Source organism: Pantherophis guttatus, chromosome 1 (assembly GCF_059756535.1).
Source record: "Pantherophis guttatus breed Tessera chromosome 1, ASM5975653v1, whole genome shotgun sequence".
Classification (NCBI taxonomy): Eukaryota; Metazoa; Chordata; class Lepidosauria; order Squamata; family Colubridae; genus Pantherophis; species Pantherophis guttatus.
The window spans coordinates 104620384-104764562 of NC_142063.1; the positions used below are offsets into that span (position 1 = coordinate 104620384).

Genomic DNA, 144179 nt, shown 5'->3' on the forward strand with positions numbered 1-144179 from the left:
GTTGATGAGTACAGATGTCAGCATGATGATTATGTGCTGATCTTTGAAGTTATACTTCATGACATCTGAATCAGAGAAAACTGTGCAGGTAGCCATTGACAGTCTGGATTAAAATATAGGCTGGCTGAGAGAAAATGAATTGAGGTTGAATTCTGACAAGGTGGTGCAGGGTGGTTAACCAGTTAAAATATATGGTTCTCATGTCCAGGAATTGAGTCCACTAGCAGGACTCCACTGCTCTCCTAGAATAGCTTCAGAGTACTTTTTGGAACCCTCCTACCCTTTTTTAAGCTAAAGCACAGGTGCCATTGGTATTTAGTAGTGCCTATAAGCAGATTCCTTTGGTTTGCTAGCTTGGACTCTTCCTGACTTTTGACTCTGGCCAAAATACTATTTGAGAGACTGTTCTTCAAATCAAGTAGGATCTTGCATAAGCACCAATGGAGCTCCAGAGATGTGTTTTTCCAATAGTCAGACTAAGTTTGTAGCCTGCCAACTATAGTTTAGTTTAAGGATTGACACTGAGTACCAATTCAAAGAACTTTATCCTGCCTCCCCCCCACCCCCACCCCCAAATTTTCATGCCCAAGGGCCCTTGAAAGCCAACAATGTTCAAACTAATTGCAGTTTTGGGGCAATCTTCAAAGTCAGCTCCCCATATTTACTTCCTTACTATCTATACTTATGTGTTGCCCAGTAATGACAGTTCTCTGGGTGACTAACTATATGAGTAGAAAAATGCATGAAAAAATACGAAGGATGGAAACTAAACCTTGTATAAAATAGTACCAGAGAATAACATCTTCAGCTGGTGAACTGGTAGCAAAACTTGGTAGGACTTGTTGAACTCCTATACTGTTTATGGTATTTGACAGAGGCCTACTTTATGAATCTTAAGGAAAAGCCCATTAGGTTCATCATATTTTGTACACAGTTTCATCAAATTAATATTTCAAGGATCTTTTTCACAAAGGCTAAGCATGTTACAGCATGGCTGGAGGCGAGGCAGAGTGCCCAGGAATGGACTGACAGTGGCAATTACATTGGAAAGCAGAAAACAAGAGATTTCTAAATAATGATATTCCAGGCCAGAATACTGGAGGTTTTTAAATATAGAGCAAGAACTCCATTTCATAAAGAAAGTCTTTCACGACCAACTTCCAACATATATCGGGAACCTGTTGTCAACTGGGTAGGAAGGAGCCTATGCCATTATTTTTGCATTAAGTGGGGGGTAAATAAGAAAGAAAAAATGGAGCTTTTTAATAAAATTGGAAACAACAAGGTTGGGGGAAATGTATTCCTTGCTGTAACACTGCATCATTAAAAATGTAAGACTCGGTCATATGCCAAAAAGCTAAGGTTAGACTGAAAAGTTAGAATTCAACATTTCAGCACCAAACTGTGGCTTCTCTCCCTGGAGAGTTCATAGTCAGAGGAGACAGCCTCACGTGAACTGTTTCAAGGACAGGACTAGCAAATGAAGAATGCTGGTGACATAATTGAAATAGAATCCAGAACAGAAAATTATTTCTTGTTTCCATTTTTAATTATATGTCTTCCATAGCCTGATATCAAGCCCTCTCTTGTAACATGGTATTTATTATAAGTGAAATACTCCAAAGTGCCTGCAAGATATTTTCTTTAGTGTTAATGGACATTCTCATCCTAAATAGTTTTTGCAGCTTGATAGGGTTAGGGTTGCCCCCCGGTTCACACCGGTTCTATAGAACCGATTGTAAAATTGGCAGGAGGCTCCGCCCATTGAGCCTGACATCATCAGAATGCTTCTGCGTATGCGCAGAAGCTTCTGCACATGCGGAGAAGATAGCACACGTGAGCAAACCAGTAGTAAAGGTAAGTATAACCCACCCCTGGTTAGGGTTAGAAAAGAATTATGATGTCATTTTAATGAGGGGGAAAAAAGAGGAGCTACTTCTTTATATATCTTTTCTTTTTATTGTTTTTGTATTTTTTCTTACTTTCTCACTTCACATTATTCTTTCTTCTTTTCTTTACTCTCACTTTATATTATTTCATGTTTATCTTTTATCTCTGTGAATATTATTAAGAAAGTTATGTTTCAAAATGTCCATTTTGAGGAAAAAAAACAAGTTTTTCTTTCAGTAAATACAGCAACTATTAAAAAGTAGGGGAGAAGTTACGATAACTTTTAAAAAAAGGTTTCAGAACTCTTTAGTACCATTTCAACCTTCCTATTGGTTTAGGATGATGTCACAGACATTACAGTAATGCATCTTAATGGGTTTTCCTTGTTATTCACACATTCCATTTCACACAGGCATTTCTAACAGTAGACTGGAGACAACAAATGAGTTGGATAAACTTATTTGATCTTCAATTCCCACTTTCAGATTCCTACCTAACATTTTAGGCTTGGCAACCTTCAGTTTTAAATTCTTACCTGTAGCCTTGGAGAAGTCAGATTTCTCTTCTTTGAATTATTCTGTACATGTTTTAATTGCTCTTTTCGTCAAACCAGGTTAATAAAGAGAAAAACTAATGAATAAATGTTATATTTGTTATTTGTTTACCATTAATCTATTTCTGCCTTTAGTTATTTGCTTATTTTGTTTGCAGGTCACCCATTCCCATGGGCTCTGGCCAGTAGTAATATAAAGATATATTTAGCCCAGAAAACTCCAAATACCTATAAATGGTTGTAATGTAGAGAAAAAAAACACACACCAAGAAATGCAAATATGTATACCTGCAGCCTTTGCTTTCAAATCACAGATGGAACAGGCAGATCTTCAAAGTTTTCCAGAAGGCTAAAGGGTATGAGTTTGATTGAATTTCTGCTGGGAGATAATTCCAAACAGTAGGGGTGACTATTGAGAATGCCTGTCAGGTATGCCTCTTTTCAGTACTCAAGAAAGAAAACCCCCGACTCCATTTTCATAGAGAAAGGTACTTTTACTGAGTATGAACTGAATGCAACCAAAGAAAAGCAAGGTCTAAGGTAATAGGCGTGAAAATCACATATAGAAAGCATCCCTAAAACCCTCCCCCCAATCGTCCGGTCAGGATTATCCAATCCACATCCCCTCCAGGGGTCATGTGGGGTGCAGCTTCCGATGGCCCCATCCTCCTGGTATGCCACGCCGGTTGACCTTGAGTGATTATCAGAGCTCTTCTCAGCTGCGGAGAGACGCTGAGGAAAACTTTCTTCATTTACTCCACCAGCTCACTTCCACCCTCAAGACATCCAGACAGCTCCCCCCTCCCCCCGTTACAATGGCAGCCGAGTAAGCAAGCAATAAAAGGCGAAGGCTGACAATGCCTTCTTCTGAGGTCCTGACAATTCTGTAAGGATGGAACCCAGACAGAATTGGCCCTTTGGGTGAGCAGATAAATATAGGAAAAATGTTCTCCCTGATGAACAGATTAGAGCTATATAGGGTGTTAAAAAATAACAATCAGCATCATGAATCTGATTGGACATTTTGGAATATTCCATCATTGCCCATGCTGTCACCTTATGTACCAACTGTATCTTCCAGAAGTTCTTCAATGACTGCCCCATGTATAATATATTATAATAAATCAAATGAGAGGTGACTAGTGTCATGAATGAATATGAGCCAGGCTTCATGGTCAGGGAAAGTTGTGACTCATGATACACATGATATAATTGTGCAAAAGCCCTCTTAACCACAGCATTGGAGAAAGAAATAAAGTTGCTTAAAACTGTCTAATTGAGAGGAAGCTACTTGAGCAGGAGACACAGTGTAGCTTCTTTTAGAGCAGGGGTGTCAAACTGGTGGCCTGTGGGCTAGATGTGGCACATGCAGGCCACGCCCACACCAGCCCCGCAAATGGGAAATGGGAACGGCAACATGACGCAGCGAGTTTGACACCCATATTTTAGAGGGATAGAAACACCTGTTTACTCAGTTGCCCCGAACAAATTCTTACATCTGATTGCAGAGTAATAATTATTGATTCCAACAGAATCTTGCAGATCACAAAGACAACTCCACCCTTGCTTGCCCAAAGACTGTGTCTGGTACCAAACCTGAAACCTGTATACGCAGATTTCCAAAAGAGGAATTTTCTATTCTTCCTTCTTGGAGACTTTCAGTAATGAAGGCTAGGTCTGCCTTTTCATCTATTATTAACTTATGGATGAGGAAAGATCTTATTTTAGAAAGATATGTCATTTCAGAGCAGCAACCAGAACTCAGGGTTTCAGGGAGCTGGAATTCTGGTTTCACATGTGAGAACAGAGAACCAGAAAAAGGGATTTCATGAAGATACCAAAATTGCCTTTCCTAAGTATGATCTGCTCTCAGTCTTTTGCCATATCTCCCTAGACCCTTCTCCTACCAGCCAGTATTTCCTTCCTCTCTTGGTAAATTCCAAACTAACTAACATAGGAACTTTCAACAGAGCCAGTCCTTTGGGCTTATTTAGCCCTTCAACCACCCTCTCTAGTGGGTGTAGTAGTAGATAGTCTATCACCCCTTTAGTGATAGACTATCACTAAACTATGTCCATACCTAATTCCCCAGTGAGAGATAGAGAGGTCTTAACAAAACTGGGATATCTGAAGCTCAGTTCTGTCTCTCACTCAAAATATGACCCAGACTGCCTGACAAAATCTAGACCCAGGGACTTCTTGGAACACCAGGGCAGGAAGCAACTCCTAAGACATCAACAGTGAGGAAATCCAACAACTACACCATCTCAGGTCACATTCTCATTCTAAAGCGATAGTAAAAAAGACTAAGCTCTTAAGAACCACACTCCTCCAAGTTATTCTAGTTGGCACACTAGGAGTTCTAACAAGTATATTTCATATTAATTCCTATCCACACCTTCATAGGAACAAGGGAAAGAGATAAAGAATCTTAGCACATATTTGAAGGCACCTTAAAATCAGGTTGAAGCACCTTGAATTCCATGGAAGAAATATGACACATAAAGTCATATAAAATCAATAAATAGATGCAGCTGTAAACTGTTAACACAAAGTAAATTATAATGATATAGAAACCTTAGGAATGATGGCAGAATGAATTGCCTACCTTAAAAGTAAAAACTTAAGGAGTTTGAGGTCTTTAATTTAAGGAAGAAATTGGCAAAAAGACAAAACAATTTCAACTTTCTATAAATCATGGTACTGAGGGAATAATTTAAATTATTGAATTACATGATGTAATGATGGGCATTGATATGAAATTTAATAATATAAACATTTTTCATTCATTCATTCGTTCATTCGTTCATTCATTCATTCTCAATTTTGGAAATATTTTTATTAACCACCTAAAATTGCTCATTAGTGACTGATTAATTTCAAACCAGTGAATATGTTGTTTGCTTTCAATGAACTATTTAACCTACGCAATCCTGGAAATACAGTAATCTAATTGGTTACTGAAAAAGACATTGCTTGGGAAAGCCGAGCAGAGCCTTGGTACTACAGGGGTTTAAGGCACCCTGTTATTAAGCTGGTTATTAAGACCAGCTGCCTGCAATTACTGCAGGGTTCGAATCTCGCCAAGGCTCAAGGTTGACTCAGCCTTCCATCCTTTCTAAGGTAGGTGAAATGAGGACCCAGTTTGTGGGGGCAATAAGCTGACTTTGTATAAATATACAAAAAGGATGAAGGCTATTGCTTAACGCATTGTAAGCCGCCCTGAGTCTTCGGAGAAGGGCGGCATATAAATCAAATTAAAAAAAAAAAAAGAGTTGAATTGCAACTTTCAGTTTTATGGAAGGTTTCTGTTCTGATTACAAAGAGGAAACAGCTAATTAAAGATCCAGTTGTGGTTGGAGCTACTGTACCAGGAAATTGCTAATTAAAGGGCCAGTGGATGGGGAGAAGCCTCAGTTATATTTTGCTAATCCAAACATTAACAGCACTATAATTGGGTTTAAAATGGGGGGGGGGGTGTTTGGTGACTAGATATTTTGTAGCTTTTTAAAAGGGGGAAAAGATTAAGATAAAACACTGATGGGATTTTTTAAAATCACTGAATGAATTAATGCCAATTCCAGAGAAAATGGTTAATATGGAAGAAAAAGAAATGATTAAGAAAAGTTAATTCTACATAATAATCTAGGATTCAGGAAGTCCAAAGTATAGAAAAAAATAGGTAACTGTACTATCTCTGATGCATAGCTACAGCAAAATTAGAAAGGGTTTTTCCCATAGATGTTGACAGTAAACTAAGATTATGTAATAACAATGGCACATGTCCAGTGATATCATAATGCAAAACTACCCTTATAGGCATTTGTCCCAATATTTGACAGAAATACATAAGACACAATTTTGGTGTTAGACTTTATGACACACACATTTTTTTTTTAATTTACCTTCCATGCAGATATTCACTTTATGGAGCAATTGAGTGGGATTGTAAAAGAAGGTGTGGCAGAGAGATTGGCACTTTCTATGCCCCACTGGCCTCAAACTAGGAGCAAAGACTGTGAAGAGGATGATATTAATCTGTTTTATTTGAACAGAAGATGAACAAATATTCTTTCCCCCTTTCTTTTCTCTTCCATTGGCTTCACAGGATGGAAATACCCCGTATCCCTAACTGTAACCCTAACTCTAATCCTTTGCTAGGGTGGTGTATAAGACATACCAGAAGGCTGTCAATTGGTTCTGTTTGAACATAAACAGAACTTCTGGAGTCTCCTTCCAGAAGATCTAAGAAGTGCATCCAGGGGTGGGCTTCAAAATTTTTAGCAAGGGGTTCTCTGCCTGGTTGCTCGGTGGGCGTGGCCATGGTCGGCCTCCTGCACCACGATGGGGGGGGGCATTTTTACCCTCCCTGGGCTCCAGAGGCTTTCCTCGAGCCTCCAGGAGGGCGAAAATGACCTCCCCAGGCCCTGGAGGCCCTCTGGAGACCAGAAACGGGCACGTTTCTGGCCTTCCCAATCTTCCGGTAGGCCTGTTTTTCACCCTCCCCGAGCCTCCACATGCACCCTGCACTTACCTGCATCCAAAACAGGCCACCTGGGGTGGGGACACCTGGGAGGGACAGGGTGGGGTGGGCGGGGCCAGCCAGGAGTGGGATTTGGGGGTTCTCCGAACTGCACAGAATCTTAGTTACCTTGTTTTCAAACCCTCCAAATCATTCTCAAATATTTAGATAATACTGACTTAATACTTATGGTGTGACTGCTTGCTGTAGTTGAGAAAAGTTTTTCTTCTCTTCAGTATTGTTTGCTTGAGTTGTCTACATCCACACTGTAAATGGCGATGTCTGGCCCACAGAGATTTTTTGTCTAAAAACCAATTTATTGTTCTGTCATAAATCATGATAACCTTATCAACATGTCACAGGAATTATATGTCTCTGTCTATTGGTATCTGGTATTTCTGCATTTGTTGTATTTTGGTTTGGTTTCCTTTATTTTACTTTTAAAATAATTTATATGTGGCTTTCTCCTCAGCAGCTCAAAATAATTCCTACAAATTTACATGCCTCCCCTTGTGTTTTCATATTTAGAAATGTTTATACTTCTCCATTTTGGGCCCATTCCAGTCCCTCCTATTGTATTTTGTCCCCTATAGCCTTCTCTTCAACAAGCCTCACCTCTGATACAAATGTCCATCAGTGTTACTTTCAGCAGCATTAGTGTCTGTTATCTCAGCCACTTGCTGGTTGAGGGAATCTCTGATGCATTATGAAACTATAATAAGAGAAAGGGAGAAAAAAAAGAGACTGCTGAATTGAGAGAAAAAAGGGCCAGGATAAATAAAACAATCAAGACATTCTTGTCCCCAGGCTCACATTTTGCTTTCAATATTCAATTATTTTTTTGAGGGGGGGCATGATTTTTTTTTTTAAAAAAAGGGTGAATATAAGATATCTCAACCAAAAATAGAGGAAAAGTTACATGTAATGTATATAGATAATGAAAACAGTCTGGAAGAGATTCTAAACTGTCTCAGGGGCTGCCCTTTGTGAAAATCCGATCGTAACTATGTTTCTTTGGCGTTTACCTTAAAAACATATTGCTCAAGAACATCTTTAATTGTTTCCATCTAAATATATTAATATGCAGCAAGAATTGTTTTTAAACATAGTTGAGTTGACTATTGCAACATTTTATTTTTTTAAATGGATCAACCTGGTATTAATGGATTGTTGTTTTGTGTGGTTGGCTGAGTAGAGTTTGGGTTTTTTTTCTCTCTGCTACAGAAGAACTTTTTGTATTATATACTTCGGGAAATATTTTCTTTTTCAGACAGAATGACATAATATGTTATTTGATAAAAAGACCTAGATCCACACCTGCCCAATTATGGGGCTTTTTGTAATCTTTGTCTTATTATATGCAGTTTGGGTTTATATATATATATATATATATATATATATATATATATATATATATATATATATATATATATATATATATATATATATATATATATATATATATATATATATATATAATCAGGAAAACGAGTTTTCCTCTGGGTGTGTTATTTTTACTGTAAGACTGATAAGCCAACCAGAGCAGAATGACATAAATGCCAACCTTACAAACACAATTTAATTTCAAAATTGCAAACTCTACTGATGTTCTTCCAATCTATCTGTCAAAATGGCAACAGAAATCATAGAACATTTACATAAACATTTTTTTCAGGTCAACTTTTCCTTTTCAACAAGACTACAATGGATATGTGGAAGACTAATCATACAAATATGAAACTCGAATCATGACCAAGATTTATTATTGTTCTTTTTAAGTCAGAGAGACATTCATCTAAATGTGATAAATCCATGGGTAATTCCCCCCCCCCCGCTAAAAGCTGTCTGTGTAGAATGCCCAATGGCAAATCATAGTTATTGATAGACACCTTGTGATTCCCATTCAGTTATGCAAAATGTAGATTGGTTGGCTGTGAGGCAGAGATTTCTTCAAGGCAGTCATAAAAATCAAGATGATGGGTGATCATCTGCATGATCAAAGCTTACCCATTTTTAGTATGTCCCATGTGCACATAAAGAAGTGAGCTTTTAATTGCACCCCCCCCATTGTATTTTGTTTTATCCTACCTCCAGACACTCCTTCTGTGAGGTAAAATATAAACCACTTTTCCTAATCTTTCAATTTTATTTTAAAGTCCTCAAAGCCCTCACTAGATTTTTTAAAAACTCCAAACCAAATATTTAAATGGCAAAAAACTTTGGCTAGTCCTATGTTAAGTTTCTTTTCAGGATTCCCATCTTACGTTAGAATCCAGGACTTCATAGACTGTATGACTAGTTCACTTAAAGCTAGTCTTGAGATTAGTAACTTTCTGGTGCCCCCTAACCAATCACATCTCTGGTGTCTTGTGAATAGTCTTGAAAAGATATGCCAGATATCTGAGGAAAAAATTATCTCTGCAAGAACTGAGAACTCTGAAGTTTTTTCCAGATGTTCTGGCAACTGGATTTATTGTTCAGATAATCTTTCTGCCAACAAAGAGCTGTCTCTGCAAAACTGCAGTTCTTCTCTTCATTATTCTGTGTACACATGCAGTTTTCTCTCTCCATATCTCCATAGGATTTGTAGAAGAAGAAGATGTAGTTGAGCTGGCTGTTGTGTGATTTCAGGTTGCTTCTTTTGGCTTGAGAATCACTAACCAAAGATTTTTTTTTTTAACAATGTTTGGGGATGGACAAAATCAGAGGAATCTTCCATACAGTTCTAAAGAAAACCTTTCTCCATCCTAATGAGCTAGCTTGTTTATGAATTACTTTAAAATGCCTTAAAGAACAAACCTTAACTGAAAGAATGTTATCCTGTTAATGTTGAGAATTTTTATTTCAGGGTATGATTGGAGGGTATCTAGATAGTGTTCTGAACAATTCTTTTACAACCAAATAGTGGATCTGCAGCTGCCAATGGTCAGAGAAGTAGATTATCTAAACCATTCCATTCAAGTCCCAACTTCAGACCTAATATGGAGATGGCATTGGGTGCACTTGTGGATGATCTCTGACAAGACCTCACATGATTGCTTGATTTCTCAGCAAACCTTGAGACCATCAATCACAATTTCTTTTCAGAACATATCTGAGGAGTACGGATGGCGGAGGCCATTTTTCAGAGATCCTTTTCTTTTCTAAATGGGCAGTCCAATGCACAGGTGATTGGAGGCTATTCAGGTTTGGATTGGGAAGAATATGTTGAATCTATTCTTTGCAAGATGGACTGGCTCTGGGTTTGTCAGGCAATCGATTCTAGAAAGGTTTCAATTTCATTCTGGATGGGGTTGCACTTCCTTACACAGTATTGGTTTACAACTTGAGGATCTTCCTGTATTCAGAATTCCTATTCAAGGGGGAGATGGGAGCAGTGGTCAAGAAACGCTTTGTACATCTCTAAGATAACCTTTGTATGAAATCATGACTCCTTCTGAAGTATAAGGTTTTACTCATAGTCACTCATGCCTATGTGCTCTCCCAATAGGGCTTTTGCAACATATTCTACCTGAGATTGCCTTTGAAGAACATTCAGAAGCTGCAGCTAGTTCAAAATCCAGCAGGTTGACAGGCATGCCTCAATATGCTCATATAAAACCACAGCTTCAAAATCTGCTCTGGTTATCAGCTGATTCCCAGTTACAATCCAAGGTGCTGGTTGACACCCTTTAAAACTTTTTATGATTCATGGCCTGGATATCTGCAGTGCTCCCTTTACTCAGTAATATTTGTCTGCTAAGTAAAAACAAGTAGAATGATTCTCTGTGGCTTTGTTCACAAATAGCCATCAACAAGGACCATGAAAGCACATCTTTTAAATCACTGCTTCCTCCTTTGAGATTGCATTCCTCTGGATCTGTTCACTTTAAGAAAATCTAATGGCTTGGAATAGTATGATTGATCCCTCTAATAATAAAGGGTGCTCTACTTTTGGTCATGGTTCTGAACTGAGTGAGTTATAAATATATGTAAAAACAAAGTAAACCAATCAACAAATATTTTTTTCTCTGTCTGTTGCCTTACTGGTTGTTATCACCATTTGTCTCTTTTCAGCTCCTTTGTTGTTGTTGTTAGTTGCGAAGTCATGTCCGACCCATCGCGACTCAATGGACAACATTCCTCCAGGCCTTCCTGTCCTTTAACATCCTCTGGAGTCCATTTAAGCTCACGCCTACTGCTTCAGTGACTCCATCCAGCCACCTCATTCTCTGTCGTCCCCTTCTTCTTTTGCCCTCAATCTTTCCCAGCATTAGGCTCTTCTCCAGTGAGTCCTTCCTTCTCATTAGGTGGCCAAAGTATTTGAGTTTCATCTTCAGGATCTGGCCTTCTAAAGAGCAGTCAGGTTTGATCTCCTCTAGGACTGACCGGTTTGATCGCCTTGTAGTTCAAGGGACTCGCAGGAGTCTTCTCCAGCACCACAGTTCAAAGGCCTCGATTCTTTGTTGCTCATCCTTTCTTATGGTTCAACTTTCACATCCATACATTGCAACTGGGAAAACCATAGCTTTGACTATGCACACTTTTGTTGGCAGGGTGATGTCCCTGCTTTTTGTATGCTGTCTAGATTTCTAGATACATCCACAGCTGAGAGTCCTTTCAGCTTTGGCCCAGTTGCTTCACTCTTTCTGGTGTTACTAGTACTAGCCCTCTGTTCTTCCCCAGTAGCATATTGGACACCTTCCGATGGGCTCATCTTCCAGTGTCATATCTTTTTTCCTTTTGGTACTGTCCATGGGGTTTTCATGGCAAAGATACTGGAATGGGTTGCCCTTTCCTTCTCCAGTGGATCACGTTTTGTCAGAACTCTCTGCTATGACCTGTCCATCTTGGGTGGTCCTGCATGGCATAGCTCATAGCTTCATTGAGCTGCACCCCCTTCGCCACAACAAGGCAGTAATCCATGAAGGGGGCTCCTTTGTTAGGAGCTGGCCTTTTTTGCTGTTTTGATAAGTTATTTGGAGGAGAAATTAAGTGATGTCTTGGTCACTGAAAGCAATGGGAGCAGTTCTCTACTTTCAGAGGGGCTCAGTAGCAATGAACTTTAGCATCATGCTCTATCTTTTTATGTTAACCAAATGGGAATTAAAACATTGCAATTCTGGGTTGAGTAGGTCAAAACAAAGACCATGTTGTCATTTAAGAGCAATAGTTCCAGTTCTTTATGCTAGGAATGCATTCCTTTGGTCCTCTGGAAATTTGTATACTATATGTGAATGTCCCTCCCATTGACCGGTTTTTATCTCACATCCTATGAATGTATATAAATAAAATTGTACATATTGCATATTCTATATAAAATATAATAATGAGCCGCAGTGGCGCAATGGTTAGAGTGCGGTACTGGAGGCTACTTGATCACCGGCTGCCAGCAGTTTGACAAATCGAATCTCACCAGGCTCAAGGTTGACTCAGCCTTCCATCCTTCCGAGGTGGGTAAAATGAGGACCCAGATTGTTGGGGCCAATATGCTGACTCTGTAAACCACTTAGAGAGAGCTGCAAAGCACTGTGAAGCGGTATATAAGTCTAAGTGCTATTGCTATTACTGTTGCTACGTCATGGGCTGACCTAACTTTGTTTAAACTTCTTATTCAAGGAGTATCCAAGGTTAAAGAACATCATCCTTTTCACATTCTTTTTTTTAATTTTTTTTTTTAAATTTGGAACGCTTCACAAATTTGCGTGTCATCCTTGTGCAGGGGCCATGCTAATCTTCTCTGTATCATTCCAATTTTAATATATGTGCTGCTGAAGGGAGCACGATCCCTTTCACATTCTAAACAGAAAATAGTGAGTAGAATTTTATTTTCCCAACAATCCTTAAATTTGAGGTGGTACAATCTATGGAATGTTTCAAAGTAGAATTATAAAAAGTAAGGGGTATTTATAATCTTTGATGATTTGAGATACAGCTGAGATTAAAATTCAGAATATACCTGCTAAGGGAATCTATGCTATTTCCTATTGGAATAGACTAAGTTGTATGGGATAGCACTCCCTCTGGCATTTCCTTTCACAAAACTGTTTTATTTTTATATGACTATGTAATAGAGCAAGTTACAGTTTTACATTATAATTTATTCATCACATGACCTCAAAATCCCTTTGCTATACATAAAGAATAACAAGTGCAGTTGTGAGAAGCACACTACATGAAAAGAATTAAGCCATTATATCACTATCCCCAATATTTGTAGCTTTGTGTAATTGTGTATTAAAAAAGGCTTAAAAGCAATTACTTATAAAATACAAGGTGACATGAAGCCAAGATTCTTTAAGACATCAGGGAGGAGGAGGAGGAGGAAGAGGAGAAGGAGGAAAAGGAAGGAGGAAGGAAGGAAGGAAGGAAGGAAGGAAGGAAGGAAGGAAGGAAGGAAGGGAGGGATTGATTTCCCGAAAGCTCTGCTTTCATTTTCCTCCCTTCAAAATTATATTTAACAACCACTGAGGACCTAAACACAAAAGAAAAAGAAATGGTTTGTGATGGTCAGAGCATGATCATGAATAATGAAATGAAGTGCTGACAGAAATGAGATATTGGCTAATAATATAGCCCTACATGGCATAGGGCCAGGCTACCTATGGAACTGGCATTGCTCCATTACATCAGCTTGTCCCACTTATTCAGGCAGGAAAAGTATGCTACAGACCCCATCAGTCAAATAATTTTGACTGGTGGGATCTAGGAAGAGGCCTTCTTTGCCATTGCCTTACATTGTGAAACACCCTGCCCTTAGAGGTGAGGAAAGCCGCCAATCTCTTGGCCTTCTGCAAAGGGGTCAAAATGGTTGTGCAGCCTAGCGTGGGGGACACAGAAACCCACACAAACCTGGTACTGGCTGGCTTCATGAGAACCCTCCCATCTGTATTAACAACTGCTAAACTGTTCATTGTACACCACCCAAAGCCATGTTTGTGAGATATAAATCAGATAGCTAGCTGATATATATCTCACAGTTGCCACAATTGTTAAATGAATTACTGCAGTTGTTAAGTTAGTAACATGGTTGTTAAGTGAATCTGGCTTCCCTACTGACTGTGCTTGTCAGAAGATCACATAAGATGATCACATGACCCTGGGATACTACCATCATCATAAATCAGTTAGTTGCCAATCATCTGAATTTTGATCACATGACCATTGGGATGCTGCAATGATTATAAGTGTGTAAAATGATCATAAGCAGCGGTGAAATTCAAAAATTTTCCCTACCAGTTCTATGGATATGGCTTGGTGGGCATGGCTTGGTGGTCATGTCACCAGGTGGGCGTGGCTGCACAACTGACTCACACACAATGCAATAGCAGCTGGACTTCACACAAAATGGCCCCTGCAACAAGTAGGAACCTCACAGACAATCAGGCACAGCTGATTGTCTCACAGCTGATCACTAGTAAAAAAATGCTTTAAAAAAAGTAAAAAAAAAGCTCTGATGATTGCCCAGCACAGCTGATTGTCGCACAACTGATCCTCAAAAGTTTTTTTTTAAAAAACTTTTAAAAACATTTTTTTACTACCAGTTCAGATGAATAGGTAGTAAAAAAATGCTTTTAAAAAGTTTTTAAAAAGTTCCAATGATCACGTGGCACAGCTGATTGTTTCACAGCTGATCGTCAGAACTTTTTTTTTTTACTTTTTAAATCATTTTTTACTACCGGTTCAGGCGAATTGGCCCGAACTGGTAGCATTTCACCCATGGTCATAAGTAACTTTTTTCGGTGTTGTAACTTTGAAAGGTCACCAAACAAACTGTTGTAAGTCAAAGACTAGCTATATTTTTAAAATTGGAGAAAAGAATATAAATAATGTGCACCATGCTGATAACACTTCTTTGATAGCTGAAAACATAAAGGATCAGAAAACTTTAGTAATAAAAGTCAGATAACAGAGTGACAAAAAAATTCTTTGTATTTTGATAATTTACTATCTAACTTTCACATCCATATATTATTGAAAATACCAAACTTTGAACAGGTCAGTTATTTGTACACAAAGAAACATCTCAGCATTTAAACATCTTAGTTAGATCCTTTATAGCTGGTTTTCTAAGGGCAATTCACTGTTTGATTATTTTTTTTTTCTTTTTGGCTCCTGGTATTTTCATTATTGATTGTTGATCCAGGTTGCTTGTAATATGATCACTGATTGCTGATCCAAGCAGATTAAAGTTGTCAACTCTTTCTATTTATTCCCTGTCAAGGGTGAAATTATTGATTTTACCCAGTTATTAGAATGTTATCTTCATTAAGGCGCAGGCATATTTTGAGACATGTTCCTTGAATCTGATAAGAATCTGATAAGAAACTTATATTCAAACATGTTTCTGATCATCTTTCGTTTCAGTAATATTATCAGCATAGTAAAGATTATTGATGAATCTTCAACCCATTTTAATACTCCCAGCAGTTTCATACCTCAGTCAGTCCCACTTCTTTGATTATATTATAATGCAGATTAGTTGAACTCGTCTGAAGAATGTATGCAGCCTTTTTATCCATCTTTGCACATTTTAAACCATCCTTTTTTTGTTTCTGCTTGTTCTGTTCTGATAGCTGTTCCTTGATCAAAGCAAAGATTGTCATGAAGATGATCAGATATTCTGGTATATCCGTGTTTTTTAATGTGGCCCAGAGTTTTTCATGACTTATGTAGTCAAAGGGCTTTAATACATGCAAATATCCTTCTGGTATTCTTCTATATTTTCATGAATCTATGTCATATCTTCAATAACAATGTATCTTGTTTCTCACCTTTTCCTGAACTTGCTTGCACTTCAGACAGTTCTTATTCCAGGTATGGTTTTAGTTTTCACTGAATCTGTTGAATCTGGTAGTAGAATCTTGCTTGCATGTGGGATCAAGATGATTGTGTGATAATTTCCACAGTCAGCTGAATCACTTTTCTTTGGTATTGGTATGAACATTTGTTCTTTTCCAGTCAGTTGGCCATGATGCTGTCATCTAACTTTCCTGGCAAAATCTTTTAAACATTGTAACAGCTGTATCTGGTGACTGCAGCATGAATGAGAATGCTATCAATGCTGCTTCAGCTTATTCTTTCCCAAAATGCTTCCAATCCTGCTTCAGCTTATTCTTTCATCAACAATGGATCTTCATTATAAGTTATAGATTTGGATGGCTGTTGAGCCAGTTGATCTTTATGGTTAATGACTCAAGCTGTTCCAACTTTTATTGATCTTTTCAGCATCATTCAACATGGATCTTTGCGCATCCTTTAGCACTACGGTTTGAGGAATGAAGTCTTAAGCCTGTCTATGCTTGATCAGTTTGTATCTACAAATTTTATGCAATAGGTTACAATGATATTTAGGCTGACGTGACGTGTCCCCAAGAGAAAATTTCAGAGACTATAGGACCCTTTAGTTTTCTTGTTCCATGGAAACCTGCAACTTCTCAGGAATAACACACCAAATTTGGAGTGTGAGAGCTGGTTTTTTGGTTCTCATTTCTGACCTTTGTGAAAAAATCAACAACACTATCCTCTCTGATGTTGGAGCTTTGGTGCTGGAAGAGGTTAAAGAGGGTAGTTGAGAACAAGATACTAGTATCTTGGAGAAAATGCTGTAAGAGGTATAGCAGAGGTGGGTTTCAGCAGGTTCTGACCAGTTCTGGAGAACCAGTAGTGGAAATTTTGAGTAGTTTGGAGAACCGGTAGTAAAAATTCTGACTGGCCCCGCCCCCATCTAGTCTCTGCCTCCTGACTCCCAGCTGATCGGGAAGAAATGGAGATTTTGCAGTAACCTTCCCCTGGAGTGGGGTGGGAAGGGAGATTTTACAGTATCCTTTCCCTGCCACATACACCAAGCCATACCACGCCCACCAAGTCACACCCACAGAACCGGTAGTAAAAAATTTTGAAACCCACCACTGATGTATAGGATGCAAAGGCTTCGCCCTATTTTTATGATATTTAAATTTTTAAAAAAATCTTTCCCATTTCTTTCAACAAAAAGGAAATCAATCTTTCAATGGAAAGTAAACCAAAGAACCTCAGAGCAGGAGAGAAGAGAGGAAAACCTAAGAAGTATCCTCTCACATCTTCTAGGTAGGTTTCTGGCATATTTACATTCTTATAGAGGAAGGGGGGTGGATAGAGAATGGGGTTGTTTAAATAAAAAGCTAGGTTTGGTCTCTTGGTTTTGTTTTGCAAAGTTGCCAATAAAAATTTGGCCTCTGGATTTATCAGATTTTTTTTAAGGAAACATAATTTTATATCCACAAAGTCTTTGCCAGAATTAGGGATTTTTATGTATCAAAGCTGTAAGGATGTTGAAACGGAACAGATTTCTAGCATGTTATTGAATAAATGTAGCCTACTGCATGTTTTCCCATTAAAGCCATCTGTTTCAATTGCTTCCTAGCTAAATTAATTATTTTTTCTATTATATTTTTTAATCAATATTTTTCACTTTCTGCACTTATTTTCCATTTAGTTTTTTATTTTAATTTTGTATTGTTGACGGGATCCTTTAAAAATTATATGGATTTATTTTTAAATATACCTTGCCCCATAAAATAACCCTAGTTATTTTAGTTCAAAATCCTTCTTTCATAATTCTACATGATTTTTAATTATTTTTCCAATTAAATTTATTTATCTATCTCATAGTCACAGTGCATAGCCATATATTAATTTATTTCTAAATTGTTCAAATCACATATTTTGTTGCTATTTATTTACATGTTTTTCTGTTTTTCTTTTGGAATAAGATGTTGTAATCTTTTTGGTTTCCAGATGCTTTTTTAAAATACGTCTTTACTTCTGTTTATAATTTTTGTCTGAAATCATTACTTTCTTTTTTAATTTGAACCATTTCTTCTATGTAATATCTACTCATTACCACTTTCCGTATGTCCTTTATTATGCCTATAGGGCACATCTGGTGTATTAGTAGGTTCTTTTTAAATTGCTTAAGTTTTCACTTTATTTTCTGTCTTGTTGATTCTCCTCCCCCCAAAAATAATTTCCAAGGATATGATCCATAGTAGTTCTTACTAAATTATTGTAATAATTGAACATACCCTTCAATTTTAATAGTATCAGGTTTTGTTCAATATTTGTTCCCTTGTTTTGAAATGTTGTATTGCTATTGAATTACAGTACATACATATTTTGCTGGAATATGAAGTATAAATATTTCTTTAATGATTTGCTGTTCTTTTGAAATGTATACTTTTTAAAATAAAAGTATACCAAATCAGCATTCTGTAGCTTAAATGCATAGGATGGAGAAACACCTTATCACTTTTTAAAATTATTATTTTTAAAAGTTGGTGCTTTTAAAAAAACAGAACAGAGTTGAAAAGGACCTTGGAGGTATTCTAATTGAACCCTTGGTCCAGTGGTGGGTTCCTCCCGGTTCCTCCCGGTTCCGCCGAGCCGGTAGCGGTAACGATATGACATCACCGAACCGGTTCTGTCCCCCCACCCCCCCCACTTCCCCACCCTGCATTATTCTTACCTTTTATTTGGCCCCACCCCCAATCTATTGCTGCCTCCTGAGTCCCAGCTGATAGCTAGAGGGAAAAAACCTGTTTAAACTCTTGCCGCGGGGCTTCAAAGGGCCGCCCTACAGCTGATCAGTGTTAAAAGAAAACAAATGAGTAGACCGATGCCTGCAAAAATAAATGGGTAGACTGGTGCCTGCAAAAATAAATGGGTAGACCAGTGCCTGCAAAAATACTTGAGTAGACCAGTGCCTGCAAAAATAAATGGGTAGACTGGTGCCTGCAAAAATAAATGGGTAGACCAGTGCCTGCAAAAATACTTGAGTAGACCAGTGCCTGCAAAAATAAATGGGTAGATCAGTACAGCTCTGCAAGCAGTTAAAAGCCTGGTAGACCAGTACCTCTGCTAAATCCTAAATAATTATCACATGACCATCAAGCCACGCCCACAAAATAAGCCACGCCCACAGAACCGGTAGTAAAAAATTTTAGAACCCACCCCTGCCCTGGTCATGCAGGAAACCCTGTATCATTTCAGACAAATAGTTGTCCAATCTCTTCTTAACACCCCCACCCCCCAGTGATGAATCACACACAAATTCTGAAGGCAAGCTGTTCCACTTAATTGTTCCAACTGTCAGGAAATTTTTCCTTTTCTAGATTGGTTTTCTTCTTGATTAGTTTCCATCCACTGCTTCTTGTGGAGTCTGTTCAGCATTGATACTTGGACAAGTCCTTGCAGTTTTCTTGGTAAAAATTTGGAAGTGGTTTACCATTGCCTTTTTTGCAGGCCTGAGAGGATGACTGGCCCAAGGTCACTTAGCTGGCTTTCTGCCTAAAATGGTACTAGAACCCATGGCCTGCTAGATTCTAGACTGATGCTTTAACCACTACACCAGAGTGGCATACTTGTAATTAAAACTTTATGTTTTTATGGCTGCAGACTTGTGATATTTGGGTCACTATTTCAGGACAATAAGATACCTCCTATTTGTCCATGGAGATTCTCAGTCATCCAGGTCATGGTTGTCCCTTCTTCAGCTCATTGAAACTTCTTGGGTGAGAAGCAAAATATCTTCAAAGAAAAACCAGAAAGTCCGGCTGCCTCTTGAAAAAGCACCTTTGGGATACCCCCTATTTCTTTTTCTAAGCCTAGAGATAAGGCTCCACAACTGGAGGAAAAGTTTAACACCAGATTTCTCCTTTGGTGTTTCTCCCAGCTACTGTCAAAAGACTCTCAAATATGGCAGAGGGGGTTCCTTGTTTTATCTAAGTCAGATGTTCAAGCCAATCAAGGAGCATAAAAAGTTTTGCAACATAGAACTAAGAGCAGGGAGTGTGTTAGGAAAGACTCTCTTCTCCTTATTTATAAAAAATGTAGATCAGTCATAAAGAACCCTTCACTCCCCCCCTCCACTTCATTTTCAGGGATTCTTGGGTTTAACATTCTTACTAGAGTATAGCCAGAATAATGTTATTATTTGGAATGAGTCAATGGTTTGAAAAACTCATCTCTGAACCCAGCTTGAAATAGCTACTATGTTTAACATTCAGGAAACCCATTAAAAAGCATGCCAAAAAAGCCATAAATTTGAGAACGTCTTTTGTATATGACAGATATTTCTCAGCAGTTTATTATAAACAATTCCCACTTATTTAAAATAATAATTATAAAGAAATAACGATGTGCCTTTTTTTGTTATCCCAAATGAGATCTTTATTTCTTTTGGGGAAAAATGTAGCTGAGGGCTTACTGTACTCATTTTGACAAGATCTTCCTAGCTCAAACCACATCTTTCCTTCTGCACATTATCTTCATTTGAATAATGTTTATTCTAATTTATTGTTAAAATCTTTCTCTCCATCTCTGGGAGCTCAAACAGTAGTCATTCCTCCAACTTTATCTCCAACTGTTCTGTAAAATAGTTAATGAGAGAAGAGACGGACCCAAAATTATCCACTGACTTTTCTTGGATTCGAGAACCTGGCCCTTTCAATTCTACTGCAGCACCCAAACCACATTGTTGATTATCATTGAAGAATCCTCCCTGGTCCTCTTTAGATACCTTGGTCAGAAGGTCTTTCTATAATCAGTGAAGCACATATTGATCTCTTCTTAGTATTCTTTGGCTTTCTCAGTTATCGGATGTGTGTCAGTATTGCTTCTTATTTCTTAGCCTATTTTAATGCCAGCTAGAACATCTGGGATTTCCCTTTCTATATAAGGGTCAAATCTGCACTGGATGATCCTAAGCAGTATTTAGCTAGAATGCAAAATATATTCATAAAATCAAAAACTAAAATTAAACTGGACACCATTTCCCCCCAAAAAAGTTTTGCTTCCTGGAAAACTTTTGGTGATTATGATCGGCCCCTTCAAACTGAAAAACAAATATAATTTCAGAATGATTATATGACATGGGAATCTTGAGAAATATGAAGTTAAGCTTTAATGACCATAATGTATTTAATTGCATAATGTTTTTGACACACAGCATGAGTTCAACAGGACCAAAAAAAACAGGACCAAAAACAGGACTGCTGATTTGCATTTGCACTCAGTGTCTGATAAATCTCGCTGCAGTATCCAGATCTTTGAACTGCTTGTCATTGATGATGCATCTGATCTGTGGACCAACTAAATTGCCTACTTCAGTGCGGCATCAGTTATTCTTGAAAATATCTGTCTCAAATGACAAAAACCTTCACCTTCTTTGTTTGTCACTTTCACAAAACTTTTCATCAGTCTGAGTTTTATGTGAAGCAGAGGCAAAAAATATCTTTGTTGGATCAACAAGTGATTAATGTGCCATGTTTTTCTGTCCTGGAACTAAATTCTTTCAGAGTGGCAATTTCTTTTTAATATAATGAGGCTCTCTTGCACAGCTGTTCCATTTGCATATGTGACAAGCATATTTATATACCCTACCTGCACTCCAAGGAGCAGAGCCACTACTTTTAGATCCCACAGATATTCCTGTTGCATTTGGTGTACTGGATGTGCTTCAACAACAGTTCCATGTTTTTGTAGGTTTCTTTCATGTGTGCAGCAGAGCCAATAGGACCTGAAGGGTATACATTGCCACTGTGTAAAAAATGTTTTTGTAAAACGGTACAATGATAGGTTAAATTACAGGTTATTTTCACGATTATCAGCCAAAAATTTGTAAGATACACCCAAAAGTGTTCAGGAAGCAAAATCTTTATTGTCCAGTGTTATTCTTATGATCTCACCACCATTTACCCTAGTTTCACCCATGCAATTGGTAGATAGAGAATAAAAAGAATGATAGCAATAGCACTTAGACTTATATACCACTTCATGGTGCTTCTTTAAGCAGTTTACAGAGTCAGCATATTGCCCCCAACAATCTGGGTCCTCATTTTACCGACCTCAGAAGGATGAAAGGCTGAGACAACTTTGAGCCAGTCAGGATCGAACTGCTGAACTGCTGGCAGCCAGCAGAATTAGCCTGCAATGCTTCATTCTAACCACTGCGCCATCATGGCTTTTAAATTCATTGTACTTTTAATCTTGTTAAACTGTCCCATCTAGAGTCTCTTCTTGATGTTTTCATGCACAGCTGTAGTCTTTCTTGTAAATGAATTGTAAAGTAATGTAGCTGTTAAGATGTTGAACTAGGACGTGGCAGAATTCATTCCAAATCCACTCTTAGCCATGGAAATTTACCTTTTGGCTCAACCTTCCTTACAGGCTTATTATGGCCCAGACAAAAATCAAAGAAAATCCCATGTATGCCACCTTGAACTCTTAGAGATATAAATTTAAAGATATTAATATAATAGACAATTCCAGTATGCCTAACTGCACTATTTTTCATAATTATTTGTTTTCCTATTTGAGGCTCCTTTGATTATTATTTTTTCCACAATCCTACTTTAAAAATTTAAAATCTTAAAGACACAGAACAGGTTTGACTCCTGGTGACTGGTTCATGCAGCTTTCATGCCAGCATACCAAAGTGCTTAGCCATCACCTTCTTCCTGGAAGCCTTAGCCAGAAGCGTTGAAATTTCCAGGTAATTACCTTCTCACTCCCCACCCTCCAGGTATTACCTTGAACTGCTTAACTTCAGAATCAGCCAAACCTGGCTATCTCTCTCTTCTCTTCTCTTCTCTTCTCTTCTCTTCTCTTCTCTTCTCTTCTCTTCTCTTCTCTTCTCTTCTCTTCTCTTCTCTTCTCTTCTCTTCTCTTCTCTTCTCTTCTCTTCTCTTCTCCCCTCCCCTTCCCCTCCCCTCCCCTCCCCTCCCCTCTCCCCTCCCCTCCCCTCCCCTTCCCCTCCCCTCCCCTCTCCTCCCCTCTCCTCTCTCCTCTCCTCTCCTCTTCTTCTTATAACTTATATATATTATATCCCAATATTTTATTTCATGTAAAAAAAACCCTTTTGGATTTTACTAGTTTTTAGTTGTCTCGTCTTCATATATCCATGATACAATAATACACTAGTTTGGTTTTTTTAGTAGCATAAAATAATTTTAGACAATATTTGGGGGGGGGAGGAGAGAGGAGGAGTGGAGGAAGAAAGGAAGGAAGGAAGGGATGAAGGGAAAGAAAGAAAGAAAGAAAGAAAGAAAAAGGAAGGAAGGAAGGAAGAAAAAAGAAAGAAGGAAGGAAGGAAGGAAGGGAAAGAAAGAAAGAAAGAAAGAAAGAAAGAAAGAAAGAAAGAAAGAAAGAAAGAAAGAAAAAAAGAAGAAGAAAGAATACTGATGGGAATGGGTGTTCTTAAAATGCTAATACTGGAGCTCATTTTTTCCCAGTTCACATTCCTGAACTGGCAATGATTGGAATAGACTATCTTCTGAGCCAATAGATGTGTTGGACTATTCTGGAGCCCAGAGTCCAGCTGCTAAAGAGATTGGCTGGTCTCTGAACAGTTCTAATGCATGCTGTTGTAGCATCTATCCTGCTAAGGCCACATCAGAAGAATCTCAGACTAATTTTACCAACTATTCTGTCTCAAACAATGGTGAATATTTGATTTCCTAGGTGAAGAAACAACAACAACAATAACAACAACAACAACAAAGGAGCAGTTACCAACAATAACATAAAATACTTTATGCTTGTTCATCTCTTCCAACACCTGAATAACTAGTCTCCCAGAGAAGAAAATGTGCTCCTTGATTTTCTATTTTATGTACTTTAGCTTTGTATGGATTTGAAATTGATTTATCAAGCAGACACATATTGCAGCTTTTGAACCATGATGAAGTAGCATTTTGCCAAAGCGTCAAATGATTTTTTATGTTATTTATATCCGAGATTATAAAATGTCTATTTCTCTTTTTAAAATCACATTTGAAAATAGATTGTTGGAAGCAACTTGTTTCCTGAGATCTCCCTCCCCCCCTCCCTCCCTCTCATCTCTCATCTCTCATCAATCTAATCTAACCTAACCTAACCTAACCTAACCTAACCTAACCTAACCTAATCTTCACCTCACATTTAGAAGCTGCCCATCTCCTTCACAAGAGACTCTGGGTCATTTATTCAAGGGGTAATTTGAATCCCTGTATAATTCAGGAGTAAAACATGGCTCATGGCTCATGGCTCATGGGACGTTCAATAGCAGCAGTAACAGAATTGTGTTAATTGAGGAAGAGGAAAAGAGAAGCAAAAAGAATGGGAATGGGACTGAACGGGCTCTTCTGTCTTTATCTTTGGTTCTTACCATTTGGACTAACTGTTCTTGAAATAAAATAAATAAGAATTCTAGCAGCACTCCCTTCTGCATTCTGGTCCCTGTCTTGTGACCCTGGCTACAGTATGAGATCTCCCATGAGTATTGCCATTATTATTCCCATCATGAGTATTGGTGAAGTTAAAATCCACCAATCTTTTCAAAGTTGCTTTTATTTTACCTTGAACGGGCCTAGTGGCTCAGCAGACTAAAAGCATTGTGATTAACACCAGCTGTCTGCAATTACTGTAAGTTGGAATCTCACCAGGCTCAAGGTTGACTCAGCCTTCCATCCTTTCTAAGGTAGGTAAATTGAGGACCCAGTTTGTGGGGGCAATAAGCTGACTTTGTATAAAAATATACAAAAGTATGAAGGCTATTGCTTAACGCATTGTAAGCCGCCCTGGGTCTCCGGAGAAGGACGGCATATAAATCAAATTAAAAAAAACAAACAAACCCAAAGGAACTGTATTCAAGTCAGGTTTTAGGAACAAGCATTATGGCTTCTCCTGATACTTGCATGCTTGCAATATTTATCTTGTATTCTTGCAATATTTTAACAGGTAAAATGCAATTATCTGCAATCTTCTCCAATGAATACAAAACATTGGAGCCCTATCATTGGCCTCACACATAGAACTGAACTAAACTGAAGCATTTAGAGAATTAGCTAAGCTTAAGCTTGTCTTTCTGATATTTCTTAAAAAGAATATAGATGGCTTGCTTGGATAAGGGATTTCTCCCCCCCCCCATGTAGCCATTAGTTACTGTAAAATTGGGGGTGGGGTAAATTGCTCAGACAGGCAACAAAAATGTATGCATATATTTATTTATTACCCACTCACTCACTCACTCAAACTTACAGGTTACCTAGATCATAAAATGCAATTCTGGGCAACTTACAACAACTTAAAATAGAACAGACACCAAAAAGAAAATAAAAAATAACAAAAACAGTAGAATTATCACCCCCCCTCCCCCGACACAGCAATCAGGAAAACTCATCAGTAGTTTCACATATTTCCCTTATGAGAGAATATTACAATATTGAGTCTTTTATTAGAAAAAAGACAAGTAAAGAGAAGAATGGTAGAGGAGTATAAAATTATGCACAGGACTAGTGGGTAGGCCTTTCATACTACTCTGAGTTATTCACAAAAGCTAAAGGGGATAAGATACATGCAGCCTATGAGCATCTATGCAGAACAACCCCTTAAATTTAACCTTTTTAATTTCATTCTTTCAAACTACTAAGTATGGCCCTCAATGTGTTCACAAAACCTGATGAAGTGAGTGCCTCACAAAGCCTGATGAAAACCACCAAGGGCATTACTTGTGGATCCATGACCTGGAATTAGCTTCCAGTTTTTCCCCCAGGTGCAATTCAAGATGCTGGTCATCACCTTTAAAGCCCTGTGTAGCCCTGTCTTTTGAATAGCCTTTCCCCGAGCCTTTCCACATCTACCTGTCTAACCAGGGCAGATAGGGTGGGACTGCTCCTAGTCCCTTCCCCTAAATATTGTAACCAGATGAGAACTAGAAAGGATCCCTTTCCTGTGGCAGCCACTTCCATATGGAACATTTTGCCACGTCAGGTTCCGCAGGCCTCTATTCTTTTAGCTCTCTGTAAAGCTCTCCTTATGGAGAGTTAAAAGGCTTCCCCCCCTACATTTTGGGAGATATTAGATGATTGCATCAGTGGTGGGTTTCAAATTTTTTTACTACCGGTTCCGTGGGTGTGGCTTGGTGGGCGTGATGTGGCTTGGTGGGCATGGCAAAGGAAGGATACTGGAAAATCTCCATTCCCTCCCCAATCCAGGGAAAGGTTACTGTAAAATCTCCATTTCCTCCCGATCAGCTGGGACTCAGGAGGCAGAGGATAGATGGAGATGGGGCCAGTCAGAATTTTTACTACCGGTTCTCCGAACTACTCAAAATTTCCACTCCTGGTTCTCCAGAACTGGTCAGAACTTGCTGAAACCCACCTCTGGATTGCACATTTGAACTGATTGGTGCCAGGTTTTTACTGTTTTTACTGTTTTATGTTTATTTTATGTTTTATTAAATTTATATACCACCCTACTCCCGAAGGACTCAGGGCGGTGAACAGGCACAGAATAAAATACATAAATACAAAAGTTAGAAACAATTTAAAACCAAATTAAATAATTTATCCCAAGACAATTAAAAAACCCCATAATATAAAACAAATTAAAATTTCAGTTTAAAAAATTAAAAAGAAAGGGGAGAAAATTAGGCCAGGCCGGCTTGCTGGAATAGGAGGGTCTTAAGAGCACGGCGGAAAGTGCGCAGATCCGGGATCCTCCGTATCTCCGGGGGGAGCTCATTCCAGATAGTGGGTGCCCCCACAGAGAAGGCCCTCCCCCTGGGGGCTGCCAGTCGACACTGCTTGGCTGACGGCACCCGGAGGAGCCCCTCTCTGTGACAGCGTACTGGCCGGTGGGAGGCTGTTTGTGGTAGTAGGCGGTCCCGCAAATAACCAGGTCCTAAGCCATGTTTTAATTGGCTGAGTTTTATCATTTTAAAAATGTTCTACATGTCTTTTAATTTTTGACTGGGAGCCAGACAGAGTTGGCTGAAAGATGGCTAATTATATAAATGTTTAAATAAACAAATAAATTTAACAATTTACTCATTGCCTGCAATTCCCATCTTGAAGATAGGTCTGAAAGGAAGAGCGCCTTTAAGCTAGTCCATCTGACCTTTTTTTTAAAAAAAAATTGCTCATCATCTACTGTTTCATAGTATCTAGACTAATGAACTCCAAAACTCACATACAACTGAAATTATTCTAAAGGCAATTCTGTAAATCCAATACTGTGGGAATGAGAATATTTCAACAAGAAAGTTCCAGTTTAGCTAAAAATCATTGGGGCTAAGTCCCAAAAGAGCAGTTGAATTTAATAATTAGCCATCAAGATCTTCTTGCTTTCTTAACTTCAGTGAGCTTAGTAATAACTATCTTGTCCTGGATCAGAGCTACCATATACAGAGAAACAGCCAAGAAGGGAATATTTAAAAGGAGTGGTAACAACTCTGTGAATCAGAATTGTTTCTAAAAAAGGTGTTATCTGCTAAAATGTTAACCAGAGCATATCTTGGCCATTTTTTTCATACAATTTACAAGTCACCAATATCTGCAGAAAGCAAAATTGACACCAAATAACACCATATGGGTCATGAGCCAAATGACAGAACTTACTTGTATCAAGACTTCACAATGTGAGCACAAAATGTACCATAGACAGTGACATCATAATGTCTGGGTTTTGTCCTTTTGACATCATTCCCATTTGTTATCAATCAGGAACAAAAAAAAATGGTCATTCAATATTTATGGTCAGTCCCATCTTTGATTATTATTTTTTTTTTAGATAACACAGAAGGCAGTTTTGTTCATACAAACTCCTCTTTTCTGGATCAAAAGTATCCACTTGCTATCCATTTGCTATCAATGGAGCAATAGTTGTACAGTAATACTTTCCCCAAGAAAAACAGTGTGTTTGATATATTTGTTTCAAAGTAGAAGTAAAATTTGGAAGGGATAACATTTACAGTTAGCCAGGAAAATAATGACACAATAGCTGTGTTTAATTCAGGAGTTACTGAATTAACACATTTTCTGCATTTGCACAATATATTGAACAAATAAGCTAAATTGCACAACCTGCTGAAGACACACAGATTCACTATTAGTTCCTTAGCCAAACAACTTCAGCACCTTCTGAATATGGCAATTGTGTTTTTCAGTCCCAGTTCCTTCTTAAATGATTAAAACTTCCTAAAATTGACCTGAATTCTACTAGTATCACCTCAAATTTGTCATCACTGAATTTCTGCTGCATAAACTATTTATTTATTTATTATTTATTTATTTTATCAAATTTCTATACTGCCCTTCTTCTTTCGGACTCAGGGTGGTGAACAGCCAAAATAAAACATTTGTACACAAAAGTTAAAATAGATTTAAAATAATTAAATAAGTTTGGCCCATAATTTAAAACATTTCAATTTAAAACCAATTTCAAATTTTAAAAACCCACCATAAAATCAGGACAGCCCGGCTAACTGAAAGAAGTAGGTTTTAAGGGCCCGACGAAAAGTCCGGAAGTCTGGGATCACTCGTATCTCTGGGGATAGATTGTTCCAGAGGGTAGGTGCCACCACAGAGAAGGCTCTCCCCCTCGGGGTCGCCAGCCGACATTGTCTGGTCGACGGCACCCTGAGGAGGCCCTCTCTGTGGGAGCGAACTGGCCGGTGGGAGGCAATTGGTGGCAGAAGACGGTCCCGTAAGTACCCCGGCCCTCATTGATCTCAACTATGGAATATTTTGGTATATATTTTGAAGGATGCTATAAGAATGGAGTTTTTTAAAAGGAAAAGGAAAAGGTAATGAATGTCTTTCAAATCAAACATAACATTATTTTCTCTGGCAAAGAAACTGACAAGGTTTTCTGACTCTCTCTTTTTCTAAACCTCTAACAATACTATCAATTATAGGGAAGATAAAACATTAATAACAGGGTGCCCTGTTTCTTTTTTCCTTCCCCACTCTGTTTTTCCCCCCTTCGGAGTCATAACTTCAATTTAAGGGCAAGTGCTGCTGGATTTTTAAAATTCTTATTCATTTATTTATTCATTAGATTTTTATTCTACCTTTTCTCCAGGAGCTCAAAGTGGTATTCGTAATTCCTTCACTCTATAACAGTAGCTTTATGAGGTTTGGCTGCCTTAGGTTAGCAGGCGAGCAATTGGAGTGCAATTAATTTAGGGAGCTTCTGTTGATTTTTCCTTAATTGCTACACTACAATGGCTCTAGTGCTTATTAACTTAGCTTTGGGGGGGACCCTCTGACATTGAGTTTAAACAGACAACATTGTTAAACAAATGATAAATGCTTCATGTGCTGAATATATCAGAAGGCTTGGCTCAGTTTCAATTTTACTCCTTCCAAATTATTTCTTGCCAAGAGCATAAGACATCTTTGTACACCTGATGCTTCGCTCGAGAGATGTCCTTGGTTTGGAGATATGTGGTCCATAGACAAAGAAAATGGGAGGTTAGATTTATCAAAGGCATTCCCTAAACAAGAGCAGTTTTCCACCAGCTACGGTTCTGAGGGGGAGGCAGCAATGGATCTGCAGCTTAAAGTTTTCAAAGTAATCTAATTATCTCTCTCCGTTCAGTGAGCTAACTATGATCTTAAAAATTGAACAGGTGGCTGACGTCAAGCACATCCTTGAACTGTACACACTATTTCTTGCAAAGTAGCAACTAAACCCAGTTACTTAAAAGACTAAAATGGCCAAATTTGCAACGCAATACAATACGTTCATACCATGCTGTGCATAACAGTTGATGTGCGTAAAACTAAACGGAGACCAGCTTGTTCCCACAGAGCTTCAGTGATAAGCAATTTTGTTGATGTTTCATTAATAATCAAAGTGAATTACACATTAACTGTCAGCTTTATTGTTTCATACTCTGCCTGTTGTGGTGGAATGCTTTTACAAGTTGAAATCATTTTGTTCTTTATCCCAGCTAGGCCTGGTTTCAGAGGTGGGTTTTACTTACCTTTACTACTGGTATGCAACGGGAGCACACATGCAGAAGCTTCTGTGCATGTGCAGATCGTCAATTATGACGTCCAGGCAGGTGGGCGGAGCCTCCCACCGCTTTTACTACCAGTTCTAAAGAACCGTACAGAACCAGGAGCAACCCACCACTGCTTGGTTTACATTGTTGATATCCACCACATATAGTATTATAATGAGCATGTAGTCATAGCACCTCCAGGAAGCCCCCCTTCTATATAACCAAATTGGATTTACAGGTAGTCCTTGACATACAACAATTCATTTAGTGACCTTTCAAAATTACAACAGCATTAAAAAGTGACATGACTTTTTTTCACACTTGAGACTGTGGTAGCATCCCCATGGTCACATGGTCAAAATTCAGACACTTGGCAACTGACTCATGTTTTTCATGTTTGCAGTGTCCCAGAGTCATATGATCAACTTTTGTGATTTCTGACTAGCAAAGTCAATCAGGAAACCAGATTCCCTCAACTACTCAGTTACTAACTTAACAACTGCAGTGATTCACAACGGTGGCAAGAAAGGTCGTGCAACGGGGATAATCTCACATAGCAACAGAACTGCTGGGATCAATTGTGGTCGTAAGTCAAGGACTAACTCTATCAAACTGTAAAGATAATGATCTTTGAAAAAGGCATTGGCTCACTTTGAAGAACTCACCCATTTAAAATATGATCTGAGAAAAAGAAAGGGTATTTGGAAAACCGAATCGATGCTCTTTATATTCTATAATATAATTTATCTCTTACCAATGGGAGACCTAAGGGATTCACTCTGAAGATATTAATAGGACTGTGCATACTTGCAAAATGATTCAGAAGAAGTGTTTTCAACCCTGCATGGAGCATGAGCATACAATAGCACCAGTCACTAAGGTTTTGTTGGACCTAACACTGCAGAATTTAAGATTTCTCCTGCTTAATCTGTTCTGTTGTCAAATAGGAGCTTGGGTGGTTTTCCTTATCCTTATTCTTCCTGCTTTTTCAGAAGAAAATGTATTCAAAGAGACAGATTGATAGAGTTTGAATGCATGGATATTGGATGGATTTATATGAGCATGTTCCTGTTTGGATGTATAGATATGTTTATGGACAGAGATCTTTGTTTATATTTGCGTGCATAAAATCAACACCGGATAGATCCAGCAAACATAGGGCACATAGATTTTTAGCAACTTGTGAAAATAATATTATTATGTCAGATTTATGAAAGAAATTGTTAAATTATCATGTGTGTTTTAATAATACAATACATTATGCAATTAGGATTCCTCACATTCACTTTTGGATTTAGTTTCTTGGACTGCATCTCCTATTGCCCTAAAGGCTTGTGGAGCAGATATTTTCTATTCCAGATTATATTGCTATTTTATGAACATTCAGTATGACTTGGTGGTTTCACCAATTTGTGCCTCTAAGTAAAATCATTGGCAGAATGCAAATCCAAACAGGATCCAACTGAGGGATACAGAACTTTCCAATAAAAATATTTTATAATCAATCGACAACTCAATTTTATTGTCTAAGTACAGAAAATCAGCAGTCTGAAACAAACCCCATTTTAAAACAGTAAAATAAAGGAAAGGAAAGGAAAGATACTTGCCTATTTTATTTCTGTGTTGAAATGAAGCAAGTTTATTTGTAGATGATAGATAGATGATAGGCAGGCAGCAGGGGTGGGTTTTACTTACCTTTACTACCGGTTCGCGACGGGGCCACATGTGCGCTCTTCTGCGCATGCGCAGAAGCGTTCTGATGATGGTGGGCGGAGCCTCCCACCGGCGGGAGGCTCTGCCCACCAAATCTGGGGGCAACCCACCACTGGCAGGCAGGCAGGCAGGCAGGCAGGCAGACAGAGTTTATAGAGAGAGAAATGGCCACATATCATCTATCTAAGGTATTAAATCAGGTATGGCAGAATCTTTCCACTGAAACAGAACAATAATTTTATCTCCTGATAAAATTATGCATGATAGATTTAGAATTGATGCATTCATAAACTCCTAATTATTGGTATACAATTCAATGCCACATTAAACCACATTTTAAGCATTATTTCTCTTATGAATACCATAGTCATAAATATATGAATAATTTAAATATTTAATTAAATTATTTACATATATACTTATAGACATATAAGTTTGCATGTTAAACCAAAGCTTGAGAACACTGGGGAAAGCCAAAACAGAGATGTCAAGGTAGCTTCCACCACCTTATATTTCCAACAAAGTGAAGATCTCATCTACTCCTTGATAAATGCCTTCTGAGTTGTCTAACATTAAAAAAGTGTGAATGTTTTGTTGGAGTAAATGAATTTTAAGTTCAAGGGCATATATTCAACATTCTATAAAACCCTAACAGTTTAGATTGTTAAACTGTTTAGGGTGCAGTAACACTTTATTCCAAATTTCTAGTAAATTTCCAATATCTTTATATTACCCTTTACTTAGCAGAAATGAATTGTAGGTTTGGAATTGTTGAAAATTCATTCCAAAGACTATAATAATTTGGGAAGCTTACATGCTGCTAATGCATCCAAACCAAACATTATGACCAAATGATACTTTAATGATTTAAATTGCTGTTTAGCAGATTTAAACAATCCAAGTTCTGCAGAATTCTTTCTTTCACCAGAAATGCTCTGAAAGTCTATTAAAAATGAAGTACCGGTAATCATGATTTATTCAGGAAGGGAAGGGAAGGGAAGGGAAGGGAAGGGAAGGGAAGGAAAGGAAAGGAAAGGAAAGGAAAGGAAAGGAAAGGAAAGGAAAGGAAAGGAAAGGAAAGGAAAGGAAAGGAAAGGAAATTTCCAACAATTTTCTAGCTAGGATTAAAGCAAATAAGAATCACTTTTGAATTTCCTTTCCAACCACAGCCAACTGTAACTTATACAACTTTCCCTAGCTGTAACATATGGCTGGGAAAACTGGTCTGTTAGAAAGGCTGAACAAAGGAAAATTGATCCATTTTAATTTGTGGTGCTGTAGAAAATAATTGGAAATTCCTTGGACCACAAAAAGAGCAAACCATTCTACACTAGATGAAGCAAAACCAAACTGATCAGTGAAAATACTTATTGAGGCTTAGGCTTTATTTTGTCCTTAGAATGCATACGACACAGAAGTTTTATACAGTAGAAAAAATGCATGAAAGAGACACAGTGAGATTAGGAGTATAACCCCCTTCTTCATTAGGATCAAGAATTTGAATAAAGAAAACCTGGAGATCTGTTCATCCCATTTCCCCAATATAATATTATTAAAAAACATAATACTGGCCATATATAAAACATTTAATACTGAGAATCCTTCTAAGATATTCTGACTCCAAGTCTCTTTTTAAGAATATTTATTCCTCCGTATAACCTCATAGGCATTTTAAACCATCTGTTAATATTAATCAAAGATAAACAATTTGAAATATTTATCCGTGTGAAATGGACATTTAGTTTGGAATATTTCATGTTAATTTAAAATAATTCAAGCAATATACAGAACCCTAATTTATTAAAATCCTCAATCCTACGGAAAGTATTAGATCTATTCCCAATCTGGTAATTATAAAAATATTACACTATATCCATAAATTTGGATTATAAATTGTTATTGATTAAGTAACAATTAAGCATCAAATATGATGATCATATAATAATGATTTGTGAGTACTTTAATATCCACAATGTCCTCCAACTGTTGGTTGAAATGCTTGTTCATACCTTGGATCTGAAGAAGCTTCAATTTAGTTCTGCATGTCTAAAAGATGCTCAACCTTCATTTCTTTAACTACAGCTCACAACCAACCTCACCATGTTATATGGCAAATCTCTTTGGTAGAAGTTTAAATAGAAGTAGCTTTATCTTAAAATAATAATAATAATAACAACAACAAAATTTAAGCAGATTTTATCTAAAATTTATTTTATAAAAAATCATTTGCAGAAAAGGACCATACTGTTACCTCGCAAAGATTCAATGCATTCCATCAACAACTGAAATCCCAGGCTCATAAAGATTGGTTTGACCATATCAGCAATTCTTCAGGTCAAGAACAAGGCCTATGGAGATTGGCAAAATGATCCATCATCTATTCCCCCACAAAAGAGAAGTTTAAGCATATGCAGTACAGACAGAATTGTGAGCAATGCAGGATGAGCTCTGGAAGAGGAAGACTGAGCAGGTGGAACACTATGGAGACACGTATGCCAGTGGAGAGTACTCCAGTGCCAAAAAGTTTATAGTTTATGGTCCTTCTAAATCAGGAGCTCCCCTTTGCTGTCATCTGATGGGTTGAGCCTGACCAAAGGCGAAGAAAGATTGAGAAACCATTGTGCTGAACACTTTTCTAAGCTGCTCAGTAAGCTGTCCACAATTGATTATGATGTCTTACAGCAGATTCCTCAACTGTCAGTCTTGGATGAGACTGCCTAGATCTGCCTCCCTCTGCTGATGAGATCAAGAATGTGGTCTCATGGATGAACTCAAATAAGGCAACAGGGCAGGATGGCATTCATGTTGAGATCTACTAAGCACTAGACCCAAATGCTTTATAGGCGTTGCAAGACATCTTGGAAGACATTTGGTCCACATACCATATACTTCACAAGTTGCTCTATAGTGGATTGGAGTCTGGTAAGAGACCTCAAGTTTGATCACCCAAGCACTACAAATATGCTGTGAAGGAAATCCTATGTTCTTGTGACATCCAGCCTAGGAAACTAGAAGCTGGGGCTGCTGACAGAACCTGCTGGCAAGCCCTATGCTATGAAGCCTCCATCAGCTTGGAAGACAGGCCTTCACCAAAAATGATAGAAAACACGCACAGTTACTACAATGGACTTCCAGAGCCCCCATTGTGCTACACTCTGTGCTTCCACTCGGACTGCAGAGCCACCTCATGTCCACAGATGAACTGCACAACAGTGTGACAATCATATGCATAAAAAGAATGTACATATATGTAAGCACAGTAACAGTCCAAAAAGTCATGGTGCCTCTTGGGGCTTCACAAATGCCTATATCAAATACCTAAGATGGAAACATGGAAATGATACTCATGGCCAGCTTGTTTTCATCCTATGCATGAACCAGTGCAGGCATTAGATTAACATCTTTAAAAATGTCTCTTTTCTGACACCACTTCTCATAGCTAAGAAGCATTTTCTCTTATCTGAATGTGTTTTTACATATACTGGATATTATTCATCATTCTGCAATATATGCACATATCATATCTGAACAAGTAGAAGCAAGTCCAGGAAGAATTAATGAGTCAAAAAAATTTTGCCGTGAAAACTCATTCCAGGCTTCCAGAAATGACAGGTTGGAATTTATCATTGGAATTCACAGTAACTTAACAAGTGCCATTCCAGATTCAGTGGGTGATTTCTTACCAACAACATCTATAACATGAAACTGCACATGCTGTGGATGCATAGAAAAAAATAAAAACAAGCCATCTGTGAAAATATGCTGCTTCTGAACAATAATCTCCAAATGGCCTCCAAGATGGTTTGTCTGAATTCTACTCGTTGTGATAGCTTCTACATTTGTGATAGCTTACCTCCAGCAGCAGGAAAGACAGCGGGAAGATAATATGAAAAGTATAAGGAGCAGGTTAGGCCAAAGACTTTTTAATTCTTATTTCTTTTATTGTTTTATTCTTTATCATTTTTATTAAATTTATAAATTTAATAAAAAAGTAAAATATAGAAAATTTGTAACTAAAAAAATAATGTACAAGCACTGTATCTTATATTAGTTTGAAAGTTGAAATAGTGTTAAAATAAAACCATATTAGAATCATTCAGATACATACAGAGAGATTCATTTGCTTCTTTAAGAAGTAAATTAGCAGTACTCTGTGCTTGTTAAATCATCATCATGTTCATCCTTATTATAATCCATTAATTTTATTTCAACAGAAGTATATAGATTTTTAAAAAAGGTGTTATTTATGTATAAACAGATAATTACTGAGGTTATGTAATTATTACCCTTTTGTATGCCACGTGTATTGACATCACACACATACATACAAAATGGGTGGGACTTGGATTGTGATGCTCCACCTACTGTCTTGTACCACCCTACACAGATGTCCTATATATAGAATGACCATGGCAAAATTGATATTCTCAGAACAAAGTTGTCAAGACTGTATGTTACCATTACAGGAATCTGTGAAATGAAAAGAATAGGAATGAGCCATTTCATATCAGAGAAACACCAATTCTTCTACTGCGGAAAAGAAAACTATAGAATGATCTCAAGACTATCCAGTCAATGTTTGCAATTATCCAAGGGTGTGCTCCAATTACAGATGTGAAATAAATGTAAATTGAATAATTCTATGCCAAACTGCAACACTTTGTCAATATAAACCCTCCAAGGACAACATACTAAGTACAGGAGACTGGAATGCTAAAGTTGGAAGTAAAATGGCATCTGGAATAATAGGAGAAGTTGGTTCTATCTGAAATAAGGCAGGGGAAAGACTAATAGAGTTCTGCCAGGAAAGTGCAATGTGTATAGCAAATATTTTCTTCCATGATCTAAAAGACAAGCGTGCACATGGACATTGCCAGACTGACAACACTGAAATAAAATTGACTGTACACTCTGCAAGCAAAGATGGAGCAGCTCTGTTCAGTCAAAAGAAGAAGAAGAAGAAGAAGAAGAAGAAGAAGGAGAAGAAGGGAAAGAAGGAAGGAAGGAAGGAAGGAAGGAAGGAAGAAAGAAAAAAAGAAAGAAAGAAAGAAAGAAAGAAAGAAAAAAAGAAAGAAAGAAAGAAAGAAAGGGAAGAAGGGAAAGAAGGAAGGAAGGAAGGAAGGAAGGAAGAAAGAAAGAAAGAAAGAAAGAAAGAAAGAAAGAAAGAAAGAAAGAAAGAAAGAAAGAAAGAAAGAAAGAAAACAGAAGAAGGCCTGGTGCTGATTACAGCTCAGATGATGAACTTTTTGTAAAAGTGCAACTAAAGAAAACAAAACAATCAAACTGACAAGATACAATACTTTGCATGATGTGGATAGATTTAATGGATTAGTTTTGATAAATAGAACCTGAAGATTTCTGGACTGAAATTCAAGATGTTATTAAAGATCAAACAAATAAAAATATCACCAAGTCCAAAAAAACAAAAGACAGCAAAAGGGCTGTCTGCTGAAAAGTTGAAATTAGCTGAAAAAAGGCAGAAATTTACCCAGCTAAACATTGAAATTCAGCAAAGAGCAAAAAGAAATGAAAAATGGAGATCTAAAGAAGCCAGGAAAGGAAACAGCATGGAAATCAAGAAAACGTGGCCTTTGTTATGTATTATGAAGGTGTTGGATTTGGAGCAAGGAGGCCCAAGTTCTAGCCTTCTCTTAGGCACAGAAACCAGCTGGGTGACCTTGGATCAGTCACTCCTTCTCAGCCTGAATCAGAGTCAGGCTCTTTGACAAAGTAGTTGATAAACAAAACTCCTTGTCGCATCATGCATTGATAAGCTTTTCTGCAGGAATCAGGTAAGCACATTGCAAAACAAGCAAATAAGCGGGACACATGCAAGGAAAAACAACAACAGAAATCAAAGGAAGGTTTTCTGCAAGGATGGACATAATCAAAGACCAAGGAAGTCAAGATCTACTGAAAATGTAAATATGATACGGTTTGAATATATGGAAGAACTCTACAAAAAGATCCGCAATCAACGATAAGTAGGAAGGTTTAATTATCAAAAGTGAAGACAATTGAAGTTATGTGGGCTCTAGAAAATATTGTTAAAACCAAAGCAGCAGGAGTTGATGAAATATCAGCAGAACTGCTTACAACCTTACCAGACAATGCAGCTAAAATACTATTGTGGATTGTAAACTGGTATTCAAAACAGCATTGCGTAAGAGACTGGAATATATCAGTTTAACAGCAACAAGGTAGGAAAAATAGACAGAGCATGGCTTCTGGAATTCTTTCCAATGCCTCTACCAGTAATGGCCACAGGAAATATTTCTTCTTCTTCTGTATAATAAAGTAGCTTGTTGCATATGTGTGTATATTTTTGCTCTTCCCTCATGTTGCATATATTTGGGTTCATGTGTATGTGTGCCGAGGGAAATGGAGAGCAAATTGCATACACTCTGCGCTGAATCATTTGACCCAAGAGAGAAGGAGGAACAGTCAGTAACTTTTGAACATCTACTCAACTGCTTCTTTCACAGGAATTCGTGGAGATTATTTTTTTCCCCTTCTGCAGGTTTTTCAGTCATGGATAGACAGACAAACAGTCCTAAACTATTTCATAACTTCTTTTTGACATGCCATTGGGTTGTAAGAAACTAGAAATGCCTATCAGCTGTTGCATGGCATGATTGAGTTCCATAGGCTTGTCCAAACTGGAACATAACTGATGTTCAGTGTTAAAAGGACCTGCATCTTTGCTCTCTAACTGTTGAGCTCTCAGCAGCCACTGAAGGCACCCTTTTAAATAAACATGAAACATTCTTCATTCCTGTTCTTGTTGGTCTCCATTTGGTTTTTTTGCATCGTTTGATTCTGTACAATCTAAATATCAGGGGTGGAAAGCAGAAATTGCCTACCCAGATTTTTCAAGTTACGAACCTCTGAAAAGTTCAAAACCAATTCCATCCAAATTTGCGGAATTATTCTCAATTTTGGCAGCTGTTTATGATGAATGAACAGCAGCCATTCATTAGTGTAATATGCACTTCTAGGTTAGGGCTGGCAAGAAATATATTCTGGTGTGTTTTTTTTAAAGTAATAAGGAATGAAAATAAGCCCCCAGATATTTTGTTTATGTTGCTTGGTGAACTGATGAACTTTATTATGACTGGCTGTTAGGAATCACTAGGGAACTGTGGTGGTATCTATAACTGGTACAGCTACAGCCAATGTGGATATCTGCTTGGCAGCTGCATTAAGAAAAATGTTCCATAATTATGTACAGGTTACTGTCTAGACCAGAATATACCCCATATAAACAGACACAGAATTTTAAGTCTTCTCATGCAGGCATATAGCATATTATTTTCCAATAACTATAGATGAGAAAATCAAAGTTGAGTCTGTGAGATGAGCCCAAGGAAATCATCATCGCCACAACCACTATCTTTTAAATCTATATACAGATGTTTAGTGGCAAGTACTGTGTATCTTGGAAGCAATTATTAACATCACTATACTGGCTAGTTGTTTCTCATTTTTATTTTGGTATATTAATAATTGTTACTTCTGGATATAGGCGATTCAGATATATAACTTAAGGTCACTCTTCTCTTCTGAAAATACTTTAGTTTGCCAGCTTTGAAATATCAATCCAATGTGGCCAGGTTTCATTTTGCAGAATTGTGTAGATAAATCACAATGCACAAGGTTCACAAAAACAATTATTTATTTTAAATATAGTTTGTTGAACAGGCCATCAGATTGAGTTTACATATCACACTATTTTATAAAGTATAAATGATCAAATGCTTGGATTCACATATTGCACTAAGCTAAAACCAAAGAATTCATAGTCTAGACTGAATTTAGAGTTAGATATCATAGACAATTTCTAAAGTTAATTTAAAATAAAACTTGTATATGGATTACATAATCAAGGGAAATATTTTTTGTCACACTGTTCTGAGATGCTGTCTTTCTATACAATAGAAACTTCTTGTTTGTGATCAGTGTTGGGTTGCTCCCAGTTTTGTCCGGTTCTTGACAACTGGTAGTAAAAACGACGGGAGGCTTCACCCACCTGCCCGGATGTCATAAGGTACGATTTGCGCATGCGCGCTGCTCCCATTGCGAACCAGTAATAAAGATAAGTAGAACCCACCCCTGATGTGTTCCTAATACCTATATGTATATTTTATGAATATAGAAATAACATCTAAATTAGATGATCAGACTGAATGTATTGCAAAAGGTAGTAAGAAACAGTCATGTCACAGTTATGTTTGTGAGATCTTTTATCTGTAATGCCATTACTTTTAGATCTATTTAGACAATTAGATTTGTTCTGTTTTGAATTTCAGGACTTTAATTAGTAAGTAATTACATTTTAATAGTGATTATAGTGACTATAAATCAGGAGGTCAAATGCTAACTCATGGTGATTCTGATATTTTTCTGATATGTTGCAACAGAGCTGAGGCAGGAGATGACCAGGCTGAGCCGGAGGGAGGGGTCAAATGTGTCATAAGTCATGAATCCGTGCATGCCTGCAAGAGATTTAAGTCCAGCCCACCTTGAATGCCTTTCTTATCTCCTGCTCATTTCCCTTGACCACTAGATGGTCAGATTCTTTGTAGAGAGCTTAAGCTTGCAATAAAATTTTATACTAATTGAACTGCCTGAATCTCTTGGCACTTGATAGCTGGACATATAAAGTGTTTCTGTAACCTCAGACAATGCATGTTAGAGAGTAGGGAATGATGGTGTAGTATAGTATTGGAGGACCATCTTTCTGGACAGTGGTGGGTTGCCCCAGTTCAGACCGTTTTGCAAGAACTGGTAGTAAAACCGGCAGGAGGCTCCGCCCACTGACCCGGACCCCATCAAAGTTGATGTGCGCATGCGCAGAAGCTTCTGCATATGTGCAGAAGAGCATGCCGCGAGTGTGAGCACACGGGCACGATGCGAACCGGTAGTAAAGGTAAGTAGAACCCACCCCTCTTTCTGTCCTATAAACTAGCCTGCTGCAATGTTTTGGGGGAAAAAAAGTTTCTAAAGCCAGTTTTCCTCTTCATGGGAATAACATCTTGTCCTTCTGAGGCAACTAACAAACATTTTGGATCTTCATCAATGGCACACCTCAAAGGAGAATTTGGGCCGCAAAGAATGACATGAAACAAGCCATAATCTTATTACCTTAAACAATAATGACAGTGGATTAACCAACTTCTTTGTTATTAACAATTTCATTTGTTGACAAAGATTAACTGCAGTGCTACTTTGATTAAGAATAATTAGATTTATCTTCCACTGAATAAGAAAGAGCAAACACCAGGGTTTTTTTTTTTTTTTTTTGATACAGCATATCCCTGACCAAAACAATGGCATCTCCAATATCAGTCGATTGTGAAAGCTACAGTCCATGAAGGCAGACAACACCAGATACTTGATATGACAAGGACAAATATTTTGTGTGATCCTGACTTGGTCATTTTCTTTCTATATGTTGCTGTTGCACAATAAGAGATTACTCTTTCCTGCATTTTGAACAAAAAAATGACTGCTCTAAGGTTGGTCATCGTAACTAAAACAGATGTAACTGAATATATTAAGAGCCAGAAAGTGGGGAAAGAAATTAGCATACCTTCACTGGAGGGTAATGCTCTAGATCAGGGTAACACCAGGAGAGCTGAATGATGTGGAAAGAGAAAGCTTTCTCCTACTGGGTAACCCGGCAGCAACTGCTATTTCAGTAAACATATCATTTTGTGTCCAGTAAACACACATTCCAGAGAAATGCTCTCATTGTTTTTTTGCGCTGTAATGCCTTAATGAAGAAATAAAGTTTAGATTTTGTAATGGTGATAGCTTGAAAGAATTTTACCTAGTGTTGTTTCATAGGAAAGCTCTAGAATGAGAAATAGTGGAAAGATCTTATTTAAATTCAATAAACAAAGAAGGCTGGAAGGGAAGGGAGGGAGGAGGGGAGGGAGAGAGGGGAAAAAAGTAAAGGAAGGAAGGAGGGAAGGAAGGAAGGAGGGAAGGAAGGAGGGAGGGAGGGAGAGAGGGAGGGAGGGAGGGAGGAAGGAAAGGAAGGAAGGAAGGAAGGAAGGAAGGAAGGAAGGAAGGAAGGAAGGAAGGAAGGAAGGAAGGAAGGAAGGAAGGAAGGAAAATTTTGTACATTCTACCATAATCTAGTTGTTATCTAGTTACCCACTGGACAATCTGTGATAGATAAAATTAAGAAACAATTAATAGGTCTTTGTTTTATATTTACCTGAAAACTTTGAGTAGTTATTATTTTTAATACATAGGTTGGTTTTGGGTTTTTTTTTGGGGGGGGGGGAGATTGCCAGGAGATTTAATCCCAAATTAACCAAAACTCTAGTCTCATGATTAGAAGAACAGTTTACAAGCCAGAAAAGTTCCATCAAATGTTCCTAGAATGGAAGGCTCTTCAGATGGTCACTCATGCCTAGCCACCTGATGTGGTTGCCTTTGAAAATCACCCAGAAACTAGAACTTGTCCAGAATGTGACATTGTGTTTAATACCCAGCACGGCCATGTAACACTGCTGCTCTACAAACTGCATTGGTTGCTGGTGGGCATCGAGGTGACATTCAATGTGCTAGTTATTACCTATAAAGCCTTGATGGCATAGAACCAGAATAGATGGTTATTTGAAGGACTGCTTATCTTCTATCATTTCTGTCTGTACAGTAATATCAGGAAGAGTGAATGCACTGACGGTTCTCTCAATTAAACAATGTCTTTTATCAGAGTTTAGACAAGATGACTGCCCTCTGGAATAGATCCATATAGGTCTTACCCTGATGATATTTAAAATGTCTTTTTAAAACCTGCATGTTCTTCAATGCTTTGAGACAGGGTGGCTGACGAGATCCTGATGATTGTGGTTTCATTTGGATCAGTTCTCTTCTGGATGTCTGTGATCTGTTCCCTAATTTTATTGTTCTTGCTTTAAAGTATAAACTGCTTTATATTTTGTACCTGTTTAGAGAGTCATTTAGAATTATTTCAAGTCAGATAGCCTATAAATTAAATAAATAAGTAAAATAAAAATAAGCAGAAATGTCAACTTTATTCAAACAATGCATCTTAAGCAAGCAGCAATTACTCTCATTATCATCGTAGTATTTCGTTCTTTATATCAACCTCCCAGGAAGAAAATTTTACATTTGCTTTTTCTCAAAAAGTCATCCTATCAATAAGGAAATCCTGTCACCCAGAAACCAGTTCTTGCTATAGTCTGTTCATGAACAGTTGCAGAACAGACACGTTCCTACACTTTATGATTCCATGTGCAGCATGAAAATGTGTTTGACAGATTATCTTCCTTATTATGAAAATAAACAATGGTTGCTTTTCTTTAAACAAAACAAAACATTAAAGAAAATCTCAATCCTGCCAACTTTGCCTAAAGCAGAAGACCACAATTCTGAATATTGGAGGAGGGGATTCCTCACAAATTTAGGTTTAAAACATAGAATGTCACTTTACAGCGATTGGGGTACTCTTATTGAAATGTCACATATGGAACTACCCAGTGGTGGGATTCAAGTAATTTAACAAACTGGGTAATGGGTTGTGTGGTAGCATCCTGAGCTCTAGTGTTGTGACATCCTGAGTCCTTGCTGCAATATCCTGGGTAGTTGGTTGTGGATATTGCAGCACAGGACTCAGGATGTCACAACACTAGAGCTCAGGATGCTACCACACAACCACACAACCAATTACCCAGATCGTTACAACACAAAAGGCTAATGGGCACACAGCTAGGACCTCGGTCACACAGGATGTTACGAAACAGCCAACTAATCTGCAAATATCAACTCCATCTACTAATCAAGATGTAACAACACAGCCAACCAACCTGCTTACAACAACAAAGCCAACACTCCACACCTCCCCACTAGTATTTATAGAGAAACGGCATCTCCGATCACGCTTTGCTCGCACAAGCATGAAGCTGAAGACACCAGCTTGAAGATGACGAGTGGGACCTCGTCGAAACATCGCCAAAATAATTTCAATCTTACACGGGAAAAGACCCAAATACGCCAGTATAAAATTGTGTTAACTTGATCAAATTATTAAATTACTGAGATAGGATTAAAGAGAACTATCTTTAGCCTCAGTCATGAAAGTAATTTTGGTCACTAACTTTCATTCTAATTTATCTCATAATAGAAAAATAGGACAAAAGACAGATGATGATCACAATGGTAATGATTAAATAGAGCCCACTTTCATCTTTGTTATGCTATTAAGTTTGCAGCTATTTCTCAGACTTTGATTGATTGATTGATTGATTGATTGATTATGTGTCACCAAATGATTTTCCACTCCTAGTGACCACATAGATTTCTTCCATGATCTCAGTCTTTAATCCTTCTTTAAAAAGATTATTAGGGTTGCTTGTTAAACTGAAGATTAAAAAAGTTGATTGTCCTCATCTCTACTTCACAATGTGTTAATTTGCAAGGGCTTAACTACTGTTTTTTGGGGGTTTTTTTATGAATGAAATGCAACTGAAATACTGTAGAAGTGTGGGAAAACTTAAAGATGAACTGCACCATAAAAGTAATTGTAGGTGGGTACTCAGTACATTTAGGTGCTGACTCTCAGAATTCTCTGCAGGTTGAAATTATTAGAATTTCTGAATAACAGAGTTGGAAGATATCTTCTTAAAAGCCTCCAAGGATAGAACACCCATAACTTCTGACGGCAAGTAGTTTCACTACTGTTCTCACACAGAAAATTTCTCCTTAACTCTATGTTGCTTTTCTCCTTGATTAGTTTCCATCCATTGTTTCTTGTCTTGCCTTTTGGTGCTTTGGAAAATATGTTGACCCCCCCCCCCCCTCTTCTTTATGGCAGCCCCTCAAATATTGGAACATTGCTATCATGTCACCACTAGTCCTTCTTTTCTCTAGACTAGACATACCCAATCCCTGCAACTGTTCTTTATATATTTTAGTCTCCAGCCCTCTAATCATCTTTGCTGCTCTTTTATGCACTCTTTCAAGAGTCTCAACGTCTTTTTTTATAACATGGTGACCAAAACTGGATGCAGTATTGTAAATGTGGTCTTACTAAGACTTTATAAGATCTTTTCAAGATCTTCTTTTATAAATCTGTACCCTTTCTTCTGAATTTTCTTTTACTGTTTCTGTTGGTGGAAAACGAGGGGAACAGAATTGAAAAATGTCTTGAAGTTAATATTACAAGTTATTCAGTGTCATACAGTGGTGAAATCCAAACTTTTTTAACTACCGGTTCTGTGGGCGTGGCTTGCTGGGTGTGGTGTGGCTTGGTGGCCATGGCTTGATGGGAGTGGCAGGGGAAAGATACTGCAAAATCTCCATTCCCACCCACTCCAGGGGAAGAATACTGCAAAATCCTCATTCCCTCCCCACTCCTGGGGGAAGGATATTGCAAAATCTCCATTCCCACCCCACTCTGGGGACAGCCAGAGGTGGTATTTGCCGGTTCTCCGAACTACTCAAAATTTCCACTACCGGTTCTCCGAACTGCTCAAAATTTCTGCTACCGGTTTTCCAGAACCTGTCATAACCTGTTGGATTTCATCCCTGGTATCATAGGAGTGAACAATGCTGCAGTTCAACATTGATCAGGCATAGTTTTGCATGCCTAAAATTGCCAGTCCATCTCCTCATTAGGTGAAGTAAGAAGAGGAATAGCTCTAGTCTAAGCATTTATGAAGTGTTGGAAATACAGTTCCAAAGTGCCAACACTTCACACTTTCTGTGCTATTGGACTACTGTGGGCATTAGGAGTAGTACCAATAGCAAACAAACATAGTTCTACCTCTTTGTTCCTTTCTTACCAATGTCCTGCTTACCTCCCCCCCCAACACTTTTAGGCTCCCCACTTCAGATCCTGGACTACTCTCACCCCTTTAATACTTTTCCTCCATTTTTTTTTTAAAAAAACCATACTGCCTCTGACTTTGGAGATTCTCTTTAAGCTATTACAGATGAGCAATACTTATGCAACATAAAACATCTTCAACTTAATCTCCTCCTGCTGCTGCTGCTGCTACTACTATTTTATTTATTTCTTTTTATTAAATTTATATGCCACCCATCCCACTATCCTCATTAATAACAATAATAGCAATGACATCATATCTTTTGACAAAAAGAATGCTCAAAATGACCAACAATAAATTATAACCCATTTGACCAGTAATATAGATAGCTTCAAAAAAATGTTGACAACCAATGCATGAACATATCTGATCTGGAAAAATAAAATTAAGACAACTTAAATTTTCTTTTTTTGTCCTTTCTCTCACTTATTCATTTGTAAAACTCACTCTGATTATTGTCACTGAAGAGTCAAAATCTGAAACCAAGGCAAAGCTGAAGGATGTTTCATCCTATATCCCACTATATGAAATGTGAGGATTGTCTATCACCTCTAAATCAAAACAGCCAGTTTCACAATAAGGTGAAGTGGCTGAAAACTGGTTTTTTTTCCTAGGCCACAATTGAAGCCTTTGTTTCAGGAAGGGAAAGAATTCCTTCTTAATCTGTTCTTAAACACAATTGAATAGGAAGAAGTTATCCTGGAACTGCTCCCCAGGCAAGACCTCAGGGAAGGACCTCAGAGCAAGGACATTTGGACTGTTAACAAGATGAGTAGGAATGCTTCCAGGGTAGCAGGAAGGGGTTTATATTTGGGGCACATTACCATCCAAAACAAATTGCTTTCCCAAAGCTGCGGTCATCCAGATTTGTGGACTTCTGCTCCCATAATCCTTGCCCAGCATAAAGAAGAAAGATGGCCCGAAGAGGATGACTCCCCATTCATAAAATCATTAACTCCAGAACTTAAAATTATTTAATTACTTCATGGTCTGGCTTAAATGACCACGATAAACTTCTTGAGTCTATTTACCTTCTATTGTTTTCTTTGGTCTTTTAAAAATGTATTTTAAAAGTTATTCATGTCTTCTAGTTGAACTTTTTCATGGTTGTATTTTAATCTCTGTAAACATTGAATTCTAAGAAAAGTGGAAATGGAGCAAAACAAGACCAGCATGCTCAAAATGATGTTACAATCTAATTTGTTTTTCACTAATTGTATTTGTAGGAAATGGACAATAAGGACAAAGCAGTACAGTGTGTTTTCCAGAAAAATCATAATTGTCTGCACATGCCAAAACATTGATTACATAGAGGCATTCTGTTTGATATTAAGTTGAAAGGAAATGAGATTGAACTTTTAAAGTGGGGGGACCACACATGAGCCAAGGAGGATGACATGGTGGTTACAGAAATAGTATATGGCTTGAGAAATTAGTTTTTCTAAATCCCAGGGTCGGCCTCATAATGTGGATATGATCCAATCTCCAATTCCATTTTAATTTGCTCTGAACATATTTACTCTGAAGCAAATACAGGGCTTGCTTACATAACAATGACGGTTAGGGCTGAGAAGCTGCAACTCAGCTACACACTTTCTTTAAATTCCTGGTACATAGCAGGAAGAAAAGAAAAAGAAAGATGTGGCTATTATTATTATTATTATTATTATTATTATTATTATTATTATTATTATTATTATTATTATTATTATTATTTAATCTTTAGTGAGATTCACAGCCTTTGAGGCTGGTTAATAGCTCAGCAGCTCGAGTCCTAACCAAGGACCTAGGAACTGTTAAGATATCGTCGGAGGATGTAAGCTGTTCCGAGTAAGGTGGTTTTTTGTAGAGTCAAAATGTTCAAGTCCGGCAAATTTAGAATTTCTAAATAGCGGGGTAGCCCTTTGGGTATTGCTCCAAGGGCTCCAATTACAATCGGGACAACACACGATTATTATTATTATTATTATTATTATTATTATTATTATTATTATTATTATTATTATTATTATTATTATTATTATTATTATTATTATTATTATTTGTATACCGCCCTACTCCCGAAGGACTCAGGGCGGTGAACAGCCAAATAAAATACATATAATACAAATGTTAAAAAACCATTAAAATACAATTAAATAATTGGCCCGGAAAATGAAATTTAAAACACCCCAAATTCATAAGACAAATTTAAAATTGAAGAATTTTAAAAATTTTAAAAAGTTTAAAAGAGAGGTTAGGCCAGGCCGGCCTCCTGGAAAAGAAATGTTTTGATGGCACGGCGGAAAGCGCGCAGGTCTGGGATCCTCCATATCTCTGGGGGGAGCTCGTTCCAGATGGCGGGTGCCCCCACAGAGAAGGCTCTCCCCCTGGGGGCCACCAGTCGACATTGTTTGGCCGACGGCACCCTGAGGACCCCCTCTCTATGGGAGCGTAGTGGTTGGTGAGAGGCTACTGGTGGCAGAAGGTGGTCTCGTAAATACCCCGGTCCTAAGCCATTTTATACAGTCATCTTGTCAGCAATCTTTTCCCTATTCAGAAAGAGATAAATAAACTGCAGAACTCCACACTATAACATACATTGGGATGGCAGGACAGTTAGGGTGCTTGAAAACAAATCATTGTTGCCTTACCTGCCACTATATTAGTTATTTTCAAGTTTCTGGACTACAAGATAGCAAGTCTTCTGGGGTGGTTGAAGTTCTACAAACCAAAAGAGACTGCTTATGTGACCATATACCGGTAGGTTGCAGCTGGTTGAAAATTATGTTGTCATGAACTGTGGACACTACAACAAGTCCTATAGATACTTGCTCTGCTGCCACTATTGACACTGTTCCCAGTCAGTGCCAGGCAGCTGATTTTCCTTCAAGGCACAGGGGACGGCAACCTTAAACACTCAAAGAGCCACAAAGGTCCTAACCAGAAGCCCCCGTTCAATTCTGGAGTTGACCAGAAGTCCGGTTCCCTTGTCATAGTCTCCTCCTAGCGTGGTGTCCTTTTTCCTCTACCTGTCCTAACCGAAAGCCCTATCAATTGTGGAGCTGACCAGCAACAGGGAGCCGCAGCACAGGGATGAAAGAGCCACATGCAGCTCCAGAGCCGCAGGTTGCTGACCCCTGCCTGGGTTACACAATCCCCCAATTTTTGCACACCTTGAGACTGTCTCTGAATGAACTTCGAGTAGTGCAATTTTAATGCTGTAATGCTGACTTAAGCTTGCCTTACTCATAGACTGGGGACAAGAGAAAGGAAACTTGAGGGGGAACATGGTAAAAAAAAAAAAGGCAATCTCAGATCATGTTTGTAAAAGCAATTGAGGATCTTGCCTGAGATGCAGAGTTCTGTCTGCCTGAGACCAATCCTCTGTAAATTGCCTTAACCCCTATCATTTTGAAAAAGAGAAGCAACTGGTATTTTAAGACAAAATTATTAGTAACCTACTACAAGAATTTGATAACTGCCACTGAACTAAGCAAGCATCATATCCAACAGTTTGAGAGTGTGACAAGGGTGAGGAGAAGCAATATTTATGGGATGGAGGCAGGGGCAGTGGCAGGGGCTACCCAGCCATTAATTTGCTTTGGCTTGTAGGTTGTGTACTCCTTGCCATGGAAGCACATACAATGCCTTAAAAGCAGTTCTTGTGCCTGCTGCTCAGGAGTCAGTCTCTTCACAATGTGAAGTGGGGGGTGGAGGGGGAACATTTATGGGCCTAGAACACAAAAATAACTCCAACACTTCAGACAGCAAGATCTGACTTGAACATTTTGCCTTGGGGAAAATTTGAGCAAATCAACATGTAGCCTTGTAGTCCATGAGTATTCCATCTGTAAAAATGGAAAATAGTACAAATGCTTCAAATATTTTGAGATGCATCCAGATATTATAGTAATGTGGAGCAGATAAGTATCATAGCAGAGCCCATCAATCTTAATTTTTTCATGCCTGTTTTGTCCAATTGGTATCTGTTGGAAAAACAAATGAGGGAGAGAATGAGAGAGAGAGAGAGCGCACTCTGCCCCCCCCCAAGCATACACACAAATTGGCAACAGAGAAGCATTTACTATCAGTAGCAGGTAGTGTTATACATTGAGGAATCAGGCAAAGAAAAAATGGTTCATTTAAATATGAAATGAAGGGAACCAAAAGTATAAGAGTATGATGGAGCAGATTAAAGACATTGTTCTTTTCAAACAGCATCCAACCAAATACCTCTGGGAGATCCATAAACTGGGTTCAAAGCAGCATCACCTTTCCCGATACAGATTAACAGAGTTGGAAGGGAGCTTGTAGGTCATCTAGTCCAACCCCCCCGCCCAAGCAACAGACCCTACACCATTTTTGACAAATTTGCTTGTCAGAAGGTCACAAAAGGTGATCACATAACCCTGGGACACTGCCACCGTCATAAATTTGAATCAGTTGCCAAGCATCCAAATTTTGATCACGTGACCACGGGGTTGCTGCAATGGTCATAAGTGTGAAAAACAGTCATAAGTCACTTTTTTCTGCTTCTGCACCCACTGAAAATAGGATAACCATTCCATTGTGATGTAATGAATAGATCCTTCCCTGCCTTATTTACATATGTTTGCATCATTTAATGATTACTGAAAAAGAAAACAATTTAATGCATAATATAAAATGATATTAGTTTCCTTGTCATGATTATTACTCATAGAGCATGACGTTTTTGTATTTGTTATTCTTCCATCTCAATGTTATGTGGCATCCATGTTGATGAAATTACCACAGGTTAAAAAAAAACCCTAAAAAATATATGTAGCGCTGATGACGTTACCTAGTTTGGGTAATGAAACATCAGTAATAACCAAGCTCAGAGAGCACCAAGAACCCCTCATTTCAATCCTGAGCTATAAATATTCTTCTTTATTGGTAACCCCCCCCCATTTAGTAAAATACTTAATGTACTGTTATAGTAGTGTTATGCCATTATAGTTTATAGTACTATTAAGCTCAATAGTTACATAACAAGATAGTTTTAACCAGTGGTGATATTTAGCCAGTTAGGACCAGTTCGGGCAAACTGGTAGTGGGCCCCGATGCTATGCCATCCTATTTAGAATAGAATAGAATAGAATAGAATAGAATAGAATAGAATAGAATAGAATAGAATAGAATAGAATAGAATAGAATAGAATAGAATAGAATAGAATAGAATTTTTATTGGCTGAGTGTGATTGGACACACAAGGAATTTGTCTCTGGTGCATATGCTCAGTGTACATAAAAGAAAAGATACGTTAATCAAGAATCATAAAGTACAACACTTAATGATAGTCATAGGTTACAAATAAGCAATCAGGAAACAATATCAATATAAATCGTAAGGATACCAGCAACAAGGTTACAATCATAGCCACGTTTTCTAAGCTGCGTGCATGCGTGCGTGAGCAAAGCGCATGCGCGGAAGGCCGGGCACATGCACAGAAGGCGCATACGGACATTTTTGGTGCGCAGCGAACTGGTGGTAAAATTATGTGAAACCCACCTCTGGTTTTAACTTTCTGATTGCCTATAGGTTCCTGTGCTATACTTCCTGACAAATACAAATGCTTTTGCTCAATGGCACTGGACCAAATGTATTTTTATTAATACATGGAAAGACTTTATTCCCGTACGTCTTCAAATCATAATCATCTCTTTTCTGTGTCAGGTAGAGTGTATTCTATCATATTTATAATCTTACAGAAAGTAAGGACTTCACCATGGATTTTGGACAGAAGTCTCTAACTTAAAAATGCCTCCTGTTGCAAAGTTCTCCTAGTAATACTCTAGAGATTCTGTGATCAAATGAACAAGAGTGTAAGCCTGGGGAATGGCCAGGGTGATGAGGGATCTTTAAGGTATGTAACATCCCAGCAAGAATGAAAGGTATTGAGCAATGGGCAGTTGAAAAGGAAAGACAGCTGAGAGAGAAGAGGCGAGGGTAACCTTGGAAGGAATGTAGGCAACTCCTCAGATTTTATTTATTATGTATTTGTTGCATTTATACCCCATTTTTCATCCTCATCTTAATGGCATACATCCTCCACATTTATAATCACACTAGCCTTATGAGTAGATAAGACTAAGAGATAATGAATGGCTTAACCTGGGTCTCTTTGTACTAGTATTTTAAATGGTTCACCTAGTAATAGTATGTGCCAACATGAGCATGCAGATATACTTCAAAATGTACTGTATTGAAAATAAGATTATTAGATTCTGAAAATTAGTACTATATTAAAAAATAAAGAATTTCCCAAAGGCAGAAAATTTTAATTAAAAAATTGTGTAACATTTGTACAGTATATTTATATACCAGTAATTATGTTAGAGTTGTGACTAACGTAACAACATAACATAATGTAACATAACGTAACGTAACGTAACGTAACGTAACGTAACATAACATAACATAACATGACATGACATGACATAACATGACGTAAGAAACATAACATAACAAACATAACATAACATAACATAACATAACATAACATAACATAACATAACATAACATAACATAACATAACATAACATAACATAACATAACATAACATATGATCTGTTTTGAAGGCATGAGCTAGCACTTTGAAAAAGACCAGTTTATTACGTATCACTTTGTTGATATTTCACTCTTGCTCAACGCCTCAGTCTAGAACCAGATACAAGAAGCCTCATTCTCCTTGTGATAAAAGTGTAGAATCAGATTATATTTATAAAAACCTGGAAAATTATTGGGAGATGAAGCAGGCGAATTTAAAAAAATAATAATAATCTTGGAGTGGTTTCTAAGCAACATTGTTTAATAAATAGTTTTTTTAAAGGGACATGATTTTGTTTTAGAAGAATGTATGATGAAAGTAACAGTGATAGTAGTTCATGCAGTGGGAATTCCTGGGACAAAATTTAGACAACATATTAAGGATATTTTGTTTATAAAGAACATGCCACTGCCTAAAAATACCTGTCTAAAGCTATTTTTAGATATTATAGGGCAGAGGTCCATTCCATCCCCTGGCTGTGGACTGGTACTAACCCATGTCTTGTTAGGAACCAGGCTGCGCAAGTGGTGGGCGAGTGAGAAATGCTTCATCTACACAAGTGTGGGATCTAGATTGCACACAAAAACATCCCCTTCTCTGCCAGAAAGTTTAGAGGAATTAATAGGGATAGATTCATAATTTTTTTTTAATAAAATTAATGAGTTGCTAGGTCAGATGAGACAGTAGCTACTGACACTCAGAATAGTCTACTAATCAGAGTAAAAGTAAGGGAAATGGTGAGCCTTGCCTACCTTCATGAAATCTGTAGTAAATAAGAATTTCTCTACTCCTTTGTGACCTTTTCATTCTTCAAGTTGCTGACAAAAAGATATTTGTGTTTTGGAATTAACAAGAGTGCTATATCTGATCCTGATGGTGAATTGCGTGCTGTAAAAAATGTTGTTGCTATTTTTTAAAAAAAAAACAATAAACAGTTCTTCCTTTTATTTCTGTCTTCATGCGTTGTCCAGCCTTACCTAACTTAAACAAGAAAGATATTTTGCTGATTTCCCATAATTATATCATGTATATCAGTACATATACCCCTCAGAGATTTCTTTCTCATGCAGTTCTACTATACATCTTTCAAAATGCAGAGATTCATCAGTATAAATCCTATTAACCTGTTTAAGGCATGGTGAGATAGATAGATAGATAGATAGATAGATAGATAGATAGATAGATAGATAGATAGATAGATAGATAGATAGATAGACAGACAGACAGACAGACAGACAGACAGACAGACAGACAGATAGATAGATAGATAGATATGACATCTTTTCTTGTAAAGAAACTCAAGGCAATGTACTTAGTGCCCCCTCTCATTTCCCCCCACAACAATGTTTAGTAAGCTCGCCTGAGAAAATGTGATTGGTTCTAGTGAACTTCCATAGCTGAAGGTGGACTAGGATCTTGCTATTCCTAACCCATCATCTTAACCACCAGTTCATGCTATTTCTCTATTTTTCCATTTGATATCTCATATATTTCCCTTTTTACCTATTCAATTTTCATGGACCCATTGTTGCTTCAAAAAAATCTCATCACTTTTTCTTAGCGCTATACTGAAATGTAGCACAGGATTTTCAAAGCTGTTGGGATTTGAATTCCACTTTGAAAAACAGCCTTAAGGCTTGCATTCTTTGTCCACAGGAGTATTTTAACTAATGCTGTTCTGAAATGTATCTTCCAATTTCCTAAACGATTTTGTTTCCTGGGGGGGGGGATTTTGTTCTATTACCTCATTTGGTGCTTACAGTGTCTTTGGTGGTATTTTTGAGTTTATTTCATTACTGCAGTGTGGTAAAGGATTCTACCATTATTGCTCTTTTTCTTTTTTTAAAATTTTTATTATAGTTCAAAAAAAAAAAAAAAAAACCAAAACAAGTGTATAATAGTTTTTCTATCACGGTGTAACATCACCAAAATATCCATGTATATATACACCAATAATCAGAAAATAAAAAACATTTGGACATATTTGGAGAGCACAGATTTGCCAAAAATCACTGGGACAATGAAACAATTGCTTAACGCAGAAATTACTGAGGGTGAGGTAGAATTGATTATGGGAAAACAAGCGAATGGGAAGACACCAGGGATGGATGGATTACCTGTAGAAGTATACAAAATGGGTTTTGAGGTGCTTTGTAAGCACATGGTGGAACTATTTAATGGGGTGCTGAAAGATTCCCAAATACCAGCATCTTGGTCAGAGGCCTATATATCTATTCTACCGAAGGAAGGCACTGATTTGACACTTATTAAAAACTACAGGCCAATTTCATTGCTTAATTCGGACTATAAAATATTTACAGCACTTCTAGGCGTGAGACTTGGATGTTTTCTTAACCATTTTATTCACCCAGATAGAATGGATTCCTGCCCAACCAACAGCTACATGATAATATGAGAATGGTGATGAACATTTTAGAGTATTATGGAAATTGTCCGGATAAACAGTTAACCTTGATTTTTGTCGATGCCCAAAAGGCGTTCGACAGAGTGAGCTGGGACTTCATGATTTCCCAAATGAAATATATGGATTTTGGTGAGAAGTTTATGGGAGCAGTGCAGGCAATCTACCGTGAACAGACAGCAAAAGTATTAATCAATGGGGAGGAAACAGAGAAGATTTGGATTGGTAGGGGTACATAGCAGGGTTGTCCACTTTCTCCGCTATTATTTGCGCTAACACTAGAACCATTGCTTAGGGAGGTTATGAGGAATATGGAAATAAGAGGAATGAGGGTTAGGCACGAGGAGGTGAAAGTTCAGGCATATGCGGATGAACTAGTTTTCATACTGGAGGACCCATCAGAATTAGGTCCAAAGCTATTACAGGTACTCAGGGATTATGGGAGAGTAGCAGGATTATTAATTAACGAGGAAAAAACGAAAATATTAGTTAAGAACATGACGCAGAGGCAGAGATGCCAGTTGGAGGGACTCTTGGGGATGCAGATAACTAATAAAATAAAATACTTGGGAATTTGGTTTGACACCAAAGTGTTCTTCAGTAAAGGAGGATAATTATGTTCCCGTTTATAATCAGACAATCAGAGATTTGGAGAGGTGGAAAAATTTACAACTATCACTTATGGGAAGGATAGCTGCCGTCAAAATGTGCGTCCTCCCCAAATGGTTGTTTTTGTTCCAAACTGCCCCGGTAAGCCTGGATAGGGAATTCTTCTACACCTTGAACAGAGTTATTTCTAAATTTATTTGGCAAGGTAAAAAATCAAGGATTAAGTTTAAAATGATGCAGGAAACTAGACATAGAGGGGGATTTGGACTCCCAAATTGGGAGCTTTACCATCAGGCAGCCATTCTGATATGGGTGAAGGATTGGATTGCCCTGAAAAGGAGGCGGCTATTAGCGGTAGAAGGCCACGGCCTTCAACACGGTTGGCATCACTTTTTATGGCCAGGACAGTCAACCCGACCAAGGTATTTTAAGAATCATTATTTACATAAGACCCTAGGAGATACCTGGGAAAGACTTAGGAGAAAGCTGTATATGAAGATACCATGTTGGATTTCGACCCAGGAGGCCCTGGTATATCTGACATTATATATAGGAGAGAAGGTCTTGACCTATTAAGACATTTTGGATACTCAGGGCAGACTGAAGACATGGGAACAAGTGAAGTCGGAGGGGTATAATATAGACTAGTGGGCCTACACCCAAATATACTCAAGGTGGAAGAAAGATCAGGAGAGTGAAGGGATATATCATAGGAAACAAGAATTGGATAAAATATTGTTAGGTAATGACAGGAAAGCTTTATCAAAATGCTATTCTTACCTATTATCATTGAAAGTGGGGGAAGAAGTCGCCAAAGACTCCATGATTGCCTGGGGGTAAAATATGGGTTATTCATTGGATTTTCAAAAATGGGAGGAGATTTGGCTTAAAAATTTAAAATTAACTATGGCATCCTCTTATAAAGAGAATATTTATAAGATGGTGTATAGATGGCACCTACCTCCAGCAAGATTAGCTAAAATGTTCCCTGGAACATCTCCACAGTGCTGGAAATGTGGGCATAGCAATGGAACCTACTTCCACCAATGGTGGCTAAATAAACTAGCAGCTAAATATTGGATGAAAATACGACAATGGTTGCTTGAAATTGCACACTGTAGAGTGGAATTGAAACCTGAAACCTTTCTGTTGTGGGTTAGACCCGCAAATATTGGATTGACTAAATGGTATCTGATGCTGCACATAATCACTGCAGGGAGACTGGCATTCGCACAAGAATGGAAGAACGAGGACTTACCAACAGACTCAAAAATAATTTATAAAATTATGGAATGTGCGGAGTCCAACAGACTTACAAAACTGATCAAGGGTAAAAGAGACTCAGATTTTTATAGTAGTTGGAACATGTGGTATGATTGGATCCAGAAACGATGGGAGAGAGATAAAGGATAATGCTGGATTATAATTATAGATGATGGTATAATTATGGTAATCAATAAGTATTGGAAATGTAAATTTGTATATAACATTATTGCTCTTTTTCTATCACACACCTTTCCATCTCTCTATAGGTTGACTGAGGAAACAAGCTCGTTTATCTGGAAAATATTATGGACAATGTTTCCTTGTGAAGTTATAATTTAGTGGTGGGAACCTAGAAAGAAATCTGTCTTTCTGGACAGGAGAAATAACAGAACACTCATCCATGCCCATCAACTATCTCATTCTTAGGAATTTTGCTGAAATTTCTTTCTCTATAAGAAAAAAGTGAAAGCAGTTTATTTTCCATGTAAATAAAAGGGAATGTTTAAAATAATGAAGTATTCAGCAAGCCAGGGTGTTTCATTCCTCTCATCCTAGATGTTGTTGTTCTTTATTAAATACACCTCAGAGCTGAATCTTTCATTTTACTTTAACTATAATTATTGATATAAAATCACTGACAGACTGAATCCATAACATAACACTGTAATTCACCTCCATGATTTGTAATGTGACAGCTCTTAATATTTGAATTGAGATGTTTTAGGAAGTTTTTCCTAAACAGAAAATACAATTCATGGTAATGCCTTGATCATAAGGCAGAATTCATACAACATACCAATCCTAAATGTGGATCTGTGTCAGTAGTGGATTTCCCTTACCTTCGCTACTGGTTTGCAATGTGCAGAGCATCTGTGATGACGTCTGGGTGAGTGGGCGGAGCCTCCCGCCACTGCCGCTACTGGTTTGTCTGAATGGGTGCGAACCGGTAGCAACCCACCACTGATCTATAATCCATGACGATTTTCTGAAAGTTAAGAACCACATGTGTCCTTTTAGCGGGGAACTTTATATTAATTTTACTTTTTTTCAATGTCTCTCATATTTTCTTTGGTGTCGTATAACATGTTTTTAATACTATAGGCAACTCAGAGCTGTCATGGAGTTGGGTTTGACCTCCATATCAGGTAAACCAGGTAGATTAGATAGACTCTGCAGATCTAAAACAGCTGTAATAACAGAATCTTGCAAGTCTGAATGCTCTATCTTTTCTGCTTCTTTCATCTTTATGAGAATTGAAAGGGGAGAGCTGTGTGAGGCATTTTTGCAAACTACTTTCTTAGTCTGAGCTCAAGTTTCATTTATCTGATTATTGTCTCAGCTACCAGATCTCCTTTCTATCCTTGAAGGCCATTCTTCAAGGACATTGCTCACAACTTGGACAGCCTCACAGATTTGATGTATGTACTGAATGTATGCATGTATTAATGAATGATGTTATTATCTCTATGGTCCCCAGCACCATCTGGTGGAAATTCCATTTTAAAATGTCAGGATGATGCAGTGGGTAGAGGGGATTGGCAAAATTTGGGTTCCATTACTGGTTTTTGAAATAATACGTTGTATCTAACTCCTTACTGAAATAAATTACTTGGGGATAGAGGGCAGAATATATACTCTGAACATTCATCTTACATGTGAAAAATACATTGTGGGAAATGTTGGAGCAAGATGTCTAGTTGAAATTATGGGATACATTGAAAAGGATCTTCTCATGTTCACTCAGAGGGCATGGAGGGTTCATAATCATGGTAGATTGCTGTGGTTTTCTGTCAGTGCACTTCTTGACTAGGCACTCAGATGTCATATAGTGTCCCCTCCTCCTACAATTCTAGGCAGCTCAAATAAAAGTTGAAACATGAACTCAAGAAGACGAAAATACACAAAACTCCTTCATCTCCTCCTCTTTTTGCCACGACAGCAACCATGTGAAGTGGGTTCGGCTGAGAGAGAGAGTGTGTGTGTGTTCACTGCCTTGAGTTATTTATAAAAATAATAAAGGCAGAGTATAAATCACGGGTCAAAAACCCGCGGCTCTGGAGCCGCATGTGACTCTTTCATCCCTCTGCTGCGGCTCCCTATTGCTGGTTGGCTCCACAATTGATAGGGCTTTCGGTTAGAACAGGTAGAGGAAAAAGAATGCTGTGCTCGGAGGAGACTCTATGGTGGGGGAAAACCAGACTTCCGATAAGCAGAGGAAAAAGGATGCTGCACTAGGAGGAGACTATGATGGGGGAACCAGACTTCCGGTTGGCTCCAGAATTGAACGGGGGCTTCCAGTTAGGACCTTTGTGGCTCTTTGAGTGTTTAAGGTTGCTGACCCCTGATATAAATAGACCTTGACTGCAAATGTTTAGATGATCACTAAATGGCAGTAAAGAGCCAGAATTCTGTGGAGGAGGGGAATATTCTGCCTTCTTGTGCTCATCCAAATTTTTGCAGCCCAAATACTACAAGAGTATTTGAGATAGGATGTCAACAAGGTACATGTGGTATACTGTAAATACATTCAGGCTGAGTCCTGAAAGCCAGACAATGATTTTGGACCTTCTGCTCTGCCATGGGCCTCTACCTGCTATAACAAGAAGCCAGTTTGTTTGATGAGCAAGTTAACTGCTGCCACAAGAACCAGAGGTTTTATTTTGTGATGAAACATAGCAACTTTCAGAACTTTTCCCTATTTCAAACTCTCTGTTTTTAAAAGTAGAAATAGACCACACCAATTTTTCACTCTCCTACAACAATCTATGATGTGACAACTCTCTAGAACTTCTTCCTTTCCTCCTGCTGGCACGCTGTCTCCTGCATAGATAAAGCAGGTTTCCCCACTGAAGCTCTTTTGCCTGCTCTAATTATAATATCTAAATCCAGTGTCTAAGATTTCTTAGAAGCATTAGTACAATTATTTATGTTGGCTAATAGGTGGAAGCTATCTACTTGACTAAAAGGGGGAAAAAAAGCCTTCATCTTAATGATCAGCGTGAAGCGGCTGCATTACTGTAAGCTCTGGGAAGCAACAGTAATGGTTCCACATTCTTTGCCCTCCTTTCTAAAAGGAAACAAAACAAAAGCACAGCTGAATACATTCTGTTTATTTTTATTTTGCAAAATTAATTATCTGTTACAAGGAGGGCTGAAGAACAACATTTCTGCCCTGAATCTATAAATCCTGGAAATTCTGTTCAGCAAAGTCCTCTGAGATTTTGTCAAGCGTTCACCACACACGTTGAAGCTCGCTCCCCCAACCGAAAGGGAGAACAAAAACCTCACCGTGCTGAAATAGTAATTTCTTCCCAAATTCTCCTTATAAAACATAACTGTAATGTTCACTGAGTGCTTCCTGTCTTTATTTAGTGTCTCTGTGTTTGTTTGTTTGTTTGTTTTTATTTGTTTGTTTGTTTGTTTGTTTACACCGGTTATATTTCATGGTTCCTTTCTGTCAGGAGGTGAGCACCCTCTGTGGGTCTGCTTTGTAGGCCTGAACCAATGTGCATTCCTGTAATCTGAGGGAAGTTTTACCTCAATTTCTCACTGATTAATTTTCACCCAAGGGGAAAAAAGAAAAAGAAAATAGACAGTAATTGGAGCAGCAAGCAAAGCAGAGCAGCCAAATTGTGAGACTGTGTGTTATTGTGTCAGCTGGTTATTATTATAGCTTATTATTAGCATTGTGTTGCTGTCTGCACAGAGCTGTAGGATCTTCGCCAGGCAGTTGTTCGGCGCATAGTGCTTTGTGACTGGCACTTGGATTGCTCTCCTGTTCTCAGTGCCTCCCCAGGAATGTGGTTCATGATTCCCGCTTACAACTGCTGCACTTTTCTCCATGCAGTGTGGTGTGAAGTGGGCGATGCCAAGCAAGGGCACCAGTTCAAAGTGACCCAGGATGATGCACTTATTCTGGCTTTGTGATGAGACACAAATGGATTTCTGGATGTACTATACATACCATTGTGTTTTATCTCTCTTGTGGACATATTTGTATACCTACCCTTCCTTTATGTTGTATCACTGGTAACATTTGCCCAGGGTTTGCTAAATTATAACAATATTTGATTATCACTGTAAGAGTTGTTGTTTGGCTGATATCCTCATATCCCAATAGTCCCCTTCTCTCTCTAATTTTTCGTGGAGGACAATTATTGTATCAATCCTTGGCCATTGTCTCCTGATCTACTGGAAAAGGAGGAGATAGAATGAGAAAACGGAGTTGAGATTCCATGCTTTTTCATGGCCTGGTATGTTGCATGAAGAGTTATGGTACTTGACTACCCTTCAGGCAGAATTAAAAAGAAACTGCGCATTCTGGTTGTCATCCAAATGTAAGCCCTATTATAAATGAAATTTATTCATATTTTATAGGACTGTGCAATGGAAGGTGTACATAGCTTGGAAGGAGCGGTTCATTTCAACATTTCTTTGAGTGAACCCTCCACCTGAAACTGCTTCACAGTGTAGATATTCCATTTCTAATGGTGGAGCGGTGCCTTTGCAGATTAACATGGAAACCTTTGGGGTGGATTTTTTTGTTCTTATGTTCTTTAGAGTTATGTCTTTACTGGGCCCAGTAGCTTATCAGTAACCAAAGAATTGCTTTAAAGATTAAAGTTTTATGATCACATTCAGCCACCATCCCCTTAACAATTTGACAGTGGCAATATGCACCAGCTGAAACTTCGTATCTGTTTTTAGGAATAGCCAAATGCCATATTTAGCAAGCAGTAATAAGATCATGAGATTATTATGGCATGAATCACTAAAGCTAATGTGTGGAAATCCCCCTTCTCTCCTTTTTGAACACTGTAGCCTAAATCCTGACCATGCTTCCCTGCACCTGTCATTTCATTGGCTGCCATGAGCTGGTTTTGCTGAGAACTCGCAGTATACAAACCCAATAAATAAATAAAATTTGAAACAAATCAAATCACGATGAATGGACTGGACTGGACTGGACTGGACTGGACTGGACTGGAATAGAGTAGAGTAGAGTAGAGTAGAGTAGAGTAGAGTAGAGTAGAGTAGAGTAGAATAGAATAGAATAGAATAGAATTCTTTATTGGCCAAGTGTGATTGGATACACAAGGAATTTGTCTCTGGTGCATAAGCTATCAGTGTACATACAAGCATAATTATTCTACATATGATTATTAATGGGGCCACCAGTCCTTTTCCCCAGCATGTTTGTATCACCTTCTCCATTCAGTGTGGTCTCCTTGTAAATAGTCTTTCTCGATTAACTGGGAGAAAAGTGCCCCAAACCATGAATGCTACTGCATTTTTCATTTAATCAGGGAAGCATTGTTTGCTTCGAAACAACTCTATTACTTGGACTGATCATACAAGGCACTTTGTCCCACAGTGGATGATTGGGGGAATATTAGCTTACCTATTCTTGGCATGCTGGCCGCATGACCACCGAAATGTCTTCGGACAATACTGGCCCTTGGCTAAGAAACAGAGATGATCACCACTCCCTAGAGTCAGACACAACTGGGCAGGGGAAGCCTTTATCTTTATTCTTGGCATCTTTTTAGATAAAGATACATTTTAAGATGCTGACAGGGAGGACACATACTAATGCTAACCTTCCTAAAATAAAATAATTAATCATTTTTCTTGGAGTCCAGATGAAAGCTTTTGACTGATTATATGCAGCTGGCTCTTAGTGATCTTATAAGCAGATTTTCCAGAATGATGTGTACCTAAACTGCCCCTTCAGGTTTTTGATCAATGTATCTATCTCTGCTCTAATTGAGTCCACCAACTTTGCTGCTGATTTGTCCTCTTCTTTTTTGTTCTACTTTCCACATTTTAAAAATGACTGTCCCTAAAGGTGGCTAAAGGCTATTTCCTTCATAGATCGTGTCACATAATCAAGAGGGGAGATTGACATTGTCAGACATGAATAGGCCATGATAATCTGCAAGCAGAATAATAATAACTTTATTGTCATTGTACATGTATACACAGTATACCCATACAACGAAATTCACTTAACACCCAAAGACCAGGTCCAACACACATAATAATCCCCAAACACACTCTCACCCACCACAAATTCCCCACCCCTAAACCACCTAAACATCCACACAACAGACCAAGTAATGCTGTCCAACAGCTCATTGATGGTGGCCCTTTAGTTCATTGTTGAGTGCAATTATAGCTCTGGGATAAAAACTATTCAGAAAACATGTGGTCCGAGTTTTAATTGTTTAATTGTTCTGTCTCTTCTGCCAGAAGGCAATCAGTTGGGAGGTAGAAAATGAGATATAGCAATAGCACTTAGAGTTATAAGCCCCCTTAGTGCTTTATAGCACTCCCTGAGCGATCTTCTCCTGCCTTAGGTATGTAGCCAACCTGATAACAGCCACTCTCTCTCAGTCCTAGTAAGAAGGCAGCAGCAAAACGATTCTTTAAAGAGATTGTCAGGAAAACTGCATGGACTTGTCCATGTAGTCACCAGACCTCCTCAAAGGCAAAAAACAAAAACAGAGCAAAACTTGCAAATGGGGACAGGGTTTCAGATGGATTGTTGTGACTTCTCTGTGGCCCTCCTGTCTGTGTGCAGCTCAAGCCCTTCACAACTAGCATTCAAGGTGTCTTATTTTGTTCACCCTGAAATGCTTCCTCTTCTTCTCTGGGCAGAACCCCCTCCTGTTACAGCCTTGACCACTGATGCCCCAAGGCATTGGGAATTTGCTTGAAACAAAAGGGGAAAAAAAGGTTTGCAAAAGGCAGTGGTATTGAATAAAGCTTCCATTGAGTAGGAATTCATCTCCTCCTCTCCCCCTCCCCCACTGCATTCCCAAGTAGCACCTGCTGTGTGAGGCTGTTGGCCAGCTCTGCTGAGACGCTGTGATTAAACAAACAAAAACAGCAGGCAAAAAATTCCTCTTTATAACGCCTGTTATCCTCAGGCTACCTTGCAGCATTCCCTGCTCCTCCCTCACCCCCCCTCCCCAAAATCTGTTGCTCTCGCCAATGCCAGTATCAAGTTTTAAATGGGTAAAAATATAATGGGGTGTGGAGAGAGGATAGAGATGTCCTTTTCCTGTAAAGAACACAACTGTGTTTCCCCATGTCTCTTGCCCAGGCAGATCAAAAAATAATGTCATTAAGGTCTTGAACAATTTTGACTTGCCTCTCAACCCAAAGGGTAAAAATGAAATGCAATAATTTCAGTAACAAATTAGAAGAGAAGTGGTGCCTTTTAAGGACACTAAGTTCATGCACTTCCCAGGCTAATTAGTATTTGAGATGAGAAATTGATTTGCCAGTTTTCCAGCACATGTGTGCTAATGGGTATCATTATGTTGGGGAGGGGGGAGGGGGCGAATCTGTTTTCCTCTTCATGTGGAAAACAAACACTAACAATGTACGTGTGTCCCTTTTAGATCTCTCTGTGTTTGCAAATAGTTCCCTCACCAGATATTAAGATATTCAAAATGAAACATGATGAAGCAGCAGCAAGTTTATTGTCCAGGTATACCTTGAATTGAAACACTAATTGGAGACATGAAAGAGAGTTAATGTAACTGATTGAGGAAATTAAATAACTGAATGTAAATCAACTAGGAGACGGGGTCCCAAGTGGTGCCCCTCATCCAAGAAAATCCATCCAAAGATACTTAGGTACCTCATGAAACTTTGCTTTTCCCTTCCAGTTGTCCATAATCACAAGGCAAAAAATGAGCAAGCCTGCATCATAAACAGCCACTTTACTCAATTTTATTTTTGCTATTTTAATTAACACTGGAACAATATTCTAATATAGCAGCATTCTCGGGACCTTGCTGCTTTCAGTGAAAACAATTATCACATTGCCCCTTTCCATTGCAATATGCAATTGCATCAGAGGTGGGTTTCACTAGATTCTGACCAGTTCTGAAGAACCGGTAGTGGAAATTTTGAGTAGTTCAGAGAACCAGTAGTAAAAATTCTGACTGGCCTCGTCCCCATCTATTCTCTGCCTCCCAAGTCCCAGCTGATCAAGAGGAAATGGGGATTTTTCAGTAACCTTCCCCTGGATTGGGGAGGGAATAGAGATTTTAAAGGATCCTTCCCTTGCCATGTCTACCAAGCTACACCACCAAGCCATGCCATACCCACCAAGCCACACACACAGAACCGGTAGTAAAATATTTTGAAATGCACCACTGAATTGCATTATGCAATACGATGCCTTTAAAGAAAGGGTGGGGCTCATGGCACAATGCTGAAATATTTTTCCCCCTCCCCACATGCCACTGCAGATACCCCTGCAAACTATCTTATTTTCCCTGAATTCCCACATAGAGCATTACTTCTAGAGACTTCAACTATAGACTGATAAAGAAAAGAGGTATTTCTTTAATTAATTCATGGGATGTGTACCCCATGCTTTGTCCAGGAGCTCAAGGTGAAATACACAGTGCTTCTTCCTCCTATTTTTCCACACTGTCTCACCCTGTACAGTTAAGTTGGGATGGGGGAGACTGGCTAGTCTAAAGACACACAGAAGGCTTCCCTTGGTGAGGATAAACTATAAGTTGGTTCTAACCCTTTCTAGGCCAATGCCTTAACCATATATGCCAACCAGCTCTCTATTTGCAACTTTTTTTGTGAATCAGAAATATGGAAAAAAGTTAAAGATATATGTATTTGCAATTTGAGGCTAAACGTAGGATACCAATAAATTGGAATTATGACAATATAAGATAGCATTGCTCACAAAAAAAAAAAAAAGTGCCACAAGATTAAAACATTAGCATCTATTTATTACATATATAAGTATATAAGATATACTTTCTTTCATTACTAGAATCTTTCTATAATCACTGAAAGATAACAATTCATAAAAAGTATGCTTTACACAACTGCCTGTCCTAGGTCTGCTTCATTTAAAAATCTGCCCATAGATTTACCAATAAATTGATAATCAGTTTCATCATTTGGAAATAGGAAATATTGAGTGGGTTGGGTGTCAGGATATTTGGAATACAGTGTTTATTCTGACATAACACATTGCAGCTTATTGAGAGGATGATGAAAGTGGCTCTCTTCAAGAGGAAGTATGTCATATCTGCACAAAACAGGAGTGCCACAGTTTGTGGTAGTTATGGAATTGGACCAGAATTGGGGGGGGGGGGGAGGGGAATCAGTGTTCAAGTCAACTCTAAGTCATGCAAATTCACTAAGAAACTTTGTGCCAGTTGCCATCTGTTAGTCTAATCTATCTCACAATGTTGTTGTTATGAAAATAAATCATTCTGAGCTCCTATGAAAAAAGTTGAACGTAAATCTTAGAAAGCAACAAAACAAACATGAAAGAAAAAAGGCCCTGCACTCTTGTTTGCTGGAAATGTCAACAAAGAAAAAGAGAATAAGGTACTTCCACTATCAATAACTGAAGTGAAATTTTATTGAAATCACATTTCAACTGAAATTTGTTAGTATTTAACTAATTGTTTAACACATATGTTAATTTTTTACATATTAATATCTGCTAGAAGATGATATAGAACATGATATGGATCAGGCTACAGGAGGGACTTCTTATCCCAATAGGATTGGCCCTCCCCACTCGTGCCAGCGGAGAATGCATCCTGTGGGCCCTGAGTCTGAGTATTCTGGTGATGGGGTCCAGGAGAAGGGCCTTTTTCTGGTATTGCACTTGCTGCTTGGAACTTCTTACCCACTGGAGTAAAGTTGGTTCCAACCTTCCTGACCTTTTGTAAGAGACTAAAGACTTGGCTCTGCCAGTTAGCTTAAGGCTCCAATGGGGGAGTATCATAGTGGAGGTAGTTGATAGATTAACAACAGATTCCACCTCCCTCCCACCCTACTCCCGTCCTCCCCATTTTTTAATCCGGGCATGGTATTTGGATCTTCACAGTATTTGATTTATGTCTTTTACGTTTTGAATACTTTTTATCTTTTTAAGATTGTAAGCCACGCAGAGTTACCCTCAGATAAGATGGGCAGCCAATAAATTTTAGAAACAAACAAACAAACAAACAAACAAACAAACAAACAAACGAATGAAATATACATGGTAGAAAGCTTCTGCCCTTCTTGATCAACCATCAACAAGTAGAGCAACCATGAAGGTTTTGGAACAGAGATTCAGATGATCTGAATGATCTGTCTATTCCTGCAAAGATCAGATTTCTGCAAACAATGATGCTCCCCATGACACTTTATGGAAGCGAAAATTGGACTTTGAAGAAGCGGGATGGGAAAAGTATCAATGCTTTGGAACTTTAGTGTTTGAAAACAACCCGGAAAATTAATTTGGACAATGAAGGAAACAAACAAATGGATCATTGAACAAATCAACCAGGAGTACCTGAGGCACAAAATACCCAGGCTCAGGTTATTGCACTTTGGACACATTATGAGAAGACTAAGGTTTCTGAAGGTGTTCTAATGCTAGGAAAGAGAGAATGAAAGAGAAGAAAAGAATGATTAGCAGTCAGATGAATCAACTCAATTTCAGTGGTAATGTGTGTGCCATTGAAAGACCTGAAAGATCAGATTAGGAAGAGAATGTCAGGGAGAAAATCTGTCTATATGGTTGCTAGGAGACAGCACTGTCTCAATGACACATAATTTATTTTAAAAATGATATTAAAACTATTGGGGACTCCAGAGTCTTTTTTATTGAGGAGCATGGAGAACAAATTACTTGAGTACACCCATTTTTATAGCAGAAACATTATAATAAAGTGACATATTAATTCAGAATTTCCTTTATTATTTGGCAGCCAAACAAAAAACATATATACCCATAATGTTGCTCATGTAATAAATCTGTCATGGTTGCTTATTACAATTATTATAGTCATATTTGCCCTTATCCTCTTACTCATAGAATTTATTTCAGAAATATACATTTTTGTAAGTACATATTTAATCAATACTGTCCTGTGAATTATGACATATTCAGGGAATATTCATTCCTTAATTCTTTAACATTTTCTATTTATTTATTTATTTATTTATTTATTTATTTATTTATTTATTTATTTATTTATTTATTTATTTATTTATTTATTTAAGAATTCTTTGACATTTTCATTCACTGAGTCCAGTCTCAGGCATTTCTCCAAGTCAGTTATTTCGGCAACCACTCAAGTTATAAAAAGTCAATAACTGGAGGATAAATCTTGTCATCTCCTAGCCTTTTATTATTTTGGATATGAAAGGGCTGATGTACTCTCTGCGTCTCCAGTCAAGCTCCAAGCATGGTTGCTGGATTGTGACATCATAAAACATGTGGAAGCAATAATTATTTATCTGCAAGCCTAATACTTTTGTCTTAGGGTAATGCTGGGGCAACCAATTAAAGCAATCAAGTGATTTTGTATTACGGAATGTAATATACCTTTGCTTTCCTAACTAGGACCATCTGCTCATTCCCTGGAAGCCAAACAAGTGAGAAGAGAGGAGAGAATAGGCACATCAGTGTAAAAGCATCCTTCTTTGGCTGGAAGAAGGAAAAGTCATACTTATGGCAACCACATGGTGGTATATTGCAGGAAAGTGTAATCAAGCACAAGGAGTTCTTGTGACTTGTTTAAGGGTAACTTTTTCATAATTACAAAAAGACAAACCCTTATGGACAGGCCTGCAAACAAACTATATGTTATGTGCAAATGCATGCATTAAAAACTGAACATTGTTGCTTTACTGCATAGGTTATTTACAACTTAAACAGAAGTTGTATGGAAAAATGGTGTTATTTGAAGAGCAGCCAGCAGCATGGGTAGGGGCAAGCATGCCTCATCAGCAGCAAAAGACAGTGAAGATCAGCTGGACGTGGCAAGGCTTGCAGAGTACAAGGTGGCAGCGGCAGCTGGGGCCCTTGTGCTGTGGCACTCGAGTGGCTGGCTGCAACATGGGGCTTGAGGTGGCACTGCTCAGCTGTGGTAGTGCTGGGGATGAAGTAGAAGCCTGGGAGCGGTGGTGACTGGCTGAGACTGCTGAAAAACCCTGAATGTCTACTTCAGCTCCAGTGACACAGAGGAATGCCATTGTACTGGTAGGCAAAAGGGCAGAGATGGGGGCGGACGGGGGGACAGGCAGATAGCGGGATTTGAGGTACCCCAGAGATCATGTGAGCAGGGTGCTAAGTGCCTGAATTTTGATCACATGGCCACCAAATTGCTGCAGTGACCTTAACTTCAGGGGCTCGGCATAAGTACGTTCATTCAGTGCGGCTGTGAACTCAATCAATCGGAATAGATCTGAATGGGACCTTGGAGGTCTTCTAATCCAACCCCCTGCTCAAGCAGGAGACCCTATACAATTTGAGACAAGTGGCTGTCCAGTCTCTTCTTAAAAACCTGCAGTGATGAAGCACTCATAACTTCTAAAGGCAAGCTGTTTCAATGGTTAATCGTCCTCACGGTTAGGAAGTTTCTCCATAATTCCAGGTTTCTTCTCTCCTTTATTAATTCCATCCATTGTTTCTTATCTTGCCTTCTGGAGTTTTGGAGAATAGGTTTTGGGCCTCCTCTTTTTTGTGACAGCCCCTCAAATACCAGATTACTGCTATCATGTCACTACTGGTCCTTCTTTCGTCTAGAATAGACATACACAGTTTCTTGATATGTTTTAGTCTCCAGGCGTGTAATCATCCTAGTTGCTCTTCTCTGCACTTTTTCCAAAGTCTCAACATCTTCTTTGTAATTTGGTGACCAAAACTGGATGCAGTATTCCAGGGGAACTGTTACAGAATAAATGATTGTTAAGTGAGGACTGCCTATAGATCAAATTCTGTTGCAGTTTATGACGTTAATAGGAAAATATGCCATTGTTCTCTCTCACCCCTTTGCTTCAGGCATTGTTTGCTTGTTTGCCCATACACTGTTCCTCCATCACCACTACTGCCATTATGTTTGGGTATGGATGCCACTTGTCAGACAAGGCAATGATATTTTACATGGGATTTTATGTTCAAGTGCACGGAAGAAGTTTATCAACCTTGTGGTAATATATGTCATGAGATATTGAGGGGGTGGTGGTGATGCAGTGGGTCAGTGGCTAAGAAGCTGAGCTTGTTGATCAAAAGGTCAGCAGTTCAGGGGTTCGAATCCCTAGTGCTGCATAACAGGGTGAGCTCCCGTTACTTGTCCCAGCTTCTGCCAACCTAGTTTGAAAGCACGTAAAAAATGCAAGTAGAAAAATAGGGGCCACCTTTGGTGGGAAGGTAGCAGCGTTCCGTGCGCCTTTGGTGTTTAGTCATGCCAGCCACATGACCACGGAGACATCTTCAGACAGCGCTGGCTCTTCGGCTTTGAAACAGAGATGAGCACCGCCCCCTAGAGTCGGGAACAACTAGCACATATGTGTGAGGGAAATCTTTTAGTGATACCTGTTACTTTAGGATTGGGATACTTTAAATTATGAGAGGAATGTGTTGTAGATCACACAATATATTGCAAGCTAGGCATAGGTAGGCATCCCTTGAGAAGTCTTAAAGAACAGGTGAGGGATCAGAAGACTGGAGGAGGAAAAATTGAAGCAGGACCAGGAACCTACAGGCCTTGAGCCTGACATTGGTACAAGAACGGTTCTTAAGCAGATTAACAAATAGCATGTCTGTGAGCCTTCAATAGGAATTCATTAATTAATAGAAGCCAGCATGGATTTATGCCAAGCAAGTCATGCTAGAATAACTCAATCTCCTTTTATGACAGAGTTACTGGTCTGGTTGATTAGAGACATGTGGTGGATATAGTACAGCAAGGTTTGTTTTTGACAGAGAATCTTGTAGTATCTTTATTAATAAAATGGTCAACTATCATTTTGGCAACTCAACCATTAGTTGGCCCAAGGATCATATTCAAAGGGTAACTATAAATGGCACCAAATCTACCTGTAGAGATGTTTCAAGTGAGGTACCACAGGGTTATGTCTTGGACCTGGAGTCATTCAATGTATTTATCAATCATATAAATGAGAGTCAATGGAATGCTTATCAAATTTTTAGATAATACAAAGCTAGGAGGTGCAATTAATACTTAGAAAAAGAGGGGGGAAATTCAAAAAACTTGAAAGAAGAACGGGCCAAAACTAATGCAATGAAATTTAGCAAGAAGAAATATAAAGTCATGCATCTAGGTAAGAAAGACAAAAGAAACATGTGCAAAATGTAAGAAATCTGTCTCAAGAACATCACATGTGAGAAGGACTTAAGTGTATTAATGGATCACAAACTCAAGATATCACAACAATATAATGTAGCTGCAAAGAAGGCAGACAAGAGCTTGAAGAGCATCTAGAGGAGCATAGAATTCAGAACATGAGAATTAATTATCCTACTATATTCTGCCTTCATCTGGCCTCACTTGAGCTTTTATGTTTAGTTCTTCACATCCCAGTTTAAAAATGCGATGATTAACTGGAGCAAGTCTAGAGAAGGACTAGCAAGATGATGAAAAAACTGAAAACCAACTCCTGAAAGAAATGGTGAAAAAACCTAGCATCTTGTAGATATAACTTATAGAAAAGAAGGTTGAGTGGGGATATGATGTTTTCAGTCCCATTGCCAAGGGTTTGGACTTATTACTTCTAGTCTTATTGTCTAGAGCAGGAGTATCAAACTTGTGTCACGTTGTCATCACATGATGTATTGTGACTTTTTTCCCTTTCGCTAAACCGGGGGTGGGCGTGCCCAGCGCATGATGCATCTGGCCTGCGGGCCGTGAGTTTGACACCCCAGCTCTAGAGTAAATGAGAATAAGATGAAACTTCAAGAATGTAGACACATGTTAGACATTAGGAAGAACATCTTGGAATAGGTTTCCACATGGAGTAATTTCTGCCCCTTCACTGGATGTTTTAAAACAGAGGCTAGATCATTATTTGAGGATGTTTGACATGATGACTTCTTAGGTCCCTTCCAACTCTATAATTCCATCATCTAAAGGTAAGTATGACATCTGAGCTAGTGGCTTATCTGCAAGACCAAGCCAGGTGTATACACACATATCCACTAAGACTGCAATTGTTGAAGAACATTATTATTACCCCAACAAAGCTCTTGTCCTTCCTTACCAATCATTAGTACCACATTTGTATTTTTGAGAAACATTCATAACATTGTCTTTTTAAGGAACATCCTGGAGAACTGTAGCTTTTTCCTGGAAAGTATTTGGAAAAATATTCTTCCCAGTCCATTTGATAATGATAAGGCTTAACATTATTGAAAGTAGCCCTGTGTCTGGTCTCTCCACCTTCCATCACTCACACTCTCTCTAGTCCCATGATTTGCTTCATCTACCAACTAGCTAAGAAGATAATTTCATTTAAGATGAAATGATCCAAACATTTTTGTAAGGCTTTTGCACAATCTGTTAGGGATTTTATTTATTTATTTTTTTTACCTCAGGAAGAATAGTCAAGGAAATATAAATTTTGCTAACAGAAAGAGAGTGAAGTATTTTTGAGTCTCACAAATGAAGGCAAATATACGTGTCCCAAGATATTGCCTGGGTTGGTCATCGGGACTAGAGTTTTTGTCTTCTGAACTTTCGGACTTGTGCTGGAGCTCATCTTCAGGGAACTTCTCCCTAGCATTTTTTATTCTGTTCTGACTGAAATGATGTCACTAGCAGCAGCTGATCCTGAACCTTTATGCTCGCTAGTTCTATACAGCCAGATAGCCAGCCATGCGAGCTTAAATTCAGGCAGTCATTCTGCAGATTCTCAATTTGCCCTGACACACCTGATAAACACCTCTGTACAACACAGCCTAACTATTTTTTTACATAGTGACACAATATGTAGGGAAAGATTGTGGTAGCACTATTTTGCTCATTAATGGTTACACTTACGCACGGACTGACCATGGTTCCTGAATTGGTGTTTATGATAATTCTTTTTGGTGGTGATCAGAAAACAACTTATCATCACATTGGTAAATTGGTGCCCTTCCCTAATGCTTGTGGCTATCCTGGAATGTTTCTTACAACAACGATACCACAGGTAAATAAGCATTATCTTATGTTTTGATTCTGTTTCTCCTCCTCCTTCCTAGTCAGACGCAATGTGTTCATTTTTTACCCCCTTTAGCTCTATAATTTCAGCTTAGGGTTAGCATTTAGAAAGTCTGATTGGTGCAAACTCATATAATTACTGTCCTCATTGTGATGCATAAATTTCATGGCAAGGAACAGTTTTTAAAATCTGTTATGAATGCCGGTCCTTAGGCTAGTTCAGATGCTTGCTGGTTGATACATACCTGTTTACTAGTTTGGGCATTTGCCACATCATTCCCTAAGGATTAAGTGCCATTTCATTTGTACAATATATAGGCGCTGGTATTGGCCCAAATAAGGCAAAGTGGTGTAGAGTTATTATGGGCTTAATTGCTTTGCAAAATGGTATTTAAGGGGAAATATGGGTCAAGGAACTTGGTCAGAATGTAATTGTGGACATGTTCATATGAATAAGCCTTAAAAAGTATGCCTATGTGTTGAGCTATTCCATTTAGCCTGGATTAGTTTCATTCCGGTATTTCAAATTCTAAAACAACTCCACAGAATGTTCAGGTCTTAACCTAATGTCTACCTGTTTTCTTGAAAGCTCTGTAAAAGTGTTCATTCAACATGGCCCAGTAGCCCTTTCTGCTCCTATTGTGGCAAATGGAGATAGAAAGCAAGAGAAAATATTAATTTTAGAATCCCTAATGGTAAAAAATAATCCGCATGTTTTTAACAATCATGACACTTACGAAAGACCAACCTCTGTAGCAGTGGTGAAATTCAATTTTTTTTACTATCGGTTCTGTGGGCATGGCTTGGTGGGCATGGTGTGGCTTGATAGGCATGGCTTGGTGGGTGTGGCAGGGGAAGGATACTGCAAAATCTCCATTCCCACCCCACTCCAGAGGAATGATACTGCAAAATCTCCATTCCCTCCTCACTCCTGGGGGAAGGATATTGCAAAATCTCCATTCCCATCCCACTTGGGACCATCCAGAGGTGTATTTGCCAGTTCTCTGAACTACTCAAAATTTCCGCTACCAGTTCTCTGAACTATTCAAAATTTCCGCTACCGGTTCTCCGGAACCTGTCAGAACCTGCTGGATTTCACCCCTACTCTGTAGCTGTACCTAGAACTGTTAACTCCTACTGAAAACAAATCTACATTAATAGGGCCTGTAGTCAATATTAAAAACTAACCTATCTTTTTGAGGCTAGAGCTGGAAGTAATATGCGTTCCAAATCAAGTGTTCAGTGACATCTAGCAATTTCTACTCCTCAGCATTTCTTTCCATCTGACTCTCATCTATAATTAGTAAAGTACCTCTTTACATGAACTAAGAAAGCTATGGGAAGCGTCCTCTTAATAAGAATAAATGGCTCCACCTTGATCCTGTTTCAGATTGCTGCCTAGTGGATGATTCTATTCCAGTTACTGGTATTGGAGAAGCTGATCTGATGTCATAAATGTCTTTATAAGCACTGGACCATCCACTGGGATCCTAAAGCTCTGATTCTGAATTCCACCTAAATATATCAACATCCACACTCATTTATTCCTTTGTTAAACAATCAAACTGGATTGGACTAGCATGCAGTACATTATCACTAGGATCATCATCGATGGATAGGTTTTTAATGTCAGCTTGAACGTACAAATTAGTTGAATAGATTGGAATCCTTTACAAATATTGGTTTCTTGTTATCATATGTGGTGGACATGTCCAGAAGCTAAAAACTATTGGAATAAAATTAAGACATGGTTGGAAGAAATGATACCACAACATATTGATTTAAAACTAGAGCTGTTCCTACTGGGTATCCTTCCAGAGAAAATTAGCAAAGAAAATATTTATTTGATTATACATGTAATAACAGCTGCAAGGATTGTTTTTAAACAAAATTGGAAAGCAGAGAAAATACCTTTGGAAGGAGAAGTAATTAAAAAAAATTTAGACTCTGCAGAAATGAATAGATTAACTTTGATGATTAAAGAAAGAGAGGATTTAGAATATTTTAAGATATGGGATCAATTTTACCATTGGTTTGAAAAGAGATATAGATAAGCAAACTAATAGTTATGTAAGAAAATGGTGTAATTAGAATACTGTACCTTTGGAGAAACGCTGTAATAGATTTGGTGAAAATGAAGAAAGAAGAAACAACAAAAAGATGAAGCTATGGAGAAAACACCAAGATGTCGCATGGAAGGAATGACTGATGTATTAAATGTTTGTGTATAAAATAATTTTGTTTTTAAATAAATAAATAAAACAAAAAACAAAAACAAAACAAATGTTGGTTAGTTTACCCAACCAAATTATGAATAAACCGAGAACCTGGAAGGCTGCTTCCCATCCTTATAATCCAATCTTCTCTAGAGTTCTGCACCAACATCATAATCTAACAACACATTCCAGAGATGGCACCAAGGTTGGGAAGGCTGAAATAGATAATACCAAAGTAAGCAGGTAAATATCTTAGGTCAGCAGTCTCCAACCTTTCTGGCTCGGCCAACCAGCAAAGGTGGGGTGGTGGGAAGTGGAGATAGGATGCTTTCATGCATGCTCATGTGACACTTTCACAAACGCATGCGCCCACCACTTCTGCAGCCCGGTTCCCAATGGGTTGCTGCCTGGCACTGGGTTGCAGACCGGGGAGGTTGGGGACCCCTGTCTTAGCGAAAGAATGAAGATTTTTACTACTCAATCCATGAAAATACATGTGAACGTCACGTGTTGAAGTCCTCTCCTTGCTTTCTTTTTAAATGAATGATAAAGGGAAATATCCCTTCATGTGTTCAATAAGCCCAATGTGCTGACAATGCAATCTATGGAGCTTTCCAGGTCATCCGGCAGCAGGCCACATGTTTTTGAAAATATAAGAATTGTGGGGATATACTTGAGGAAGTCAGAGTCCAAGACTCAAGCGTTTTTTTTTTCCTTCAGACCTTAGCAACTGCAGTAGTATCCAGTGACTGCCATAGAGAGGAACAGCTGGTTGGCAGCCCCACAGCTTTGAAAACAAGTTTTTAATATGCAGACATAAAGCTACATCCCATTTCATACAATTGTTTCTGGCATACAGCAAAATGTATTCGAGGGCCTCTTTTGAATGCACAGGTAAAATATTAACAGCACCTGTGTGTGTTATATACCTTGTTATATACACAAGGTGTTTCCTCCTCCCCCACATGATATACATATACTTTCGAAGAAAAATCTTTAATGCAGACATAAGGAAACAGAAGCTGATTTAAGAATCAAGAAAGAGCTTTCATGCATTAAACATGTATGTTCTGAATTATTAAGAATAATATTCTTCATGTTACTGATTCTTTTTTAAGGCTGCTGCTGGTTTCTGCCTGTTTTCATTACGTAATGCATAATGCTTATAATGATTCCCACCCACTATGGTATCACTGGAGCATTCTTTAACATTTCACCAAGCATTCATGTGTAGCATTCGCAACACATTTAGCAATAGCACAGTGGTGAAATCCAATTTTTCTTACTACCGGTTCTGTGGGCGTGGCTTGGTGGGCATGGTGTGGCTTGGTGGGCGTGGCTTGGTGGGCATGGCAGGGGAAGGATACTGAAAAATCCCCATTCCCTCCCTACTCCTGGGGGGGAAGGATATTGCAAAATCTCTATTCCTACCCCACTCCAGCCAGAGGTGGTATTTGCTGGTTCTCTGAACTACTCAAAATTTCTGCTACCGGTTCTCTGAACTGCTCAAAATTTCCACTACCAGTTCTCCAGAACCTGCTGGATTTCACCCCTGCAATAGCACATAAACCTATAGTATATACCACCCCAAAGTGCTTTACAGAACTCTCAGGCTGGTTTACAATGTTTTGCATATTGCCCCAACAATTTGGGTCCTCATTTTACCGATCTCAGAAGGATGGAAAGCTGACTCAGCCTTGAGCTCTGTCTAGATCGAATTCCAGGCTATGAGCAGAGTTTGCCTGTTTGCCTGCAATCCAGGTAGTCCTCAACTTATGACCACAATTGAGTCCAAAATTGTTGTTGCTAAATGAGACATTTGTGTATGTTTGGTCCATATATTCTGTCCACTGTATTCTGTATTGGTTGTAGAAAACAATAGCACTGTTCCATTCTGAAGGATTTTAGTAGAGCAGGGTTTTTCCAAACCTAAAAACCTCTAAAGAGGCAATAATTTCTATGCACTGTGAAGCTGCGAGGAAAGGGAGATGATACTGTCATTGTTTATGCTTCTTCAGCTGACTTGTTATTTTGCTTGTTAGCTCCCACACAGTGACATCATTACTTCCTAATCTAATGCACATTATCTTAAAAGGTAGTAACAGCTTCAGATCGTGTAAGTCTATTGTTCCCTTCCATACCCAGGAAATAACATCAGCAGGCAATGCTGTCTAAATAATTCTTTCGTCTTTCAGGATCAAAGTTAAGAAGATCATATATGAGCCCTAAAACATCAGTTGCATCTCAATGGACAATTAAATGGGTGCATCCACAGATGTATCTTTGAATTCATGGTGATTGGAAGCTGATGGATGTTCAGTCAAATTATCATGTGAAAAAGTAAAGGGGAAAAATCCATTTGTATAACACTAAATTGAATTGTACTCAGAAGCACAGAGGTGCTTCAGCGTTGAAAGGATTAGCTGGTAATATCACTGTTGCCTGCAGTGGTGGGTTGCTCCCAGTTCTGTCCGGTTCTTGTGAACCGGTAGTAAAAGTGGCGGGAGACTCCACCCACCCACCTGGACATCATAATTGACAATCTGTGCATGCGCAGAAGCGTACGCACACTCCCATTGAGAACCGGTAGTAAAGATAAGTAGAACCCACCCCTGGTTGCCTGGGAGATGTCCAGTTGAGCTACTTTCATGGCCCTGACAGGAGCAGGAGTGAAGGACGGGCACTTACCCTGCCCAATGGCAGCACTCGGGTCTCGAATGCAGGCTTTCTGCTTCTCAAGCCAGCGTCCTAACCATGCGAGCCACAATGTTCCTATAACACTAAATTATGTATAGTCATGTCCAAAGTGTAAGAACCATAATTCTCAATGATTAATTCAACGTATTAGGTGATTATTCACACCTAGGATTTTTTTGTTTCTTCACAGTATTTTAAAGCTCAGGTCTTTTCCATTCATCTTGTGTAATAATGAATATTAGAAAGTCCTTGCTAAAAAAAATAGATGAATTCTTGGAACAGCTCTGGAGTCCCCATTTTTTTCTGTTGTCAGAATCTTTATGGAAGAATATGTCAACAAGCAGGCCCAGCCAAATATAAATAAGGAAGAGAAGTTGGTGAAGTAATAACAAAATACATTCCTAGATTTAAACATTCATGAAGACCGTGGCAATGAAGTAATCTGCTACATGGAACAAAGGCTATTTATAAGGTAAACAAAATACTAACGTGCAGATATCAAATTGACAATAAATATATGTTTTGTCAAAGCCGTTGATTTCTCCATTGTAATACGGCTATGAAAGTTGAAGATTTACAAGGGCTGAGTGAAGAAAAAGTGATGCCTTTGAATTATGGTGGTAAAGACAATTGTTACAAATATCTTGGTCCGCAAGAACAAATCATTTAATACTAGTTAGAAATAAAACCTGACTTTTTAATGAAATAACCGTAATGAAGTTAGCTTAAATATTTTGACACATAACAAATAGGCAAGAATCTTGAAATTTTAGAAAAACATAGCATGAACTTAGAAGAACTCACATAAGTTGTTTCTGATAGACAATTCTGGCAAAATTACATTCATTCAAGAGTCAGTCAGAAGCAACTGAAGAAGAACAGAAGATACACTTTAAAAAAATATAACTGACCCAAGGCAAGGTATCAGAAACCCAATAAAAGACTGTGGATAGTGTAAGAAAAATAATCGATCAAAAATGTAAAAGAGTAAGAGTAGGCAAGATACAAATGCTGCTCTAACTGAACCTGTTATGTTTCATCATAAGCATTGGAAAAGTAAGGCTGATTCAGAGTATTTTTTTTTTAAATTTGATTTATATGCCGCCCTTCTCAGTATTCAGCTACTACCAGAACACTCTCCATCTCATGGAATTTAATATAACTTATTTGTGAAGGTAGAATGACATGGAGGGCAGAAGAAAGCTGAATGATATGTGCCACTGTTTGGATCCTCAGATAGAAACTACCAACAAGAACAGTTGTATTGAGCAAGAACAATAAAAATTAAAACGGTTCTTAAAGACTAATCAGACAATTCCCAGGCTTGACAGGAACAGCTGAAGCTCTTCAGATTCCATCATATATGGTCAATATGACTAGTAAGAAGAAGTGGTAATCAAAATAACAGAGTAACAGAGTTGGAAGGGATCCTGGAGGTCAACTAGTCCAACCCCTGCTCAAGCAAGTGACCCTATACCATTTCTTACAGATGGCAGTCCAGTCTCTTCTTGAAAGCCTCCAGTGATGAAGCACCCACAACTTCTGAAGGCAAGCTGTTCTATTAGTTGTTTGTTCTCACTGTCAGAAAAATTTTCCTTGTTTCTAGGTTGAATCTTTCCTTGATCAGATTCCATCCATTATTCCTTGTCTGGCCTTCAGGCACTTTGGAAAGTAGGTTGTCCCCCTCCTCTCTTTGACAGCCCCTCAAATATTAGAATACTGTTATCATGCCATCCCTGGTCCTTCCCTTCACTAGACTAGCCATGCCCAGTCCTTGCAACCATTCTTCATAGGTTTTAACTTCCAGGCCCTTAATCATCTTTGTTGCTCTTCTCTGCACTCTTTCTAGAGTCTCAACATCCTTTATGTAGCATGGTGACCAAAACTGGATGTAATATTCTAGGTATTGTCTTACTAAGGTCTTATAGAGAGGTACTAGTACCTCATACGATATTGATTCAATCCCTCTGTTAATGCAAGTTAGGATTGCATTGGCTTTTTTGACTGCTGCTACACAATGCTGGCTCATATTTAATTGATTGTCCACTAGAACTCCAATATTGTTCTCACAGTTATTGCTACTAAACCAGGTTTTACCTAATCTGTATGTGTACTTTTGGTTTTTCTTGCCTAAGTGTAAGAACATACTTTTCTCTATGTTGAATTTCATTTTGTTAGATATTGCCCACTGTTCAAGTCTGTCAAGATCCATCTGGATCTTGAGCCTATCATCTAGGATGTTGGCTATTCCTACCAGCTTAATATCATCTGCAAATTTGGTAAGAGATAGAAGTTGTATCACAGGAAAAGAAGTTTTCTAATTTGAGGTGACCAGGATATATGGATATTTGGGGAAGGTCTCATTCACAAGCTTCTGGGCTTTTTTTTTCTTCTGTTGACAAACTGCAACTCTGTGTTGCTCTCTGGGAGACTCAGATAGCTATTTCTGCCTTTTAAGGCGTCGTCAGTGAGCCACACCCACTTCTCAGATATTCCCCCTGTAAAGGTACAATGTGTCTTTTTCTTTTTCGTAGGCTTTTATGTGCATATTCTTTCTAGCCAGGTTTTACCTACGTAAACTAAGTTGTTCAGCAGCCCTGGTTCTGTGAAATCTCATTCACAAGCTTCTGGGCTTTTTTTTTTCTGTTGACAAACTGCAACTCTGTGTTGCTCTCTGGGAGACTCAGATAGCTATTTCTGCCTTTTAAGGCGTCGTCAGTGAGCCACACCCACTTCTCAGATATTCCCCCTGTAAAGGTACAATGTGTCTTTTTCTTTTTCGTAGGCTTTTATGTGCATATTCTTTCTAGCCAGGTTTTACCTACATAAACTAAGTTGTTCAGCAGCCCTGGTTCTGTGAAATCTCATTCACAAGCTTCTGGGCTTTTTTTTTTCTGTTGACAAACTGCAACTCTGTGTTGCTCTCTGGGAGACTCAGATAGCTATTTCTGCCTTTTAAGGCGTCGTCAGTGAGCCACACCCACTTCTCAGATATTCCCCCTGTAAAGGTACAATGTGTCTTTTTCTTTTTCGTAGGCTTTTATGTGCATATTCTTTCTAGCCAGGTTTTACCTACGTAAACTAAGTTGTTCAGCAGCCCTGGTTCTGTGAAATCTCATTCACAAGCTTCTGGTTTTTTTTTTTCTGTTGACAAACTGCAACTCTGTGTTGCTCTCTGGGAGACTCAGATAGCTATTTCTGCCTTTTAAGGCGTCGTCAGTGAGCCACACCCACTTCTCAGATATTCCCCCTGTAAAGGTACAATGTGTCTTTTTCTTTTTCGTAGGCTTTTATGTGCATATTCTTTCTAGCCAGGTTTTACCTACGTAAACTAAGTTGTTCAGCAGCCCTGGTTCTGTGAAATCTCATTCACAAGCTTCTGGGCTTTTTTTTTTCTGTTGACAAACTGCAACTCTGTATTGCTCTCTGGGAGACTCAGATAGCTATTTCTGCCTTTTAAGGCGTCGTCAGTGAGCCACACCCACTTCTCAGATATTCCCCCTGTAAAGGTACAATGTGTCTTTTTCTTTTTCGTAGGCTGCGGTCTGGCTTCTGGTCCTTGGTCCTGGCTCATTATCAGTGTGGGTTTGAGCTGCAGACCGCAGCTGCATCATTAGCTACTTTAAACCCCTCCAATCCATACATGAAGCAGACTGACAACCACCATGAAGAGCTCGCACGGCCACAAACACGAAGCCAAACAACAACAACGCAGCTCACCAGCTCAAATCCCCCTGCAACTCAGACTAAGCTGAGCACAACCAAGCCCCCACCCAAACAGAACACACCCCCAGCCAATCAGAGCACAACCACCCCCCCATCCAATCAGAGCACAGCCAAGCCCCTAACCAATCAAAACACACCTCCACCCAATCAGAACACAGCCAAGTCCCCACCCAATCAGCTCAGACCCCCACTAGCAGTTAAAAGGAAGAGACAGCTGCGATCTCACATTGCTCCTGGAAGCACGAAGCCGAGAACACCAGCCTGAAGATGACGAATGAGACTTCGTCGAAACGTCGCCAAGACACTTCCAATTTTACGTGGGAGAAGACCCGAATAACCAAAGACCTACATACAAACACCTGCGAAAACCTGAGAAAACATATATATATATATATATATATATATACACATACCATTTTTAATTAAAGTTAAAAAAAGATTTAAAAAACTAATACAATACTAATTAATATAAAGTAAGAAGACAGAAAAGGAAAGAAATCAAAGAGAAAGCAGATACATGGATATGTGTTGTTGTTTTTTTAATTCATGTTTTATTTACAGTTTTCCTTTCACACCATACATATTTTGTGGACAGTGTATTGACTGGGTCAATATCCTTTTTAAACAATGTTAACAATAATAATACAAATAAGTATACATAGCCCTAATCTTCTAACTTCACCAATACCACTCTCTCTTTATAATTCTTTATCATTTTTCCCATTAATACATTTAAACCATTTATTTTTTATCCCCTACTAAGTCACTAATATTTAATATTTAAAAATTACTCATTATTCCATAATTTCAAGCCTTTCCCATATTTATATATATATATATTGATATGATGCTTATGTCACATTGGAGAAGTGGCTCTTGCAGATTTGCTGATCTAAACTATAAAACCGTAGTACATTTCTGGATGCAGTTACACAGCCACAACTAAGTCCGTCTGCCATTTAAACAAAGGCAAGTTTCTGGAGAACGTTCATGTGTAAGAAACAACTGAGCATTCTTCCTATCAGCTCCTTTGGCATATCTCAAGACATACGCAGGTGCTTAGATAATAAATGCAGATGCTCTTTCACTGAAATCAGCGTTCCCTAATAGAGTTCTGTTTGTGGGGGAAGAGACCTCTTGCATACCAGTTCCCTCCACCTCTCAAAAAAAGCAACTATAGGCCAAGGTGCTTCTTTCCTAACTCGGTTTATGGGAGATGTGTACAAAGGAATCAAAATAGGAATGATTATGGACAATGATGGGGGGAAAAAACCCTTATCTCAGCACCTTGACTCATCTGAAAACTTGAACTGAGCCCAAACTAAATAGCTTGAGGCCCCATCAAACTTTGCAGCCTGCAAAGGTTAATAGACACTTCGAAGCTTTCTGATAAACATCTGAAGTACTTGCACACTTGGAAAGAATGAAGCCTGTTTTTCAGATACCTAGTTACATTTGGCAGCTATACCAGTTTGAAAAACCTTGATTCAGTCTATAAACACAGAGCAATACTGATAGAGCTCAGATATCAAAGAAAATAAATATGGAAACAAGAAGGAGCCATGCTTTCCATTTTTATAAGGACCTGAAAAAGCTATCAAAAGCACGAATTGTGTTTAATGTATTACCAAGAGAAATAATTTTATGTACTTAGAATATTGACCCCACTAAATAATCAAAGTTCTCTGTGCAATTTACAATAGAAGTTAGAGTAATGAACAGCAGCAAGACACAATTATAATGTCCTATTGACTTCAGCTGTGTTATTTCTTTGTAAATCTGAACAATAAAGGCATCATTGTGCCTCCAAAACCACAAATGCCAATAAATAAAGCCTATAATAAGACCAATAATAGAAGAAGAAAAAAACCCCAGTCATTTTAAAAAAGCAGAGGCACCAGCAGGCTTGAGAAGTAGGAATTTTCATATTGATTTAAGTCTTGATCCAATGAGATTGTGTGTGTGTAATTTGCATGCTATTCCATTCACATTACATTAGAAAGCAGATTGTAAATAATATTCCTGTTGTTCACCTCTTCCAATGCAATTTTTATCATGTCAAGCTAATAGTAAACAAATATTTCCATACCATACATTCCCCCAAAATAGAGTGTTTTTATGTAATATTGCTCAAAATATGAAAATGTGTATGAATGTATCCAGTTTATAGAGAGAAAAAGATAAAAGGACTGTTTTCTGCCACTTTCTGTGCTGCTTTGGAGTATTCTTTGCAAATTAGATTAAGAGAAATCTGTGCCAGGTTTCTTTTACATCTTTAATCACAAAAAATAGAAAACAATTACAAAGGTAAAATGCATAAAAGCTCAACAGTTTAAGAGGGCTACATGGCTTGAAATAATACAAAGGTGAAAGAAAATACTGCAATGTTAGGACACCTCCCTCCCCCAAATTTTGCTGTGGTGCCTCAAAAGATAAAAATGCTTCACTTTTAAGAGAAGTAAAAAGAGAACCTACGAGAATTAGGATTTAAAGTTGGCAAAAGAGTGGAAGAAGCAAGAAAAAAACAGGAAGCTGGACAATACAATTGATAGCATCCAATGCTTAAGTGTCAAGTAAAATAGTTTCCATAGCATACATTTCCCCAAAATAGAGTGTTTAATGCTTAAGTGAAAACTTGATGAATATTCACAGTTTTTCATGAATGAAGGCAAATATACATGTGCCAGGATAATTTTGCAGGATCCAATCTGGGTCAGTCACTGGGATCAAAGCAGGGGTGAAATCCAGCAGGTTCTAACAGGTTCTGGAGAACTAGTGGCGGAAATTTTGAGTAGTTTGGAGAACCAGCAAATACCACCTCTGGCTGGTCCCAGAGTGGGGTGGGAATGGAGATTTTGCAATATCCTTCCCCTGGAATGGGGTGGGAATGGAGATTTTGCAGTATCCTTCCCCTGCCACGTCCACCAAGCTACACCCACAGAACCAGTAGTAAAAAAATTTGGATTTCACCACTGGATCAAAGGTTTAGTCTTCCGAGATTTTGAACTCATGCTGGAGCCCATCCTGAGGGAACTTCTTTCCCACCAGAATGAGGATTCTGAGGATGGGCTTCAGGAAAAAGTCCCAAAGCTTGGAATACTAAACCTCTGATCCTGGTGACCGACCGAGATTGAATCTTCAACAGTTTTTCATATCTGTCTCTGGATAAGGAATCCTGATTTATCTGGCTTTCTCACATATACTGATGGTGGATCTACTTCTGAGCAAGTAGTGTTGTGCGAGAACAGAAAGTAACTTTTGTCTCCTCTAATGGATTCTCTTCTGTACCTTTTCACCGTTTTCTCTTTGGGCTTTCTCTATTGTTTTCTTCTCTACCTAGTGCCAAAATCCTCAGCTCTAATTTGTAGTTCTTTAATCTCACATGTGAGATTAATCACCTTGCATGTGATTATATCTACAATATCTATCACAAAAATCCAGAAATTGCTAGATGGAAGAAAGGAGGTAGCAAAAACAGTAGCTCACTGCTGTTGAATTTTTGTTTATTTGGATTTTTGCCAATTAGATCTAGTACGCCTCCACAAGTGGAGAAGGTACAAAATGGTTTGCTTCAATCACACATCTGTCAGTCCTGAATTCATTTTTTTACCTCTCCCGCCCCCACCCCAATAAGTTATATGCATCCAATCCATGTTGGATCTCATGTGGATCTTGATTAGTTATATAAAACAGTCTCTCCTGGATGACTTTTGCAATATAGGTATTCTAGCTTGGAGAGGATCATATTGTGTATCCTACCTACCATGTAGCCGTTAAAGATAGGAAGTGTGCCAGAAAAATAAGAGTTGTCAACCCTACTGCTTCATTAGAGCTGCGGTGATGCAGTGGTTAGAATGCAGTAGTGCAGCCTACTTCTGCTGATCACCAGCTGCCAGTAGTTTGGCAGTTCGATCCTCACCGGCTCATGGTTGACTCAGGCTTCCATCCTTCCGAGGTTGATAAAATGAGGACCCAGATTGTTGGAGGCAATAGGCTGACTCTGTAAATCACTTAGAGAGGGCTGTAAAGCACTGTGAAGCAGTATATAAGTCTAAGTGCTATTGCTATTAAAACATATAGAGAATCAAAGCTAGACTTTTCAGAATTAAGCAGTCCAAATTTCCTACCCAGATGAAAATCAATCCATTGTGCTTTCCCTCATTTTAAATAGCATTTAAATACATTGAGTTCATTCTCTTTTTTTTAATGAAGGAATGTGTAAATTTTAATTCTGATTTTTTTTAAAAAAAAATGAGTTTCTCAAGCATTTTCTACCTCTAGCTTAAACTATCACACAATTACTTCACCTGACCTCCAGCAGGGAAATCTTATCTTCTCATGAAGAAGAATTAAAAAATGCAGTCCTGAGACTTGGGCTATATCCCACTTCATGCAGTGGGGTAGGTTGCAGCTTTGGAATGTTCTGTTCTCAATGAAAAAAAAAGAACATAAAATATCTCTGCAAATCAAAACTAGGGAAAGAACATTGAAACCTATTCTAACGTGCTGTAATAAGTTTAGTGCAGCAGGGAAAACAGTAAAAAAATTATATCCTTCCATATTTCTGTAGTGGGGAAGGAATTACTGTCTGCTCTTCCACCGTTCATCCTTCTAGGAGGATAGAATGAAAAATAATGCCTCCAATGCAGTGGTGGGTTGCTCCCGGTTCGCACCGGTTCGCAAGAACCAGTAGTAAAATTTTTTAGTAGTTTGGAGAACAGGTAATAACATTGGCTGGCCATGCCCCCGAACCGGTCCCTGGCCCAGTCACAACCCGCCCACCTCATCAGAGGCTTCTTTTTTTTTTACTTTTAAAAGCATTTTTTCTACAACCTCTTCAGCTGAAAAAATGCTTTTAAAAGTTAAAAAAAAAGTTGGCCACGCCCACCCAGTCACATTACCCCCCCACAAGCCATGCCCACAAAATAAGCCACGCCCACAGAACCAATAGTAAAAAATTTAGAACCCACCCTTGCTCCAATGTTATATGTTACCAAAAGAGGTGGCATTACTGATGCCCTTAAAAACGGACATATTCTTTAGCATCTGCTCTTTCACTTCAGTTGAGGAGAAGTTGCTGTAAGAAAAGGTTGTGTTGCTACTGTTCATGAAATGGAAACCTGCAATAAGCACTCATCAATGCACTGCCAAGATTGAATTTTTGACTTCTGAAGGATTCCCTCCTGTTGAAATATACTACTGAAAGCAGGCAATGCCTGTGTTGTCATGAGTACTATGCATTGTTGACTCAAACCATGTAAAGATGGTGAACTAAGAAGAGCTGATTTGTGTGATCAGTAATAAAGTATATGGCCTGTGACAGAAACTGACACGCTCCACATAAATCAATTGATGAATTGATGAAGGGCAATTGGTGAATCAGTCAAAGGGAAATTTCTGTCAAGCTTGTTATTTCTCAGGAATGTGTGGATCACATTATTTACATTCTTCAATACTGGAAGAACATGTTCAAGATAGATTCTTCACATGTTAATGGCAAAGACGAAACCTTCCAGAACTGAATTTTTCCAGCAATTGTTGTCCAAATTATGACGAGAATGGGGGAGAAAATTCTTCACAGCTTTATAGCAGCCAAAGAAACATGGGGTCATCATTATATTGCAGAAATGAAATGTCAGTCCATCAAATATCATAGCAAAATTCACCTGCATGAGGTGGGGGGAATCAAAATTGAGGGTTCAGCAGGAAATTCATGATTAGTTTTTTAGAATGAAAATGGTGTTATTCAGGTGAATTTCCTTCAGTCTGGAACTGCTACCAGCTCAGAGTGCTGTTCTGTAACACTCAAACCCTTGAAACAATTCATAAGTGGAATTTAGAAGGAGAACATTTCCCTGGAACATGACAATACCTATTTCATGGGGAACATAAAAGGGTATTGTAAAGTTGAATCTCACCATTATATTCCATTCTTTGTCCAATCCACACTTGGCACAATGCAATTCCAACCTTTCTCAAAATTGAAGGAATATCTCCGTGGGCATTTGACTCAAATAAAAAGGTGGAAACGACTGTCAGGATTTGGTTGAAGAGACAGTGTGGACTTCTTTTATTATTATTAATAATAAAACATGATAAATAACCAGCAGATAAAAAACAAAACAAAATAAATGCAATGAATTTATACATAAGTACAATACATGGAAGTACTAAAAGAGGATAAAAAATCTTAAAAAGAGAGATAAGGCTAATGAACACAGAGAATAGTGACAAGATATCAAGATATCATCAGGACAAAACCAGTATTTTTCTTTGGACTCAGATAGTAGCTGATAAGAACTTAGCTCCTTTATTTGCCACAAATGAACTATGATCCTGCAGCTGTATAGCCTATAGAAAGGTGACTATACCATCTACATAAAGCAGCACAACAAATATCTGTCTTCAAGGGCATGTGTGTGTGAAATTCTCTTTTAGTTGGTGTTGCTATCATAGAATTTTAAAAAATACTCAATAGAAGAAGGTCACAATAAAGCCGAGTTTCACTCCTCTGCTTGTAGGGATATCTGCATTCTCCTATCTAATTTGAATGACAAGTTTTTTTTATTCTGATTAGACAAAGAAGCTATCAATCTATCGAGGTATATGGTAGATTCCACCAGAGCCTGTCGTATGGGAAGGAATCAATGGTCAAGTTTTGGTTGAAGAGCAATATTGCTAGCATGGGTATATGTCAGCTAAGAACTGCAGGATGACACATTGATCCATAGTGGATCTACCCAACCTGAAACCTGCTTGCACATCCAATAGAATCCTCCCCTTTTTCATCCATTTGAGGAATCTATTCTACAGGAAGCAAACATGGATTTCGGTAGGAATGCTTAGAAGGATGACTGGACAATAGCCCAAAGGATTAGAATACATTCCTTTTTGGATATAAGAACAATAATAGAACGGCTGCAGTCACTTACCATAGAGAAGATATAATTCATAAGGGGAAAAGGGAGGCTGAGATAGTGTTTGTCTTCTCAGGTGGGTTTGAGTCACTGCTAAGTGCTTTCCCATATATTAGCAATTTCTGAATGGGACTATGGCATGGTGGCTAACTGGCCCTTGGATACTACAACTGTCATAAATACATGTCTGTTGCCAAGTGCCCAAATTTTGATCACGTGGTTGTGGGGAATGCTGTCATGGTTGAAAGTTCAAGTACTAGTCATGTCACATTTTTCAGCACCACTGTATCTTCCAACCATCATTAAATGAATGGTTGTAAATCAAGGACTACCTGTATTTTTCATTCAATCTCCTACATCAGGGGTGTCAAACTTATGGCCTGCAGAAGGGATGCATCACGTGCTGGCCACACCCACCCCTGGCTTAGCGAAGGGGGAAAAGTTGTGATACGTCATGTGATGCATAGTCAATGGGAGATAGGCCAATCTTTTTCAGCATCAGTTCTAGCTGATCATTGTACATTGTACATCACTGTAAAATTGTAAACATTAATATTCTTATTTTCTCCTTCTTCCTTAACTGTTTCTCCTTTTGTATTATGTTGATTACTCTGTAATTCTGTGCTCTGTTCTGCAGTCCATCCAAATGCAGAGTATTTTAAATGTTTAGTAATAAATCACAATACAAACACAATCCATCACACTTTTCCCCTAAGTCTTGTACTTCATTACTCCAAACCAGATAAACACAATGCATTTTTCACTATTTGAAATATTCCTAAGAACCAAATCTATGAAATGATCCATTTTCTGTCATATTATAGCAATACCCTCAAGTGAATTAGATTCTAGCAGAACAGGTTCTTATTGTAATTCCCGCTCCCAAACCATCTCCCTGCTTCTGTTTCTATTTTTCCCTATATCCCAGTAGCTACCCATGTCTCTTGGACTTTGTATTTCTCTGTATGTTTTGGGCTCACAGGGTGGCTTTGTCATTGAAGTTTAAATTTAGAAAGTGATGACCTGAGAGACTGTGAAAGAAAGAGATCTCAAATACAGATTAGTCAGGGAAAAATGCCCCCAAATCTAAGATGTAACTCCCAGCAGAGATTTTCGTAGCAGACAGCCCTCTGGTGGGAGGTACCAGTGACTTTTTTTGCACCCTGGTCCTGTAAACACACAAATTGATTTGTACAGTGAGAATGAGAAGTTGAAAACATGCAAGTTTAAATCACCTTTGCTGTGAATAATTTTGTGTTCTTTGCCTTAAAGTCAGATCCAAGGTTTCTTTATTATCTCCAGGAGAAGGTGTTGTTGTTGTTGATGATGATGATGATGATGATGACGATGATTCATTTAACTATAGTTTCTAGCTAAAGAAATGTTTTATATTCAATCAAGCAGAGGTGGGTTTCAGCAGGTTCTGACCAGTTCTGGAGAATCAGTAGCGGAAATTTTGAGTAGTTCGGAGAACCGGTAGTAAAAATTCTGACTGGCCCCGCCCCCATCTATTCTCTGTCTCCTAAGTCCCAGCTGATCAGGAGGAAATGGGGATTTTGCAGTATCCTTCCCCTAGAGTGGGGTGGGAATCAGGGGTGGGTTCTAAATTGTTTTACTACCCGTTCTGTGGGCATGGCTTATTTTGTGGGCATGGCTTGATGGTCATGTGACAATTCTTTAGGATTTAGCAGAGGTACTGGTCTACCAGTTTTTTAACTGCTTGCAGAGCTGTACAGGTCTACTCATTTGTTTTTGGAGGCACTGGTCTACCCATTTGTTTTTGGAGGCACTGGTCTACTCATTTAATTTTGGAGGCACCGGTCTATTCATTTGTTTTTGGAGGCATTGGTCTACCACCACACTGCCTGTTAACACTGATCAGCTGTAGGGCGGCCCTTTGAAGCCCCGCGGCAAGAGTTTAAACAGTTTTTTTTTCCTTCTAGCTGATCAGCTGGCACTTGGGAGGCAGCAATAGATTGGGGGTGGGGCCAAATAAAAGGTAAGAATAATGCAGGGGGGCAGGGGGCAGGAGGGCCCAGCTCCCGAACAAACAGAACCAGTTCGGTGACGTCATATCGTCACTGCTACCGGCTCGGCCGAACCAGGCAGAACCTGAAGGAACCCACCACTGGTGGGAATGGAGATTTTACAGTATCCTTCCCCTGCCACGCCCACCAAGCCACGCCCAGCAAGCCACGCCATGCCCACCAAGCCACACCCACAGAACCGGTAGTAAAAAAATTTGAAACCTATCACTGCAATCAAGGTGTTTGAGCCATAATGGGGGAGGAGGAAATGGATAGATTATGAGTTGAAATTGCCAAATTAGGATTTATTATGTTAGAAAGAAACGGTCAGTATATGGGGGGTGTAGTAAAAAGGATGGTAAAGTATCATATAATCTGTTATTAATTTGGGTTTTATTCTGGAGAAGCCACAGTGGGAGGGGAGGGGGAGGGGGGGTTAGGGAGGAGGGGGGGTTAGGGAGGAGGGGGGGGAAAGGGGGGGAAAATCTGTATTTGAAAAACTTTTTCAATAAAATAAAAAAAAAAGGTGTTTGAGCCATAGACATGTTTTGTCAGGAGCAGGACACCTAATTTTGAAAGTACTGTGTGATTGTGTGAGAATAATCAAACAAATGGAACAGCTTGTCTTCAGAAGTTGTGGAAGCTTCATCACTGGAGGCTTTCAAGAAGAAACTGGACTGCCATCTGTCAGAAATGGTGTAGGGCAGTGGTGAAATCTAAAATTTATTACTACCGGTTCTGTGGGTGTGGCTTGGTGGGGGGGGTAATGTGACTGGGTGGGTGTGGCCAATTTTTTTTTTATTTTTAAAACCATTTTTTACATGTAAAACCATGTAAAAAATGCTTTCAAAAGGCTCTGACAATCCCAGCTGAGTTGCCTGATCAGTAGGCAACTCAGCTGGGATTGTCAGAGCTTGGACAGTCAGAGCTTGGCTCGTCAGAGGCATTTAAAAGAAAAAAGCCTTTGATGATCACGCGGCTCAGCTGGGCATGGGGGGCAGGGGCAGGGATTTTTGCTACCGGTTCTCCGAACTGCCCGCCACCATCGCTACCTACTTGTCCGAGCCGGTCCGAACCAGGAGCATTTCACCCCTGGTGTAGGGTCTCTTTCTTGGGCAGGGGGTTGGACTAGATGACCTGCAAGGACCCTTCCAGCTCTATTATTCTGTGTCAGGCGAACCAATACTATCATTTAAAAAGAAAATAAGAACCCTTTTTAAGCCTTAGGACTTTTCTCTTTAAACCCATTTAACCTTTTCTGCCCTTGAAACATGATCAGGATCTACTGAATTCCATTTTTAAGGTAAGCATTTCGTCTGTAATTTGTTAAGTGAAATCCTGAATGTCACTTGGCTCATACAGTAGGGAAATTTAGTTTTATTTTTTAATGAAAAGGTAAAGGTTTTCCCCTGTCAGGTCATGTCCAACCCAGGTTGTCATCTCTGCTTCCTAGCTGAGGGAGTCAGTGCTCTCTAAAGACACTTCCAATAAGCTGTCTAAAATTAATTAACCTTTTTCTTTTGGGCTCTCATGATGCCCTAATAAAGTAGAAATTAATATATGGGAAGAAGGATCAGATTCTAAGGGAAGAACAATAAGCATCTTAGAGGCTAGACTAGAGCTGTGCTACCACTTGTACCTAATTACAGCAAAAACATATTCCAGCAACATATCCCCTTTTCTGCCATGATTTTTAGCCATGATCTGCAGATGAGATGCTTTCATCTCATCTGCAGATCATGAGTGAGACAATGACTGGAAACTTGAAGTAATAGAATAGATGATGTCAGGAATCAGAAATGGGATTTTGGTCTAGTTTTCTGCTACCTATGTGTACCTACATTGCCTGTTCTCTGGAATGAGGTTCCACCAGACTTCTGCATGGCTCCCACACTACTGGAATCCCAGGAAGTCTTGAAGGTCTGACTGTTCTTCTATGCCTTGGAAGAGGGTAGCTGGGATCCAGTGGTGGGATGCAAATAATTTAACAACCGGTTCTCTGCCCTAATGACCAGCTGGGCAGGCGCGGCTCAGTAATCATGGGACTGTGTGGGCATGTCATTCACGTCGATGCGCGCTTCGCCTTAGCTGTCACAATGTAATGAGTCAACCAGAGAGGCAGTTTCTGTAAGCAGGGTAATAAAGATTAGGCTAAGAAGAACACCAGAATGCTTCCTTCCTGCCTTCCTTACAGGATTAGCCCTGTAAAGTGGAAAAAAACAAAATAAGATTTCTTCCAACTACCAGTTCTCTGAACTGCTTAGAAAGTTAACAATTGGTTCTCCTGAATAGGTGCAAACTGGCTGAATCCCACCACTGCTGAGATCCTGTCAGATATGCTGCTATGTGTGGATTTGATTGGTTTGATTTTATTGTGAACTGTTCAAAGTTAGTTTGGAGTTGGCTGGTGTCTAAATAAATAAATAACTCAAGGATGAATGGAGAATGCTATAAGTAGAGAGGAAGGTTTTATTTGTTTATTATTTATTTATATCCCACCTTTTATTATTTTTACAAATAACCCATGGAGGTGAAGATATCCAACATACTTCCTCCTCCTATTTTTTCCACAACAACAACGATGTGTGATGAGTTGGGCTGAGAGAGAGAGAAAGAAAGTGACTGGCCCAAGGTCACTCAGATGGCTTGCATGACTAAGATAGGACTTGTTCCTTTAACTAAGAGAAAACTCAAGAAGATGGTTAATTGAATTAATTGAAGCTACTGAAAACTTCATATCTTCAAGAATAATCTGTTGAGTTGCTCCTAAATCAGAGGTGGCTCTGCTGACTGAGGAATTCTGAGAGTTGAAGTCCACAAATCATAAAGGGCCATCAATCCCCACCCCTTTTCTAAATAATGCTTGAGATAGATAACTAAACTTTAGAAATCTTCCAGTTTTGCTATTTCCAGTTCTGGAAAAGAACATGGAATATGACCTCCTGGATAGGTACTCCCAAACACCACAGGGTATGTACAAGCCATGATTATTTGGGGAGGGGTGTGTGGAGCCAACGCCAACCACATATAACTCAGCCCAATACCTCAGTAGTCTCAGTGAGTACCTATAGGATGAGAGAAGTGGAAGGAATCACATTTGTGGCTGAAGCTGGTCCAGGGAAAAGTGCTGTCTTGGCTGCTGAGTGCTTCTGGCATTTAACCACAAGGGAGTTATTACTCCTTTTCATGTTTGTAAACCTCATGCTAATCTCACCCAAGAACTAACCACTAGAAAATCACAAGGAAAGCAGGGTAGAAAAGGAATGAGGAGCCCTGCTAGGGAGTAAATTAGATGTTTCCTGTTGTTGGCCCCAACAAATACATTCACAGCTGAAGCCACTCATTTCCTACATTGGTGGAGTTTTTAGCTAATGCTAAAAAGATTTTCAAGTGAAAATCTTTTGTCCTAACTCCAGTGAAACAAACTACTCCTTTCTATTGGCAAAGACTGTCTGTCAATGGGAAAAGGCTCCTCCCTCCCGAGTGTCATCTCCTTGCTCTTGAATCACAGCACAATAACGAGACAGGCTGTCAGCAGCCAACCTGCCTTTGATATCCAACTGTGACCTGCATCTATAGGGCTACTTCTTCTCTAAGAATGCTAATTAGTCTCTTGACATTGAGGCAATGCTTATGGAACATGCCAGTCCTTTTCAAGCAAGGGTGTTGGGACAGGGAAACAACAGGGGTAGATGGGTAGAATCACTTGGGTTCCTTATCTGTGGACTATTCCAGAATTGCCCCTGGATTACATCCCTTCAGAATTTTGATGGCGTTCTGTAATACTAGATATTTCGCTTTATTCAAAATCCCATTGCACAAATGACATCATAAAGAAGAACGCTTCTGCATTTACCACACAGTGGCTGTTATTGCACAAGATGCATGTCACAAGATGCATGTCACTAGCAGGTGCATTCACATATGTTATGTTTGGTTGGTTTAAAGTATAGTTAAGATATGAAAGAGGTTGTGAAGTGGGAAGGAGGGAGAGGGAGGGGGAGAGAGAGAAAGAGAGAGGGGAGAGAGAGAGAGAGAGAGAGAGAGATTTGACTTCATTTGTGAACTCAACTTTTGGTAAATTACCATATAAAGTCAGAAAATGAGTTAACTCACAACCTATAATTAAATATGTTTTCCAAACTCAACATTCACTTATTTATTTCAATGTTTTTTTGCTACCTAAATTCTCATGACTCACTGTGGTATACATTGTTGTTGTTAGTTGCAAAGTCGTGTCCAACCCATTGCATGAACAACGTTCCTCCAGGCCTTCCTGTCCTCTACCATCCTCTGGAGTCCATTTAAGCTCACACCAACTGCTTCAGTGACTCCATCCAGCCACCTCATTCTCTGTCATCCCCTTCTTCTTTTGCCCTCAATCTTTCCCAGCATTAGGCTCTTCTCCAGTGAGTCTGGTATACATAGTAATAGCATAAAATCAAGTAGAATAAAATTCACAAAGGGAACCCAGGTTAACTGTCAAAGAACACTGGAATAAGATGGTTTTATGACTTCCTGGAACATAAGCACAGAGGAAATATATTATAAACTTGGGGGACCAACTCCAAGGAAACATGCTTTTGGCCCTTTTACTGCCTTGACTTACATGAAGTGGGGACACAGAATAGCCCCTCTTGGATTAAAAACACAGAATAGTCTGATTCTAGTTAGGTAAGATGGTCCTGTAAGTACACAAGTGAAATTCCATTTGGGGTTATAAATGATCAAAACCAGCAATTCATACTGGATCCATAAGCTGTTTATGATAATCAATGCAATAACTTTAGCATAAGTGTGGCATTATTTTTGGTCACCTCTAGGAAGCTGCAATTTTAGCCAACTGGCGTTTCCAAGTCTTCTTCAGGGTTAACCTCAGGTAAAATGTAGTCTATCCAAAATATTATAAGAGCATGAGTTATGGTGGAACACACACACACACACACACACACACACACACACACACACACACATATCAACAATTTATGCACCTGTACAAATTAACAAAGGCTACCTTGGCCATCGTTTCCACCAGACGCTCAATCAGTAGCCACACGTTTAGATCCTTAAATCACACACTTGATCTTCCATGAGGAGTATTATTCCACCTAGAACCAATTTAAGATCAGGCCAGTTTGATCTCATAGAATCTCATAGGAATTTCCATCTGTGGACCCATCAAGCCTTTTACAGCTTTTAAGCATTGGCTCAAGATGTACACCGTATCCCTGCCCAGCATGGGATAGTGATGCATAAATGGATATCATCAGTTATCCTTATATTCAGCAGTTCAGCAAATAGGTCTTAAATAAGGAAATATTTTGGTTGGGTGGTTAAAGCAACTCTTTTTTTTCCCTCTAGGCATATCAGTTTGAGCTAGATTTTATCATTATTTGCATAATACTGTTATACTGACTCTGGGGCATACGTTTTAAACAAATAAGTAGAAAATATTATGCAGGATACACCAGATTACATACTGATCTAACTGGTTTAGAGGACTCAATATCTTATTGATACCGAACACAAATTGAAAGTACACTCCATGTTATTTTAAATTGCTGCAAGGAATCAGGGCCATTTCTCAGTTCATGAAAAAGTACCCCATCCCTGCTTACAGTTTTAGTAGAAAAAATGGTACAGTTGGCATGTTCCCAATTTTCTCTTTTAATACCTTGAATTCTGAAACTGCCATGGATGTATTTAAAAAGAGTTTAAGTAAGAACAATATTTCTTTGGTCATACCCACCTCTTTATAACTGCACAGAGCAGGGGTGAAATTATCCCGGTTCGGACCGGATCACCTGATCCGGTAGCGATGGTGGCGGGTGGTTCAGAGAAGCGGTAGCAAAAATCCCTGTCCCCACCAATGCCCAGCTAAGCCGCGCAATCATCAAAAGCTTTTTTTTAATTATTTTTAAAAGCATTTTTTCTACTACCTCTTCGGCTGAAAAAATGCTTTTAAAAGTAAAAAAAAAAGCCTCTGATGATCGTGCGGCTCAGCTGGGTTCGTCAGAGTCTCTTAAAAGCATTTTTTCTACAACCTCTTCACTTTTTTTGTAGAAAAAGTGGTTTTAAAAGTAAAAAAAACCCTCTGATGATCAAGCAACAAATCAGTGGTGAAATATGGCAAACCATAGAGTGCCAAGAACTGTATGTACTGCTGTACTCTGAATCTGTGGCATTTCTGAATAATCTTCTGGTGCAGCTCCAAATAGAATACGTTGCAGTACTCCATGTAGCAAGTGACCAGGATGTAAGTGACTATGAGCAAAGGTTCATAAATTAAGAGCAATGGCTCTCTTTTCCCCCACAATAACTCAGTGAGTTAAGGTGAGCTAAGAGAGAAGGACTGGCTCAGTCAACTTTTATGCTTAAAGGAAGACTAGTATTCACAGTCCCCTTGTTAACATGCTTATAATACAAATGGTTTTTTTTTCCCTCCTTAATCTAGAACCTTTAGTTTCAAAGACTTATTTCATGCATAATTAAAAACAAGGCATTGCTTTAATGGCAAGCAGACTCTTCCTGAAATTCTCTCCTTCAACTGTAAATGGTATTTTGGAACTGGCTAGCCTTTTGTAAACCCAGCCATGCACTTGTCCCCAAAGAAATTTTCAAAAGGCTACTGGACTTCCTTTGATTGTTTTTTTCTTGAAAATGGTTTGCTTCTCATCCAAGAAGCTTCTTCAGTTCTGACTGAATAGTGGGGATCCATTCAATTCTGAATTGAATTGATTCAGTTCTGACTGAATAGTGGCGATCCCCACCATTCAATCAGAACTGAAGAAGCTCTTGGATGAAAAGTAAAAAGTTTTCAAAGAAAAAAAACCAAGAAACTCCAGTTGCCTTTTGAAAAACACATTTGGGACAAACATGGCTGGGATGATTGAGAAGCTCCATAGACATTTAGCCATTCACTTGCATCCCAAGCCAGGATAAATGGGGACGGTTGAAATAAGACCTGGTGTTCTACTTTGTAAAAACCTCACCAAGAAAATTTTATGGAAGAGGTCTCAGACGAATTTGTCATGGTACCCAATGGTAGGACCTCCAGATGAGAAGGTACCCAACAAGCTACTGGGGAAGAACAGGGTGCTCCAGTGAATAGTCATGACAATAATGACATGCTTGAGGCGTATCCAGCAGGAATCCTAGCTGCAGATGCAGCCATTGGTGAAAGCAAGGATTGGATAGCAACATGGAATGTCTGTGAAATGAGCCAAGGTAAATTGGATCTCATCAAACATGAGATAACCAAACTGAAAATTGACCTCCTCGGCATCAGTGAGTTATATTGGCTAGACAATGGCTATTTCTAGTCTTAAGAATTCACTATTTGTTACTCAGAACATGATACCAGGAAAATGAATGGAGTGGCATTTATTACAAGATCATGGATTGATCAAAGCAATGAATGCAGTCCAGAAATAGTGTCAAATCACACCGGGTCACACAGCAATAATGAGTATGAATTGAGTATGGAAAAGCAAGGACGTCAGCCTGTCAGCTAAATGTTGATTAGTCTGCACTATCCTGTTTCCCATAGCTAACTATGGTTGCAAAAGTTAAACCTGGAAAAAAATAGACAGGAAAAAAATTGATTTTTTAAAAAGCTGTATTGAAGTTGGAGAAGGCTCCTATGCATCCCAAGCAAGCAAGCAAGTACTGGAACATATTAAACCAGTTACATCCCAAAGAAGGCAAAAAAAAAAAAAAAAACCTCTGCCTTACTTATTTCCACCATGCCATGCCATCAGACTTACTGGAAAAGGCAATTATGCTTGAAATGGTGAGCAGTAAAAAAAAAGAGAGAGAGAGAGAGAGAGAGAAATTGCCAAAAAATATTGTGGCTAGTCACCATCAAAGCTGAGACCAGCCAGAGCATAAAGCAACTGAAAGAAGCCATACAAGATTGGAAAATGTGACAAAATTGGCCCATAGAATCACCACGAATCAGACACAATGGAATGGATAGCATCATCATCATCACTCCATTATAAACCAAACCGGGTTCACATGTTCATGTTAAGCCATGGCTTGGTTAACTACAGATTTTTGAATAAATCACAAAGATATGAGTTCTTTTTCTGAGGGGATAGATCTGCATGGTTGACATTGGGTTATTTATTTACTGTTTCCTTGAAGTAAAAAAAAGCATTCATTGAAGAAATAACGTGAATATGATTGATTATGATCTTACTCTGTTTGCAAATGTATGAATCTTCATTGAACCAATGAACGGTTATATCAAAGGTTTGATTCAAAAGAAGGCATCTTTCTATACAAGAAAATTATTTGCATGATATCTCAGAGGTATACGTGACTGCTTCCTTTCAGAAAAACCAGGGATATGAACAGAGGTGGTATTCAGCAGGTTCTGACCAGTTCTGGAGAACTGGTAGCAGAAATTTTGAGTAGTTTGGACAACTGACTAGCCCCGCCCCCATCTATTCGCTGCCTCCCGAATCCCAGCTGATCTGCTGGGTCTTCTTTTGTTGCCCTGCACAGGAGAACGGAGCTGGAAAGGAAGTTAGTGGGGTGGGGAGGGAATGGAGATTTTACAGTATCCTTCCCCTGCCACGCCCACCAAACCATGCCCACAGAACTGGTAGTAAAAAATTTTGAATCCACCACTAGATATGAAAATGGAAAGGAAGGAAATGGAGAGGGGAAGAAGAGTATCACAAAGAAAGAAACAAAGGATCAGAGACCAAGAGAAAGGTAATGGATTTTCTTCATTACAGTCACCAAATAGTGAAGTCTCATCTTGACTTTCAGTTAGTTGACTACATCAGGTGTTTGCATGGAAAGCCGTATGTGATTTACTCACAACCAGTTCTATGCAAGCTACATGAGTTTGTTTACACATGCCTTATCTTTTCTTCTAACCCTCCTGGCCTGAAGACATTATGTACTGTATCTCTGGTTCAAATAAAAAAAATTAAATGAAATGTAAACACACACACACACACACACACACACTACTCCCGGCCAAAGATTCACTCAGAGAACATGCTGTGACCAGATAAGAGAGGGATAACCTGGCATGTATTTATCTTGTTAGGAAGAAAGGAAAGGAGCAGCGAAACTAAAATTAGAACCATAATATTGGTGTGGGTGGATTGAGAAGAAAGATTGAAAAGATACAGAATAGAATAGAATAGAATAGAATAGAATAGAATAGAATAGAATAGAATAGAATAGAATAGAATAGAATAGAATAGAATAGAATAGAATTTTTTATTGGCCAAGTGTGATTGGACACACAAGGAATTTGTCTTGGTGCATATGCTCTCAGTGTACATAAAAGAAAAGTATATAAAAGAGATGTATGATGATGTAAAAGAAATATTTTTTTTAAAAAAATAGATCAATTCAATGTAACTATAGTTGATTTTAGGGGATGAAGTAAATTACTGGCACAATTTTAATTTACTGATCTCAATTCCATACAGACACAGCTTCTGGGTTTCAGCCATGGTGGGGCTTCAGTATTTCAAAAAGGCATAAATGTGACTAAGTAATGTTATTGTTAGACAGTGTGTCGAGCCCAATGTTACTCAAAGAATTTCATGGCTGAATAAGATTTGTAAGTCATTTTTCTTTTTGCTTCATCCCACTGAGCACTTCATCTCTTACACCACACTGGCTTAATATGAAAAGGCATAAGGAAACAGAACTTAGCAGAGACATGGAGAACTTCACTCTATGGAAGATAAAAGCAAACTCCTGATCCATGTGATTCACAAGTGGACTGTACATTAATGGTTTTAGTATGTTACAAAATGAACCAATATCCAGCTTTTTTTTCATTCTGCTTTCTGCCTGATAAACAAAGTGGAAAGTGATTTTTGCCCATCTCTGGCATGTTCCCCAAGAATGGCCGGCTTCACATTTAATGACTTTTGTTTTATTAATATATAAAATACAAAGAAAAGTAATAGGAAATTAAGGGAAGGAAAAAGAGAGGGGGAAAGAAAATATGAGGTACAAGGGAAGAAAGAAAAAAAAAGTTGACTTGTGACTCTTTCTAACACAGTACAAGATAACATTCCAGCCTCAACTTTTTACTTTTACACATTAGTATATTACTAGCCATTTCTATAACAACAAATCTATAAATCTCGCAAAACCAAAGTTTCATTTTTTTATCACAAGCACAAAATCCAGAAGTGATTTCCAAATAAAAAATATAATATATTATCCTCTTTGAATAAAACAATCAATTTCACCATTTCGGCTTTATCTTCCTTGCTATGGAAATAATATGTATTTCTATTTCCACTCAATAATCTTTATAAACTATCACCATTTATATTAACAAAATTCACTGTATTCTTTTAGATTCTTTAACCTTAAAGGGAAAAATACTTTTTTCATCCATTTTAAAACACTAAATTTTTCTTGAAAAACATTTCTGAAATTAAAATTTTCTAATACATGTTTTAAGCTTTCTCTTAACATGCATGCTTTAAAGTTCACTATTAAATTTAGATCACTCCCTTCAAGTTACCCACATAGAATAATTTATTTCTTGTATACATCCTTTTTAAAACTCTAAACTTTTCATTAAAGTAATACATTTTTTTAACTTTCTCTTCATACAGATACTCTCTACACTTTCAATAATATTTTACAAACTTTAAGAATTACTTAAGCATTATATATAAAGAAAAAAAAACACATTTTTAAACTTTAGATTTAGACTTTCTTTCAATTACAAATATCAAACTGATAAAAATCCATCCTAATTCCAATTGACTCATTAAGTTTAAGTCACTCCTTCCAGCTTGTCTTCATGGAGTAACATCTTTTTCTTCTCTAGAATGTTTGTCAAGTAGTTATAAGCTTCTCTTTTTCTCAAGGATTTCTTCTTGTTAATGTCCATAAGGAAAAAGTCCCAAACTTGTCCTTTTAAAAATTGCAGATTTTCTTGGAGCTCTTCTTTCAATTCTGTTGGGAGGTTTATATTTAAACCATCATAATAAGAGTTGGTGTCACATTTATATTCCAAAATTGCAATTGACTCCTCTACATCGTCAGCTACTTGTGAAATTGCCTTGGGGGTTTGATAAATTTCTACACATATTTGCAACTCTGAAATAGTTCGAGAAATTTTTTAGCATGCTTGGAACATACTGTAGCTGATCTATCAACTGATGGATTTTATTTAAATATTTTTCAAATACATTTCTGATAATTTGCTCTTCTATCTTCTTAACTCCCTCTTTAGTCAAAGAGTAGCTTTTTTGTAAATCACTTAAGAATTCCTGGCCAAATCAGGAATCATGTTTTAGCCACCCACAGCAAAGCAGACCAAGCTACAAATCATTAAAAACAAGTTTTTAAAAAAGATAGTCCACGCTTCCTTATTTTGACTTGCCTTCTTCCTGTTAACACTGAAGAAATCCCCAAAATGGCACAAAAAGGAGTAACAGGCCGTGGCTAAAGAAAGCCTCTTTTAGCTTAATAAAGATTGATAGTCCTTAAAAATGATTAACAAATGAAAGACACAACTTACTTCCATTTGAAAAAAAAAAATCCAAAATGGCTGTTTCTTCAACAATGAACTGATTGCAGCTCTGCTCCCCAGTTTTTGACACACAGGGTGCTTTAAAGCACAGCTCCTGAAGCTACTTGCAGACCTTTGCTGTATCGGAGGATCTTGAGGGATCATTCTAGGACTTTCCCTAACCCAGGAGAGTTATACAAACTAAAGGAATGCTAGTTCCTTCTGTTGGTAGTTGAAAAAGTTACAGTCCAGAGGAAAACCCTTCAGGAATCAGTTGGCCAGCTCTTCACCAGAAGTGAAAAAATCGCTTCTAAGAGTTGGAGCCGCTAAAATACTGACACAGGCAGCCCTGGGGCTAATGGCTAAATCTCCTCTAACTTCCCAAATCTGTCCCAATTGAACCATTTTGGGTGGAATTCCATTCAGGGATGCTCAAGACAGGAGAATAAAATTCTGCATCCAATCCAGAGATGTTATTTTTATATAATTAATAACAGTAATAAAAACCATACTAAATGACTGTGATTTATTATATAATTTCATATATAATAATTCATATTCAGCAGTGAAACTTGTTAATGAATATAGAAAACGGGTGGCCATATACACATTTTTTTTTTTTACAGATGAGTTAGATGCATACCAGGCAGTTTGGATTTTAAAGATGCTTCAAAATGCATCTTGCAGTTATTCTTAATTCTTACCCACATATTATCTTTTATCAAATTTATTATGGCCACACACTTTACTAGACTTATTTAGTGCCCTGGGTCATTGGGATGGGGGAGAAAGGCAAATCTTATCTGACAGCTAAATTTGACAAGTGAAAATACAATCATGCACCCACCATTTATAGCAACCCTTGCTGAACTGAGATCAGGGTTAGAAATATTTTAGATAAGGATTCCTATGGTTCATACTCCCTAATAAAATATTCCTTCCTCCATAAAATGCTAGTGAAAGATTCTCAGCCAGGATAAACAACTTTCTTTGCAATCTGAATTCATCAAGGGTGTAAAACAGGTGAAAAGGACCACATCTTTCCATAAATGGCATAGTCTTAGTGCTAAATAATTGCTGGTCATGTCAATGAAAGACTCCAGACATATTAAAGGGATACATTTATCTAATATTTTGTAAGGTTCCACCCTGGACAGCAAACAAACTGAGATTTAAGCAAAAGGAATGTTATCTTGATAGTTGGATAGCGCAAATGCTTCAAATGTATAGGAAACATTTACATTCCTTAAAGCAAAGGTTGGCAATATAACGTCCAACAGACTTCCTAACTTCCTGACATTAAAAAATGAAAAAGGAATACCAAAAGTTCATGAGATTTGAGCATTCTCACATGAGAACTTTAATGTTCATGAAATCCCATGCAAGAATGCTCAAAATGAAGAGAGCTCAAGAGAAGGTCCTTCCTGAAATTCCACAAGACTTTGAGAGGCAGCATACAGGAAATTGCATGATGTAAATGGAAAAATTACTGATTCTGTCTTTATAAGGTTCCTTAGGATTGAAAATAAAATGCTAACATCATTATGTCTTTATACAAACCTAAGCTACATTTACACTTGGAATATTGCATATATTGCTGCTTGCCACAATTGTAAAAGGGATATAATCAGCTGAGAAAAGAGCAGAAGAGGGCAACCAGAATGAACAAATGCCTTCCCTACAAGAAAAAGCTAAAATAATCGGGATTATTCATGTTAAAGAACAGCCAACTGAGGGAGGATATTATTGAGAAGTATAACATCCTACATGGCATGATGAAAATAGACAGAAAGAAGTTTTTTCTTCTTCTTGGATATCATTAGTACCAAAGACTATCCAGTGAAGGAGATTGGAAGCATAGCAGCACCTCAGAGGCTTCTGTGAAAAACAAAGTGCTGGATTGAGATGGAACTTGGACAATCCCAGTTGAAAACCTCTGAAAAACCGAGTCGGTGCACTTTATGCAAAATTACTCAAATTAATGTCATTAGTTCTAGTACAGCTAGAACCCAAACTGTACCTTTTCCAGTCCAGGTTTTAATCAAGACCATGGCAATCTATTCCAGGTAGACCTTTATATACCATATTGGATACTAACTATCCTCATGGTGATTCTACCTGCACATAAACATACTGTATGGGAGTCACACTGTCTTTAGTGGTATTGATTCTCATATGATGACATTTACGGCACATAGGAAAATCTTCAACTCTCTGGAGTTCCAAAATCTGGGAATTCTGAAAGTATGTTGCAAAACAATTATATCAACAGTATACCACTCTGCTTTTACCTATCAGTTTTTATATCCATCTCTGATTACCCACCATGAAATATTAGGAGAGGACAAGTCCTAGAGATAATTATTAACAATGCTTGATTGCAAGTACCCATTTTTAGGTTACTCTGAGGCTCTGTCATGCACTTCCCATGGGAACTCATATTAATATGATGCAGGAACCAATTAGAAGAGACAGGGATTATAATTAGGACACTCAAGGAAACACATCTAGCAAACATTCCATTAGAACTGTTGGGAGTTAAAACCCAACCTTCCTAGTTGCTTTTTCAACAAAATTGTCCAACTGTTCGTAAACCCAAAACCCTTTAATAATGCAAAGGTTCAGAGGGTCCTACCACAAATGAGGCATGCCTCTTGTTTGCTTTGGAGGTGCCTTCATAGCTTTGGCTGCTATGACCATAATACTAGTAGTTCACAACTTCTCAAAAACCTTGCATCCTAATCCCTTCCAGAAAACCAACTCCATGCCCTCACATGCAGATGGAACTGTGGCTGTGTATCTTTCTTTTCCAATGGGAAAGAGTAACTGCCTTTTGCCACCCAGTGAATTCTGGAAAATGGTTTTGCAAGCTGCTTCTGGTAAGGTCAGTCAAGAAGAAATGCAGGCTAGATTTACCCTCCTGTTGTGAACAGTGTGCAATAATTTCCCAATCCAACACAATATTAATATTATGTGCCATTTCTCATAATTAATTTCATCATCTACATATGTGTTATTAACCTGCTAAAATGACATTCTGTCTTTATGGTTACAACAGTCTTAACCATTAAGCAGCAAGTAAGAAAGTTGTAATTTTCCTGAAGTTCCTGAATACAGCTATCAGAAGCAGCTTCCAGAACATGGAATAGCAAGAACTTTAGTTTAGTAACATAAGGACACTTACAAGTTCCCCATTTTTACCACTAAGGAGCAAATTCAGCTAGCTGAACTTGGCGAGGCTTACTTCTCAATCAACAAACTTAGAACTATATCATAAAGCTTTACAAATTTCATGCAGGATTTGTTATAGATAAGAAATTCTCTCTTCTGGTATATTTCTGGTATAGTGGCCATATGAGATCCAGAAAGCCACAAAGTTAGGTTGTGGAGCAATGCATGTGAGTGGTGGTGAAGGGAAAGATGCCAGCCTGCTCATTAACTGGACTTTTCATCTCAGTGCTCATGTGAATATGACCAAAATTAGGGAAATTAAAGATTCCTTCAGAATAGAAAAATAAATCCATATAGGAAATATTCTTAATTTGAAAACTATATGGGAAAACAAACCTTCCATTTGTTTTTTGTAAAGAAGTTGACTAAATCAATATACTGTTTATTCAAACAAATTGATTCTTGCAGACTCACATACTGGGAATTATTTATATATTGCTTCCACCATACAGAATTGCAGCTAAATGCAGGCTCTGTTTCCCCAACAATTGCTCTGTGATGGTTGTTGCAAAAAAGCGCTCAGAATGGCCCTGTTGCAAAACATCAAGATTGTCGGCTACTCATAAAATATAAAATGATAAAATGGGTTTATAAGGGCCCCAATCTACAGAATGCTGAAAATGAAACTCATTCCTCTGATTGAGCAGATTTATTATTTCGGTGAACTGTTGGGAAAAACAGTGAACTGATTGTACTGGAATTAATGGAAAGTTCAGAAGATAGTTTTCCAAACTCTCTCTTTTAGGATGATACTGTACCTATCATTATATCTCACATAGCATTTGTTGACATAAATGAAAGCAGATTGAAAGGGATTTTCAATGTCTCTATCCATTTTAGAGGCTCTTTTGGATTAATAGACACCAGACCGATAATTAGGACCATTTTGGTGAACAATTGAGCTGCAACTTCCTAAACACGGTTTAGAGAAAACAGGTGGCAAATGTATAAAATCATTATCCATTTCCCCCTAAATAAACTTAAAGAGCAGGAAAGGGAACAATCACATTGGCTATAAGAAAGAGAAATCAGTAGCGTGCCACTAGCTGGTAATTTCAAGTTTTTAAAAACTTTCAGAGTGAGTTTGAATAGATCTTTACATCTGAGTCTTCTTTCAGCAAGGTAGGTATGTTAAGAATTTAACTCTCATGGTAATATTACCAGGAGAAATACAGTAAAAATCCTTGAACCAGATAAATCAAATGCATTTTGAACAGTTTTGTTTCAGAGAACAGCATGTTGTGTTTCATTATGTAATTATTTATTTATACGGGGTTTTTTGTTGTTGTTGTTTTGTTTGGGTTTCTTCTTTCACTAAAACAACATACTAGAAAGTTAGAAATACAAATAAAAATAAACCAGCATAACAAAACAAGCATAACTTGGATTTGAACCTCTGACTCTTTTTCTTCTTTCCTACCAGTGGTGGGTTGCTCCCGGTTCTGTCCGGTTCATGCGAATCGGTAGTAAAAGTGGTGGGAAGCTCCAACCACCCACCCATATGTCATAATTGATGATCTGAGCATACACAGAAGCTTCTGTGCATGTGCATGCACGCTCCCGTTGCGAACTGGTAGTAAAGGTAAGTAGAACCCACCCCTGCTTCCTACCATAGCTACAGATAGTCCCTTCTCAAAGAACATTAAACACCGGAGTAGCTTTTGTATGTGCCCAGCTTCTAAGAAAACAGTGAATATCAAGATATAGCCTCATCTCTCCACTTGCGCCTTTTTTCCTTCCAACAAATTATGCCAAAGCTTCGGTCAGACTGCCAGTTCTATCTGCCAGCCTCCGAAAGCAGAACACACCCGGAAAGGCAATTCTCAGAACTGGATTAGGGCAATATTTGTTTGGGATACTGTAAAGTATTTCTTTCCAATGATTCCAGAAGCTCACTAAGCATATCCTTCAGAAGAAATGTTTTCAAATGCTGTCTGATCATCTTTTGCTCCTTCTTCCTCATGCTCAAGCAACCCAATCCTGCCTAATTAATATAAAATAATGAGGAAAAAAATCTGTTCACTTCCCAGCATAAATTATTGGGGACAACCATCTTTCCAGGAAAATGTGCACACACATTTACATACCTGAAGGAGTGAAAGTCCTCCAGAATTTCTTACTTATGCTCCTACAGATAGTCCTTTCTGTAAAGGCAGAAAATGTTAGCATTTACAATAAGTATTAGTGTTAATAATTAACATTAACAGGATGTTAGTATTTACAATAAAAGCAAATTGATCATTTAATGAGCAGGAATAAACATGTTAGTAGTATAGATTCCATTTGATTCTAAAAACTAATCACATTTCTCCTACAAAAAGAGTATGCTTAGTTACTACATAATTGTCTAATTCTATCCCAGAAAGTTTGCTTACATATCACTCACATATCATTTATAGATACTTGTCAATCATAGCAACAGGAATAGAACCTAGACTTATAGATTGCTCCATAGTGCCTTACACATTCTCTGAGTGATTTACAAATATATTGTCCCCAAGCATCTGGGTCCTCATTTTACTGACCTTGGATGGATGGAAGGCTGAGTCAACCTTGAACCAGTCAGGATCAAACTCCAGGCTGTGGGCAGAATTAACCTACAATATTGCATTCTAACCACTGAGCCACCATGGTTCTAATTGTTCCTTTTAAATAAAATTAAATATGACAAGTTATTAGTGTAACCAACATTCATTTCTTCTAGTGCAGGGGTGTCCAATCTTGGCAACTTTAAAGACTTGTGAACTTCAACTACCAGAAATCTCCAGCCAGCCTGGCTGAGGAGTTACCAAGGTTGGACACCTCTGTTCTAGTGGGATTGGGGTGTGATAGATTTAAGCGGGATTCAAGGAAGGGTAAATTAATTGATTAAGCAGTTTCTGTATTTCACAATTTATTGGAACATATGTTTTGTCCCCTTTTAAGAAATGTGCACAATTGCCTGCACAACCAGTTCCAATTAGTATGCGCGCGCACACAGACAAATTCCTATACAGGCATCCATTATAAAGCATAATAGAAAGAAAAAATTCAATAGTAAGAGAACAGAAACAACAGCAACAAAAAAAGATTGTTCATTTTTCTGAAACAAGGTGTTTAACCATGAAGTCCAGATCAGATTATTTAGACTCCTATCCTTTATTATTTAGATTGGCCATGTGCCCAACTTTTCATTTTACTTTTATTGTTTGCTTTGATTCATTGGAGCCATCTGATCTTGTTTGCAAGTTTTCATTTCCATTCAGTTAAGGTGGTCCTTCCTGTTAGAAAGAGAACTCCTGCCTTAGCTGCCCTGTTTCCAGCTTCACATCAAGTGAATGTCAAATAGAATCTAAATCAGGAAATCCCAGCCATAAATATAACCCTTATTACCACATAGGCAAATGTTTATGTTTTTTTAAAAAAAAATGCTGTTACTTTTTTCTTGTTCTGCCAAAATCATCCTTGTTGACTTTGATGTTTAACCACTGTCTTAAACATATGCATAGTGTTCAGCCATCCAGGCTAATACTGGGTCCCCCATCACATTTCAAACTTGCACTTCAGCTGTTGCAAAATTTGTAGATAAGTGTTTGAGGCAAGCATTTATTAAGTACCTTGTTGCATAATAAAACTAAGCAGAGGCTAGACTTCAGTGATAGAGCATCTATTTCAGTGGTGGGTTGCTACTGGTTCGCCCTGGTTTGGGCAAACTGGTAGCGGCGGTGGGAGGTTCTGCCCACCCACCCAGACATCATCAAATATGATCCGCGCATGCGCAGAAGCTTCTTCGCGAGCAAACCAGTAGCAAAGGTAAGTGAAACCCACCACTGATCTATTTGGCATCTCCCGGAAAGTTTGAAAGGCCTTCTGCCTCAAACCTATCCCAACCTGACGCTTTCCTTCCAGATTTCTCAACCGGCCTGGTTGTATCTGAATGCGTCAAGGATGGGAGGGTAATTGAGGAAGCCAAATCACTCATTATCAGGTTAGGTGAACCAAAGTTCTGATTTCCTGGCATCTCTAACAAGGTCTTTTCCATGTCCTCCTACCACCCTCACCAAAAACAAACAATAAAACAAATAAACCTTGAAACCTAAACTGGCTTGTTCAAAGTGCATTTCCAAGCCAAACTGAGATCAGGTTCAGATCCAATCTCCCTCTCAATCTTACCTGTCCTTTGTCAGCCTTTTGTTCTTGCCAAGCTGTTGCTATTCCCTGTATCAAATAGCCGTCTCAAGGGAGAACGGATGAAGGATTAAGGTTACTTAGTTAAGTAAACCAAGATGAAAATGGTTAATTCTGAGCAAAACAAAATGGGAGGCCATAATTTTTGGACTCTCGAGGATATGTTGTGAACACATGGCCTGGCAGTTTCCCCCTTCATATTGGGATATAGTCAATTACTGTGTCACCCCTTCTACCTCTGTACCTGCTCCCCATTCTTACCCTTGTTAAATTGCTGAGCATGTACACACATTTCCAAATTGGGGTGCAACTGGCCAGTATATTTCTTTTCTAAAGAAGTTCAGGGGGTCCATTTGGGCCCAGAAATACTTTTTTAAAGCTAATGTTTTGCTTTATCCTGTTTCTGCTTTCCATTTTTTTTAAAGTAAAAGGATGTTGTCAAATAAAATGTCAGCTAGGATAGGAAGTTGTAAACAGAAAAGAGGGTCTGAAGGCATAATGGAACTCCTGAGCACCATACTGGGCATCCTGATTAAAACTTTTCTGTTTTGTTTTGTTTTTTTCCATTTTTTATAATTATGAGAGTTGTTTTTTTTTCTTTCTCATTGCTTTTCATACTCAATAAAAACAAATGTAATTTTAAAAATTAACACAAAGACTCACATGAAAAAACTAGGAACGCCTGGAGATGCTGCCTACTTCATAAAATTGTGAAGTGCTTCCTGTTCTGGTCTTTCTTTTGCATTAAGCAAAAGAAATAAAATGGGACATGAAACTTTTTAGATGAGAAAAATAGAACCAGCCAATTCAGTGCTTCTGTGCCAAACATGTGCTCTTGATATTTATACTATTTCACAGTTACTCTTGAAAGCAAAAGCAAAGAAAAACAAAAAAGATACTTTTATTGAATGTTAACTATATTGATTTTTGAGAATTCATACATTGATAATAACAGAAATTTGAAACATTAAGATTAACTTCACTGTTAGCTGTGCTTTCAGAAATGATCCTAAGAGATCTGGAATGATGTCAGATGGAGGGTTTCTAATGTTACTAATCAAAATATACCAAACAGAAGGGTTTTTTTAAAAAAAAACAAAACAAAACATATTCCTGTGGAAAGAAAATAAACCAAAGACTGGAGGGGAAGGAAGGAAGGAAGGAAGGAAGGAAGGAAGGAAGGAAGGAAGGAAGGAAGGAAGGAAGGAAGGAAGGAAGGAAGGAAGGAAGGAAGGAAGGAAGGTGGAGAACATCTTTCTTCGAAACACTCATAGGTATACTTGACTTAGCAGAAGAGGTTAGAAGAGTGGTGGCTCAGTGACTTAATGATGCTGGAGATAGTCTCTCCTCCAGCAGGTCAAGTTCTAGCATGGTGAGGTGAGTTCCCACCACTCATTTCAGCTTCTGCTCACCTAGTAATTTGAAAGCATGTTCTATGCGAATAGACAAATAGGAACTACTTCAGTGGGGAGACAAGTTGGTGCTCTGTGCAGGCAGTCAGGTTTCTGACAGCTCTGAACCTTCCTGATTGCAATGCCCATTTGTGAGGCAGCTCTGGGAAAGGGAGTGGGGCCTTTGGATGATACTGCAAGAAGAGTTGCTTTCTTTCTGGTGTGAAGCCAGCTCGTCTTCCTGTGGTGCACTGTGGGAAGCATGTAAGCATGTACCTGACAGAGCTGGTAAACAGGCAGCCAAACTACTACTTTGCAATAGCATTGTCATCTCCTGGCTAATGTAACAATGCCATTGTCATATAAATGGTGTGATCTTTCCAAAACCCAGTGCATATTATTGAAAACTTCATGACGAAATGTGCGTGCAACCGCATTTGGAAACTGCTGTAGGTGTGTTTGTGGTATCTCTTGTATATTAGCCCATACATTTGTACTACTGGAATAATGAACCTTTAGGAGCAAAGCCCCTAATATAATTGGATAATCTATTCTATATTAGAAAATGAACAATGCTTTACTTTATATGCACTAAAATTGTTAAACCCAATAGCAAAAAAGAAAAAAAAGGCCACCCACCTCTGTATTTAAATTGCGCTCTGGCAGTCCTCAGGGGGCAGCCAAATCAAACCAGTTCTTGGAAATTAATAAAACAACAAACCCCCTATTTTCACAAGAATCTGTCCTTGATTAAAACTGAAAACATGGCAAGGAGAAAGGAACCAACTGTTCAGTGAAGAGTGGATAAAGATAAAAGTTTTAAAAGTTCTATTTGTTCAGGCCATGACAGAGAACTTTACAAAGACAATGGCAAAATTCTACTGCTGTATACACCATGGATTTTAGTACATGTTTGTATATGTTATGAATTACAAATAAAACTCTGTTGTGCTGCACTTACAAACTATAGTACAGAACTCAAGAATGTATCCACATATATGTACAATTAACTCTGTTGCAATGATTTCCAAATGGCAGGTCAGAGGACACCATTTAGTTGGAGATTTGCTATCAATAGTATGGGGAGAGTGCTAGGAATCCCTCTACCTTTTGTTTATTTTGATTGTTTGCTTATATTTATAGCCTATTGCAAAGGCTGGAGTAAGAAGAAATTTGAGCATTATTAGAATCTGCAGCAACAATCCTATCCAGATAGTGATAACATGGCAAATATGCTCAGTCTGAATATACTCAATATGTACTTGCATTTATATCGTACTATTTCTAGCATTGACATTCCAAGTCTCCAACCACAAGCAGCACATCCTGCTTGCATAGACTATCAATTTCAGATTGAATTTCACTATAAGATTCATCAACTTCCTTTTCTGCATGGATGTTTGGAGCATAAATTTGGGTAATCATCAAATTAAAGGTTTGTGAAGTATAATTTGCTCACTGGTTATATTGTATTGTATTATATCGTACCTATGTGCTGTCTTTACTAATCCTTCCTGACCATGAAAGCATTGTTCCTTCTTTAGATTTTTCTGTCTTTAATTAAAAAAAGTACAATATTCTGACCAAAAGTGTTCAATGTTAGTCCATTTCAATTCACAGATACCTAATAGATTATCAAGCAATGAATCGGTGAACAGCTATTTATTTATTTATTATTATTAGTTCAATTTATATGCCACCTTTGTCCGAAGACTCAGGGCGGCTAGAAGCAAATAAAGTAATAACCAAAAGCCAACACGGTTTTGTCAAAAACAGAACTTGCCAGACAAATCTTATTGCATTCTTTGACCAGGTGACAAAATTACTGGACCAGAGGAATGCTGTGGATATAATTTACTTGAATTTCAGCAAGGCATTTGACAAAGTAGACCACAATCTACTACTTGATAAGATAGAAAAATGTGGGTTAGACAACATCACCACCAGATGGATTTGTAACTGGCTGACCAACCGTACTCAGTGAGTAGTTCTCAATGGAACTGTATCTACAGTATATGGAGGGAAGTATGCAGTGAGGTACCCCAAGGCTCTGTTTTAGGCTCAGTACTCTTCAACATTTTCCTCAATGATTTGGATGAGGGGATAGATGGGGAATTCATTAAATTTGCAGATGACACCAAGCTGTCAGGAATAGCCAACACTTCAGAAGATAGGCTTAAGATTCAGAAGGATCTTGACAGTCTTGAACATTGTGTGCTATCTAACAAAATGAAATTCAATGGTGAAAAAAGTAAGGTTCTATATTTAGGCAAGAAAGTGCATAGGTACAATATAGGTGGTACCTCGTTCAATAGTAGTAACTGTGAGAGAGATCTTTGAGTCCTAGTGGACAATCACTTAAATATGAGCCAGCAGTGTGCTACAGCAACCAAAAAAGCCAACACAGTTCTAGGTTGAATTAACAGGGATAGAATCAAGATCACATAAAGTGTTAATACCACTTTATAATGCCATGGTAAGGCCACACCTGGAATACTGCATCCAGTTTTGATCACCATGATGTAAAAAAAGATTGCTGGAAATTGGTATGTCTAGTTTAATGAAAAGAAGGACTAGGGGTGACATGATAGCAGTGTTCCAATATCTCAGGGGTTGCCACAAAGAAGAGGGAGTCAAGCTATTCTCCAAAGCATCCGAAGGCAGGACAAGAAAGAAGAATGGATGAAAACTAATCAAGGAGTGAAGCAACCTAGAACTAAGAAGAAATTTCCTGATGGTTAGAACAGTTAGTGAGTGGAACAACTTGCTTCCAGAAGGTGTGAAATCTCCAGCACTGGAAGTTTTTAAGAAGACATTGGAGAACCATTTGTCTGAAATGGAATAGGTTTCTTGCCTGAGCAAGGAGTTGGATTAGAAGACCTTCAAGGTCCCTTCCAACTCTTCTCTTCTCTTCTCTTCTCTTCTCTTCTCTTCTCTTCTCTTCTCTTCTCTTCTCTTCTCTTCTCTTCTCTTCTCTTCTCTTCTCTTCTCTTCCCTTCCCTTCCCTTCCCTTCCCTTCCCTTCCCTTCTCTTCTCTTCTCTTCTCTTCTATTGTTACTGTGTAGTTGATCCATTTTAATTACAAACAGAAACTGTGTTGAGCTTTCCTATCTTCATGCTTCTTACACTCCATGTTCTCACAGTGATTCTTTACAGCTTCAGGTTTTCTTTTCCTGTATAGCAATATCCTGAAATCTTTAATCAAGTCATATCACAAATATCATTTGTAGTCCCAAAGATCCTCATCTCTTCCTAAGTAGCATGTTTTTTAAAAAAAATTGATTTATATGCCGCCCTTCTCCGGAGACTCAGGACTGCTTACAATGTGTTAAGCAATAGCCTTCATACTTTTGTATATTTTTATACAAAGTCAGCTTATTGCCCCCACAATCTGGGTACTCATTTTACCTACCTTAGAAAGGATGGAAGGCGAAGTCAACTTTGAGCCTGGTGAGATTTGAACTTGCAGTAATTGCAGGTAGCTGATATTAATAACTGTTAATAACAGTGCTTTAGTCTGCCGCGCCACCAGGCTCTTGAGTGCCATCAAATGTGAAGGGTCCATCTGGCACTATGCCATCAATATTATATTGCCAATCCATATGACTTTTCCTGACAAAATTCAACAACAGTTTACCATTGCCATCTCTCATGCAGTATGAAATGATGCCATTGCAAAGTGATTACTCCTAGCTTCTTCCTATAATCACTGCTGCCAAAATATATGTTCCTGTTTGCTTTAGCTGGACAGTTGCAGGTATTCTTCATTTATCTCTCCCAGGAATACACATACCATGCAATGAAGCAAATGAAGATTTGAGGGGTTTTTTTTTAGAACAACGCTAGTCTATAGAACAGGACCAGCAACTAAAAAACATTACCTGTGGACCCTGACTCTTTTGTCTTATCTTGAGGTGCCATTAAAACATGTTAGTGATAGGTGAATATCTGAGGACAAAAATCCACATCCCATATGCACAGCATCACTGGTGAGATTTAGATTTATCTGCATTTGTTAATTGTTATGCTCACCAGTAACTCAACACTGCTTATTTTGTATTTGGGTTCTTATTGTATTTATTCTATTGTTTCCAGTTTCACCCATCCTGTTCCTTTAATAAAGCATCCAGATCTATATACACGGTCTGTTGTATTGGAGAATAGGTGGGTTTAGCTGCATGTCAAGCTGTACACAGAGTAATGTGTAGTGAGGACAGAACAACAAGGAATGTGAAACAAAGTCATTACACAAAGAACAGAAAAGTGAGCATGCTACACCTTCCTTATTGTCACAGTATAGATTCAGATATGAGGTTATCCATACTGTAACTCAGAATAACTTCTCATCTTCATCTAGCAATATTCCAGACATCTCTCCCATCATTTCATCTCTTGGAGGTCCTCAGTAAACCAGTGTTATCCCTGAGACCTCCCTGAGAATGGCTAAATAGAAGAGGTTGTTCAACAGTAATCACATCAAGAGACTTAGCTATTTTACTATTCCATGCATTAACCAGATTCTTAATTGAATTGCCCAACAGATAGTTGAGAAGTTGCTCAAATGCCTTTTAGAAACCATCTGGATCCATTGGATGATGGTAGCCAATAGTTGCATCTGACCAGGAAATGATTCAGAGACCTAAATTATTTCCACACCTATTTCATATACTACCCACTCCCACAAAACACCCACTCACAAAATAAGGCCTATAAACTATACAGCTATGTGCATTAGACAAAATATTACTTGGGACAAATTAATGGTTGTCATGGAAGCCCTTGCTAAATATGACCCCAAGAAATAGAGTTTGAAGTTAACAAAAACCTGGGAAACGCCACTACTTAACTTCAGCTCAGAAAAGAACCATATTGTACTCAGTGCTACTATATAAGGATCCCTAACTTCTCTCTCTTTCCCAATTTAACACAAAGGCATTCACGCTCCATCTATCCTGGAGTGGAACTTGTGGTCACAAGAAAAGGCTCTTTCATGACCATCACTCTCTATCCATCCTTAGGGTTCAAAGTTGCCAATCAAACATATGTTTCCAATAGATAAAGGGAATAAGGATGGATCATGATGAATTTAAAGAGATCTTTGGCCAGATTTTGAAGAGGCAACAACATCAATCTGTTTCATTATTTTCATTTTAATGTTAGTTCCATAAGTAATGCCAGCATATTTTGAGATAAAGAGATCCTCATAAAACAGCAGTTTAACCTAAGAGTTTGAACTCCTGGTGGAACTGAAAACCATCCATTCTCTGCCTTCTTAAGCTTGTACAGGGAGTCCCTAACTCTTTGTGAAAAATATGAGGCTGAGGGTAGTCCTAAACTCAAGGCAGTAACAGAAAAACAGAGAAATATCCTCAAGAAAACACTTTGTTAGATCCTAGGAAAATTTCCTTTTTTTTCTCGGTCAACTTGAAGAAAAATCTGAACAGAAGATGATTCAAGCATTAATTGCCTGAATCTAAATTATTCCTATATGAATTTCTTACCTTGAAATATTTTTTTTCCTTCTTTCTACCCACCATCTTCCATTTTTGAGCCCTTATTCCTGCATGTAACTTACTTTTCTGCATACAGTTATTTAACGTTTACTTATTATTGCAATACTTACCAATATCCTTTAGTCTGTGTAATTGAAACAATATGGCATTAGCTAGTATGTGGTGTCAGGCTGAGGGTCACTGACAGTGGGAGGAGGAGGGAAGAAAACTATTCTCTTAATATGTACTAAATATTACATGACTTAGTCTTGTAGAAATAGCTTTAAGAAAATCTCCAAACCAATTGATGAACAGTGACTTTAGAGATTTATTTTTGCAGCCGCTGAAAAAGCATTTTACTGTTTTGACTATTGACTGAAAGAAACCCATATGCAGAATGTGCTAGTTGCATCATTTTAGGAAATGATAAATGTGATAATATATTAATATATTACCCACTCCCACAAATTTCTATCAGCTAAAGAGAAGCAATGGACAGAAGAATGCATGACAAAATGCACTGAAATATTTGAGCTTTTTTTATACTAAGCAGAGTTCCTATGTTGGTGTACCAAAAAAGAAGAAAAACAATTTATGATAGCTGTAATTCTGCACCTTGTCACTTGGATCAAGCTTCAGAATAAACTATGATTTATGCCTGAATAGACAAGTCATAGAATTGCTCTGAAAAACAATGCAAATTAGCAGCAGCACAATAATTAAAGTATGCAGAGAAATCAATCTCACAATAAAAACCATTAAAGCAGAACCAAAACATTTTTATAGTCTGCCAAAAACTGACTCACATGAATGTTCTTCCTTTTCCTTAATGATGTCCATAAAGGCCTTAACTGAGAAGGGAAAAAAAAGATTTCATGATTATCTTTTTATATGATCTAATAGTCTTCTACATCTTCTAATAGTCTTTTACATCTTCACTATGTTTTAATAGAATATATCAAACGAGGGAGGCAAAATTAAAATATACTAAATTAAACAAATTATACAAAATTAAAATTAAAACTCCTATAATAATACAAAGTTTTGCCTAAGGAATCTGCTATTCTAGCTACAATACTTCATTGATTTTCATCTAGAGTGATACTGAACTGCTGCTGTTCTATGAAATAGCCAGAAAAATATTAGCTGTGATGATGCCAGTCCTTACTAGTTGATGCTCAGTTACATAATTGAGTAATTCCACTAAGTAATATAGGACTTACTTGCAAATTGTATCTGTATCTGTATTCCACTGCAGTCAAAAAGACTCTCCATAATTCCTCTGTACCACTGTATACATTTAAAATTGTTGGTAGAAAAATATGAAACCAATAATCAAATACTAATAATCACACAATAATCAATCTAGTTGCATCAGCTTATCTTCCCCAAATGTAGCTGAAACAAATCAATTTTAATATCATTAAGAAACTCAATAGAATGGGGCAAATTGGATGGAGGAGACTGTTCCACAGTAAATGTACACCCACAAAAAAAGCACACATAGGTGCGCGCGAACTGGTAGTAAAGGTAAGTAGAACCCACCCCTGGCGCACACACACACACACGTGTGTGTGTATGTGAGAGAGAGATTGATTGAGATTGTTTATCTATATTTAAATAAGGTAACACAAGGACATAGAATTAGCCAGTATGTATGCATTCACAAACAAAAACGCCTGCACTGAAGCAGCTGCAACACATTTTTTAATGAGAAAGGCCATTTTCCTCATCTGTTTCTTTTTTAGCTTCATTAATAAAATTAAAGCTGTGATCTTAAGACATGGATTTTCAACATATCCAGTCTTCACATATTTCACGTTGGCAGCAGTTTCTAAATGATGGTTATAGGAGTTCAACAAGTTTAGTCATGTAAAGCCCAGATCTAAAGTTGAAGTTCCATGTTTTTGAGAAACGTGTGTTCAATTATTCCATGAGTACCACCTTCTCTCTCCCTCCCTCCCTCCAAGGATTGATATAAACAGAAATATCAAACTTCTGTTGATAAAGGTGATGTGAATCATGGAGCACCTGTTGAGTCTATGCCAAATAATAAAAGTTGATTGTCCTCCTTCCTATTATATTTACCATGGGGAGAAAAGTGGACTTTTTCCCCTACCCAACTGAATTAAATACAAAACATCAGCAGTTGTTTCATTTCAGTTAATCCTATTTTGTGGATCTACTCATTTGTTCTTTGCAAAATACAGATTATGAATGAGTGCAATCTGTGAACCCAGACAATTTTGGCTTAGTCAGCAAATCGTACTTAAAATGAGCCATGGCTTAGTTGGAAAACAGGGAGGAATATAAATCCAATGTATAAATATTCACATCAAACCACAATCAAATTATTTCATTCTTACCATTCCCAACCCAAAAAACATGTAACAGTCTAATAAGGGGAGGGGGGAACATGATTGAAACCTTTAAATACATTGTGAATAAGGTTCTAGAAGGCAGTATTTGCTATAAACACGCAAATTTAAGCAAAATATAACCTCAAACTCAGGAGAGATGTTCAAAAGAAATATTCGAAAGTATTACTTCACAGAAAGAATAGTGAAAGCTTGGTACTAACTTCCAGCAGATTTAGGGGCTCAATCATCAGTAATTGAATTTAATCATGTTGGGGATAAACACATATCCATTGTCTGGCAAAAATAATTAATAAAATATTAATAAAATATAAAAATATTAATTAAAAATAATAAATTAATAAATTAAAAAGAAAACAAAAAACAAACTCAAACAAGGGCAAACTTGATGGACCACTAGGTCATTTTCTACATTTCTATAAGCAGTGCTTCATGACTGATGTCCAGAGCTATCCTTTGACATCATTACTAGGTATTATTGCCATTCTTTCTTGAAGTGACAGATAAGTCCATTTCACATAATTCTGTAGAGAAGGGAACAAGAGAGAAATGACTCATTTGCAACAGCCAATGGTTATATGCCAAGCAGCAGAAAAGCCCTACAAATCAAAGGATCATGGGAAGCTGCCCTCAACTCAGTCCACTAAGTTCAATATTGTCTACAATGCTATCAGCTGTTTTTCAGGGTCTGAATCTAAGATCTTTGATAGGTAAAACATGTGCTGTCTCACCAACTATAGTTTTCACTATTGAACCAATGTTCAATCAATGTACGAGGAGGAAAATGAAACCTTGATACATAGGAATGGTCAATTCTAATACTAAAGACTTCTAATATGGAACCTGATACCTTGCAAGCTGCACTGGTTGCCAATTGGTTTCTGGGTGCAATGCAAGGTTCCAGTTGTTACCTTAAAAGCCTTTCATGACATGGGGGACCAGCTATCTGAGGGATCACTCATTTCCAGTTACCTCTGCCCATCCAGTTCAGTTCAGCAGAGTGGATGCAATCTGGGTTCCATCAATCAAAGAACATCATCTTGCAGGACTCAGGAAGAACACCTATTCTCCTGTAATTCCTGCCCTCTGGAATGGTATCTCTCTCCCCACCACATATTTCAATTTGTGTGGCTCCTACGCACCAGGAAATTATTGAAGCTCTGGCCATTTTTCCAGGTCTTGGGGACATGGTGATTGTGGAGCCTCCTTCTTGTTTTGCTTTGCTGTGTTTTATTTTTATCGGTTTTGCATTTTGCTATTCTGGTCAATTGAATTTCTTTTAACATTTTGGGTTATCAGCTGTAAGTTGCCCAGAGTCATTTAGGAATGGGTGGCCTATAACTTAAATAAAACTTTAAAAATAAAAAAAGTTGAGATTCAATTATCTTCTCACCTATTCCAAGAGATTCAACAGACATTGCCCTAAGTGACTTCAGATTGAAATCTCTGAAAAGTTATCATAGGCCATTTGTTAGACTAGCAAATCAAAAGAGTTAACACTAACTGGGATCAAATGCCAAGTCAAGTACCAACAAATCAATATTGCTCAAAGGTGAAGGCCAGAGAAAGGAGCCAGAGAGAGTTGCACAAAAGTTAAGCAAAGTTTAGTGAACGGTAAAACTGATAAAGCAACATTTTAAATTTCTTTTCTATGAAATGTTCTTTCTTTCACCTGGAACTGAAACAGGGTCTTCAGGCCTACCTGGAAGAGAATCTTATAGAAGTTCTATTTTACTTGTCTTTCTGAAATTTTCAGATACTGGTATCTTGGTCTGTTGCTTTTTTAGCTCAACACCCCACCCCACCCCAATGTGGTTCATATGCATCTCTAGTGAATGGTCCTGATGAATGTGTGTTCCAGTAGCTCTGAATCCAAACTGTTCTGGTAAAAGGAGGTTGAGAGCAGCTTGTTTTCTGCACAATGACTTCACCTCAAAGTCATTTTTCCCTCTGCAGCAATCGTGCCATGTGCAATCCTTCCCTCTTTCATTCACCAAAGCTCTCCCTCAGTTTCTGGAAATAATTTGTGGTTTGGAAGGGCCCTCATCAGTTTCAAAGAAGTTCAGATTTTTCATAAGAGACCAGACCACTGGTCCATCTAGTCTGGTGTCTTGTCTCCAGCCATGTCCCACAGCTAAACTTTCAGAGAAAAATGAAGTACCCAAATAATCACCATTATAACACCAGGCTTTACTTAGTAAATTCAGCCTGGCTGACTTTTACTATTCTGCCTTCTCTGCAATAGATTCTCATGGACCTTTCTGGAAAGCAACCAAAGAAAGCAACTGAATGGCAACTGGGCAACCCCTCACAAACTTCAGAAAAACACATTCTCTCTAAATGTTAATGTGTACCAAGAGAAGGATATGTATTCTTCAATGCAGCTTAGCCACTTTCAACACTGGTTTGGCTCCTTTTTTTTCTTCCAGACCCAAAAAAAAAAATCTGGCAGTAAAAATTTCCCAGTAATAGAACAGAAGCTGCAGAGGAGGTACTGACATTTTTTGTCTAACTCAGATTTGGGGAAAGAGGTACAGCTTAGGGATCCAGCACAGTCTTTCCCTACAGAAAATCTCTGATTCAATCTATGGAATGTCTGGGAAGCAATGGATCAAACCCCCTAAACTATTGCTTCTCCACTTCAGTTACTTTAAAATGTGTAGACTTCAGCTCCCATAATTCCTCAGACAGCTCAGGTCTAGCTGGGGAATTCTGGGAGTTGAAGTTTACCTATTTTAAATTAGCTGAGATTGAGAAACACTGCCCTAGAGAGCTCCTGCCAGTCAAGTTAGAAAATATTAGCTTAGAAGGGCTGGCAGTCTGAATCAGTGTAGATCAGTTTGCTTTGCTCCCTGAGGCTGAAAATAATAACCACCACAACATGCATTGATCCTCATACTATAAAGCACTGCAGTTCAGTTTTTATAGTTTTTAGAACTACAGAATAATTAATATATTCCAATCAAGTAGAATTCCAATGTAGCAGAATAGGCAAAATTTTAGATCAGTTCCCATTGGCCACAATTATAAAAGCCAATAGCTAGGAATTGCAGAAGTTATAGGCCAAGACATTTGAATAACACTGATTTGTCTACATCTTGAGTGAGCGCAAGGTGATAGTTGCACAAAAGCAAGTGAAAACTATAGTTGACAGACTTACACTGCATTATTGTGAGATCATACTGTGTCCATATTGTGTTCATGTGATAAAAAGTCATCTCATTCTTGACTCAAAATAGGATGTTTAAGTAGGTGAGACTTTACAATAACCTATGAACAGGGGTGGGTTCTACTTACCTTTACTACCGGTTCGCAACAGGATCACATGCGCAGATCGCCAATGATGACATCCGGGGCAGTGGGCCGGGCCTCCTGCCAGTTTTACTACCAGTTCTTGTGAAACTGTCCAAACCGAGGGCAACCCACCACTGCCTATGAACCATATCAATTGCAGCACCCTGTTGTTTGACATGAAAATGGAGCATAACAGGAGAGAAGAAAGAAATAGGACAGAAGAAGGAAAGGACCCTGAAGAACAAAAATGCTATATGATATTTAAAATGTTGTCAAGATGGCTTTCAAACAGAGTTATAGGTTAAAATGGGACCTGATCGTGGAAGACTGAAACAGGAAAAATGGAGACAGTTGATACTAACAGGAAAAAAATTATATCTAATGACAAAATACAAGAGAAGGCCGATTTGGTAGATAAGCTGAAAATAAACTGTTATTTGGTGTAGGAGACTGAATAGGCCAGGGGTGTCAAACTCGATTTCAGAGTTGTGTTTGACCTTGGGGGGCTGGGTTGGATGTGGCCAGGGTGGGTGTGGCCAGCTCAATGTCACTCATGTTGGGGGAGTCTGTGGTGGCTGAGAGCTCTGACAGCAAAAACGGACTCCCGAGCTCCATTTTCAGCTGCGACAGCCTCCTGCAACCCTTTGCCAATGAAAATGAAGCTTGGGAGGGCCACACACGGCTCTCCCAAGCTCCGATTTTGCTGGCAGAGGCACCATGGGCCAGTCCTTGGCTGTTTACAGGGTGGCCCTGTGGGCCAAATCTAAGAACCCCAGGGGCCAGATCCGGCCCACGGGCCTTGAGTTTGATACCCCTGGTATAGCCTATTTACTCATTCCTGCAGTTCAAGTGTTTGGCAATAGCAAGATCTGACATGTGGGTGACACAAGCTTTCCCCCCAAGAAAACTGAAAACAAAACAAGAAACCACTTCCAAACCAACCAAGCTCAAATGCCCAAAGAGAAGAATCCAAGATTTACAAAGGGAGTGGTCCATCTGACTTTTCCCTGAGCATCACTTGATGAAATGGCCTTTTAAAATTCTTAAAATTAAAATTCTTCAAGAAATTTGCTAATAGAGAAATTAAATGGATTTCTCATGGGGAAGAAAACAACAATAACTGCATTCCCTCTATCTCAGAAGCAGAATTCCCTTTTTAGAAATAACAAATATCCAATGCGGGGGGGGGAGTTATTATTTACAGGGTGGCAAGCCAGTGAGTAAGACTATAGACATGGAATCTCATACCAAAGATTTCATACTTGGACATCTCACACTAAAGAAATGCAAAAATAGTACAGTCCCCCTATGAGCTTTTCCAAAATGTTTTTCTTTGAAAGTGTTTTCCTTTTTTTTTTTTTCATGAAGCTAAATGAAAACACTACTTAACTAAATTCCTTAGATTTTTAAATAACTCTCTTGGTAATTGTCAGTCCATTTTAATAGACTTAAACAGTGAAAAGAGATATAAAATCCTAGAAAAAAGAATGTGGAATCCTGAGTACTTCTAGAAGATTAGATCATTAAACCTTCCTCTTTAGAGCTAAACAAATTGACAGGAAGACCCTACACTGTAACCTAATCACTTTGCTAAAAGTGGACATCAGCACCAGCTACGAAATTGGCCAGTGCTTTCAGTTGTTATAATCATTAAGCTAATGATACAATCACACCTTATGCTATATCCTAATGTGCTTTCTTTTTGTTTTGGGATGAAGGGTTCCTCTTCTGATGCTTTTAAAAGCATAGTTTCTGACTTGGAAAGGAAAGAAAAGAAACCCCTGAATTAAAAAAAAGGCCACTAAGCATAATAAAAACAGTTGCACTACTCATTTTACACACACATACACACATCCCTACAAAAAATAAAAATCCCCTTCTCACCCTTGTGGGTGGTATGTGTCCTCAATCTTAATCCTCTACTAGAGGCCTGGAAATTCGTTCTGCACATGACCTTAGCTGTTCCTAGCACTGCACTCTTTTTGGACAGAGAGGTCTGATGTCATTCCTGAGATCTGTTGGGGCCACTCTCCCAGTTTAGGAGTCACAGCCCCTACTGCTCCTACTACCTCTGGGCTATTTTGACCTTTACTTTGTACATCCTCTCCAGTTCTTCCTTCAGACCCTGGTATTTCTCCCATTTCTTATATTCCTTCTTCCTGGTATTGCTGTCACTTGGCACTGCTACATCTATCACCACTGCTTCTTATCAACTACTACAATGTCTGCTTGATTGGCTAGAACTTGCTTGTTTGTCTGAAATTGGAAGACCCACAGGATCTTAACTTTTTAAAATTCTCCATGACCTTCCTGTGGGATTTATATTCTCAATTTAGGAAGGTCTAGCCCATATTCTTCACCTTTATCTTTAAACTCCATTTTTTTTGTATTATGATGAAGGATGGTTGCTCATCTCCATTTGAATCTGGCCAAGAACTAGTACTCACTTGCTATGAGACTGAAATGATGTTACTGGTAAGAGATGAACTAGAACAGAAATGTTCAGCTGCCAGCTTGGGAATAGGTAACCTATATAGGGATATATTGCCATCTAGTGATAATAGTGAGTTGGAGACAGTGAAAAAAAAAAAGATATCTGATTTGCAGCCTTCCAGGAATCCCTGTAGCTCTTAAGCATATTCTATAAAAGTGAAACATCTATAAAATCAGATAAGAATTAGAAATTCCTTAACTATAAACAAACCCAACTTCTCTGTGAACCATGTTTTGATGTTCTGACTCAACCTTTCAAGGTTGTGTCCTTTCTTCCACCCTCCAGGGAAAGTAAAGTTTTATCCCTCCTTGTTCTGGAGTTTGGTAACGGATCATTTATCCCTTTTTCCTGAACTGACAAATTATTATTTCTACTTATGTGGAATGATTATACAAGAAACTATGGTTTGATTTTAATTCTCAATTCATAAACCCAGTGAAAACCATCACATACTAGTTTAGGAAAGTGAGGAAATAGGATGTGTTTCAAATCAAGAAAAGGCATATCGATGTACATGATGGGTTTGCAGACTGTGAAAAATATACTCTTGTCACAATAATACATATTGGGTAGCTAAACTTGCTTAATGTAAATTGAAAATTTAGAAAATGTGTACATTTCCAACTGATATATGATCTCAAAAAGGAATTGCTCATCTTCCTTGTGTGTGTGTGTGTGTGTGTGTGTGTGTGTATGTGTGTGTGCGCATGTGTGTGTGTGTGTGTTACAAATTTAATTTCAGTTAAGCAGGATGCTTACCCAGAAAGCTGACACCAGCCTTTGTTTTGTTTTTATTTTGCTTTATGTCTGAACTTCACCACTCCGATCTTATGGTTTCAAAAGGAAAAACAATTGATGCGAATATAATGGTTTTTCACCCGGAGCAAAATTCCACTTTATGCCATGAGCTTTACAGCAGGCAAGTTTTACAGATGTCTGGCTTTTTCTTCCACTAACCACTAAACCGAAATATGCAAAATATTTTAATTTGAAATGTTTCAGATTTGAAACATTTTGTGAAGAACTCCTAAATATGCACATGCCCAAGACACATAGAGACCTAAGAATTGTCCTTTATCAGGTGATTCTCAAACATTTAATATATTATATGATGTGTAATCAGGCAACCAAGCAAGAATTTCCATTCTGTATGTGTAACTGAGAATTATGGTGGTGTTGAATTCTCAGATCATCACTGTCTAGAAATGACTAATTAATTTGAGCTACATGAGTTCCCATTCTATATATGACTCTGGACAAAGTTGAAATTACCAATAAAAACAAAAAAATCCCAAACGTTCCCCACTAAGGCAATGCAAGTATTCATATCCCCAACTGTCTGAAAAATGAGCTCACTTCAATACCTATGGCAAAAGTGAACTTTTCAACCTTTTATAGAAAGCCATCCATTTCAGGACTATCTAAATCTTGAGGAGTATGCTATTCTAAAGAGATAGAGAAGGTTTAAGTCCTGACAGGCAATATTATTTAATTGAGAGAACCTGAAATATGCCTATGCTGTTGAATTTCATGGGAAGGGCAGAAATAATTGGAGACAGATAGTCCCACAGATAACCCAGCCTATGCCATGAAGTGCTTCATAGGTGACAACTAGGACCTTGAAATGTCTACTGGCAGTCACTGCAGTTCACACAGTAGTGGTGTTACACCAGAGTTCTGCAAACTTGGCAGCTTTAAGACTTGTGGACTTCAACTCCCAGAATTCTCCAGCCAGTATAGCTGGAGAATTCTGGGAGTTGAAGTCCACAAGTCTTAAAGATGCCAAGTTTGAAGACCTCTGTGTTACACGGTACACCGAAGTGCTCATATATTTCCCTGCACTTCACCTGAAATCAGCTGACAGCATCATGTAGTTGTTAAATAAGAGAGGGGGAGAGAACTGTGGGCCTTTGCAAAGCAGAGGTTTTGACTAGACATCTCCCCCTCACCAATGCTAAGTGAAAATAATCCTGGAAGAAAGAGCACAACCACAGCACCATATTTCTCACTTTTAATATCTTGAGCTCCTGCAGAAGGATACCAATGAATATCAATGGTATCCAAGTCCACTGAGACATCAAGGAGAATATGGCTCCGGGTTCTTAGGCCTTTCTCTACTCCCTTGGGACAAATAGGCTCAAATTCTTCCCAAATAATCAAGCTAGATTGTACCTCTTCATGATTTATTCCATGAAACTTCATCCTCTATGATCCCTTTGTCCTCCTCCAGTTCTAAGGATCTCTTCTGCCCTTTCATCTTCAGGTGTTCCTCTGAAAACCAGGGAGATCTCTGGTCTATATGAAGAGAAAGGATGCACACATACACAATCCAATCCATGATCATTGTCAACCTTTCATTCTAAGAGGTGTCTAAGGCAGGGGTGAAATCCAATTTTTTTTACTACCGGTTCTGTGGGTGTGGCGTGGTGGGCGTGGTGTGGCTTGGTGGGCATGGCAAGGGAAGGATACTGCAAAATCTCCATTCCCACCCCACTCCAGGGGAAGGATACTGCAAAATCTCCATTCCCACCCCATTCTGGGGCCAGCTGGAGGTGGCATTTGCCGGTTCTCCGAACTATTAAAAATTTCTGCTACTGGTTCTCCAGAACCTGTCAGAACCTGCTGGATTTCACCCCTGGTCTAAGGCCTCTGCAAATGATACATCAGAACCTCAAAAACAACTGCAAGCTGCCTCTGAAATCTATAGGCTTCTAGGGTAGAGCAAACAAAGAGGTCCTACTTCCCTGCATTGGAGAGTAACCATGCAAAATTCCAGAGTAATGTAACAGCAGTCTGAACATGACATAGAAGTAATATTAACATCTCCCCTCATCCAGATTATGTCACCACTGTCTCAAAACAAAATGAAGATCTAATATGCAAGCTTCACTGTGTGTTGGACTGGTGATGGTCTGGATCAGTGACCATTAACCTGTGTTGTACCAAAGAAGACAAGTTGAAGTCCCCCAGTGTAATAAATCTAAGACACTCAATGGTCAGATTGCTAGATTCAAGGAGCATAGGAATCTGTCTACTTTCACTTCTATGATACAGTGTTGTTAAATCCACATTTCCAGTAATTGGAAGAATAAAGAAATGATGAGGATACAATCAGAACATTGCACAGTGATGATTCTGGGACTGTCATTTTTTAAATATCTACTACCACATCCAGTCCTAATTACCTATGTAGGCAAATGTCAATCAGTTACAAACATATTTCACATGTTTAGGCCAAGGCTTAGAATTTTAGTTATACACTAAAAAGATAATGTTTGAAAAGGACCTGAATGTTCTTTTACATTGACTTAGTTCATATATTGTGTTAATTCCTAATATATTTTGCTTAATTTTTTCATTGAATATTTATAAACATAGCTTATTTTAGAATGTGAACTCAACCACTGATTTATTGTTCAGGAGTTTAGATTCTCCACTAGATCTATTTCACTGAGTTTACAAAGTTTTTATTTCATAATGGAATTGGCTTATCTACAAGATAAGTGGCCATTGTTCTACCAAGGAGCAAGAAAGCGATGTTAGTCTAAAGCCCTTATTTCAAAGTGCGGTTACTCAAGAAGCCTCTTCAAGTGCAAGGAAGAATACTATCTAAAATTATTCTGACTACATTAAAATATATTGTGATCAGAAATCTAATATATTTTGCACCTATATACATTATGTGCATCTGTCTACTTTCATATTTTTGAACTAGTACATGAATGAACCAAAACGTCTTTTTATTTTAACTACACAGTTTGTTAGACTTTGCAATGCAGGAAGAAATGTATAGTAGGGAAACGTTTGTCCAAAAATGTTTATATTTAAATAATGTACAAAAATACATTACAGTTTTTACAAAAAGTGATCATCAGACAAAATTGTAAACCAGGGTGCATATGTTGAGAGAAGCATACACAGATTTACCCTTTTTCCACTGATTCATAACCAACAAAAGAATGAGAAACAATGACAGCACTCAAGATATTTTGGCACAGGACGGCACACTAACACACATCAAAGAACTGCTTATAGTTATATGCATAATATATAGTTGGTAGAACACATCCAGCTTCACGTTATTCACAGTGATCACTTGGGTTGGAAAGATTGTGCAGAAATAACGTTTTTAATTCAGGGATGTGCAGAAGGTGGGCCATAATCTAGCAAACAGATTTCCAGTGGACCACCCTGATGCCAGATTTTTTCTTACAAAAAATAGCTAACTCAAACAAACCACTTAATGATTGTTAATAAGGAATAATAATAGAATGAATGACTCAAGAGAGTTTCATTATCCCTTGGTTTTGGAGTATGTACCCATGTTTGGTAAGTTGGACTGGAGAGATGGAAGCAAATGAGAAAAAGTAAACTTGCAAGAATGAGAGCCACAAATACTTCACTGGTTCAATTCATTTGGAAAACCCACTGTAGAGGGGAGATACTAACAGACTGGGCACTTAACATGAGCAATTCATTTAATCTTATCCTAAAACAGTTCATGTCTTTCCATGTGGGACATTCTACTCCCAAATAAGCAAAACTTACTCATCCAGATTCCCTATTGAAATGTCCCTTCCACGCCCCCCAATTCTGCTGTGAGTTCTACCTCTACCCTCTGGAATGAATTGAGCTATAGCTTTGCATCCCCTTTGAAGAGACAGCTGTATGACTTCATTTGCAGACTGGAAGGCGGGCAAGAAGGTTATCACCCTTCTTCAGCACAATGCAGTTGCTAAGACTTTCTGTTGTTGTATCAGAACTTCATTTTTCTTTGCTAGAACATGAAAGAAATGACATGAATCCCTAGTGGCAATTAGTCCATAATCATATTTTTAAAAATACAGAGAAACACAGAGGTAGGAACCAAGAAAGAAAATATTTAGTATAACTAGATAGAAGAAATTCCAGCAGAGCTTCTGCATTGCCTTTCATGCATAAGAACAAACAAACAAACATCTTTTTTGTTGAGTAATGCTTAGCAGCAAGCTTTAATACAAATGAAACATTGGTGAATTGATTTCAGAATCCTAATCTATCCACAGTGGAGTTGAGAGGAGAACTCTGTTTAGGTTCATAGGAAGGTACTGGGTTTTTCTGAATTATAGCAACACAATGGCAATGGGTTTCATACTTTTTCAACTACGTTTAGAGATAGAATTAAATATGGAACCTTCTGCAGGCAAAGCATGTTCTTTGCCTCTAATCTATGGGCCTTGCAACTCTATAATTGCAGAATATCTATGGAGATTCTCAATCATCCAGGTCATGATTGTCCCAAAAGTGCTTTTTCCAAAAGGCAACTTAACTTTCTTGGTTTTTGTCCCCCTTTGAAAACGTTTCACTTCTCATTCAAGAAACTGAAGAAACTTCTTGGATGAGAAGCGAAACATTTTCAAAGAAAAAACCAAGAAAGTTCAGTTGCCTTTTGGAAAAAGCACCTTTGGGAAGTCTATCATTGCAGGTGCATACAGAATATTTTTTGAAGGTATGCTCCAAATACACCCATCACTAACTCAGGCAAGTTGTATCTATCTAAATATACAATGAGGAAAAAAAGAAGATGAACCAAAACAAGACACCATGAATAAGAATGAAATCCCAATTCATTAAAGCAAGATATCACATCAGGGTTTTTGATTATTTGTTATGATTTGACTTGGTTACAATCTTCTCATTCCACATATTGGAACAGGAAGTTGGGTAGTTTTCAGAACAACTAAATCTGTGCAAAACAAAGGGGACTGAGCATGGAGAAAGTGAACGTGGAGCACAGAAATTCATTTGACTCTTGCTGGCCATTCCTAGGATTACAAAGAAAGTTATCCTAGGAAGATCTGTACAATGGCAAAAGTAAGATCCAAACTGCATATTCATTTTATCAAAATCACTGAATATTAACAGAAGAAATGTATTCACATACTATACAAGCCAAAGGACAGTTAGTTAACAAAGCCACAACTTCGGTGCAAGAATTTCCCCCCCTGGAAATTAAGAATTCCAAGCACCTGCTTTTAACTCTTGTAAATTATGGTTGATTCTGTTTTCAAATTTCTGGACTTTTTTGAAACAAATAATATTCACCTATCTGATACTCTTCTTTAAGTGATTTTTGTCTTCCTTTATAAATCCTTCTGATTAAGTCTACCATATTTAGGCTACAAAAAAATCAGACTAAGTGGCAACATTGAGTTAGAGCTTTCTATATTTTTCTTCTGTGGGGTGCCCATCTACTTTTTTGTAGCCCAGATATAGTAACCTTATTCCTGATCTTTATGGTGCTGTTCAAAATGTGATTATTATATGTTGAAGTTCAAAGACAATTTAGATATCTTTTCAATCCTCCTAATGCTGAATTTCCTTAGTTTATAAAGATTTGTTTTTAACATTTAGTTTCTCTGCTAATAATACATTTGACTCTATTTTTGTTATCACTGATGTAGAACATTTGTTAAAATGTCCAGTCTTCTAGAGTAATTGGAAAAAACTCCTTTTAAAAAATATTTCATATCCACGGCACTCGTTGATTTCAACTGTGCTTATTTTTAAGAGATATGTATAGAATTGCATAATTACTTTTGACGTTCTGATGAAATTGGACTGGATAAAAGGTATGTGATTTCCCTGTAAGACTGAGATTGGAAAAAATCAAGGTTTGAATGAGAAAAGGGGGTCTGATTTATTACTGTCCTTTCTTTACCCTTTGTAGCAAAACAGACCAGGTACAGCGAGATGAATGAGATCCTGATTCATAATCTGAAATTTAGCCTTCATGAACAGTAGTGTTTGTTCCTCCTGCTGGACTACTTTTAAATTAATGGTCTTTAGACATCGTTCCACTGCTTTCCTGAGCCAGAAAAACCTTGATGGGCATTTGATGGGTTCCTTTGCTGGCAAAAGCTCTATATTGTATTACTAGCCCTGTGAACTGTTCCCTCCCAGTGGATTACTCTTTCCTCTTTTCTAAGCCAAAATTGGAAATTAAATCCATCATCTACATCTCTATTTTTCTTTAGTTCCACTCCCTCCCCTTTCAGTAAAGAATGTTTGTGAAAGCAAGTGATCTCCTGAACTCTGACTTTCCCTCTGAGAAGGGTCTGCACTTTCTTTCTCTCCCTCTAAAAACTTAAAGAGGTTCCATAAGCATATAGGAAAGGAATTTCATAAACTGTCAGTTTTCAAAACCTTCTCTCCTCCAGAAACTTCCCTGTGTGGTCTCTGAAGAGGTCAGGCTTGGGGGCTATGCAATAGGGGGCAGACAAGTTTTCTCGCGTTCAGAGTACAATTCACATATGGCAGGCAATGAGGCAAGAGTTGGGAAAGTCTAATCTTTATGGTTTCCCATTGCTCAGGATAAGGTTACAGTGGAGAGACATAAACAGGCAAGGATAACAAGCCTCTACCATTTGAGGCAGCTCAGTTTTATATTCTGCTGAGGGGCAATACATAAATTCCTTCTCCCTTCACTTTTATCTAATCCATTGCAGTTGTCCTCCCCTTTTCATGACATCACAAACTGTTCCAAAAGTCTGACATAAATTTCCACTTTTTTTCCCCTCACTTCAGCCGGCTTTGGCATAGATCAGACCACCAGATTATATATAAGGTAAAAGAGAAATACATCAAGAATGTCCTAAACTGCCATATGAAATATTATCTATCTATCTATCTATCTATCTATCTATCTATCTATCTATCTATCTATCTATCTATCTATCTATCTATCTATCTATCTATCTATCTATCTATCTATCTAATCTATCTATCTATCTATCTATCTATCTATCTATCTATCTATCTATCTATCTATCTATCTATCTATCTATCTATCTATCATCTATCTTCATCTATATCTCCAGTATCCTCTAAATTCTTGTTTCAGGAAGATTCACCGATCCATCTTACAGGTGCAATCAAGTGTTGGGAATCAAAAGATATGTAAAATATCAAGTCTCTTTTAAATTGATCTTAGCTGCCTACAATTTCCATGGAGCTATCTATGCAATTTTCTTGGGCCCGTATGGAAACTATTTCCCATGGCTTTCTTCTGGAATAATAGAATAATACAATTGGAAGGAACCATGGAGGTCTTCTAGTCCAATCCCCTGCTCAGGCAGGAAACCCTATTCCATTTCAGACAAATGGTTGTCCAATCTCTTCTTAAAAACTTCCAGTATTGGAGCATTCACAACTTCTGGAGGCAAGTTGTTCCATTGATTAATTGTTCTAATTGCAGGGAATTTCTCTTTATTTCTAGGTTGCTTCTCTCCTTGATTAATTTCCACCCATAGCTTCTTGTTCTATCTTCAGGTGCTTTGGAGAATGGGTTGACTCCCTCTTCCTTGTGGCAACCCCTGAGATATTGGAACACTGCTATTATGTCACCCTGAGTCCTTCTTTTCATTAAATCAACATACCCAAGTCCTGCAATCATTCTTTATATGTTTTAGCCTCCAGTCCCCTAATCATCTTTGTTGCTCTTCTCTGTACTCTTTCTAGAGTCTCAATGTCTTTTTTACATTGTGGCAATGAAAATGTTTTTTTTTTACTTCCTAATCTAACCTGTAGCATTAGTAGACTCTTACTTTTACCTACTCATAATCTTACTTACTGAGGCCTTATAACTAAGAGCTTAATGGATGAATTTTAATATGAATCTTCACATTGTGGGACTCAGAAACACAGAGAAATTATTATCAGTTCCATTTTTGCTCAAGAAACAATTTTTCAATATTTCCTCGGGAATGATAAGGTAGATAATACCCCAGTATTAAAAACTTCTGCTCCATCCCCTTATTTTCTCTTCTCTGAATGCAATTGTGAGCATGAACACAAATGATTTGCACAAATGCACATTTATTTATATTTTTAAGGATTTTTATACAGTAATTGTTGATAACATTTTAATAATTATGTTGTTATAGATTTGTATATTATTTATTTATATTGTTAAATTTGTTTGCCGCCCATCTAACTGTTGGGCCTAAACCACTTAGAATTAGATTGCTTAGAATGCAGACAAGCATTCTAAATAAAAAAAATAGTTTGTTTTTCTGAAAATTTAGCATTAAAAAAAAAGACACTAGCTCCGAAACTTACTTCCATCTTTTCACATTTCATACTCAGAATGTGTTGTGTCCTTATATGGGCATCCGCCGGTGGTTGGCTAATCCACCGGCAGGAAGTTTGAATGGATGTCATTGGCCGGCTAGCTTGCTGGAGCTGTATATAAGGAGGGGTCGGCAGCTCAGCCGGCAGTTCCACATGAGCTGAATAAAGTGCTGAGTTGCGTCTTGTTTTCCCTGCGCCAGTCTAAGAGTGGCGACGAAGGACACAAAAGAACCGACGGCATACCTCGTGGCATGATCACACCATCTACCAAGAGCTGAGTCACTTGAGCAAAGTCACTGAAACTGAACCACAGAACCATGTCTGGACCACAGATCTTGATGGCTCCATTCAATCCTAACCAGGAGAAATGGAAGTCCTTCATGGTCTGGTTCAGACAATTCCTGGTGGGCAGCGGTTTCACCGACCTGGATGACAACCGAAAGCGAGCCCTGTTCCTGGCTCACTGCGGCTCCGGGGTCCTGGAAATGGCCATGGACCTCATGGTACCGAGGGACATTGAGCTGATGCTTTGGACCGAACTACAGGAAGTCCTGCAAGAGCATTACGCTCCAACCAGCACCCCGTTGGCCAACCGGTTTGATTTCCACCAGCGGAATCAACTGGATGGCGAATCTGTTAAGGACTTCGTATCTGCGCTCCGGACAATCGCAGCCAGCTGTGAGTTTGAGAACGTAGACATCCAACTAAGAGACCGGATCGTCTTCGGGATAAGGGACGTCTCGGTCCAGAAGAAACTCCTCAGCCGAAAGAAGGTCTCACTGAGAGATGTGATCGAAGAAGCTACAGCTGCAGAATCATCAGAGAGAGCAGCAGCCATTATGAGGAGGTCTAAGGGGATCCACAAGATCTACAAGAATCCCCAACCTTCATCAGACGAGACCATCACCGGGTCAGAGTCCGAAGATGAAATGGCCGTCCACAAGGTTCTCAGACCCCAACGGCGGGAAAACCCTCAAGATGGCGGACAAGAGGAACACTGTGCCAGCTGCAACGGGGATCATGTGCGCGCCAGATGTCGCTGGCGGGATACGACCTGCAGGCATTGCAGGAGGGAGGGCCACATCGCCGAGGTGTGCAGGGTGGCAGAACCAGTCATGGAGGCTCCCAGAACCCGCGACCACAAGAACCAGAGGTCATCCAGATGGTCCCAATATCCCAGGCACGAGGGAGAAGGCTACGCAAAGAGCAGAAGGGTCCATCAGACCACCATAGCGCAAACTGCTATTGAGGGGGCCAACAAGTTCCATGTGACTGTCCACGTGGAATTGACACCATGTCCCATGGAGATTGACTCTGGATCGCCCTATTCTATTATAGACTGGGTGCAGCTCAAGAAACTCAAGCCGCAGATTGCCAAAAGCCACCTCAAGCTGATGCAAGCGAGATTGGTGGATTTTGGAGGCCATCCAATCGGAAGCCTGGGAAGGACCAAGCTCAGAGTCCATTACAAAGACTTTTCCAGGGACCTACCCATCGTAGTTGTCAAGGAGACCCGACCATCCCTTCTTGGATTGGAGTGGTTCAAGCCTCTAGGGCTCACCATTGGCGGGATTAATCAGATCAGACAGAGCAAACTCGACAAGCTCCTGGAGGACTTCCAGGACGTCTTCAACGGGAGCCTAGGTAAATTCCGGGGAAACCCATCTCATTCAATTTAGATCCAACAATTACTCCAATTCGGCTAAAGCCCCGCAGGGTTCCATTCGCCCTCCGGCCTAAAGTTGATGCCCAACTGGACAAATTAATCCCCCAGGGCATATTGGAGCCAATTGATCATGCTGCATGGGAGACCCCCATTGTGACCCCAATGAAGCATGATGGATCTGTGCACATCTGTGCTGATTATAAATGCACCATTAACAGGGCATTACAGCAGAGTGCATACCCAGTCCCAGTGGTGCAACATCTGTTGCATTCGCTAGGGAGTGGAACCATATTCACAAAACTGGACCTGGCCCAGGCTTACCAGCAACTGCCAGTCAATGAAAAAACTGCAGAGGCTCAGACTATTGTCACTCACCGGGGCACATTCAAATGCAACCACTTCCAATTTGGAGTCTGCGCTGCCCCAGGCATTTTCCAATCAATGATGGAATGCCTTCTGCAAGGCATTCCAGGAGTGGTGCCATACTTCGATGACGTCTTGGTCTCCGGCCACTCGGAAGCCCAACTACTGGAATGGCTCAGGCTTGCCCTGCAGCAGTTTCAGGCGAAGGGTCTAAGAGTCAGGAGAGACAAGTGCATCATCGGGGTCCAGGAGGTCAAGTTCCTGGGCTACCTAATTGATAGCAAAGGCATCCACCCCACCAAAAGTAAAGTAAAAGCAATTCACAAAGCTCCAGCCCCCAAAAACAAACCAGAGCTTCAGGCTTTCTTGGGACTACTGAACTTTTACAGTGTCTTTTTAAAAGAGAAAGCCACAGTTGCTGAGCCACTCCATCGACTTTTAGGGAAGACAATCCCTTGGAAATGGGGAGAGGAAGAAGAGGCAGCTTTCCGGAACATCAAAAGACTACTTTCTTCAGACAGCGTCCTTATGCAGTACCATGAGACACTCCCTCTGCTTCTGACCTGTGATGCCTCGCCATATGGAGTTGGGGCTGTCCTCAGCCACCAACTTCCCAATGGATCAGAAGCTCCCATTGCTTTCTTTTCTAAAACAATGTCCACGACTGAGCGCAACTACAGCCAGCTGGACAAGGAAGCCTTGGCCATTGTAGCTGGCATCAAGCGCTTCCATGAATATCTATATGGAAGAGCGTTCACCATCATGATGGACTACAAGCCGCTGCTGGGACTCCTCACAGGAGACAAACAAACACCCACCTACATGTCGCCCAGGATGACATGCTGGGCCATCTTCCTCGCTGGCTACTCATATGAGCTGATACACAGACCCAGCAAGACCATCTGCAACGCCAATGCCCTCAGCAGATGCCCCATCCAAGAGCCAGTGGAAGACCCGGCACCCACTCTCGGACTGTTCCATATTGATGATGACCAGTTGTGCCCAGTTTCATCCACCACCATTGCAAACCACACCCAAAGAGAAAAAACCCTCAGGCAAGTCATGTCCTGGACCTTGAGGGGCTGGCCAATGGGGAGAGTGGGCGAAAAGTTCAGTACGTTCGTTCGGAAACAACAAGAACTCTCCACAATGAAAGGATGCCTCCTCTGGGGCGACAGGGTGGTGATTCCCCACACCCTAAGAAGAAGACCTTGGAGACACTGCACAGCGGGCATCCTGGCATTGTCAGGATGAAGGCCCTGGCATGGAGCTATGTCTGGTGGCCAACGCTGGACAAGGACATTGAGGAATGGATCACCAGATGTGACCCATGCCAGGAGGTGAGACTGGCGCCACCGCAAGCTCAGCCAACAGAGTGGGAGACACCCAGCAGCCCATGGTCGAGAATCCACGTCAATTTCGCAGGACCAATAGATGGCAAGTCTCTCCTCATCGTGGTGGATGCTTTCTCAAAATGGCTGGAAGTAATCGCGATGCCCACCACCACAACGGAGGTCACCATCAGGGCACTCCGCCGGCTGTTCACCACGCACAGCCTTCCAGACATCCTGGTTTCAGACAATGGCCCCCAGCTCACTTCCAAGACCATGGAAGCATTCTTAGCAGAGCTGGGCATTAGGCATGCCCTCATCGCCCCTTACAGGCCGGCAGGAAATGGGCAAGCGGAGAAAATGGTGAGACTCACCAAAGACACACTCACCAAAATGGGCGCAGGAGACTGGCAGGAGAAAATTGATAAGTTCCTGTTCGCCCAGCACATCACTCCGCACACCACCACAAAGAAGAGCCCGGCAGAGCTCCTGATGGGGAGAAGACTACGATCACCTTTGGATCGGCTACACCCCCAGTACAATCCGCAGTGCCAATAAAACAATTCCCAGCCGCTACGGACTCTTGGAATCGGAGATCGGGTCTTCACGCTAAATTTCCAGGGCCCTCTGAAGTGGCTGAAAGGACTGATCAGGAGAGTGACCAGCCCGAGGTCATACGAAGTGAAGCTGGATGACAGACGAACCTGCAGGCGACACATCGACCAGCTCCGGAAAAGGTGGAGGGGAGTTGAGGAAGACCAGACAGACGAGATAGGCCTGCGCCACCCCGGCGAGGTAGACTTCCACCACCCCAACAAGGTAGGCCTACACCACCCCGGCGAGATAGACTTCCACCACCCCGACGAGGTAGGCCTACACCACCCCGGCAAGGTAGACTTCCACCACCCTGACGAGGTAGGCCTACACCACCCCAACGAGGTAGGCCTATACCACCCCAACCGAGTCGACCCTCACCACCCCGACGAGGAGGGCTGCCTCTGCGGCGAGAGGGACCTGCACCTGCCAGGCGAGGGAAACCCGCACCACCCCGACGACGCCAGTGACCACCGCCACCCCAGCAGGGTCGGCTGGCGAAAAACACCGCATCAACCGAAGCCACAGCTGCAGGGACACCCCGCCATGCCAGTCTGCCAGGGGCCTGGAGCGCAAGCCAAAGAAGGGAGGAAAGAACCCAAGGACCTACCGTGGTTCAGCTGCCCAGCCCGGGTCCAAGGTGAACTTCAGCGGCCAAGTCTCCATCATCCCGGCCAGGGAGAGGGACTCCGCCACCCACGGGAAAATCCAACAACCCCAACCAGAGGCGCTAGGCAGGGCCCAGCACTCAACGGCCGAGTTCCAGGCGATTCCATGTCAGGAACTGGAGAGGGCAGGAGCCCAACCCGTCCCGGTTCAACAACGAAGCAAGAACTGAACCGTGCAGTAGGGCTAGTAGACGCCCCGCCTACCTGCGCGACTACGTGACCTAAGTCAGCCACGGATTGACAGACTGAGAACTAGGAGGGGAGGGGTGTTGTGTCCTTATATGGGCATCCACCGGTGGTTGGCTAATCCACCGGCGGGAAATTTGAATGGATGTCATTGGCCAGCTAGCTTGCTGGAGCTGTATATAAGGAGGGCTCGGCAGCTCAGCCAGCAGTTCCACATGAGCTGAATAAAGTGCTGAGTCACGTCTTCTTTTCCCTGCGCCAGTCTAACAGAATGGAAGCTATCTTTTTCTTTGCCTGTGCAGTCTCTCTGCAGTTTATCTTGGTCAAAAAATATTATTGTAGGCCTCTATGTCCTTCCCTCACTCTTATACCCCAGCAAATTGAAAGCAGCCAATCTGAATATCTTTCTAGTACTGGTAGTCCTCGATTTACAACTGGTTGCTTAAAGGCCAGTGAAAGTTATGATGGATGCTGAAAAAGGGATTTACAATCTGGGTTTGAAGTTCAGAGGTTCATTCTCAGGTTTACAGCCATTTGCAGCATCCTGCAGTCATATGACCATAATTTATTACTGGTGTTTACTTCTAGTTTCTAGCAAAAAAAATGCCCCATAGTGAACAATGGATTCAGTTAATGACCAACAATATGATGACCCACTTTATGACTGTCATGACTTGCATCCAAAATTATGGGTTCAATTACTGTTGTAAATTGATGATTACCTATACTTTCCTGCTTCCCTGGACTTAATACTTCTTTACTCCTATTGTTACCTTAATGGTTTCTGGATGTGTCCTCCATAATTATCTCAGTGACTCCTTACACACCAGTTTATACAGATAATCCTTGATTTACAACAGTTTGTTTAGTAATGTTTGACGTTACAACAGCACTGAAAAAAAGTGACTTATGACCAGTGGTGAAATCCAATTTTTTTTTAACTACCAGTTCTGTGGGTGTGGCTTGGTGGGCATGGTGTGGCTTGGTGGGTGTGGCTTGGTGGGCATGGCAGGGGAAGGATACTGCAAAATCTCCATTCCCACCCCACTTTGGGGTGGTATTTGCCGGTTCTCCAAACTGGTCAAAATTTCTGCTACTGGTTCTCCGAACTACTCAAAATTTCCGCTCCCGGTTCTCCAGAACCTGCCAGAACCTGCTGGATTTCTTATGCTTATGACTGGTTTTCACACTTGAGACTGTTGTAGCGTCCCCATGGCCACATGATCAAAATTTGGATGCTTGGCAACTGGTTTATATTTATGACTATTGCTGTGTGTCCTGGGCTCATGTAATCAGCTTTTGTGACCTTCTGACAAGCTAAGTCAATGGAGAAACCAGATTCACTTAACAAATAACTTAACAACTGCAGTGATTCACTTAACAACTGTGTCAAGAAAGATCATAAAATGGGGCAAAACTCACTTAACAACTGTCTTGCTTAGCAACAGAAATTGTAGGCTCAACTATGGTTGTAAGCAGAAGATTACTTGCATAATTAATATTGTGTAATACAAATAGAAAAACTATTAATTTGTTTTTTCCCCCTGTAAGCTGGCATGAATCTCAATGGATTCGGTGACCTACAAACCTAACAAAAAAAATAAGCAAACAAGAAAGCAACAAGTTTTAAAACTTAGAAGATCTGATTTTAAAATTATAATGTTCCCACTTCCTCCTCCTCCAAGAAATAGAAGCTTTAAATCAGAACAATGACGTATGCAAATGTGCACCTTTCAATACTGCTGTGTTCGTGAAGTCCAGTAAATAATGATGAAATAGAAAGTGGGCAGATCAAGTAAATAAAGCTCAATTACAATCTGTAACAATCTGTCTAGTTGAATGGAAGGTTACAATAGGTTTACAATCGGACACTTAACAGAAAATGTTTTGCATCTGCTATGCTATTGTGGATTACACAAGCCTTAGCAATTTTTTTTTTATTTTTAAAAAAGAAGACATAATGTGAAAAATAGTTATTGTAATTGCCAGGAACACTTTCAATAAATAATATAGGCATGTCTAAAATTTGTAAACCAGTTAATGGATTGATATCTTGCAATTAGATAACAAAACATTAATTTTTCAAGGGGAAGGTTATTGCTTGCCCTCATTTCTTTCTTTTCTCTCCTAACCCTTTATGAACTGGAGCCGAAAATTAGTGATACCCATTAACTTTCTCTATAATTTTTTTCTTAGATTTGATGAATAGGGGGAAAAAATCCCATATCAGATCTTATTTAACACTTAGCTTTTACGGGAATACAACTGATTTTAAACTGCTGGATTTTTGAAGAATTATATAGTTGGAAGAAAGCTCAAACTCCCTGTTTGCTGCAGGTTCTGCTAAAGCATTTCAGACAGATGGCTACTAAACCCTTCTTGGAACATCTCCATTGAAGGAGAACATATCACTTCATGAGGCAATCTATTCTATTAGTTGACAGTTCTTACAAATGAAAATTCTTCCTAATAACTAACCTGATTCTATTTCCCTATAGTTTCAACAGTAGTTCTATCCTGACCCCCAGAAAAAACAAGGTACAAGTCTACTCACTCTTTAATAGGACAACCTTTTAGATGTTTAGAGACTGCAATCATATTTCCCCATGGAAGATCTCTTCTCAAAGCTAAATATACCCCATTCCTTTGACCATTCTTTATAGGACTTGACTGTAGAGAGGTCAGTCCTTTCACCATCTTTCTAGCTCTTCTTTGACTTTGTTCCAATTCCTTTTTAGACTGAAGATCCCAGAAGTCAACACTATATTCCAAATAGGGCCTGATTGAGGCAAAGAAGAATAGGACAATTTCTTACTATAAACCAGATTCTCTGCTCTTGTTAACATATCCCAAAATAGCATTTTCCTTTTAGCAGCTGCATCATACTGTTGATCATGTCCAACTTGTGATCATCTAATACACCCAGATCCTTTTCACATGCCAAGTAAGGATTTCTTATTCTATGCTTGTGCCTAGAATCCAGAACAGAGTCCTATGATATCCTACTCAATGCTACTCTGCAATTTGATGTGAAGAGAATGATTTATGAATATTTTCTTGGTGTGATCACTCAGCCAATTATAAATCCATTTACTAGGTACATCATCTAGGTAGCCCATATTTAATCATTTTATTAATGAGGATCTCATGAAAGATCTCATGAATGCTGTACTGAAGTCAAGTTATGCTCTCCCCCAAACTATTAAGATAATAAGTCTGTAAAAGGGTGATAATTACTTAGGAATAATTTGTTTGGTACATATCCATGTTGTTTCTTGTTAATTTGTTGTGGTTGTTGATATTGTTATGTAAACATTTAATCATTTTTTTTAGACAGTTAAAGGTGCAAACTAAGAAAAAAACAACTATAGAATAGAATAAAAACATTATAGGAAGCATAGATTATTTTTATGTATATCACAACTTGCTGACACATCCAGTAGTGTCTATTCCTCCTGAATACATTGTAGTGTTCAAGGATTATTCCAATCATGTGTGCAACCCCACCAAGTTTCAATGATGTCTGATGTCATATTTGTCCTCTTGGGTTAGGATTTCAATTTCTCCCTTTGTTTCCCATACTCTGTGTATTGCTATAAAACATCTGAGATTGTGAGTAGACACTTCTCCCCCACCCCTAAAATTGTTGTAGATTTCAGCCAGTCTACTGTTGTGCCTCACGCTTCATCACCTATGTTTTGGTATATGGACTTCACTTTTACAAAATGAGATACACATTATTAACATAATTTCACATTACCAATGAGCTGAAATAAATCCCCCATTTTTGTGAACTCTGGAAGATATTGTTTAAAATATATTTATTTACAAAACTGTAGAGAAATTCAGGTTAAATATAAGAGGGAAATATCTGAAGGAAGCAAATCATGAACAAGAATGATTAAACACTACCCACTTTGATTTCAAACACATTTGTGTTTTAACTGATTTGGAACCAATATAAATATTTCTTATGGCAATAGTTACTTTGTGCCAATCAGGGATGGGTTCTACTTACCTTTACTACCAGTTCGCATCGTGCCCGTGTGCACATGCGCAAATCACCTATGATGACATCTGGGTCAGTGAGCGGAGCCTCCCGCTGGTTTTACTACCGGTTCTTGCAAACCGGTCCGAACCGGGGGCAACCCACCACAGGTGCCAATGTACCTCCACCAAATACATCTCAGCATGAGCAAGAATTCGGGAGAAAATATGAGTCCAGGGCAAATTTCAGTTTAAAGGCATTGCTTTTTAGCATTCACATTCCTCCTAAAGTCCTCATGGATTATTATCATAGGAAACCCTCTGTCCATATCTCCCTTACCATTCAAGAGTGCCAGAAGCTGCTGCATCATAAATTTCCCCAGCAGTTGTTACTGCTATAGAACAGACAGCTTCATGGTCAACACTATAATTTGGGTATCTGTTTCATGCCCCCATTTGCTTGCTGGCACTGGCCATAGCATTGTTCTGCACTGGCTTGATTCAGACACAGTCACCCCAAGTAATTTTACCAGAACAATTATATGTATTTACCAAAACAATGTCGACTGGCGGCCCCCAGGTGGAGAGCCTTCTCTGTGGGGGCACCTACTATCTGGAATGAGCTCCCCCCAGAGATACGGAGGATCCCGGATCTACGCATCTTCCGTCGCGCTCTCAATACTTTTTTATTCCATCAAGCCGACCTGGCCTAAATCTTTCCCCTTTAAAATGTAAATTTTAATTTGTTTTTAAAATTATTGGGTGTTTTAAATTTGTCTCGGCCAAATTGTTTAATTCAGTTTTATTCTGTTTTTAAATTTTGTATTTATGTGTTTTATTCTGTGGCTGTTCACTGCCCTGAGTCCTTCGGGAGTAGGGCAGTATATAAATCCAATAAATGAAATGAAATGAAATGAATTATTGGGACTAATAATAGTTCACACTTTTTTATCCAATTAGCAAAACCCTTCTAGATATAGAACTACATTATTCTTTTTATTATTGTTATTTTAAAAGTTCCCTTTTCCCAAGGTAAATTATTGGATCACTGTAAAATTTGGCTACATGGAAATCTTTTAAATCATCCTGAGAATCACTCCTTGTTTCTCATGCACATCCAGTTACAATTTCTACTGGAGTAATTACAAGCTGAAAGGAACCGCATCAAACACATACAGAGAGGCAAAACAAAGAAGGACTAGTAAATAAAGCCAAAGAAAGACCTATAGTTATACTTCTGCTTTTATCTCTTAACCACCTAATAGAACTGTAGTGAGTTTGGGTCTGGCATTGAGTACAAGATTTCACCTTCTTTGATGTGGCTTTTCCCCTCAAAGCCATAAAAATGCAGGGAGAACCAAACCAAGATATCACACCTCCATAAGTGTCTCTGGGCTTACTGTAAGATTCCACTGCTTCTTCCAAATGACCACAGCCACTAATAGGTCCCAGCTCACCAAGATGCCTGGACAATGAATAAGAAAGAGAGAGGGGACGCTATGACTCAGCCTCCCAAATGTTTAACAGTCTTGACTGAGGAAGATCTCAAACTGCAATGGGGAAGGAGAACAGAAGGGAAGGGGAAGAGGAAGGGAGGGGAGGGGAGAGGAGAGGAGAGGAGAGGAGAGGAGAGGAGAGAAGAGAAGAGAAGAGAAGAGAAGAGAAGAGAAGAGAAGAGAAGAGAAGAGAAGAGAAGAGAAGAGAAGAGAAGAGAAGAGAAGAGAAGAGAAGAGGCTGGTAGAGTAATTATAATTCTTTAAGAGCAGTCCATAAATACATATAAACAGCTCCATCTTTGAACTCCAAACTATGCAAACTGATTTGCAAGTATTGTTAAGCCAAGTTTTAAAACCAAGGTTTGTTGAACAAATATCACATGTGGTATATGGATTTATAGTACTGTTATGCTAAATTTAAAACAACTAATCCTCATGACAAAACAGTCAAAGGATATTATAGCAAATTTACAAATCAGGGTCACTTCACATCCTGTCAAGACAAAGGCATCAGCAAAAAAGTAGCAGCTCATCAAGAGCTCAGGATACTTCTGGCATTTATTGCTTGGCTGGGCTTGGAGAAAGACGGCGGTGCATCCATCAGGTAATCAGTCAGTCAGTCAGTCAGTCAGTCAGTCAGTCAGTCAGTCAATCAATCAATCAATCAACCAATAAGATTTCTATGGCCACTCATTTTAGAGCACAAATCTGGATACCACCGCAACAATAAAACCATAAAACCTTATGATTTGCATAAAATAATAGTGATATATCCAGGCGAAGTCAGCCAGCAGTTTTATGCATGTGGAGATTATCTGACAGAAAATATATCTTCTCTAATGTAACAATTGCATTGGTACAATGCATATTACTGTATATCAGATCAGGACCTTAGTTAAATGATACTTTAAAATTCTATTTAATCCACAGCTATTAAAAAAAGTTTCTCTTGAATGTAGCACAATTGGGAGAATATTCATTCATCTATCAAACAGAAACATCTTTTCTTGCTCCAAAGATAACTTCGAGTGGTATGAGAGGAATTTAGTAGG

General features: G+C 38.7%; 1 non-coding gene across 1 annotated transcript; it reads right to left on the minus strand.

Annotated features, from left to right (window-relative positions):
* Positions 1–12621: 12621 nt before the first annotated feature.
* On the minus strand, positions 12622–12728 carry LOC117666186 (U6 spliceosomal RNA). The gene has a single exon (XR_004591664.2). It is a non-coding gene; the product is annotated as a U6 spliceosomal RNA (small nuclear RNA).
* Between the last annotated feature and the right edge of the window lie 131451 nt (positions 12729–144179).